The sequence below is a fragment of the Cebus imitator genome, unplaced genomic scaffold (assembly GCF_001604975.1).
Source record: "Cebus imitator isolate Cc_AM_T3 unplaced genomic scaffold, Cebus_imitator-1.0 Scaffold80, whole genome shotgun sequence".
In the NCBI taxonomy this organism is placed as follows: Eukaryota; Metazoa; Chordata; class Mammalia; order Primates; family Cebidae; genus Cebus; species Cebus imitator.
The window spans coordinates 3,717,693-3,844,685 of record NW_016107395.1 but is presented as its reverse complement, the minus strand read 5'-3'; the positions used below and the strand labels follow the sequence as shown (position 1 = coordinate 3,844,685).

The window sequence follows — 126,993 nt, the reverse complement described above, 5'->3', positions numbered from 1 at the left end:
AAAAAAAAAAAAAAAAAAAAAAAAAAAGTATTTTCCAGCTATAAAGGTACAAAATTATATAATTCTCAGGGTTATAAGATGAGAGGATGAAAGACTAAGCCCTGAACTGGGCTTCATAGACTCTAGGCTATATTGATTTCTATAAGAAGTCACTTGTTTATGAAATGTGTGGCACTGTCTAGATAGTAGGCAATACACAAAATTATCTGCAAATGTATTTCATCTTGGAGTTTTTGGTGCTATACCTAGCCTTTGCACCTAACTGTACAACTGAGGGCTGCATATTTCTTCATTTTTAAAGAATTGTCTCTAGTTGAAAAGAAAATGTTTGAATAATACCTCTCAGTAGTCTACAAAATAATAATAATAATTTCCCCCATTCTTTTCTACATCAGACTATTAGCAAATGTCAGTATAACATGTTTGCTTATGAAAACATTAATAATTTTAAATAGTAAGGTTAATATTAGGAAATATTTAAACTAAAAAGAAAAAAGCTGATTTTAATTTAGAACTTTAGAGTCTTCCATAAATGTATGTCATTTATGAACATAATTTCTACGTTACTGGATTTCTTTTCTGAGGGCATTTATGTAAATGTATTTTATTGAACAGTCAGCAATCAAAATAATTTACTCTTTGATTTTATACCTCAAAATCATTAGCTAAATAAAAAGCTCTAGAATAATCAATCAAAATTCAATATTAGATTATAAATTTCTAGAGGGCAAATGTCATGCAGCATTACCTTTTGTATGGTTCAAAGAATCCTGTATATCACCAAGCAAGCATTAGATGCTTTATAACCTGCTTTGTAATAAGGCACACCTTCCTGTTATCTTATATATCCAATAAACCACATTTTATGAACTGGTTACTTACTCTGAGGGTATGTACTGCAGTTTGAAGTTAGCGTCCTGACTAGGGCAAAATTCTTCCCAGTTGATTTAAATAAAGAGGCTTTAATAAAGTAACTAGTTACAAAGGTGTAGGTAAGGTGAAAGAAACAAAGGATGATGATGACAGGCCAGCAATAGACAGGAACTGCTACCAGTTCTTGAGCTTAAGGAAGATGGCGAAGAAATATTTTAGGGATGTCAGTGACAGCCAGAGTCCTAGAAGAGGGGTCACCCAGTGGGAAGTGTAAATTTGAAGGGATACAGTCACTGCCAGAAAAGTGTCACTAAAACATAGAGGAGGAGAAGAGGAAGAAATAACCGGAGTTCTCTCACTTCTGTGTGCTGATCTAAAGATTCCATTCTCCCACTGACAAAACTGGGTCCAAGTCTTATATTAAAAAGCACTGGTGATTCAAAGATGTCAGTACCGAGCTGGGCAGAGAAGGGGAAAGAATGGGTCTGTGGGCCAATCCAAGGAAATCCAATACAGCAAATATTGCATTGCCCCCAACACAATAATTTTTCTGTTAATATTAATTCATAGAAAATACACCCTTTTTGTCATAATTCACTTAGGCAAAATTTTTCTAATAGAATAGATATCAAGTCAAATTATATTTCATAATAGGAGGCACAGAGGACAGCAAATGGATTAGGAAACTTTTATTGGGAAGTAACTAAAATAATAAGCTAGAAAACAAGACATGTTTCTAGGAGTCAGGGAGCAGAAGTAAAGGAGAGGAAGTCAGGCTGAGTTGACAGAAAGGATGCAACCAACATCTCCACACTGCAGGGAAAATCCAGAAAAAAGGATTGTGCCAGGGACATAAAACAGGAAAAAAATCAAGTCTCTTCAAAATCCTTCATGAAGCCATAAATAGAAGTCACAGTTTCCCTTAGCTCTTGTTGTAGAGAAAAGGATAATCAAAAAGAATTTTCGGGGGCTCTTCTTTCTTCTCCACTATGTTTCTTTCCAATATCTGCTTTCCGAAACCTAAGATAACCATATTTTGCCCGTCATTAATGGGCAAAATTAAGCTCCCATTAATTTAATTAGGCATTAATTAAACTGCCTCAAGTCATGCATTCAATGCTGTATACATACTCTTTACAGGGTAAGTTTCTCTGTCTTATTTATTAGAAAAACCTGACAGCATTCACAATGCCTACCTAGCATATAGTAGGCACTCAATAAATATTAAATTAAAAAGTTACATGTCTGTTGTCATGATATCAAAACTTTAAAGAAAATATTATAATCTGCCAACTAATTCACAAACATAAATGACTAATATCAGAATGTTTACAATTTTGCCATAGGCAACAGGACTAAGATGCCTACAGGGCTTGAAGTAGAAGGAGGCACCACAGCTGGGAACACAGAAAACAAACAAAACTCTTCAGAAACTTCACAGTTTTGTCAAAGGAAGGTTATGTTTACCGTCAGCTGGGAGGGGACAAATAGCAGCTTTGTGAAAATATGTTTGTTGTGTTTAGTGCCAAGATGTGAAGTTCAGTTTCCAGGAATTTGTGGTGATTTATTCTATGTTTTAAACATTCTTATATAGAATTTTTGTTTGTTTGTTTCAAAAGATCCTTTTTATCATCTTTGGCCAAATTTCCTTCCCAATAACAGATCATTAAGTCTGTTTGAAAGTGAGAGAACAGAAAATTAACCTTAGTTTCCAACTTTGAAAAAAATTGTTTAAGCAACCTATGCTTTGAAATATCACACTACTTTGTGGAAAATTAACATTAGAACACAGAAATCTGGATCAAATTATAAATCTACTTTTCTATAAAGTGTCATCAGTTTCCTAGAGGGGAACTTATAAATTCAGGTTCTATAAAAAAAATTTTGGATCTCCTGAAAATATGAGGTATTCATTACTTTTTGTGTTCACCTCGGAAGCATTGATAAAATATCCTCCCTTGCCAAGCATATATCAATATTTATTTTGGCTAAACAGCTGTTACTTAATAATTCAACACTAAACTACTTTTTACTTTTCTCTGTTAATTTATTGCAGCAAAGATATAATTGGTTTTCCATAACTAAAGCCCTGACCCTTTCTATCATTTCTACTCTGGCATCTTAGACATATTATAATGATGAGTGGTCAATGGTAAGAGGGGAGCAGGGAGGGAGATAAAGAAAATAAACAGGACATATGCTGCAAAAATTAGGTTAGTAGTCTACCATCTATCACAGGAGTTCAAAATTCTGGTCTACCATGGAGTCATCTGGGTATCAGCTTATTCATCTATAAAATGCATGTGTTGGATCCAGTTATAGCTAAGATTCTCACTGGCTCTGAAGCAGTGCACACTACTCTCTGTGGGATAACACCTCTGTTCTGTTCACTTGAAGCTCCTGGTTTAAAAACAATAAGATATCATTCCTTCATTCACCCAAATGTGAGTGATTCTGAGCATCATTTCTAGCTGCAGCCTGGGAAGCGCACAAGTCTTAACAATGCCTTCAAACTGGCATATCCTATGTCCAAAACGGAAAAATGGGCTGGAACACATACTCATAAGGGCTGCACCACAGGCTGAAAAAATGAGGCCTGCACATGTCTAAATTGTTGAACAGCCTGGCCGACTTTTGACCTGACTTAGCATTATCTGAAGCAGCTAACTGACACTGCCAATAACATCACACATATGACACACATCTTGTAAGTGAACCACAGATAGTGCTGAGCAACATAAAGAATCCAGGCAATACATATGTAAACAGTAAACTGCTCAAACAGAATAGCTACTGAAAGAATTGCTTGTACATACACTGATTGCTTCTCTGAGGTTCACGAGCCAGGTTTTAGGATTCTTCAATGGTCTTGCTTTAAAAAGCCTAAATCATTTCTCGAGACATTATGTATAACAAAAAGCTGCATCTATTTTCCTGAATGCAGAGCTAATTTTGTAGTAGATATATTTAGGGCATAGAAATAAAGTATGCCTTCCAGAAGCTGGATAAAAGAGAAAAACAGCCTTTGAGAATTAGTAGGTACCACTCTAATCTGAAGCTTGTACTGTCCTTTTCAATCCTAGCAAAGAAACAATTAATAAAGGAACCCATTAAGACCTGATTATTGCAGCTAAAAAAGGAAGGTAGAATTTCAGTCCTTTGAAGTAACTGAGAATGATTCAGGCCTCATTACAGAGATATAATCTACATTCATACATTTATGTTAGTGATTCAAATCTATTGGGAGAGATTGAATTCCGTTAAATAGTGCATCTTTCCTGTGGAACTTTTCTCAGGCTTTCTCGGGCTAACCTAAGAGGTGACCTAACAATGCAAAGTAGTAGGGTATTTAGGGATTCAACTGTGCTGTAAAAGAAAGGCTGTACAGAAAAGAAAGAGAAGAATGAGATATAATCTAAAAAGCTATGTCAGCTTTTCCTTTGGGCTGTTTTGTAAATGCCCTCTTGTCAGCAAGCTGTACAGAAGAGTGGCGAAGGGGCTCTAGAACTTTCAAACACTGCACCTGCTGCAACCAGATTTTAATATGAAAGTTTAAAGATGTCTTTTCCCTTATTTTAGATAGAAAAAAAAAAAAAGAAAGAAACTCATAGCTAAAAGATCTGAATAGCTTCTTCAACTGGAATGTAAAGTTGGTAGATGTGTGTGAGAGAGAGAGGGAAAAAGACTAGCTTTGGATTGGAGGGGCGCATGTCTAGGGTGAGTTTAACAATGTTTAAATCCCATGCTGGCATCAATAGTGTTGGTTCCTATTGTAGAGAAACCCCAAAATAATAACTTCCTGTGTTTTGTAACTTTTCACAGCAGAATCTTTATTGTATGGTTTCATCAAACATAATTTTAAAAAAACATGTAGTTTTAATTAGTTGTCAATTCAAACATTTGGATTCTTCTGGACCACTGGGCTGAAACCCAAATCCTCTGTAAACAGTACACTTACTTTCAGGCATTTGTCCTCTCAGGTATAAAACTGTGAACTAAAAAATTGAAATTAGCACTGTTGGTTCATTTTTCAATATCCTAAAGAAAAAGACTTGTTTGACGTATGCTCTTTATTTGCTTAACTTTCCAATTAATATCTACAGAAATTAGAGCGAATTATATTAAACTTAAAAACCTATGGTAATGTTCACCACATTACTGAAATCTTCTAAATAAGCATTACAATGAGTTATAACTAATGTAATTAAAATCCCAATTCTAGTATTAAATGATTCTATTTTGTTTTTTTAATGATGTCTCATTCTGCGGCCCAGGCTAGAGTGCAGTGGCGCGATCTCAGCTCACTGCAACTTCTGCCTCCTGGTTTCAAGTGATTCTCCTGCTTCAGCCTCCCTGGTAGCTGGGATTACCAGCACAAGCTGCCACACTCAGCTAATTTTTTGTATTTTAGTAGAGATGGGGTTTCATCATGTTGCCCAGGTTCTAGTTCAAAGGCTTTGAATGCACAGAAAAATTTAGGAACTTTCATGTAAACCCATATTTCAAGTCACTAAATAATTAAGCAATCATTCCTAATCCTCATCTCTAAAGCCATTTTTTTTTTTTTTTATTTCTTTGCATTTCCTTTGGTTCACAACCAACATGGAGGTCAAACACACATTATAGGGACCCTGGCTTGTGTGAACACAGGCTCTTCTAATTAGTTTCCTCCAAATTATAGTTGCTGTTGTTAAACTCCCAGTTCACCTTGAAGTGTTTCTCTGTCTTATACTGGCAGCTTAAATTTAGGTTTAACCGTATGAAATTACCACTTTTGTAGGTGCAAAACCTCAAAATATTGGCAATTTTATGGGCTTCAACAAAATACAAATGTCCAGCTGTCCTCTGTGACATAGAGACTTTATTCCAGTACACGTTTAGGCATTCCTTCCAGTTACACTTTCCCTAGTTTAGAGTCATTCTTCAAGAAGTGGTCCTCTAGGAGCTGTTTCTTATTCAAATTGGAATGGATTATCACAGTATTTCCTTTTTTGGGCCTCTTAATTCTTGGCAAAGTCTTCCTAGCCTTGGACTTAGTTCTGTCAATACCTGGGTTGTGAGCTAGTTTCTGTGAGCAAGGGAGGAGTTGGGGTGGTGTGAAAGACTGTGAGAAGAGAGGAAGACTGGTAGTGCATTGATATTGTAAAACAGGCCCCTTTAAACGTTAAATATGAAGATAGAAAAAAAAAACTCCTCTTTATGACAAAGTGCAAAGGAAATTGCATAGAAAAGAAAACAGACAGCAGGGATATTCAGCCAAATTGTATGGTAAAATCTTTGCGATCTCAATAAAGTGCGTTCGCTTTGAAGTGCACGCGTGATTCAGTGAAGGGCTCATGTAAGCAATTAGAAATCGGTTATTTGGGTCCCCGATTTCATTTGCGCCAAGAGAGAGGCAACTTTTAAGGGTGACGATAAATCTCCCTGAGCTTGAAAGGCAGAGAGGGCCAAAGTGTGAACTTTTTACTTCAGCAACGGAAGCGAGAAATCAGTGATTCATTAAAGCGGAGACCTCCTTGGAAGCTGGCAGCAGAGGAGGAAAAGACGCTAATTATGTCTTCCTTTTTTGTGCTCGCTCCGACCAGTTTATAATCTGCTGCTCTGGAGGGTTTAAAATCCTCAGCATCTTCTGCTTTCTCCCAGCCCTCTCCTCTTCTGGGAGTGAGAAGGGGGAAAAAGTCAGCCAAGCACCAGGCTCCAGGTGGCTCTCAAGTACTTCACTGCCAAAAGAAATGGGGGTGGGGGGAGGAGATCCTAATGCTGGAAAACAAGTGAGAAAGGGGCTCCCCAGAGGGGACTGGTTCAGGCTGAGAGACAGTAAAATTCGGAAAGCAGGAGGATACTGCGAGCACAGGACGCTTTAGCTGCGAATTAGCCAGGGTTGGGGGCGCCGGCGGAGGCTGCGGCTGCGACAGCCAAACCGTGGAAGGGACCCGGCAGCCCCGGAGCTCGGAGTAAAGGCACCGCTCTCTCCTTGCTCCCCTGCTCCTCCACCCCCTTCTCTGCCCCTTTCACCCTCCCTCTCCCTGGCGTTCCCAGCAGCCTAGGGTTTCAGATGTCCCACCGTAGTTTGACCCCCTCCCCCCTCTTCTCCACCCCTGCAAATGAGGTTTGACCAGCAGAGGCAGAGCCCACCTCTGGCTTAGAATCACTGACATTTCGACTCCAGGCTTCAACCTGTTTACAAGTGGACTCTCCAAAGGAAGGGGGTGGGGGATAGGTCCAAACAAAACACCAGCCGCCATCCCCCAAAAACAAAAAGTGACTTTCAAATCGGCAGGCACCACTAAAAAGAGAAAGGAAGAGAGGGAAGAAAACAACGGCGACTGGGCAGCTGCCTCCAGTTCTGACAACTCCAAAGGGATACACTTTTAGAAGTGGCTCGCAGGCTGGGGTTCCGCAGAGAGAGACCAGAAGGTGCCAGCCGCAGAGGGGTGCAGATATCTCCCCCTGCCCCTCACCCCACCTCCCTTGGGTTTTGTTCACCGTGCTGTCATCTGTTTTTCAGACCTTTTTGGCATCTAACATGAAGAAAGGAGTAAAGAAGAGAACAAAGTAACTCCTGGGGGAGCGAAGAGCGCTGGTGACCAACACCGCGACCGCCACCACCAGCTCCTGCTGCTGCGGCCACCCACATCCACCATTCACTGGGAGACTCCAGAGGCTCAGGCAGCGGACCCGAGAAGGAACGAGGGGAGGCAGCTGGCTTTTCCGAGGAGTTATGGATGTTGGTGCATTCACTTCTGGCCAGATCCGCGCCCAGAGGGAGCTAACCAGCAGCCACCATCTCCAGCTCTCTCCTTGCTTTGCACCAGGTCTTACCCTTCCAGTATGTTCCTTCTGATGCGACAATTTCCAGTGCCGAGAGTTTCAGTACAATGTGGAAATGGATACTGACACATTGTGCCTCAGCCTTTCCCCACCTGCCCGGCGGCTGCTGCTGCTGCTGCTTCTTGTTGCTGTTCTTGGTGTCTTCCATCCCTGTCACCTGCCAAGCCCTTGGTCAGGACATGGTGTCACCAGAGGCCACCAACTCTTCTTCCTCCTCCTCCTCCTCCTCCTCTCCTTCCAGCGCGGGAAGGCATGTGCGGAGCTACAATCACCTTCAAGGAGATGTCCGCTGGAGAAAGCTGTTCTCTTTCACCAAGTACTTTCTCAAGATCGAGAAGAACGGGAAGGTCAGCGGGACCAAGAAGGAGAACTGCCCGTACAGTAAGTAACAAATGCGTGCTCCCTTCCTTCCAATTATCCACCCCCAGCCCACACGGGGGGGAAAAATCTGTTCCAGATGTGGCCAGCTAAATATTTACGTCCCCAACCCCTGTAAAATGATTAAGTGGAATACTTTCACACTAATTCACCCCCCTCCCGTGTATACATTGTGCTGCCGCATCCCCTCCCCTAAGTGCGCTCCCTCCACACCCCCACCCCTTGCCGCCCTATCCACCCCTTCCCTCCAGCCTGTCACTAGCCGGACCATGCAGGGCAGCCAAGAGAGCTGCTGCAGTGCAAAGATGCCTCTTTCTCTCCACTGCCCTTCCCACCTCATCCAAAGAGCTCTTATTCCTTCCTTCTGGAAATGGCTCAAGTAAACACATTTTTTCCCCCTTTACTCTTTCTTGTTAAGAGTTTTGGGGCAGGCTCCTCAAGCTGAAAATAATTATCCACTGTCAATTATAGGGGCTTTGTGGGAGCTTTAAGGAAAAAAAGTCAATTCTACTCTCTCCCCACCCCCATCCCTTTACCCCACCACCTCTAGATATCAGCGAAAAGCATTTTTCTGGTTTTGATTTTTGTTTTGTTTTGGGTTCCTTATTTTAGTTTGAGTGATTGCAGTCCATGAAGTTAGCTTTTCAGGCACCACCGCTGCTATTTGTCTTCTGCCTGCCTTCTCTCTTGGTAACATGATGCTCATGTCTGCATTGTCAATAGCGTATGCGCTGCTTTGTGGTGTCCTGTTGTACTGTTTCTGGCGAAACCTCTCATATTGCAGAGCCATACTACTACAGCATTGTAAACATCTGGGACTGGATTCACACAGACCTCACACAAATTTCATTGTCATTCTTTTATTTTCAAAGTAAAAGTCATAAGTCTGTTTCCATGGCTATAGTTTATCCCACAGCGTGACGTTTCCTCCTCAGCACAAATTATTCCTGGGATCCCTAGATTTTGTCTTGCCTTTGCCCTCTCTTTCCTCCTTTCTCTCTTTCCCTTGTTTCCTTCTTGCAGGGGTGTGGGCTGGTTGGGGTAGAGAGAACTAGAAGAGGAGGGGTGTATATTGTGTCTCTTCTTGAATCAACTCTGCAAAGCCAGATTACTCTGTTGACTTCCTTTCTCAGTTACTTTCAAGTGGTGAGACTTATTCATCCCCTATTGATTGTTATTTGAAAGGAACTCAAGGCTCTGTAATGGCACACTGAAGACAGTAGACAATGATGTTTAAACATCTTTAGTGACCACTTAGCATTATCTCAATGGTAAATTCCAAGTCACCTCTAACGGGGACTTATTGTGTTAGTTGTTCAGGAATTCTAAGCATAGATTGTCAGCTAACTTTAATACACGAGTCACACATTTCAAGATTCCTTGGTTTAGAAAGTACCAGGTACTAATAGGAATGACAGTTGAACAGAATTTAGCGTTTTATTTTTTAATACAAATTTGCAAGAATTAAGATTTAGTTTTCTTCTGTGGGGATGCATACACATTCAACATTAACTTCTATTCCTCCTCAGCCACTGCTTTTATTTACTGAAATTCACAATATGCTTACAATAAAAATATGCATAGAAATGTTTTTAAAGTGTTTCATTTTATGTTTCATACTAGAGATATTAACTATTCCATACCTGATTCATAGAAAGTAGCTGAAATCATGTTATAATGATGACAATTGTTTTTGCTTAAAAGTAATTTGTTACTTGAATTCACTAGATCCTATGTATAACCTTTAAGGTTTTTCAATTAAAAATTTTAAACCTTCTTTTACTTCTAACATAAAATGGTGTGATCTCATTCAGTTAGGAGGATGGGAAAGAAGCTGTCCAAACACTGGGCTGGACAGAGTGAGCTGGGAATTAAAAAAAAAAAAAAAATCCCATGGACTGATTTCTTATTTTTCATGGAGAAAACTCAAGAGAATATAATAAAATTTCAGTGTTATCCTTGAGCAATCCTTTTTCTTCTTAAAAAATGTTTGTGCTATACTTTAAATGTCTTTATGATGTGACTTAAGGACAAATCTACTGTTTTAGTTTACACAACTTAAATTGCTATTTTCTAGAATAACAATCATGTGTGATTAGCTGCATAGTAAAATGATTTCCACAGTACCCACTGGATTTCATCTTTACAATAGGAACTACTTGCATAGAAGGAAAATATACAATATATATTATGTAAAAGGGGTGTAGAAAAGTTCCATCCTAACTGTCCAAAATATACTAATATTTTATTTTCTATGTAATAAAATATATTAAGCATTTCTTATAATGACAAGCTAAATATCTTATATGGTAATACAATCTTAATGGTTAAAAGTGAAAAGGGAGGAGTTCATTTCGCTAAATCTTGTCAAACTGTAAATAATTTAGGCTTTCCAAGAATATCTGTATCAAAACATAGCAAGTAAAAATGAGAGTTTGAAAAGGCCTTAATTTCACATGTGGCTGGGTAATCTAAATGCTGCTACAATTTCCAGCTGGACTGATTCAGCTGAACTACATGGTATCATTAAGATATTGTATAAATGTTGCATAATAACATGTGAACAAACTTTTGCCATGCCTACAGGGTAGCCAGCTAGCCTGTCCACCAAATGGTAGCCTGTTAAATACTCGGATATCTAACCTCTGAAGAGTGTCAGTTCCTTTTCCAAAAACCACATTTCAGTAACATTTTCCTAAACAAGTTATTAATTATTCTCAATATACAAAACTGTTCTTTTGAGGTTTGCTTATTTGAAGGTTAATTTTCTTTGTTACTTTTGACCTTAGTATTATGGCTGCTAAAATACAGTTACAGCTTGTCTAAGAGGTTATATGTTTTTGATGTCCTGGGTAATTATTAAACAACTGTTTTACTGGCATTTTGCCAGCAGAATGCTAACAAAAGGGAAGTAAGACAATCACCCTTAAGTATTGCAAAATCATTTTTAACTTCTACTTCCAAAGCTAGTTCCCAGAAATTCGATGGTTCTAAAAATATCACATGTACTAAAGAAGCTCTTCTCTCTATGAGTATTATAATGTTTTTTGAGGGAGCTATACTTTTTGTTTGCTTCTTTGCCATGATATGAGAGTAGAATAAAGAGAGCAGAGATGAATTATGTTTCTCCTGCTAGAAGTCTGAGAAAGCTTGAATAATTTAGAATAGCTGTGGTGTATCTGTCACTAGATATGTGCGGGCTCATTTAGGTTTTGTTTTATCATTCTTTACATCTAGAGCTTTGCCCTTGAAACCTTACCACTCAGCTTTAGCTCTGACCTCTTAGGCTGGATACAGCTGTTAGGTATCCTTGCAACTGGGACCAGTTGACTTATTTCTAGATGTGAGGAAAACAGCTGTGGGCTTCTCCCATGGTTGTCATTTGTAGATAACAGGGATCTATAGTGAAAGGAAAATGTATCCCTAAACATGAGACAACTAAGGATAGATATTCCCAAAAGGGAAAGTCACAAAAAAAGGCACATAGGCCTTTCTGGGAAAGAAGTATGGGAGGCCATAGAAAAATCTGTGAGTTTCTTCCATGGTTGTCATTTGTAGATAAGAGGGATCTAGTGAAAGGAAAATGTATCCCTAAACATGAGACAACTAAGGATAGATATTCCCAAAAGGGAAAGTCACAAAAAAAGGCACATAGGCCTTTCTGGGAAAGAAGTATGGGAGGCCATAGAAAAATCTGTGAGTTTCTTCCATGGTTGTCATTTGTAGATAAGAGGGATCTAGTGAATGGAAAATGTATCCCTAAACATGAGACAACTAAGGATAGATATTCCCAAAAGGGAAAGTCACAAAAAGAGGCACAAAGGCCTTTCTGGGAAAGAAGTATGGGAGACAACAGAGAAATTAATATGTAATAACTATGTAGTATATGCTTAATCTCTTTAAACACATACTTCATTTAATAATCAGAATAGTCCTATAACTATCCAAACTAATTCTGAAAAAAGTAAATTGTCCAAAGTAATTCAACTAGAAATGGGCAGAACCAAGATTCAAGCCCCAATCTATTGGTTGTATCTCACCTTATTTACTGTACCTGTCTGCTACTTCCAACATGGATATCAATTTATTAGAATTTGACACCCCAAATCTTTAAAAAGACAAATTATCCAAATCCTTACTTGCGTCTTGCTGTGAACACCAGCAGTTCTTTAGAATTAAATTGGAACAGAAATAAAATGACAATTGAAGAAAAACAAATACATGAAAGGAATCATTGCAGGTGACCACATGGTATAAGACAAGATTAGTGTATTCTCTAGGTAAACTCTCTCTTTTGATACTGTTTGGGAATATAATCGTTTATGGAGACACATAAAATACACATACATCAATCTCACTTATGTTAACAGAGGTCATTAGGAATACATGAGTATTTAAGAAAAAATCCGTGAATGTCATTTTATATAGTAATTGTTTACAGCTGAGGGCCAAATGTTTAATTGTTCCCATGTGTAATAAAATAATTTGATTGTAAATACCTGTGAGAAATTGGACTGTTGCAGAAACATCTGATACAGGACTCTAAAAAGGGTGACATCTTAGAGACTTAAGCTATATTAAGAAAACTTTAAAAGATACCTGCAAATCAAAAAGGTACTTTACCATATAAAATGGCAGATTATTGTCTGGGATTAAAGGTTTGGACTATTACTTTTTAACCAGGACTAGAGTTTATTATAGGAAGCTAAATGAAGTGAGAAAAAATAATTGTTAAGGAAAATAGGAACTCAAAAACTATCTCCTAATAAAGACACAGAGTTTTCTGGGAAGAAAAACTATAGACAATTTATGGCTTCCACTGGTGTCTTATTTCAGTTGTGGTTGTTTCTAGAATTTGGTTGCATAATTTATAACCGGCAGCATTTAATCATGAACATTGAGGATTTATGAAGGTGGAAGGCACTGTATTTAATGTTTACATGACATTGTCCTGTTACCTTTATTGCATTCCTACCATTTGGACCCTCCACTTTGATGGTTTTATCATAAATCTATTAAAAATGCACAATTCAAGAGAATTTCCTCTTCATTAACCTGATTTATAACCACCTATGAGGAGAAACCTAAGGAAACAGTTGTCAGGAAGCACATGCCTGTATTGGAGCATGAGAATTCAGACACCAAGTTCTAGGTCTTGGATATTTCAGTAACCTATTACCTAAAGGTGTGGATGACTCTTTAAAAGCAGGTGTTTTCAAAATGATGTTTAGGCACAGAATTTTAACAAAAGGAAAAGGAGTAGAATTGTGTCTTATAGGATCAAATAAACCCCATTGTCTTCATAGTTTCTTCTACATTTATGCTATCCAGTTTAGACTGAAAAGCTTTATTCCAGTGCATTTCTTCAGAATTTAAAGAACTTATAGTAGAACATGAATGATCACTTTAAATTCCTATACAATTACTTTAATGTTCAGAAGCAAGCCCCATTTATTATCCAAATGTCTAACTTTCCACAGGCCAAAATGTTTAAAAAAAAAAAAAAAAAAAAAGTTGACAGCTCATTTGAAATGGAACTAATGTTCCTCCCATTTATGGGCTGCCTATGAATAACTACATCTTTCCTAAGCCTTAAATGTCCATTTGCTTATCTGACATTGTAGTACAAATAATATTTCTTTATTATGCTTCAGAAAGAAGAGTAATACATGTATATTAGTTCAAAGTGATTTTAATCTATCTTAACATTAATTCTGTGAACTTTGCAATGAAGAGTAATTCAGATGACATTTTTAGTATTACTGTTCCAACATTTGTCAACATTAATAGTTGATGTTTGCTTAATATAAGTAAAATATTAGAATTTTCCTTCCAGAAATTACAGATCTCTTTTATTTTACAGTAAGATGGGACATACAATTCATATTTATGTAATTTTAATACAGTTTTATCACAATCTAGACATGTAATCAACTTCATTTTGTTCAAGTCATTTATGCAGAAGTTTTCATATATTTCATGGTATATTGCAATGATCTAAGATAATTTACATTTGACATTTGACCATGGGTGTTTATTACTTTGTTTGGCAGATTTAGAACATTTATTTTGTAATCACTGCTCTTTCTTCTCAATGCATGTTACCTTTATCTGTGCCAGTCAGTATAACAAAGAATAACTTAGAAATGTGCCTTTAAAATTAGTGAAAGGAAATATATATGTATCTTGGGAAGCTACCAGTGACACTCTGATACTGAATTAATAAACACAAAATGTTGATGTTTTACAGAGTCAGTTTAAAACCCAGTACTTGATTTGCATAGATTTTACACAAATAAAAAGTATCAAGATATCTAAAAGGGAGCCAGGTCACCCACAAAATAATGAACTTAAAGGCTCCCTTGCTTTTAAATCTGATCAGTTGTGTTCTTTCTTTGAACGCTGTGTTCTAATTGGCACAATAAATCAAAGAAGACAGAGTAGATTCCCATGTAAGGTGGACAACTGGACAGTGACTTTTTACTGCCGTTAACACGTGCATCCAATTACTATCTGATAGATTCATAGTGTTGGCAGTAAAGCATTGCCTTATTTTATAGTTCACCTAATAATTCTTCAACCTAAAGCTGTCCACCTTTACCTATACACATTCTGTCAGTATGTGCATTATTAATGACTAATTTTCAAAGTTTTAGCATCCTTCTTGAAATGAATGATGTTATTGATCTATTAATGAATCATCTAAACCTAACAGAAGGCAAAGTATTAAGTTGATATACCCCGAATTTCAAAGAATTGTCAACTAAACAAACCTAACAATTTCAATACAACTGGAATCCAATTCTGAATAGGGTGGGTTAAATGCCATCTAATTCTGATTAGTGTGGGATTGCTGCAAGATTTAGAACTTTTTTAAGAAGGTATTTTTAATGTTTTTGTATAATTATTATTACTTAAGAGAACCTTGTGTTAACATGCTTTACTGATAAACAAACATGTTATTTCATCCTTAACTGTTTTTGCTCCTGTGTCGAGGACAACTTGACATATTCATAGGGTCTTTACAATTCAAGGCTCATTGACTTCTTCCTAATAGTTTTGAGTCAGTCTGTGACAACCCTCATTCTGAGGCATTGTAAATCCCTAATAGTTTATCATCTCTTCCTCATTCCATTATTTTCACCTCCTTGGGTTTTTGTTTGTTTTTTTATTTCTTTTCTCTGGTTGCTGAACTGGCTCCATACTTTTCAAGCCAGGGAAAGTCACTCATTAGTATTACTTGGCACCCAAGGTAACATTCAGGGCCAGAGGCCTAGACATTTTCAGATGCATGTCATCTAAAACTGATAGTTTTATTTTAATTTTGCATAAAAATTTTCAATGGCGTAAATTCAATGTACTCCATCAGGACCGTATCCTCATTTTGATTCTGCAGTGAATCCCTTCTTATCCCAGAATTTCAGGTCAATTTCTTTTAAGCTCTGCTATAAGTGAAGTGGAAAAACCACAGATAAGCACCATTCAGAGTGCTGATTATCCCATTACTTGATCATCATTCTGCATTTTTCCTCCAAGTTAAATTTTTGTTCCCAATAACCTTTCCTGCTTTTCCTATTGTTTTGAAAATTTTTTGCATACACAACACTTACTAGCTACTTTATCATTTTTCTTACATTTTTGCCTTTGTCTAGACTACCATAAAAGAAAGAAAGTGAAGATGATTTTGGAGACAGGGTCTCACTCATGATCACAGTTCACTGAAGCCTCAATCTCCTGGGCTCAAGTGATCATCCCAAGCAGTTGGGACTGCAGGCATGCACCACCCTCCCTGGATAATTTGCTAATTGTTTTTTGTTTGTTTGTTTATAGAGACAGTGTCTCACTATGTTGCTGAGGCTTCTCTCAGATTCCTGGGCTCAAGCGAATCTCCAGCCTCGGCCACCTGAAGTGCTGGGATTACAGGTGTGAGCCACCACACCCAGCCTGAACACTTATTTTTTTTTTCCTACTTTAGACATTTATTTTAAAGAAGATGAATGCTGATTTGGAGGTCTTTGATATTCCCAACTTCCAGAATGTCACTTACATTATCAAGCTTTTCAATATACCCCTATCAAATATATGTGGCTTTTAAAAATAAAGCCTAGGTTCTCAATAAAACTGTTTTTCAATCAAGAAACAATGTAAAATATTTATATATATCTATGTCAGGTAAAACAAAAATAGAAATGCATATGCCTTTACTAGGAATTTTTGAAATACCGGCAGGAGTTAGAATCTGAAAGAATTCCGTGTTTTCATATATGTCTTCTAAGAAATAATTTTTTGGCACTGAATGATATAGATTTATGTTTATCATGTGCAGAATCTGACTATTGGCGTATCTTAAATTATCTGGTACTGTTATAATAATAATAAAAGTCAAGCTTGTTTTTGCAATTGTTTTCAAATTTTAAATAACTAATTTATTGATAGAATTATTAAAAGAAGAATTAATATTCTGTAACATGGAGTAAATGGTAACATATGACACTGATTTGCATACTATTTATGATCTAAAGTAAGATACATTCATAATGGTATTCATAGCAGTAATTACCAGATTTGGGGCAGCATTTTTGGGGAATATCTCTGCAGAAGGATATGATTCCATAAATATGAGAGAAAAGTGCTAGTGATGTTAATCACATTATAGTATAAAAACTTGATAAACAAAAATAGTGTTTTAGAGCTCAAATATGCTGATGTCCAGGAAGCAAGAGAGTTGCTAAAGATCACATAATGAAACTTTTAGAAGCCAGAGGGAAAAGTAGAAAAGGAGAAGAGGTCCTGGAGTGTTTAGACACATACTGCGAGAGGAGGAGAAGATGCTTTGCTGGAGTGATGAAGACAAGGGTTTTGAACTCCCAGGAAAGAGATCAAGCTAATGAGTAGCATGGCAAAAGGGCTGACATGACAAGAAAGGTGTGAGGGAAATATAACCCAAGCCCTGGCATTCGACTGGATGTTAAATTAACTGAAATGAGAACCTATGATCTAAGAGGAGTCCCACGGAAGTCATCGCAGCCAGGCTATCAAAGTAAGGAAAGCTAAGTCCCAGTTCCTCCTAAAGAGGTATGATAGAGTGATTGAAAGTATGGGCTTTGATTGAAAGTATTAAAAAATATATCCCTGGGAAAAAAGCAGGCTTTGAAGCCACAGACCTATAGTCAAATTGCCAGATAAGAGTAGATAACTTTAGGCAAGTTGTCATCGGTAAAACAAGGATATTAACACTACCTACCTTTTTCCTATAAGGTAAAGATTAAATGAGACCATATATTCATTCATTGATTCATTCAGCTGAAATTTGAGTGGTTGCTTTATGTCAGATAGTGTGTGAGGCACTGAGTAAATGCACTGTTGAAAACAGTTGGTCTTTCTGCTCTCATAGAGCCTACACTCTCCACAGATAGTGTTAAAAGCCAAGTAAACCAAGAGATGATATGACAAAAAATTGAGGTGAGTGCTATCAACGAAACAAGTATGATGTTTTAATAGAAAACAGCTGGAAACTACTCCAAACAGCACTGTTAGAGAAGGCTTTTGAAGAGGTAAGAAGGGAACTGCAAAGGGAGAGTTTGGTGCCTCATTCAAGAAGTACAGAGAAGGCACATTGAGGCTGGACATGGCAGAAGTTTGAAGACATCTGAATTGACACATCCACACAGCTAAATGGTGCCTGGCACATAATAAGCCTTAATCAAAAGGGTACTATATAAAGTAAAAGTAAATATGATGTTTCCTCTTATATCAGGGGAAAACATCAGGAAAGCAACAACTATATTATTTGATGAAGTGGGAATTAACAATGCTGGAATTGAGGAAAGAGGCAGGAAGGAGAAATATACCTGGCTCTTGTTTAAAAAGGAAAATAGTTTTAATAACTATCTGAAATTTGATTTGGAATTGCAATATTCATAATGTTCTGAAGTTTTGGGGAAAGAGTGGAGGCTTGATTCTTTAAGATATTGGTAGAAGAAACAGATCAAGTACTCCTAATCCAAAAATCTCCTATCCAAAATGATCCAAAATGTAAAGCTTTTTGAGTGCTGACATGATGCCACAAGTGGAAAATTCTAAACCTGCCCTCATATGACAGATCACAGTCCAAACAAGGGGCACAGTTTATTCAGCATCCCCAAGAGAAAAAAGACCCTCCCATCCCTCTTCAGCTGCTGTTGCTTAACAGCTGATACAGGTATTCTGGTGATACTACTTGCTGCCTAGTTACCCCAAACACATAATTTTTTTACTCTAATAGTGATATGTCATGTTGTTTACTCTTAAGTACTTATGTTTGAATAAGTGTAAGAAAATGATTGCTTATCAGTAGCATTTAAATTCAGAGTCAGGAATGATAGTGATACCAAACACCCACAGATTATCTACATCAGTGGCTAAGATAGTGACACCTTTGCTTTCTGATGGTTTAATGTATATGATCTTTGTTTCATGCATAAAATTATTTAAAATATTTTTTAAAAGTTATTTGCAGGCTGTATGTATATAAACTACAAATTAGTTTTGTGTTTAGACTTTGGTTCCCATTCCCAAAACATCGTATTATGTATATGCAAATACTTCAAAATCTGAAAAAATGCAAAATCTGAAACCCTTCTGGTCCCAAGCATTTCAGATAAAGGATATTCAACCTGTATTTGAAAACTGAAGGTAACTTGAAGAGAGAGCAAGGTGCTGAAAATAAGGAATAGAAGATGAATATTTTCAAGGACACAATCTGTAAAAGTCTAAAAGAAAGAAAGAAAAGAAGAGAAAAAAAGGTAACCATAAAGATTTGATGATTATAGAATAGAAGGCAACAAAGAAAAGTAATTCTTAATTTTTAAGTATTTCAGAATAAATCTTTTATTTCAACTTATAGTTTTGAATGAAGATGATCACAGATACTTAGTTCTTAGTAAACTTGGTGGTTGTTTCTTGTTTCTCATCCTGTTACTGTGATCTTTTTCATCCTATAACTGTGACCTTGTATCCTTAAAGCATTTGCAATCTAGAACTAGAAAGAGGAGATCATCACAGGGAGTTGGAAGAGCATATAAGGCAGTTTACACTCAATGCAAAGAAGTGGGGCAGAATTTGAGTAAACAGCAGTCTCTAACTGAGGGAGGGATGCATGACATCAGAGGGTCATACTGAGGATAATGGACTCCAGCTAGACAGAGATAAAATGAAAGGAAGAAGAATATTCTAAAAGAAGTCACAGAAGTATGTGGGTGCAGAATCAAACATGAAGTTTTCAGCAAACCACAGGCAGGGAACAGAAAGTTTGCAAGCAGGTAGGCATTTTCTGACAGACAAAGTAAAGTACAGTAGAAGGTGCTATAATGTGAGAGGGAAGTATGTAAATTTATCGTTATATTTGAGGATCTAAACTTTCTAGCAAAATATTACATTGACATGAATTATATTTAAACTCGGTCTTTGCTTTTTTTTTCATTTTTACTTTTTGAAGTAAAAGAAAAAGCAGAAGAATATTTGAAAGTAGTATTATCTATATTAAAATTGACAATCTCAATATAAATACTAAATTGCAAGGAATTGTAGCTTAAGCAAAAGAAAAAAGAACTAATTTTATACTTGGGACATAGAAAAGAAGCAGTTCTGCTCTTCACTAAAATGACATTACTCTTTGTATTTCTGGATTTGCCAAATGATCATTATTTTAATGTTTAAAATACTCGGAACTTCAAAAATTCTTAATATGTATATTTCACTGTGAAGAGGTTTTGTAATTTCCAGCAAATTTCCAAAAGGCACACCTGAAGCATCAGTATTTCTTGCTCTAGTTGTGGTTTTTATTTTTGTCATTTGTATTCTAAATTGTCTTAGATTCACTTGGTTTAGATGATCAGAAAAAGAAACAAAGTACACTAATTTTTTTTTTTAAAAGAGTACATGTAAAATATCTTTTAAGCAAACTAGGAGAAGCATACAGACAGTATATGTACAACTACACCCCCTATTGAGACCATGAGTTCTTGAGTCAGGCTTCTTGGTGTAGAATCTGGGTTATTTATAAAACTTCATAGCTGTGTGATCTTGGCCAAGTTAATCCCTGGGTCTTGGGCTTTGCATCTTTCAAGTTTAGTTAGTAATATCACCCATCTCACCACTGTTGGAAGAATAAGTCATATATTTATAAACAAGATGATAAATGTAAAGTCATATTAAATAAAGGACCTAACACGGTTTAATGTTAGTTCTCATTAGTCTTTTTTGCCATGACTACTTATTACTAATTATTCCATTATATGAAAAGATCCCTAAATAATGGAATAATAAAAAATTAGGCAGATTAATGATTTCATCAATTGATTCTCAGAAAAAGTTTGTAATATGGGTAAGATAATCATTGTTACACCCATACTATGTTTAGATGAGAAAATGAGGCCTAAAAGTTCTTGTGCCAGACTGACATTATATAGTTAGCATAACTGAGGATTAAAATCAAGGCCAGTCTTAGCAACAGTGATCTTCTATCTTTGTTTGCCTGCAACAGTCCCAGTAAATGTGTCTTGTTCTGGCATTTTATTATTAATACCTGTTCAGTCTCGGTGTAGTATCACAAGACCATCCTAGTCTTAGTCAATATGGTCTACGTAAGGAACAAATCTACATAAGCTAGTTCCCTCTCAGATACTAGTACATTCCACTAAATCACATGTTATATGTCATATAATATCATGTAATCTCTGTACTCCTTCACATGTCATGTAAGACCCTCATGATTTACTCCCTACCAACTCCCTTGCCTCTTTTCTTACTATGGTGCCCATTATAGCTGTTTTACATTGATTTAAGTTCTAGAACCTGCCTTGTCCCTTTATGTTCAGCCTTGCCAGCCACTGCTAGGTCTGCCTGGAATGATGTCCCTGCCTTCTTTCCCAGATCATCTTCTTTTCAGATTTCACTTAGATGTCCTCTCTGGGAAACCTTCCTGCTGTCCTCTCAAAACCCGTGCTTCCAAAAACCCTATACTTAGTATTATAACACAATACTACACTTGGTTAGTTGACTGTTTACCCATCTCATTTCCTCATAAACAGAAAACTTGTTTAGAGTGAGAACCATACCTCAGTGACTTTTACATGCAGGCATTTAATATAGTATTTGGCATATAATAAGTCCTCTTTCTATATATTACTAAGTAAATTACTCCTTTTAAATGCATGGTCTTGATCAACTTACTTGGACTCTAAAAGTTTGGTCACCTGGTCTGGAAAATGTGATTAATATGCTACCTACCTAAAAATGATGGTCGAAGTAAATTAGCTCTTAAAATTTCATTTAGTTTTAAGTACTACAATTCTGAGAACTTGAAAAATAAGTTAGTATGGCGGTCATTATTTAAGAGATTGTTGAATACTTACATTCATTCAACTTTCTGAATAAAAATGTGGAATCATGAAATGAATCATTTTTCATGTTTCTCTAATTTTCCTATCTAAGGTTACTACTGATAATATTCAGTAGAGATTAAAAATTACTTTATCCCCTTTAAAATTCCTGCTATGACATGGTTATTTCTAGTTTCAGAGTTGTGTTTTTGGATTCCTGGATAATTTGGTGGCTACTGAAAAATTAGCAATTCTTAGTAATTATTTTAGAGAGGAAGAATAAAGTGCTGCAAAGAGAGTAAAGGGGGTGGTCCTGTATGTGTCAAAACACTTACTGTGGATCTCAAGTAGGTCATTTACTTTATCTCAGTCTCAGAGACTTAATCTATAATATGAGTGTATTGAACTAAATTATTATTAAAATACTTTAGTTTAGCATATTTGTTTCATAGACTAAGGACCAAATTCCTTGACTATACCTGTATTAGGAAATATAGCTATATGATTCTGAATAATGGCCACCCAAAGACATCAGGTTCTAATCCCTGGAACCTGTGATTGTTACTATATTTAATAAAGTTCTTGCAAATCAAGTTAAGGATCTTGAGATGAGGAGATTATCGTCATTGTCCAGGTAGGCCCTTAATGCCATAACAAGTGCCCTTATAAGAGAGAGGCAAGAAGATTAGACATACACAGAAGAACAGAAGGCAGAAGGCATTTTGACTATGGAAACAGAGAGATTTAAAAATATAATGTGGTTGTCTTTGAAGATGGACAAAGGAGTCATGAGCCAAGGAAGCTGGAAGAGGAAAGGGACAGAGTGCTTCCCTAGAAATTACAGAGGAGTTTGGCCCTGCTGACACCTTGTTCTAGGACCAGAAAAAAATTGATATTGGACACCTAGTCCCCAGAACATTGAAAGAATAGATTTATGTTAGTCTGAGACACCAACTTTGTGGTAATTTGTTGCAGAAGCCATAAGAAACCAATACAGATATGGTACTTAAAGCAGGGTGCTGCTGTAACTCAACCTAAAAATGTGAAAGTAGCTTGGGAATTGGGTAGTGAACGTAAGCTGGATAGATTTTAAAGCACATGATAAATAGCCTGGATTTCCTTAAACAGACTTCTATTAGAAATATGAAGATAAAAGGTGCTAAGGTGAAGATTTAGCAGGAGGTGTGAGGCACAGTAGAAATGACTACCTCATTTAGAGAATCACATATAACATCATAAACAAATATTAATATTAACAGTGCTTTTAGTGAGGACTCAGAAGGAAATTTAGAGTATGTTATTGAAAAATAGAAGAACAGCAATCCTTATTATATAGTGGCAGAAATGCAGCTGAAGTGTGTTCTACGTTGTTTGAAAAACAGAATATGTAAGTGATGAATCTGGATATTTAGCTGAGGAAATTTCTAAGCAAAGTTTTGAAGGATCAGTCTGGTTTCTTCTTCCTGTTTGTAGCAAAATACCAAAGGAAGAAGAAAAAGTAAAAAAAGAACTACTAAGCAAAATCAAAACAGCACTTGATGATTTGAGAAATTCTCAGCCTATCCAGATTGCAAAAGATGCTGAGTTAGGAGATTCACTGTTAGGAAAGCATGCTCTGAAGAGAAGTCTCAGGGTACAACTAGATAACCTTATGATAATGCTGAAGAAATGAAACATGTGCTGGATGGATTCCCTCAGCCATCTCAGCAGAAGCCAGGAATAGAGATGAGGTTATCTAGGAAAGATCTATAGAGAACCCTCTCAAGGCATGAATCCCTCTGACACACGTAGGAGGACCACAGAGGTTTTGAGAATGTTGTATTAGCGGAAACACTACCAGCTTACACTAAAATAGACAAAGACAGAGCAAGTTGAAGGAAGGCTGTCAGACTCCCAAAATTCTACAGGCAAGAAATAAGTTGATAAAACTATTCAGCTGCAAACACATGATAGCGATAGCTTTAAAGAAAAAGGATTACCGTGAGTGCAGAGCCTTGGGTACAAAAGAAGTGCAGAGGCATAGAGGCAGAGACTCTAGCCATGTGCACAGAGGCAGGACCCTCAAGTCACAGAGAATGATTCCCAGGCCTTGACACCTAGTGGAATTTACCCTGCTGGATTTTGAAATTGCTTGGGACCAATGACTTCTTTCTTTTTTACGTTTTTCTCCTGTTGGAATAGGAATGTTTATAACTGTTATACTATGCTTGTTCTACCATGGCATTTCAGGAACTGATAACTTGTTTTCTAGGTTTATGGATTCAGTAATGGAGAATAATTTTGCCAGGATGGATCATACTCAGAGTCTCATCCATACCTGAATTCCATCATTTACATAATACTATTTGAGATTTTTGAGCTGCTGTCATTTAAATGAGATTTTGGACTTTAATTTAGGTAGGATATAGAAGGCTGAATAACGGCCGCACAAAAATATCCGGCTGTAATTCCAGGAATCTGTGACTATTACTTTATAAGGTAAAGTTTTGTAGATGATTAAATTAAGAATTTTGAGGTGATATTATCCTGGATTATACCAGTGGGCCCCAAATACCATGACAAAGGTCCTTATAAAAGAGAATCAAAGGGAGATTAGATGTACACACAGAGGGCAGAAAGTGATTTGAGGTTGGAAGCAGAGATCTGAAGATGCTACACTGCTGGCTTTGAACAGTGGTAAGGTCATGAGCCAAGGAATGTGGCCAAGGAATGTGGCACCAGAAGCTGAAAGAGGCAGGCATTGGATGCTTCCCTGGAGAGCTTCTAGAGGGAATGCAGCCCTGCCAACATCTTAATTTCAGCCCAGGAAAACAGATATTAGAGTTCTGGCCTCCATAACTCTGAGAGAATAAATTTCTGTTGCTTTAAGCCATCGACTTTGTAATAATTTGTCATATCAGCCCTAGAAAAGTAATACGGAATCTATAACAACTTTGTGCAGCCCAAATTAAGGATAATTTGACAAAAACAAAGCAGTATCTTGTGGTAGATAGCACTAAGCATGGACTCAAGTAGATGTAAGTTCCAACACTTTATCTACCCCTTCTGAATTGTGTGAGTGAGAAAAGTCACTAAATTTTTGTTTCCTCATTCCATCTATGAAGATTAAATGAAATAACCTATGAAAAGTATCTAGCAAAGTGTCAGACTTATAATGGAACCTCAAATTTTAGTTAAATCTAAAGGGATAAAAAGTTTAAGTGACTATATATTCGTAAAACATTATTTTAAAATATAGTTTATTTGCTTACAATACCCTGACTTCTAGGCACTACAAAAAAGGGCTTAAGTTGTTTGATACAGAACCTGTCCATAAAAGTGATCTGTTTTCCCTTTGGGGTATAAATTCAATCTGGCTTGATTTAAAGGTTTCCATTAACCTGGCCCAAGAGCCCCTTTTCTGAAGATGGGTGCTAAACCAATAGGAACCTTTCCTATTTAAAGAAGCCCCTTTATAGTTAAGGGTGAGAGAAAACCAATTTTTAAAAATGGCTAAATAATGCTGTCTTAGTTAATTTTCTGTTGCTTAAAACAGACCACCTAAAAGTGGGTAACGTATAAGAAACAAAGTTTATTTCTTATACTTATGAAGTCTGAGAAGTCCAAAGTCATGGGGCCATATCTGTTGAGGGTCTTGTTGTCACTGGGACTTTCTGCAGGGCGCCATGACAGCAGAGAACATCACACATCAAAGGGGCTGAGTGTGGTAGCTCAAGTTCCTCTTTCTCTTCTTATAAAGCCACAGTCCTACTCTCATGATAATCCATTAATCAATTAATCCACTAATGAATTCATGAAGGCTCTGCCTTCATGGCCCAATCACCTTTTAAAAGCCCCACCTCTCAGTGCTGCCACACTGTGTATTAAATTTCAAAATGAATTCTGAAGGGGACAAATATTCAAATCATAGCAGATGTAATTAAATTTTAGTAACTGGTATTTTCTGAAGGATTTTTCAACATTTAAATATGTTGAAGTTACTGTGTATTTACTCTTTGAAACTAACATCTTTTATCATCTATCTTCTCTCACTATGTAGAATTCCTTTAACATCCTACATTTAAGCCTCTCATATCTCAAAATGTTTCCATAATACATAGTACAACTCTCCTAAAATTTATTAGCATCTTTGTTTATATCACTTGAATTTTTATGGCCTGGGAAAAAACAGGATTCTAAAACTAGCATTTCCTCTTACAGAAAATTTGTTTCTCTCACAGTAATAGGGACTATGAAGTTGCAGACAGCAGATACATGTTTTGTTGTCAAGTCTTAGGGTAATGGGTCTTTTATGGAGCTGAGGCTGATGAAACAGCTGCTAGTTTAGAGTGTTACGGAGTTACTTCCTTTTCTCCTCAACACTCATTGTCTACTGAGTGCTGGGACTATAGTAATTTGAGAAGAGAGGTGACAGTTGTGATATTGGAAAAGGTGGTGCAATTAGGAATGGGGCTCTAGCGCAAGAGAGCTAGATAAGAGATGTGACTCAGGATTACCTTGAGCACAGAGAGCATACTAGCATGAGAATCAATTCTACCAACCCTGGTGCCATTCAAGGATTTTTACTTATATTCTCTAAGATGAGGCAAATAAATGCATATGTTCATTCCAATCCCCAGGAGGTTTCTGAAACTTTCTTAGAGATAGAATGCCCACAGATAGAGTTGTACATTCTGATTTGAGATCTATCCCCTACCTATTTCTCTTTTTAAGAAGATTCTTTCTAATGAGCACTTAGAAAAGAGGCTTGGAGCAGGAGAGGAAAGCCAGATTGGCAATAGGTAGTAATAACAGGCAACAATAGATATTTCTCAAACCTGGGTCTATGGGCCACATGCTCAGAATGAACTGGTATGCTTGCTCAAAATGTAAATCATAAAACGTCTCATTCTAGATGTACTATGCAAAGTTGACAATGGAGGAGAGGGAGCAAATATGTTCACACATAGAAATCTGAACTTTAATAATCTCTAAAAACAATAAAATTAAGAGTGACAATTAAGTGTTGAGGTGATGGGAAGAAAGGCCAAAGATCTTTTGGCAGAATGAACTTCATGCACATACTCCAGGCTTATTCATATTCTGTTTTTGCACATATTCTTGAAGGTGAGAAAGTACCAGTATATTTGGTGAAAAGGAAGTAACTTTTAAAGTAAGTTAAAATATATGCTTAATTGTAAATGCTCCCTGTTTGGTGAAGAGATTTTCTGATAAATCTGAGATTAGGTCTGTTTTCAGCTTAATCTCGTTAAATGTCTGAGTGCATGTGTGATAAAGTTGGAGGAAGGGAAGAGAAGATATGATACTCATCAAAAACTGGTTGTTTTCTTACCATGTCAGAGTGCTCTGCCACTGCTATTTATGAGGAAGAGCTGAGGATGCTACACCAAATGACAATCCGATAAACAAACTTTTAGAGATCTAGAGCTCTCCCTTTCTTCTTCTTCTTCTTCTATGCCACAGGAATTTGTGCATATGTGCCTCTAACCCCAGGAGTGTTGGCAGGAACCTAGTCCTCAAAATGGTCACTTGAATTTGCAGCCCAGCCTCCAAAACTGGAAACATGAAGGAATATTGACAAGATTTTATAGTTTCCTCAAGAACCATCTTTTGAATTCAAACAGCTCTTTAATGTCTTATGGTTTACTGAAAAAAAAGTCCTCTATTGTGAGGAATTCTTTCTTTCAGCTGTGGAGATTGCCTGAGTTTCAGTTCCTGTAGATGGCTTTTTTCTCAGGTGACTGAAACTCGGACTACAGTCAAAGCTGTGACTCTGTCCACCTTGGATGTTTCATGAGTATGCAAATTATAGGCTCATGTCTATGTAAGTGACATTTCTTTATACCTACAAAAGGCACCTAATGCCAGATTCATATTCCATATAATTCATGGAATGTCTTCTGTAAAGTCATAGGAAATATGAATATGAAAATATTCATAAAGAATTGACAACATGGGATGGAAGCAATGGCTCATATCTGTAACCTCAACACTTTGGAAGACTGAGGCAGGAGGATCGCTTCAGCCCAGGAATTTGAGACCAGCCTGGACAACATAAGGAAACCTCATTTCTAAAAAAAAAGTTAGCCATATGTGATTGTGCTTGCTGGTAGTCCTAGCTACTTGAGAGGCTGAGGCCGGAGGATCCCTTGTGCTTAGGATGAGGCTGTAGTGAGCCCCAATTGTGCCACTGCACCCTAGTCTGGACAAGAGTAAGACTCTGTCTCAAAAAAATGCAACAACAAAAAAATTGACAACACATAGCACATCGAATTTTTTTTCTATGAATCTTTAAAAAATATTCTTTCTTCATATTGAAGGCTTCAAAGTCATTTAATAAACTTAACCAGAATAGTTTCAGTTGAATTTAGCAGTTTGTAGCCACTGACAATAGGCATAACATATTAGTCTGAGATCATTATTGTACGGAACAACTTAAAGCAGTGTGGTTGGGTTTTTCACAATCCCGAAAGACTTCAACTGGGGGGAGGCTGAAATTATTTGTTATATCCTGCTGTGCTACAGTGTATGAGGCATTTAGCCAAAGATATCTTTGCCCTAATGTTTTGTGCTCCAAAGAATGCATGAAATTATTTCTACTTTAAAGAATCTGAATTACAAACTTTCAATTTTAGACATTGGAAAATGCCATCCATCAATTGTCTTATATTTTTCCCTTCCCCTTTTAGTGACTATGATTATAGAATAGAAACATATTGCCTCTGTCTTAGACCATCCTTATCATGTCCTTATTCAGTGACTGGTACTTTGAATTAATAACCTTTTAAATTAATAATATTGACATTTAGTGAAGAAGTAGACTAGGGACTAGAAAGAGAAAAATGAGAACTTGGAATAAGTTGTTATTAAAGTTATATTCTTATAATATGTTAGACTGACTACAAAAAAATCCTTGTTTCTCTATGTTGATCTTACTTAGGAAAGGTTTTATGGCAGTTCAGTTTTAATCAACAGATGTGTTCTTATATAAGCCATTGTGTGTTTTTTTTAAAAAAATACTTTGTGTATCAGCACATTACATTTAAAAAACAGGTAGAATTAAAAAAAAAAAACAGCATACAAAATTATGTTAGGCAACATTGCGTGATTAATGCAAACTGGGTGAATGGTCTTTACTGGTATCTAGCTCCTGGTTTTAGATATTGTTTCAGTTCTGTTTTTAGAATAGGATAAAATATTAATAACTAATGATATTGAATGTTTAGGCCTATGTACTTTATATGTATATTCATTTAGTCTTCAAAACAACCCTAGGGTGTGGATACTAGGTTATCCTATTGTACTGATGGGAAATTTTGAAGCTACTGAGAAGCTGAGTAACTTCACCAAAGGCTTTTAGTTAATAAGTGATGAGACTATGATTGGAACCCAGGTAGTGTGGCTTCAGTTTCTGTACTGAAAAATCGCTAAGCTATTATGGCCTTCAATAAGATGCAACTAGTCTAATTTGAAATCCTTCAATTAGACAGAGGCAAATTAGTCACTATGCTACATCAGCAAATTAAACTTTATAGCTAGAGGAAACTTCTGGAGTGTATTCTATGCTTTCTTAACAAACTTTGCCTACATAAAGAACGAAAAAAAGATCTCTTCTTGCCATCTACAAATGTCTACCTGCAGTTAAAAATGTCTGGCTCCTGACCACTTTTATTTTGAAACTCATGATTGCTAAAAAAGAAACAAATGAAAAAAGTGGACTTTTTTTCAGTAGTTATCTTTTCAAAGAATAACAAATGAAAACATTTAGGAAATACTTTTATAGTATGAATTCATTTTCTATCAGTTCTTTCGGTTTGAAATTTCTTATGTCATTTATTTAATATCAAAGATTTTTAACCTTCTCACATATGAGGAAAACTATTTGTTTTCTTGCAGTTTGAGAAATATTTGTCTTGATGCCAAACTGCCTGAAGACATACTCTTTTACAAAGAAAGCAAAATTTTAAGAGAAGTTAACTTAGGATTGCTGATATTTATTTTCCTCTTTATTTAATCTTCCCATAGTTCCTAAGTTCAGGACTTGAAATTTTATCTTTATTAAAGAAAGTCATACATATTAAACTCCCACATCTATATTTAGCCATTTTTAAGTCTAAAGTATAAATTAAAAATTATCCAGACACTATCAAATAAAAGCCTCATCTTGGCAAATACTTTTCCCAATGAATTTCAACCAAACTAACCAAGAATTAAATTTTGGTATACCTTGTACTAATGGTAGATTTGCTTTTTGCTTTTGAAGGCAAATTGATATTCACAAATCATATGTCACAAGCCACTAAAAGTGTCAGAATCCCATAGCAGGCCCTGGGTGGCTTGTTAATCTCTCCTGTTTAAAGGAAACAGACTAATTCACTTAAATATAATGAAAGCCATGCCTGCTCCAGCCTAGTCCCTCAAAGCGTCAGCTCACGCAAGTCCTGCCTTCTTTCTTCACCTCCTTCTTTCCTGGCTCTGACAATTAAACATGAAACTAAGAAGCAATGATTTCCTTAATGTTGCCATGTCTGAGTTATTTCAGATGTCACATATGTGAAAATTGTGAAAATGCAGGATGTCTTTTTTTTTTTATTTGCATTGGCAACATATACAAGGGGTATCCCTGCCCACCTTTCACCATTGTTCTCAACAAAGCATAAAAGATAAACCAGGATGTTAAATGCAGGGACCAGATGTATACATAACCTTTTGCCCTCATTATTGTAATTGGTTTCCATTAAGAGGAGGGAGGGAAAAATAAAATAGAAAAATAATAGGAAATAATTGATATAGAGGTGAGTAAACTTTTAACATTGGATTGCCTAAAGTCTGGGAATATTATAATCAGAATGACAGAAGAGCAATTTCGAAAGATCAAATCCAAGGTGATTAATAAAATACTAATAAATGGGGAAGAAATAATTTATGCTAATTTTATGCACCCAGAAATTGTTCAACTGTGGCCAACTGTGCACAAGCTATATTATTTTTAACACTTTCATGTTTACATTTATTTTTGTACTTTGAAGGAAGAGCCAAATTTTCTCTGACTCTTATTGCCCAGATACACACAATCACATATGTAGCTAACTTTATTCGTAGTTAGTTCTCCCCCTCTAACCATGTGCATTTGCCCCTTTTAGTAGCATTAGTTATTTGTGGTTCTCCACACTGAAATGAACTGTAATATGCAGTAAGGTTAGATCTTCCAATCAAGGACTTCAGTGGCAAATGACCTGAGACTTGGATGACAACAGCGTCATACTTTCAACATAAGTCTTAAAGCTTAGAGTCACAAGATTGAAAATCTGGAGTTAGGGCATTAGGGGGAAAAACCATTTTCATTTTAGGCATACTGTACATGTTAGTCATGGCTCACAGTGGAATAGGAATTTTATGGAACAAGAAAGGGGAGGTACAAGAATAAGGTTTCGAGTTTCCTTCCAAATGTATTTTTAAATAGCATTACAGTATCAGGATTTATGAAGAAAGAAACAATAACAAAAAGGAAGGTTTTTGTTTGTTTCTTTTTTTTTCTTTGTAAATTATTTGAGAATCAAATTGACCACCAGGAAAGATACATGAGGAGACCAAAGGAGCTGATTGATTAAAGAGTGAGCTCATGAATGTGGCAAAGTCTGGAAGCCTACAAGACAATCTGCCAAAGCCTGTTGACAGCTAATCTTGGGGTCTAAAGTCTGAGTGGAAGTCTTAGGTATGGAAGGAGCTTTCACAGGTCATTTAGGTCATTTCGGTCATTTCAATGTCTCTCCACAAGCCACACTCTTTGTTATTTTGGACAGCTCCTGCCCATGCCGACATTTGACAATCTTAGTTATAATTGGAAAATTTACAGCATCCATTAATTTCCAATTCTAGTGTTTGGCTATACCTATTTTATCTATATATTTTTAAGCTCAAATCCCTTATTCTCTCATTTTAGCTCATTTTGCCTTGGTTTCTCCTCAGTAAGCATGATAAATTATTGGGTCTAAATAACCTACTTAAAAGCTTTACATATTCTATGGAAAAACCACCTACAGAGATAACATTATCAAATTTCCACCTTGGTTTCCTTAAACTCAAAGGATTCACATTGTGTTTCAATTCACTTGGATACTTTATTTGGTTTACAAGATAATTTTACATGTATGATCTTATTAAGTTTTCAGAATAACACTGTCAATTAGGCAGTGTATATGGTAATGTCTTCATTATGTATGTGAGAAACCTCATCATACTTCACTTAGACTAGAACTTTCTTTGATTTCTAATTAGTAATCTTTACACTGAACTATCACATTCATCTTAGATAAAGATTTTTTTAGCCACAGTACTATTTTGAACAAGGTAATTCTTTGTGGTAGGAGCCTGCCTTGGGTTTTGTGGGATGTTTGGCAGTATCCCTGGTGTCTACCTATTGGTTGCCAGTAACACTTCCCTCCTAGTTGTGACAACCAAAAACTGTCATCTTTGCAGAATAACTGTATTTAATTTCTATTAAATACCATAAGTTTCTCTAAATATAAGATGTGCATCTTCCTCTTAATGTACACAGATTGTTGAGCTATCATTTTTTTTTATTTTGACAATGCCTGTTACCTCACAGAGGATATAATCTAATGCCTTTTCTTAATACTTCTAAGGCCTTTAGTTCTCCATCAAAAAGTAATTTTCCACATTTGCTTTAAAAAGAGTCACAGTAATAAATGCTATTTCTTTTTTTCTCAGAAGTTCACTTTTCAAAAGAATAAAATGTAACTCAGTTGACCTTTGAAAGTCTTTTAGTCACCCTCAGCCTTGGTGGATAGCCAGGGTCTGAGCCCTGAGATTTTCTTTCTTTTTTATGGTGCTCCCTGAGGTTGTGAGTTTCTGAAATATATAGTGAATTCTATAATGCAATTTAAATATAAGGAAATCATGTTTATTACCAGGTACAACTTGTTGCTTCATTACCATGTGACCTAGGGCTATCTTATTTGTGTAACTGAGGTTATAGGAGAGTTATAAACTATGAAGGAAAATGTTCCTGGGGACCAAAAGCGTATATGAAATTAAGAATGATTTCAAGTGAATATGTACTGATTGCCCACCCTCTAAGTTAAAAATAGATTTTCGAATGACAGGACAAATACCCAGGTTGCTAAAAGCTACTTTTCCATATTATAAAGAGGCTCTTTCAATGAAGGAAGATATTGTCAGTGACCTTATTGGAAAGTCACATTTAAAGTGGATGAATCCTTCATGCTCTATTTTGGCTTTTCAACAAATATTGTTTTTTTTTGTTTGTTTTTGTTTTTTTTTTTTTTTTTGGTGCTCCTTGAGTGTACAAGACATTTCATATGAAGTCCCAAACTCTGTGAAATTTGCTTGTACAAATAACTCAGAAAATTTAGAGCATCAAGCTTTGAAATGTCTTTAAATTTTCCAATCTATATTTTTCAAATTACTGTTGATTTCAAGAATGCCTAATGGCTGAGTCCTGTTGCTTAACTCTAAGTATAATTGAATTTCCTTATGAAAGGTTAAAATTCCCATTTCATTCCTTCTATTTATCTAAGTTTCCAGGTGACATTCACAATTAGCCATTAAAGATGATTGTGTTTAATTGAGATTTACCACAAGTTTTCACTTAGAGAGCATTATGTTTTATGTTGCAAGTTGAAAACTGTATTAACAGTGAATTCAATGAAGGAAATTCAGAGATCTGAGGCCAGCGAAACAAAACTTTTTAATGACATGTAATACTTAGGAAATCATATTCATCTGTTGTTTTTCACAAAAATTAACTCCAGGAAAGTTGATATTGTTGTGGAACACTGGAAAAGTTAAAGAGGGCACTGTTTAGAAGTACATTCATTATTCAACAACTACTCGAGTATTTACTACATGCCAGGCCCTGTGAAATATTTTGGGGACAACATAATTAATAATTGCTGTCTCCCACTAAAACCAGAGACAGACACATAAACACATAATTATACAGTACAGTAAGTGGTGGAATAACAGGGCAGCAGAGGCACAAAAAGAGAGAGGAAGATACAACCCTGCCTAGGTCTGAGTGGGGCAGGAACACTCAGAGGTAAATAGTGTCAACTCAAGTTTCTCCAAGAGGGAATCTCTTTAGCAGAGGGTAAAGGATATATAGGATTCTTCCAAGACATTAGGGACATTGTGAATAGAGGAGGGAAAGCAGCATCTATAAGGGCAGATAAGATTACAATAATTTGTCATGCTAGGGGAGTATTTGTTCTCTAACATATAGTATCCATTGAAACTCTGTGATATATACAGAGGATAATAGGACAAAAGGAATACAAGACCAGTTCCTGTGAATAACACTAGTATTGTCAAATATGAGGAAATATAATAAGGTGTTTTGTGCTGTTCATTAGGTTACAGGAGTTGTTCCTATGTCCTAGTTAATTTTATCAAAAATAATAACATTACAGTAAATGCTAGAATAACAGGTCAGCAGAGGTCCAAAAAAAAAAAAGTGGGGGGGGAGAAGAGTTAACCCTACCTAGGTCTGCATGTTTAGAGCAAGAACACTCAGAAAGGAATGGTGTCAATTCAAGTTTCAAGAGGGATCCTCTTTAGCAAAGGATCAAGGATATATAGAATACCTCCAAGACACTGGCAACATTGTGAATAGAGGATGGAAGATAGCACTCATAATGGAGCAGATGATTGTTATTTTCATTTTTCAGAAAAAATAAGGAGTAACTAGTCCAAGCTCATAAAGATGGTAAGTAGCAGAGCCATGATGCCAAGGTAGGTCTGCTTGACTCTGATTATTATGAAATATCATCTCTCTTCTATGTGTTTTATCTGGTTTGACAAGGCTTTTGAAGAGTACAGTCTCTTCACAGATCTTCATGTATTTGAGAGACAGACATTTTGCAAATGCAGACAAAGGGAAATGAGAATGGTATCTAGGTGCTTAGAAAATGGAGACTACAAAACTGCTGAATTGACAAACCAAAATCAGGGAAAATTTTCAAGCAAACTTACAGAAAATAGCAAATGCAGATTTATTAAGTGAAATATAATAATGAGTTTGTAAGGCACAAAGAATCTGTAGAAGCCCAATGTTTCCAAATCTTGCCAGACTATGCAAGACAGACTTCTCTCTCCTCCCTGGCTCAGCTCCTAAACACAGCTATTATCTGCAGAGATAATTCCAGATGCTCTGACCCCTTCCAAATTCTTATTTGATGATCAATCATCTGGAGTGGAACTCTTACTCCCTATTGAGGTTTCAGAGTGATGCACCAAACTTTGCTCTCCTAATTAACACTGTGGGTCATCCCCAGGCACCCAGTAGTTCTTAGAGGCTGGACTGTCAGACTCATATCTATGACATTGCCTCTGGGGAGGAGAGGGATGGGTTGGACCCCTTGAGTGGCCTTCAAATGCCTCAGCATTAAAATAGAAGGCTCTCATGAGTGCCTGAAAAATCTCAGCTGTTATTTCTCCAGCTTAAAAATGTTTGAACTCAGAAAGCAATAAACTACAAGCTAAGAAGACCAAGGGAGCTTCTGTGGAACAGCAGAAGCTGCTTTTATCTGAACTAGCAAACCCTCTGATTGTCATCATTCCAGTCAAGATTTCAGCACTGAAGAATAATCTTGACAAGAGTTGCTGCTGCAAGGCAACTGTTATCGTATAAAATGTTCACTATTGCTTTTAAGTATACAGAGTACCTTTTAACATACACATTTCTGGGCACTTTGGTTTGAATTCTGTATTGGGTCAATGAGATAACTAGGAGGACATTCATTCAGAAAAGTTCGAAGTTGAAGTTAGGAAAATTAGAGGATTTACCTATGCTTTCTGCAGCAGCAGGCCTCTTTAGAAGATCCACATTTTGAAATATCATTAAGACAGAATATTTGCTCGATAAAGAAGTCATGCCATTAATATTCTTTCCCAATTATTCAGTTGGTGATTGTGTTGCTAGAGGTAACTTGCTTTTCTTAGTAGTAGTGTTAACTGTTAATGACTGTCATCATGTCTTGCAAATATTCACTACATCCTTGCAGGCATCATATAAAGAGACACAAGATTTCAGCTCCGATGCTTAAAAGTCTTGCAATTAGTTAGAAAACAAGGCAGGTAGTATTCTGATAAATACCTATATAAATTCCTAATTGTTGAGTGGAAATGAAATGGCATATAAAATTAATACAGAGGTAGGCACGAGAAGCCATGAGGTAGACAAGAGGTATTCTTTGAAGGAAGCCTTGAGTCTAAAGAAGTGGCTGCAGGGAATTCAAGGTGTTGGCCTTGACTTAAATTGCAAATGTGGCTCTTATGTTCAGGGATCAAGGACCAGATGCTTATGGTTGAATGAATGATTGCCCTAGGGAAGGGAGTGTTAAAGATTAGCAGGGAAAGCTAAATGGGAATATCAAAAGCCATCAGAAGATATCAAATGTCAGGATAAGTAGGAAAACTCATTAACACATTAAATGTCTTGCCCTTTAAAACTACTTTTCTTGATGGAGTATATTTCAAACAATTACGTGAAACCTGTTTTAATTAAAGATGCTTCTGATGTGATTAAGCTGTTATTTCACAGTGGCATAATGAATTGTAACACTTGGACTTCAAAATTCTCCAAGTGTATTTTGGCAAAATCTATCCTATGAAGTCACAATCTGCCATCAAGAACCAAAGCATTGAATGAATACTGGTCAATGTAAATTTGTTTCTGTTTTTCAGGACTGTGAGGATTGGGATGAACTGAGGGACAACTCTTAGGGTTCTTAAAATGATATAGGTATTCTAAGGTGATTCAGGAAGTTAAGGAAGGTGGCATTTTCTAAACAATCACAGGAGTAACCCTGGATCACATATTTTCAAGCTGTAATTAGATTTTCTAGTCCAGTAGAAAGTAGAATGATAGAGAGTGGAGAATTGGAAGAGTTAGGGGGTGAAAGTTGTGGTGGATGATGAGAAATTACATAGTGGGTATGATGTATGTTATTTAGGTGATAGGTACCATAAAAGCCCTCACTTGATGACTGCACATGTAACAAAATTGCACTTGTACCCCATAAATTTATATAAATTTTTTAAAAAGAGATTTTTCCAGTTCAGTCAGGTCCCTACAGTAAGCCATTGAAGAAAGTGGCATTATCACCATTTTATAATGAGGAAAAAATAAGATTTTAAGACATTAAGCCAATTTACTGAAGTTACCCCACTAATAAATTTAAGACTTAGCCCAGTCTATTAGACTGAAAAGTCCACTGTACAACACCCTCCCTTGGATTCAATCTGCAGGATTGGTTCAGAAAAGATTTATCTAATTCACATTTTCCTTCTTCCAGGTAGTGTGGAAGTTTTTGTGATTCAGTGATTTTACTGGAAAGCTAAGTGATGACAAATCTCAGGAAGAATAATTGTTTTTCCTATAGGATTCAGAACATCATATGTCACTATCTTTGAATATGCATGTGATTTTTGTAATGCATTCTGTGTGTGCCAATATAACTTTTTCTTAGAAAATCTTTTATGCAAAAATGTGTAAGTTTAGAGCATACCTAGTAGCAATCCTCAAAACTTCACTGGCACGTAAACTAAATATAAGCATCTGCAAGGTGCTATAGATGGCAGAAAGCTTGACTTTGCTGGACTTCAGGTCTTGTTAGGAGGCTCTCACCAGGGTATTACACCGCACATAATCAACTGCTAAAACGCTTGAGCTTTTGTGTATGGCAAGGATAAGCATGTATGTATTGCATCACATAGAGAACAAATGTACCACAAAAGCAGAGTCTTTCCTGGAGAATGTTACTCTGAGATTTTTATTTTAGGAGGGTAATCCTATTAATTATCTAATTTACATTTTCCTCTTGGCTTTTAAAGTAGACATGTCAATTTTAGATATAATGTACTGACTTTTTGTGTTGTCATGAGTAGAGCATGTACCATTAAAACTGATGTGTGGAGATAATATGCACCACATGGTTTCTTACTGTCTATATGTCTGGCTTTAATCACAGATTCTTCATGAAATGTTGCAATCCTGGGGTGAGCTAGCTGTTAGATTCTTCTGGGGTACAGCCTGGGCTGTGGATTATTGGTGAAACTGCATTACGAGGCTACTGGGGTTAATTATGTCTGAAAGTTTCCAGTACAATTCCACATCAGTTGACACTGTGCATACTACATAAACAGTCTGGAGAGAGACCTTTATTAGCAGAACAAGAAAGCAGCTAGCTGTCTGTGTTCTATAATGTCCTTTTGTTTTTTAGAGCTTCTGACTCACATAGCCCTTCTGTTTTATTTAATGTATTCTTAATCAAATGTGCACGTACATACTAATTAAGCCAAACAGTGAAGAATCGAGAGATTCAAATCTTGAATATGAATTCTCTATATCTAAGAACAATTCTTAATTTAAGATTATGTGCCCCAGGACAACAGCCCATTGAATCTAGGGGAAAGCACGCTAGTGTTTACCCAGAATTTCAAAGTCCATGCTGGCACTGGGAGCCATCCTAACCTGCAGAAGTGCTATGAAGAAATTAGCCAATGAACATACGCTAAAGATCTTCTCCCTTGCGTATGTCGTATGTTATCTGTTGGAACTTCTGCCATGTAGAAACTTAATTGTCAATGAACCATAATGTTCTTATCTATAATATTCTTTCTGTTCTTAAATGAAAGAAGGGCAGAAAAAGACTAGTCTAAGCTAATCCAGGAATGCCTTTGCCTCCCTCAAGATTCCTGACTTTGAAGGAATCTTGGGTATACCAGTTCTACTTTACCTGATATGAACTCTGCATAATCTTATAATGTGGTAGGTTTGGTAAGCTCTGGAGGAGACGGACGGAAATACATTATTCTAACAGGTCTTCCTAAGAACCTTCATGGCAGAAAAGATTAGGAAGCTTGAGGGTCCTGAGGGCCTTTTAAGTGAAAAGGCACTACTTGACTATACTTAGCTATAAGGAAAAATTCTATATTCACCAAGATGTTGAAAAAGCAGGAGAATTTTGCCCCCAATTGGCATCTTTGTCTCCAAACTACCTAAGCATCTCACAAAGAGAGGCAATATAGCATAATGGTTAAAGGGCAAGGACAATGGATCAGATGCTGAGTTTGAATCCTGGCTTCACCACTTAGGAGGTGTGTGACCTTGGGCAAGTTATTGAACCTCAGGTGCCTATTACCTCTCAGTAAAATGTAAAACAGGTACTCATAGTACCTCACTCAAGGCTATCGTGATGGTTAAAATACTTGACATTTGTCACCTGGTGTCAGACAGTTTTAACCATGAATTCTCAATTCCATCCATTTCTCTGATAGAAAGTTCATTATTAGTCACTTATGTATAGGTCAACTTTTATATCTATAAATCAACTAGAAAAAAACCTGGGGAAACTACAAGATAATTTCTTGCTCTTAGCCCAGCACTGGCAAGCTGTGACTTTGTGCAATAACATGCTTTTTGGGGTTTTAAAATTCCTCAGCTTTGCAAAAGAAAGAGGTTGAAGTAGATCACTGGTATGGCCCCTTTCAGGTGTAACATTCAGTTTTTCCAACTTTAGGGTTTTGTTATTGCTAAGCCAAAATAACTCATTATATTTCCAAATTGCATTAGAATGTTTTTTTTTTTTTCCATAAAAATCTTAGGAAGTTACAGGTAGTGTTGGTGATCTAAATGGCATCTCTTACCTACACATACATATATTTTATTTGTAATAATCTTTTTTTTTTTCAAACAGTTTTGGCAGTTGAAGCAGGAAAAAGTGAAACATTAGATTTTTGAAAGCCAAGTGTACCGGGGGAAAGGGATGTAAGGTCACCTGGTTAGTTTTAAGTATGTAATTCTTTTCTCTCTCACCTCATTCTGGCTTCTTCAGAATGGCAGTTGGGTAATACTGCATCAGTTTGATAAGGCTCCCTTGCCCTTCCTAACAACTAAAACCATCCTAGACACCTTTTCATGGACACTTCCTCCATTAAAGCACCAGAACTTTATAACTGCTTTTAAAAATAGCAGACAAATTAATGATTTTCTTGAGTAACACTTTTCACTAGAAGAGTCTGAGAAACACAGTTGATAATGCTGTATGATATTCTTATATTGAATAAAGGCATGGAGTTTTTCTGCCTTGAGAAACATTGTTAGAAAATAGCCTTGGGACACCGATATTAGAAAAGGAACAGACACAAACTCCATTGCATTTGGCTGCCAGTAAAGAGCTCATTTTGTTTACATTATTACTCTCCAACGAAGACAAGATGAAATTGTCATTATCCAAATGTTGTCTAGTGTTTTCCAACTAAGTTCCTGAGCTAAAGTAAGAGATTGCCAAAAACCATGTTTACAACACTGAATGCATTGTGTAATGAAGTGTTAGGTAGATCAGCTAATAAAATTACTTACTTTAGACTTAAACCTAAGTTGAATTTGGGTTTAATTCACTACCCAGTGGGGACAAAGGGAGTTGATTTTCTGATAAACTGAAACATACCCAACTTTTTGTTGATAATAGAGTGTAAGAGCCTTTAGATATTACCCATGGGAACCACTCCCTTTCAGGGGTAAAAGCTGGCCAATCTCAACTGAATTGCTAATGGTCATCTATTTAATTGATTTTGATTCTCAAATTTGTTAAAATGCAGTTGGCAAGGAATATTTTTTATTGTCCCTGTTGGCTGACCTATGGACTATGAGCTGGAATGGAGCTGGTGAAAGTTTAGGAATGGGGCTGAAATTAAATGCTTAGATTCCCATCACTTATTTCCTAAGGGAAATTGTAATAATTTCAATTCCCTCTTTTTCCTGACACTGAGAATTGTATGACCAGCATTCTCTTATTAAAATATTAGAGGATCAAGTCTTTTGGGAAAAGCTGCAATGTGGTTTGAATATTTGGCCCACAGTATCACTTAGGAAAATTTATCTGAATTTTTTATTTATAAGATGCAGCATAGAAAAACTGAATCATGATGCTTTAAATATAAATACACCCTGCTCTCAGCATAGTCATGTGGAGTCATATGAAAGAGGTCCTCTCTTCCACGCTGCATTGTGCTTTGCTGTTATCATTTTAGTTTTGTTTACATATTGCATAAAAATATGGACCATTATATTCTCACTGTTTGTATTACACCTACTGTACACTAACAATCAGTCTTCCTTTGTTTTGCACTACAAGTCCGAGATGTTTGTTAGTTATCTACTTTCTTAGTAAATGGTATTATTTAAATATAGATTGTATATATATATATATTGCATGTATATTTAAATATATATTATAAATATATAGAAATATATATATATGCATACTCAGAGACCTGCATAAGCTCTCTGTTCTACTTGAGACTTTTCATATCAGATCACTATAATCTGTTTTCTCCTTGTGTTTGATCTGTTCTTTTATCATGTCTACAACAAAGATGTTTAACCTATGTACAAAGGGAATACAATTTGACTTTACATACCCCCGTTAGAAGATCACTTTAAATATTAGTTTGGAGCCACATACATCAAAGTGGTTTGGTAAGATGAGATTTTACACATCTTGAAAAGTCCAGGAGACAACGGTTATGCTTGGCGAATCAAATTATCTTCTTTCCTACCCCATTTTTCCAACTATAAACACAAGTGAAATGAATGTTCTTGTAAATTTTATTTTCTTTTTATGCCTTTTAGACCACAGTTGTACATACTATGTGAACACATAATTTAGAGACCAGGTACATGCGAAGAGGAAAACGTCACTAACTTTTAAAGCTGTGTGTTCACATCAGCACTGCCTAGCTAGAAAGAAAGCCTAATGAATGAAAAAGGAAACTGGAATCACAATGGTAGTGAATTATGAAAGCTAATAAAACCAAGATCTGACCAAAGCTGCATCTGGGAGTGAGGTTTTAAGAAGCAGGCAGGACTGTGCACTATTGTTGGATTGTTAATATATTACATGTGTCTTGGAGAGGAGATAGTGTGACTCTGGGTAGGCAGCAGCTGACCCAATAGAACTGGGTTTTATCCACCACAAATTTTGTATTAAAACTTCAGCTGCATTGTAACCTCCCTTATGGAGCAAATTCCAACGCATGTCTTACTGTGACAGCCAAACCACCTACCACTGCTTTTAGAGATTTTAACACTCATGTAAGGACAGGTTCTGTTTGAATACTTTCTGACAATGAATAAAATTAGTGGCTCTGAAGATTTTCAGATGCAATTAGATTTAAGAGTAAATGATTATTTGACCTAATAAAGCTCACATAACTGTCCTTTAGTACGAGATAGTTGTAGAGACAGGGAAGATGTAACAGAGTATTAACTATAATATAGTTCTGATTATATTATTTTAATGATTTAATTAGTACTTTTAATTAAAAATATACCTTCCTCTTAGTCCATGTGAGAAATGCCATTAATTATAATTTAAGGTAGCATATCTGCATTTTAGTAAGAACTAACACAGGAGTGTTCAACAAGCCATCTACTCTCTACTTTCTATTTAAGAGTTTTGCTTACAAAGGTGTTACTAGAGAGGCAACTTAAGGATCTAGCATATTCTTTGCTAAGGGGTCTGTTGCATTCTCTTAAGAAAAGGGAATATTTTAATATTCAAAGGGTAAAGTAGAGCCAACATATTTTAATTCACCTAAACTAAGAACTCCAGAGAGTTACAGCTTATTATTCACTATCTTACTCTATTTTTGCGTTATTACTTGGTTGTATGTATTACCAATTAGAAAGACAAAAATGGAGGTAAAAAATCCTCAAATTACTTATGACATAATAAGTACACTTTTTACGAATATATTTTATTTCAGAAATGGAAGCATTTTAGCTAGCTGGATAAACCTGAAGTGCTCAGTCAAGTGTGGCTGTATTCTAGCAGAGAAAACAAGAGCCCCTTTTCTTTCATGTTAAATTATTGAGTTTCTCTTCCCATTGATGGCTTAGCAGATAGTTCACTTATCTTAAAGCAAATAGGGAGAGATGGTAGAACTTCTACCACTTTTCTTACTTACCAGCTACTTTTGCTGAGGAAAAATTTTCTAGATACATTCTAATTTTATTAAGAGGCTCTTTTAAATTAGAAGGTACCTGAACTCTTATTATAATGTTTGAAATGTACCCTCAGGATTTACTTTCTAAAATTTATTATTTCTACATAATTACCAAGGGGTTTGAGGCAATTTCAAAATACAAATGCAAAGCAAAACAAATAAAATGGGAAAATGGGAATAAAAGCTGACTAATGAGGGTTTAGTTGCCATAGTTTTGTTGGAAACTGTGAGGGAGGTTGCTATAAATCATAACATTTAGCTCTAAGCTTACTGAAATGTAGAGAAAAAGAAAAAGCAGAACAAACCATACAGTTCTTAACAAAACACAAAGCATAGTAAGCAAAGCAGGAAAACTAACAACAATAACAATAAATAGGTCATTTAGACAATAAACAAATATATCCTGGCATTGGATCCTTATGTAGAAACTGAGGAGGGATGTGGACTACGCATTAGGAAACTAGTATTAACTAGGAAGAAAGTGTTCACCAGACATTGTTCTAGGAAATTTACCTGCATAATTTCATTCATGATCATCAGAAGATTGCTATGAAATAGGTTGCATCTCTGTAAGAAAAATGATAACAGAGACTATTTGGTTCCATTGCACCTACAGATGGCACTATGTCATATTAAGAAATCTTTTTGAATTAGAAAGCATTTTCTCTAAGAAAGTATCTCAACAATTCTTGTAACAAGCCTAGGATATAAGACTGAAAGTTTTTATTTTTAATAGTGTCAAAAACAACTTCTGTTAGCATTTATTGAGGACATACTATAACTCATTCAAATCTCAGAAAAATCATTTTGTTAGGTACAAATAACATTTTACTGATAAGAAAAAGGAGTCACAGAGACAATCCTGGGGGCACTTTCAACTACTGTAATGAGAGCTTCTCAGATAGCTTCTAAATTGGAAGGTTCTCTTGGTAGAATCAAAATGTATCTGGAAATTATTTTCTTAGCATAAGAAGCCTGGGTACCTGTAATTATGGAACTTAGAAATTTCCCAGGAGAATGTCCAAATCATGTACTCCCACTGATCTAAACTAGCACAGGGGTGGGTTTTAAGATACTTTGATGGATGTTTTTGAGTTTTAGACTGTTGATCTCAAAAATCAGCTGTTTCCAACAGAGTTCTGTCAGCAGCTGAGTAGGAGTCAGGTGGAGTTCCTGATATGCACAGTTGATATTTGTTCCCAAAACGTAAGAGCCAGTGTTGTACCCTGGTCCAGGTAAGGATCATGCTACCTCTGTACTGGTGTTCCCTTTTAGAAATATGAAGGGCCAGGCATGCATTCCCTCTGTGGCAGCTTTTGCATTGTATAAAAGCAACTCTTTGACTAAACCATTGAAATCTATTATCAGAGCACAAGAGTTCAAAGAATTCCATCAAAAGTCCCTCAAATCCTCACCCTGCTAACTGGGTAAGTGGCACGGTGTTATCTTTATTAGTCCCATGTTGAGCCCAATGCTGAACGATGGTCACCCATGCAATGCATCTCCAAATGTGCTCCTCTTTCATGGACTATGCTTCCAATTAATTTTTGGCTCTACTTAATCTGAGATAGAATTACTGATAATGGAATAACTGATTGATTCTATAAATATTTATTAGTTTCTTTTACTATTGAATTGAAATTAAAGTACGGTTAACACTTGTTGGAAAACCCAGTACTTAAAAATCAAGAGATAAATCAGTAAATATTTAATTCTAGGTGTGTGGGGGTGGGGTGGGGGGGTGTTTAGTTTAAAGAAAGGAATGTACCTGTTTATCTTTTGGCACAAATTATTAGATTGAATCATGAACTATCAACTACATCTCTCCAAATTTATCCTGCAAGAAAGGAAATTCATACAGTTCAAACTAATAATGGTAGTCAAATATTAATAGGAATGTTAGCATAGAAAGTTGTCACAGGTAATCAGGTAATCTGGAAGTTTTCTTCCTTAACCAGATAAGATTCCAGTGATGGGGCTGTTGTGAAAAACACTGACTTTTAGTTTTCAAAGGAAAAGTTTACAAAGTAGCATGTTTCTCTGGTTAATTAAACAGTATTTGAGATCGAACATCTAATTGAAGTTTTACTTATAGTTCACAAATCCTCAGAGATATTTCTAAGACTTTGAAAAACAACGTAGCTGCTTAAAAAAAGATTCTATCAAATGGAATAAATCAGAGAATGTGACATATTTTATTGCTATAGGACCTCTCAATATAATCTCTAATTATCAAGAATGTGAGAGTGAACTGCTGATTCATTTTACCAGTTATGTATCTATCTTATCATCTGTTTATTGTTGGGTGAGAAATTAAACTACTGCTTTATATAGGAAAATTGATACATACTGTCATGTGTTTAAAACATATTTTGTGTACTTGATTAGTATATTTTGAATGAAATGAATAAGACATTGTACCATAGGTTAGCATTTTCTTCCTAAAGAAAAATAAGAGAATAAGAGTATTTTTAGATGAAAGAGAATTCAAATTTTAATGTTCATTTTTCTTCATTTAACAATGCCAGAGTAAGCAATCTTACCCAAGGAGGTTAATTTTAATTAATATATATTTACCTACTTTAAGTACTTTTAAAATTCTTAACTATGTGAAATATAATAATTAATTCCACTGGGCATTATTTACTAAGCTATCAAATGATACAAACAAAAACAAATTTTCTGAACGTAGAAAGTTTCAATCTGGAAGTTACTAAAATCGCATTCTTTTAAAGAAATCACCAGGGCTGGGCGGGGTTGCTGATGCCTGTGATTCCAGCACTTTGGGAGGTCAAGGTGGACAGATCACAAGATCAGGAGACAGAGACCCTCCTGGCTAACATAGTGAAACCTTGTCTCTACTAAAAATGCAAAAAATTAGCCAGGCATTGTACATGCCTGTAATCCCAGCTACTCAGGAGGCTGAGGCAAGAGAATCACTTGAACCTGGGAGGTGGAAGTTGCAGTGAGTCGAGATTGTGACATTCACTTCAGCCTGGGCAACAGAGCAAGACTCCATCTCAAAACAAAACAAAAATAACCAAAGTGCCAGCTAATACATGGAAAAAAAACAAAAATAAGCCATAGTAATTTGGTAAGTTCTCTGCTAAACCTAGATACTGATTTTTTTTTAGTGAAATGAAATATGGATAGAATAAAATGCTTTTATTTTAAAAAATTTTATACATCATTTTAAATTGTACACATTTATTTAAAATAATACACATGAATAATATATACAACTTAAGGACATAGATGTATATTATATATATATATATACACACACACACACCTATATGTTGTGTGTATATGTTATGCATACTTATGTTTATACATGTACACACATATACTTTTTTATCACTGATAATACTGCATGCCCACTGTTAGAAATATGTAGATAAAGAGGTATTAAAATAACTACTCATAATTCTGCTACCTAGAAGAACCTGTTGTTCTATTTTGGTGAGTTTCTTTTATTTCTTTCCCTGTATCTATGATTATATAATTATATATTAAATTGATAATCTGAGGAGATATTATACTATACATAGTACATTTTATCCTGGATATAGTCTTTTCTCATGGATACATTTTCATATCATTAAAAATATTAATATGTATTAGTTTAAAATTCTTATTCTGACTTCTAGTTATGTCATAATTTGCTTAACCATTTACATATATAATATATATTTATTATATATTTAGAAGATACATATGTCAATAGTTATAATATTCATAATAATCCTGTTTGATATTCTGATTATCTCATTTTTCAAGGTAAACAATTTGAGCTCTAGATTGTGTACATGTTTGTGTATGTGTGTAATTTTAAAAAAGGAATGAACCTGTTGTTCATCTTTTGCCATACATTATTACATTGAGCCATATGCTATTGAGTATATACTTTTCCAAATATATTCTAGAAAAATAGAAACTCACATGATTCAATACAGTACCTTCAAATAACAAACTAATGAGACTTAGACTTTCCACAGGTTGTAGGTGGCAAAACTAGGATTTGAACCAGATCTGTAGGAATCCAAAGACTATGACCTTAACCACTCGATTTCAATGCTTTCAAATACTTGTCTAGAAATCAACTTTTTAGGTCTAAGAGTGTTCAATTTTTTTAAGTTATTGATAGATATTCCTAAAGAGCTTTTTAGTTTTCTATAAAGATACTTAGCCTTAGCAAAAGTAGAATATCAAGCTATTTTCAAAATGATGTATGAATCAAACTGATATGACATGCACATCTTGGCCAAATCCTAAAGAGACTAAAGTCTAGCACAGCAAATAAAATGATATATATATAGATATATGCATATATCTGTATATTCTGATATATATATATATATATATACACATATCTGTATATGCTGAAATATATATATATATATACATATGCATGTATTTTATGTATATATAATGCTTTCCCTTTTTCTTAGAATTATCATTGTTAAAAGTATTAAGACCCTAAAGACCTTAATTTGTAAAGTGATGGTAAAAAAGAAAAGATAGCTAAATTGCTTTGCATATAAATTAATAAAGACCTGACTGCTGGGGTAAGCAGCAAGATAGAGGCAATGGCTGAAGAAATGAAACAGGAGGTGAAACAAAATAGAATGAGGCACAAGATTATAGAACAAGTGCCTATGGGAAATTTTCTCAAAGTAAAAAGTGGGAGAGGGGCAGGGAGTGTAAACAAAGTATCCTGAAATATATGCACATCTTTCATTTAATCTTAAATTATTTAAACCGGCCAGCTCTATAACCCTGTTAGCTGCAAATGTTAAGTAAAGTCTGCTATGTACATCAACTTTTGGAGAGAAACATTACAGAATAGAAACCCTGGTTCACAATGCATCTAGTTCAGGGCATAAAGAAGAGTCATAGAAAATGAGATTCGAATTTTAGTGAGCACTTAAGGTTGAGCATTTAGGGTAAGCCAGAATTTAGAATCATAGGTGATGAGGAGAAGCATAAGTCACTACTTCCCAGAATTCTCCCCATGTAGAATTGCCAGACAAAAATTAAATATGGATTTCTATTAAATGCTTTCCAATTAAATATGGACTTCAAATAACAAATTTTCTTTTTATAAATATGTCCAAAATATTGCATACACTTAAAATAAAAAGCCATTCATTATATATCTTAAATTCAATTTTAATTGGGAATTCTGTATTTTTATTTGCTAAGTCTGGCAACCTGCTCCTAAGAAACTCTAGAGATAATGGGAAAGCTGGACAGTTCCACCTTATCTGGGATGGGAGTAATAGAAACTAGCACTGAACTTTCTTTACAACTCAGAGGGTCTGGTGAACACAAATATGCACAATTAGTGTCAGAATGATTATAAAATCCAGATCCCATGTTAAGTGCCCTTTCTTCTGTCCCTAGTTCTGTTCTCAGAACTAGGTAAGACTATCCCATTAGTAAGCTGTATTACTATGGCAAGTGAGTATGGCAAGACTATTCCATTAGTAAGTTTTATTAGTGTTAACTTTGTTTAATACTTATGGAATATTTCATCCTACTATTGCCAGTGGTTTCACAAAAGCATATTATATTTTTAATAATTCACTGCTAACCCATCTTTATATGCACAACTCTTCAGAACATTTGAGACATTTCTTTTAAAAAAAAAGTTGCAAGTCTACTTGTGTCTTATTAACTACTTCATCCATGGTATAGAAAGAAGGCAGGTAGAATCCTCAGGAGCTTCTGTTAACCATCCACATATTTGTCAAATGTTTTTGCCCACATTCTATTTACATTGTATACCAAACTGTGGCGGTCTTAGGAAAAAGCATATTCCAAAACAATTGTATGGAAGGCTCCTATATTGACTTTCTAAATTAAATAAAAATATAGCATGTTCCCAACATAAATAAAATCATAGTATCCAGACACTAAAAACAGTTGTTCTATATAAGACAATCGGTAGAAAAGAAAATAAATCGTTTTTCTATAGGAACAAGAAAAACCTTGAGACAGGGCCATTCGGTCCCCTCCACCAGCACTAGGGGAACCCTACTCTTAAGGGCATGAGATGAGTTTAATTAGCAATTATTGATTGAGCACTTATTTTGTGCTGTAGCTAGGCTTTTTGCTCTCTGCTAAAGTTACAAAGTATGTCACAGTCCATGCTGTCATGTATAATTTATTCATGTGGCAATCAATATTTGGGCAAAGTATAAAAGGTGTCCAAAAAAAAAGTGATTCTTAGTAAGAGAAGAAAAATTTTCCAGGAAAGAAGCATCACAAAGAACAGTCTTCAGGGTTTTTGAAGGATGGATAGGGATTTGACAAACAAAAAGAAGTTGATTCATACTACCCTACGATGTGTGAAAAATGGCAAGTACATCAGTATTGCTTGCGTAAAACGTGAGGTGGACAGAGCCAGGCTAGGCAGAAGTCGCCTATTATAAAGGTTTGCTCACACTTCTTCATGATGGTAACATAAAAACCAAAGTGTTTTGGGCAGAAGAGTGTGACTTGATCCCATATGTAATTCAGAGTGATCACTCTGACAGTGACCTGAAGGAGAGATTCGAGTAAGGCAGGAGTCATCCCAGGGAGCATAGGGAGGATGCAGTTATACTAGTCTGAACTGGAGATATTATGACTCATGCTTAACTTCATGAGGGAGGGCTTCATCCATTCATTCATTGATCTATTTTTTTCTGCAAATATTTATTATTTACTATGTGCAATACCTAGTTCTTCTGGAGACTCATTATATGAAAGCAAATAGACAAAGATTTCCCCACTCTCATGGTGGTTACACTGTAGACAGGAAAAATAAATTTTTCAGAAGTACATTCATTTTTTTAAATTTATAATTTTAAGTTTTATTTTTTAAGAAATAAGATGCTGTGCTAGAACTCTTAGATCAAGAGAGTGATATCTCAGAAGATAGATGAGAAAACCGTTTCCAAATATAGAGGGTCAGCTATACTGAATGCTGTGCAAGGAGGAGTAAGATGAGGTGACTGCAGGAATTGAGCAGCATTGTTGGTGCCTGATGAAAGGCAAGTAGATCTTCAATTTTTTGGTTTTTTTTTTTTTTTTGAGCTGAGAAAGAGAATGAACAGTAAACAATGGGGAAAAACTTTTTTTTTCTGAGAAGGGAAGCAAAGGAAAAAACGGAGAGAAATTTGGAGGAAAGCTTGAGATCAAAATGACATTGTTTTTGCAAAGAGATCCCCAAGCATGTTACAGAGAATGATCCTGTATACTGTCAGATATTGATGATGGTAATGGTCATTCACTTAGGTTAAGATGAATGGAAGTTTAATAATAATGGAAAATTATAAGGTACTAATATTCTTGTCAACAGAAGAATATAAAACCTAGCTGAAATATGATATTCTTGGTTAAATTCTATTTGTTCAGTTTTATTTTACTGATTCTTTCCTCAAGGTATCTTCAAATCAGGTCTTCCCATTTTCTGATTCTATTATTCATTATTTTCCAACAGTATATTGTTTGTTTTGGAATTTGAAGACAATTTTTAAGGTGAAGATATTTTGCAGACTCCGACATGGAGTCATTATGCCTACATTTTTATGAAAAGCTAGTGTGGATGCTTTAAAATAAATTTTATCATTTTGTCACTAAAATATTCATATATATTTGAAAATAGTATATATACATAAGATATGCTGACTTAAGTTATTGATAATGTCTAATATGACTCTCAATTGTAATGACTCAAGTATTTTAGGGATCCAAGGCCACAGATTAGTGGTCTATAAGCAATATGAAAAGAAGGGAGCTAACAAGTAATTGTATATACTGTATATAGCCTGAATCAGGGAAATTATAAGTAATACACAAGTGCTATTATCCAAATTCAAGAAGTTATTTTTTCAAATGAAATCTTTTGAAAGTTCCAAAACTTCCTTTCTGTTACTGACCCCTAGAAACCACTGACCCTGTACATACCATAAAATCAGAACAATACTGAAACTTACTGTTATTATTAGCAAATGTTCCACAGAAAATCATCATGAAGGAAAACTTGTACTCTCTCAATCATAAGTATTGGAAATACAAAATATTTGACCCCGGAAGCAGAAGTCGGTCAGGGAGTTGGTTTAAAAAACACACACAAGCACAGAAAACAAAACAGTAAAACTCTAATTTTGGTAAAGGAAAAAAAAAATAGTTTGACTTTTGCCCCAACTATAATTCATCTCAAATCTGATATTTTTACTCTTTGAAATTTTGTAATCAAAAAACATTCATTTAATCTTTTTAACATCTTTCAAATAACACATCTTATGGTTTTATAGTGCCCTAGTAACAAATACAATTGCTTCAAATGCTATTTTTCTAACAGTTGTCTTTAACCAGACATGGTATTATCATCTGCCTGAATGTATCCCTATTCAAGCATGAAGCCATAAAACGAGACTGTGGCAATGGGATGCATTATAATACTTGGGCTGGACTAGCAGCTTGCCTCAGCCTTGGAGCAGACAGCTTTTCTGTGTTTTCAGTCTCACCTGTCTCACTGTTCTCTGTGGATGACTCTTTGTTTGCACTCTGACCAGATCTCTGACCGTCCGGCTTGGCTTGTTCCATTGGCCCCTATGTCTGAATTCACATTTGCTCATCTCTAGTTTTTTAATCAGAATTGTGCAGTGATCTGTCTGCATTCAGCAAGACCTTTTATTTTCCTGGATTGTTAAACCAATATTAGCAGCATTTTCTCAACACCATTCATTCACATACTACCACAACAAATGTTGCCATATTTGTCAGGACCCTATCCTATTATTTCCTTAATTTTTTCCTTTAAATTGATTCATTTTGTATACTAAAATTAATTTTATTTTTTTAATTATATCACTCTAATAAAGGGAAAGCCAATATCTGTTGCCATAAATAGAAAATGATCACAGAATTAAATGTAATTAAAAACAAGACTCCATGGTTAAATTCTAGCTATATGCTGTGCTTTGGCAAAAGAATTTAAGTCTGACGCCTCAGATTTCATTTGTTAGAAAGGCAAGACAAGCAAGCTTTCCAGCAGTGTTAAGGACATATTAGAAATAAGCTGAGATTTTCCTTGACATAATCAGAAGAATTGAAAAACAGAAAGTGCTTCATTTTATGATTTAATGTTATTTCATACTACGTGTATGTGCCATTTCAGAAGCATCTTATATGCCCTCAACATAGCATGTAACATCCAGAATGTTATGTGTCCCACATTTTGGAAGATAGAATTTTAATGTAAAATTAGCTATCAGAGAGTTTTTGCTAAACATGAATAGAACTGGATAATACCATCAGCTAATATATGATCTTCAGTCATATTTCCTATGGTTGAACTATATTAGTGTAATATTGGGGTTCAGGGGTTCAGGGTGCCCCCAACTCCCCTGAGAGCACATTTCTCCAGGTTCTTGGTTTCCTGCCTTCTCAAGAATGAGAGGGGACCACAGTGCAGTGCGCAGTAAATGCTGGACTCAAAAGTGTTTGTAGAAAGTGATTTATTTAAAGAGAGAAAAACAGGAGAAGAGAGAAAAACAGCTAACTCTCACAACTGAGTGAGAGAATCCAGAAAGATGGACTCCAGGAGAGGAAAGCAGCTTCCATGGGAGTGTTAGGCAATAGAGAGAGATGAAATTTAGGAGGAGAAGACAGGCTTCCACGACAGTGTGTGGAAGGGGACTCCAGAGGGAAAATCCACGATAGAGAAAAACAGCTTCCATGAGAATGAGAGAGTTTGTGGAAGGGGATCCAAACATGGAGTCTGAAGGGGTGTGGAAGAAGGGGACTTTCAACCTGGGAGGAACCCCCACCTTCTCTAAGACCCCAGGCCAATGAAAGGAGTTCCTTAGAACTTCCACTGGAGTGACTGACTCTTAGTTTCCTCCCGTGCCCACGAAATTTAAACACAAATGCTAAAATTTCCTGGAGGGAGAGAGAGGGGAGTGGGGCATGTCGCTGGGAAATTCTTGCCCTTAAAACTACACCCCCTCATGGACCCAGAGAGAGAATACATTCCCTCATTAGAAACAGACTTTAAGGATCTTTATAGACTTAAGGTATCCAAGATAAGTTAGGATTACAACAATTTTTCTTTTTCTTGTCATTTCATAAGACTTTAGGCTTCACGGCACAGATTTCAGTGGGAAATGAATAATTGTACCTAACTTGTATATAAAGATTTTACATGCAAAAAAAAGTTTTTAATTAGGGCTTTTAAATGAAAAATTATTTTTGTAAACAAAATGCCTATCATTATCTATAAACTTTAGACTAGTTATTTTTATTTGTTCATGTAAGGGTACCACACACCCACCCACCTCTATTTGACTCTGCACCCATCTCTGGAGATGTTTCTTTCCTGAAGTTTGAAAATTTTGATGGAATGGTAAGGAAATTATTATAAAACTAATGAGATCCTACCAAATTATGTGATGCATTTGGGGAAGCATATTCATGCTTGGGGACTAGTAGACAATGCCATAAAAGTTAGAGACTAACTTTACTCCACAAGAATTGGCTTGCTGTTCTAGATTCTGTTAACTCATGTAAAACAGAGAGATTGACATCCCCAAACTTGGAGACATCATGGATCTCCTTTAGACAGCAACATTCTCTAACTTAAATTAGTGAAATATCTCAAAGCAAGAAACTTATTTTTTTTAATGTAGATGAACGTTAGTGTGGGCAAGGTTACAAACTTCCTAAATATTTTCAATCCCTTTACGTAAGGGTACTCTGGCTTCCTCCTGCCTATGGTTAACTAGAGTGCTTAACCTATAGCTGGCAGTCAATAAATACTACACTTTGAAAAATGAATTCGGGTTAGTTTTATTTTTTCCCCCTAAAACGTTCTATAAACTTCTTAATCCAAAATCCTTGTTCCCTTTAACTCCAACTGAAGTTATCTTTTATGTAATTTATTCAGAAACTCATATATTATCAAAGGACTTATGACATCTATATCTAATATTTATTAACTTTCACAAATTGTTTTGTCCCTTGACAGATGTGCTTAACACAATGTGCACTGAATTTCAATGACTGAAGTTCAAGTAAAGTCTAGATGCTGGCATGTGACTTCTACTTTTTTGTGTCCTATAGTTAATAATACATATGGGCTACTTCACAAATGGCCATTGATTTGTCTGTGATATTCATGAAGATCAAGTTTAAAACTAAAATAATATAATTTTATACAGGAGACAGCTAACTAAGGAGTACATGGTAGCATGGACTGAAAATATAAATTTACTAACTTCCAGATAGTTTTAAATTCACAAATGATATTCCTACAGTGAGGTTATTAAGATATACATACATTCTTTTTAAAGAATATTATAGAAAAGACAATTTTTCTTTCCCATGTCTACCTTCTATCATCACCACATGGTCTTTCTGCAAAGCATACAGGATTAGGTGGGATTAAGAAATAGCCACTATTTGTTGAATACTTTCCATATCTTAAATAATGTATTACTTATATAGATCCTATGAAGTCGGGTTGTTCAAAATCACTCAAAATCAGGTCAGTATAACGCAGACCTGGTTCAGGTTTCTCTGCTTTTAAATTCTATGATGAACCCACTATCCCATGATTTCTCCCCAGTCACTTTGGATCTTATTCAGAAATGTTTCTGTTATTACATTTAGGTCCTATAGCAGTACTGAGCAACCAAACAGTTCCCCAGTGATTTTAGGTCTTCAGGTAATGGGTGTTAAATCTCTTTCAAGATGATTACATTATGTTAGGTTGGTCTATAATGTGGACATTATAGAACTTTCATTGCTCCACTTCAAAGAATAAACTAAAATAATTTACCTACTTGAAAACTCTAATTTTTTTTAATGACAAGGCAGTGAGTTATGGAAAGGGCTCAGACTATTATTGATCTGAATATATAAGATAATAAACCATATTATATTTCTTCTTCACTGTATTCAGTAAACCAGATACATGACCTAATAAAGTAGAAGTGGAAGTGAGGGGTGTAGTTTTATTTTTTTACATTCTTGCTGCTAAGAATTCCCTACAAGCTAAATTTTAACAATTTTTATCCAATGCAGCATTCCTTGTGTATACCACATTTTCAAGAAGAAGACATGTTTAATGAATCTGCATCATATCTGTAGGAAAGAGGCAAACTCCATTATAAAATATTATGCTATAATAGTTATTAGATTAACAAACATTTATTTCCATTTATTTCACCTAGAATTCATGTGCAAACTTTTACTCTAGAACCGAGAAATCACACAGACTCCAGAAATGCTAAAAAAATAAGAACAAAGGAAGACTTGATTGGAATATATTTTTCTCATATTAAATGAAAAGTATATTTCAAGTTATCATGTAAACCAAACCTTAACTGGGGGCTGGTTCTCATGTTATCTTCTAAAGGTTATACATGGACATGGTTTTTCTTTGTTTTGTTTTGTCTCCCTTTCCACCTTGGGTTTATTCTTCCTTCAACTGCCATTTCTTTTTTTTTTTTTTTTCCTTTTGGGTAAAGGACAACAAATACACTCATGGTAAATACACATTTATCTGTGTCCTGTTACTAAACACTTCCTTTCATGCTGCATATAATGTCATTGAACTTTCAAAGTTTTATTGTATCTCATATTATTTTGCTATTAGGTTGGGGCTGTATGTTTTTTTAAAGAGCTAAAGGAAAGTACACCAAGAGCTAAAAAGTTGTCACTTTATGGATACAAGGGTAGATTTCAAAGGCTTATAAACCTCACTCAAGTGTATAACTTTTGGGAAATTCTTTTTTTTTTGAGACGAATTCTTGTCTTGTTACCCAGGCTGGAGTGCAATGGCGCGATCTCGGCTCACTGCAACCTCTGTCTCCTGGGTTCAGGCAATTCTCCTGCCTCAGCCTCCTGAGTAGCTGGGATTACAGGCACGCACCACCATGCCCAGCTAATTTTTTGTATTTTTAGTAGAGACGGAGTTTCACCATGTTGACCAGGATGGTCTCGATCTCTTGACCCCGTGATCCACCCGCCTCGGCCTCCCAAAGTGCTGGGATTACAGGCTTGAGCCACCGTGCCCGGCCTCTTTTGGGAAATTCTTGAAGGGACAGGGAGAGAAGCAAGCCCAAGGAATGTTACTCCTATGATTTGGGCTACTTTCATTTCACCTTCCAAATTCTTCCCTCCACTGCTATCTCAGTCTCCTCTGTTCCTGTCATTTTTATAGACTCCTCTCTTCTTTAACTTCATTTCTCCTTAACTGTCCAAAGTGGTAGATGTGTGTGAAATGGAAAATTTCATGGCCACTTTGGTAGTAGTGGCAAGTGGTCACTGGGGTAAAGACAAGGCTACATTCTAAAGTTCTTCACTCTGGTCTCTCATAAATCTTGATTTCTTCCCTTTTTCTGTCCTATTAACTAACCAAATAGTAGAGAAAGAAAGTTAGTCAAGAGAAATGAGCAAAACTCTACCTTAATTTAAAGCAATGTATAAGAATGAAGACCCGAGTCTTCAGATGCAAGAGATGTATGTTGATAGGAACTTGAAAAGAATAAGGGTAGAAGTCCTCAAGTGCCAGTCCTTTGTCTGAGATAATAAGGACTGTGAAAGAAGGGAAGAATTTAACCAAAAGTGGGAAGGTGAGGAGCTGAACAGCAAAGAGCAGAAAGCATGACACTAAAGATAGGGGTCAAATGGCCAGAGGAAACCTTGAAGATAAGAAGACATCATTCAAAGAATCACGAAGTGGAAAAAGAAGTGGAAATTTTTCAGTATGGTCCTAATAGGTTACTGTTTCACAAATAGAGTGTTGATAGGAGGTTATCACTACATTTTAGATAATCTGCAAATACACCAGGAAAATTGTCTTCTATACCAGAACAAAACCCACTTATATAAAGAAAGCTAATATCCCCAATAGAATGCCTTATACTAAAGGTTTTTAAATTTGTGAGGCTTTTCTCTTGTCCTCAACTCTAAATTTTTTAATATACTGTGAAGACAGTTATTTCTACATTCAAAAGTTAAAAACCAATTAAATTATAATATGTGTAACATTTTTTGAGTGGTGGGTTAATGCATACTTACTAGTACTACTGAACTCTAAGATATAATTTAACTATTCTAGTCGTATCTGTACAACATTTAGAACCCAAGATATGAAGACTTCAAATAAAAATAAGTTTAAAATGTTCTTTGTGGCTAGATTTTAATCCCTACTTAAAGATAGATTAGATAGATAGATGAGATATTTTGGAAATTTTCATAAAGTACCCTCTAAATCATATTCCTTGTGTGCTTTGATCACTTTTAGAAAAAAAAAAAAACAGTAAAAGGAAAGAAGCTGTTTAAAATTAAATATAGTTGGTTTTAAATGAACAGGAAATTAGATTCATTGATTTGGCTTTACATGACCATTTATCCACATTCTAACTGACGTTCTTAACATGCTTTAAATTCATTATTAAGTAGCTGGATAGACAATCTCAATCTAGATATAGTTTGCTTTTCTAAATTAATTCTCTATGTTATCTTCTTACATACCTCGATCAATAACAATATGTCTTATTCTTTTGTCTTTGTTACTTAGAACATATTAATGACAAACAGCTAATGAAAATTAATAGAGTACTCAGCTGTTGGGGAATTTCTGATAAGTTATAGAGAAACTTTAAATTGTAATTCAAATCTGGGAAGAAATGTTTGTTATAATTTAGCCTTTTCATAATAAATGTTTCTTTGAACTTGTGTTGTGATGAGGGAAGACAAGGGAAAAGCTCTGCTGATCTTTTAAACACATCAAAGCCTTAGGAAGCTAAACATGCTGGACAGATACTTTTGTCAACCTGAATGGTATCTGTGCCACATCTTTCAATGTGGATATGGCATTTATCTCCTCTAAATGGCAGAGACCTCCGGTCACTGCAGGAACTCTAAACCAGGAGGTCTACATATAATTTATTTTAGTATCCTTCAAATTTGATTATTGTCATATTTTCTGAAAATCATTTTTGTACTCTGAAAAACAAGTACTAAATACTGGTTGTAGAAAATACACGAGAGTACAAAGAAAATAAAAATAACCAATAATGGCATCACATAGAAGCAATCATTGTTATTTTAGATTATCTTTCTTTTTCTGATATGTAAAAACTGTATTATTGAAGATAATATGTTAAATTGCAGCTTTTATAGAATTGCAAGCATAAAATGTCATCTTTAAAGCTTACATTATTAGCAATTCCTCAACTCATTAATGCTATTTTAACCATGCTAGAATAATAATTTATGTAACACATACATTCAGCTGGACATTTAGATTTTTTTCAGTTTGTCATTATTACACATAATAATTCTAATACGCTTTATTTTTTTATTTTTATTTATTTATTTTTTTATTTTTATTTATTTATTTTTTTCTGAGACGGAGTCTCACTGTGTCACCCAGGCTGGAGTGCAATAGGGCAATCTTGGCTCACTGCAACCTCCGCCTCCCGGATTCAGTGATTCTCCTCCCTTTGCCTCCTGAGTAGCTGGGAGTGTAGGTACATGCTACCACGCCTGGCTAATTTTTTGTATTTTTAGTAGCATTTTTTGTATTTTTAGTAGCGATAGGGTTTCACCATGTTAGCCAGTATAGTCTCGATCTCCTGACCTCATGATCCACCTTGGCCTCCCAAAGTGCTGAGATTACTGGTGTGAGCCGCTGTGCTGGGCCCTAATATGCTTTTGAATATCTAAATCTGTTCTTGGCATCTCTGACCATTTTATTTTCTAATAGTGGTTGGCACATAGAAAAATAATGATTTAAAGTACTTTTAATTGAACAAAATTAAATAAAGGTTTTCAGTAGATTGTTTCGTGTTTTAGTTAGGCAATTCTATCATCAAAAGGTAATGATGGTATGGTTTCCTCTTATCTTTCTAATTTTTGTTTAATGTTACATTGCATTGACCTGGACTAGTGAGTTAATTTAAATACTAGTTGTGTCAGTGGGTATAGTTTACCAAGAGTAAACCTTATTTGAATTCCTAGGATATATCTCAATTGATCATAATGACATCTTGTATAATAGACTATGGAATTCTTAGTGTTATTTAGGATTCAATAGTATATTTCTTTTTGTGTTATCTTAATTATATTTCAGTATCAGAGTTATGCTACTCTTTTGCAAAATAAATTGGGATCACTAACATAACATAAGCTTACCTATTTTAGAACATTTAATAATATTCACAAGTAAAACCATTAGATTTTAAAGCCTATTTTGGGGATTGAAGTTTGTTGTAATAGTAGTGGTAGTAAGTGGTACTCTGAAGCTCTCATTCTCAGTTTGAGTCAGCTGTTGGGGAGGATCTAAGAAAATCTGAGGTTCATCTTTGGTTGTTTTGTGGTTTACCATTCTGCCTTGCCACTTCTTAAATTGGTTAGTAAGCACTCTTCCATGTCACTTCCTCTATCTAGACTTCACTTTAGATGGAACATAATTCAGATGAAAAGTTGCTGACTTCTGAAATATGCAAAACAAGATTAATAATAACTGTCATTTTACCATATCCTTTATCATTCTTCTACATATTTTTAAGGCATCATCTCATTTAATCCTCACCACAGTTCTAAATTCTATTTTCATCTCATATTACAGATGAAAAAAGTGAGCTTAGCAATCTTAAATTTATTTATCCAAGGTTACAAAAATAATAAGTGGTGGAGCCAGGATTTGAACTCCAGGTTTCCAAAGTTCAAATGTATAAGCATTGCTCTATATAGTCTTTCTGTCACTTATGGTACTCATTAGAGAAACCTTTCCTGAGACAGTTGTCCTCCACAAATGAAGTGATATGATTACAACAAAACAAAGCAGACAAACATAGAATGTGACAATCAGTAATTTTGATCACAGTATTTGAAAGTGATTATCTCTCAATATTATGAAACCAAACCACAAAAAGATGAGAATAAAATACACTAGCACAAAATTATGCATATAAATACTATGAAAGAAATTTTGGAAAATATCAGTATTTCTTAGACTATTTAAAATCACTTTTCAGAAAAAATTTACATATTTTTTCTGAAACTTTCATTGAAGAGATAAAATGAATTAGAAATAAAAAATGAAAGAGAATCAAACTGACACAAAAAGAACTTAATAATTGGCAGTTATAAGAACCACAGCTCTCCAAAACATTAATGAAATGCTGATGAAAATTTGGTTTTAAAATATGATGAAAAACATGCAGGTTCATTAATATACAATGATAAGGATAAAACAATTATATCTTATTCATCCACAAACTTGTGGTCCAATATCCACATAGAGATGGTACATATTTTATGTTATCTTGTTTCAGTTTTCTTTCCTTTTACTTTCTAGTCTGTCAAGTATTTGAGTCCATAGAATTGTCCTATATTTTAGACTTCTGTTGAAGTTACTACTTTTATTAATATTCACTAATTATATTCTGATATTTTAAATATTCAATAATATGAATGGTTATATGAGTTACTAAAATGGCTATGCCTAGGTAAGTAGCATATTCTATAACATTTGTTTACAGATTATTTTTCATTTTCACAATCTGTACTTTTCCAACATGTATAGTCAATAGAGTGGAAAGCAGTAAATTAAAGCTAGACAGGCAACTCTAATCATATGGCTTCACTGCTCTATGAATTGATACAAAGGATTTGTTTTCCATAATTAGCGTTCATGCGTTCATGTGCTAAAAAATAATTTAATCTAAATAAATAGAATTTAATTGACCTCTCTTAATAATGCTCAGGTTGTAAATCAATGAATATGTTTAACATGAGAAAAATTATATTTGTCACCTAGAATTGGGAACATAAAATCTAAATGATTCTTACCAGTAGAATTCTCGAGAGAACTTTTGTTTAAATTTTATTTTATTTTTATAAAGTGCCCTCAATAATGAAAGGATTTTTTTTTGTTATATATTAAGATACATACTAAGTAAAACACTAGCTATGAATAGGATGGAAAATACAGCCACTAGAGTTTAACCTGATACAAAAAGGAAAATCTGGAGCTCTCCAGTCTACTTGGGCATGCTTAAGAGAAGGGAAGGGATAGTAGGCCATTTCCTCTCACCATTAAGAAAAGATACATGAATGCCTCTTGGTGCGTGGTCATTGTTATGAATGATTATTGTTATGTTATGATCCACATATTCCTACCTGTAAGCCTAGTTTTAAAATCAAATTTCATTTATAACTGATGATTAGAAAAAGACAATCTATTCAGATTTAAATGTTCATATCTTGCAATTATTCATTAGTCTTTCATGATGAGGTTAAATTTTGAGTCTGGAAGTACATGGAAAACATTACATTAAATCAAATAAAGTTTTATATATTTTTAAAATACTAACGTTAGTAGAGGAAAATGTTTAACTGAAACTGATTAAGAGAGACAAAAAAAGGGAAAAGTTCTTCTGTGATACAGGGATTTACCTTATGCTTATTCACGATTTCCTCCCAACTTTCATGATCAATTTCCCCTGAGCTCTTCCTGGGCTTGTTTATGCAAGTATCTTTATTTGTCAGCTGACTAAACAATGTTAGACACCAGCTTTCTTGTTCACTAGGCATTACCATATTAGGTGGTAGCTACTCTGCAATAATATCATTTTTCTAGAGCTAGAAAAAGAGCATTTGGTAGCTATTGAAAAAAATATGAGTTTGAATTTCAGCTAGCCTAACAACCAGTTGTGTTAAGCTAGGTAATTCATTCAACCATTAGGGCGTTCATTGTGTCCAATCCAAATTACTGACATTCTTTAATATCACCTCTAAAGAAATTTCCATTGGTAAGCTTCAAAGGCATTTCTGAGTTAAATTTTTCCTGTGGGAAGTAACCATATTCCCCTGTGTAGTTGGGATAAGAAGGTGGCTGGTGTTTCTTTTTTTAAGTGACCTGGGAGAGACCTTATGCTGATTTTAGATTTCAAGAGATCTTTGTAGACAATGCCTGAGAATATTTCAGAAACAAACTCAGAATATTCTCTGAAAGAACTAGAAGAAGCAGCATTTTCAAATGTATTCTCACTCTGAAGTACAGGATAATATAGTTAAACAGGAACAGATATAAGGCCTAAAGTTGTAGACATAGGATAGGGCACTATATCCTCATTCAAAATGGGGCATAACAAAGTTTTAAGACAAGTAACTGAGGCTTGCCTGGAAACAGAAAACTGGGAAGGTAAATTTGGAGTACTATTTACCATTATTCTAAGGAAATGGTACTCCTCCTAGTTGTAGCTGCAGAAGAGAATCACCTTTTACCCCAAGTGCCCATTTGTTTCTGAAAAGAAAGAGGGTGTGGGCCAGAAGATTTAGTGGAATAGGATGAAAGCTAATGAAGGGGTAGAGTAGGGAACCAGACTTAAAACAGAGATACTAGTTTCAGTCTCTGCTTTCCCTCCTCCTGTCTGTTCCTACAAGCCACACTCCTCACACAATTGAATACAAATGAAGAGATGCTGAGATACTAACACATTATTTATTATTCAAACTGGCAACCTCACATCATCTTCCATTGTACTAATGAGGTAGCTGTTGAAAATATGGAACACAGAAGGGAAGGATTCCCATTCATCTGTTGATTAGGTGAAGTTAACATTTTGAAAATTAACAAAATGCAACATGATCTAGTGGCTAAGGTTTGATGTCATACATGAGCTTGGACCTTGACTCTAACCTCTTTTAGTTTCAGCTTCCTCATGCTTATAATGGAGAATATAATGGGGCCATCAAAATAATGACCAATGTTTGCTTAGCACAGGGTCAAGGACATAGTGATGCCCCATAAATGGGATTATTATTAACCTCCTATAAATTTTGTTATACTTTAACATAGTCGTTTTTCTCTTCTTCTCTGTGGAATGAACTCATGACAAAATATCACTGCTGGGTTGGCTTCCTTGCTTTGGTCTGTATTCTCAGTACTCAGAACAGTCCTTTGAACATACAAGTTTTTGTTGCTTAACTTTGAGCATTCTACTGTCTGGTAAGAAATCTCACTATGCAAGAGTTAAGTGCATCTGGATATATATACTCAGTGTTCCATCAACAGAGCTTACTTCTGTAATAAAATACACAGAAGTAGTGAGTATTTTCTGTCTAGACTGATTTTAATGTATATTCTTACACAATTATAGAATTGTAAAATCTTAACTTCAATTCAACTAGTAGTAATTTTTTTTTTTTTGGTCAGGCCAACATTTTAATTAAAATTTACTAAAATATAATAAAATATAAGAGGGACACAATGTAAGTCCTAATGCATACACTGTCATATTAAGCCTAGACATAGCAACTTTCTAGAGATTTCCAGTGGTGAAGAACTATGCAGTTTTGCCACATGAGCCCTTTCAATCTGGTGGATTTAATTCCTTCTTCATAGTCTTCCCCTTCTCCTTCTCTTGCTCTTATCTCTCCTCCTCCTCATTCTCCTCTTCCTATTCCTCCTCCTCCTTCTCTTTCTGTTTTTTCTTCCTCTGCATCTTCCAACTAGAAACTTCTTTCATATCATGTGTGCCAACTTTCATATCATGTGCCAAATATGTTTCCTTCCTTAATTATATACCAAAGAAAATCACTTAAACTCATGCTACTCAAAGTGTGGTCCTAGGACCAGCAGCATTGAAATAAACTGGGAGTTTGTAATGCACAAGTTCAGGTCACCCCAGGTGATTTGTATCGTTTGAGAAGTGCTATCTTAACCAAACTTGTAACTATTCCAGGGAATATACGGTTTTACCCACTAGAGGGCAGTAGGACATATGTTCCACTGGCATTGCATTTATTTCCCAAGTATAATTAAAAGCTCTTTTAAGAACCACTCTCAGTTGCCAAATGGATAGTATGCTTGGTTTCTTTAAAGGAAAAAACAACAAAGTCAAACCAGGTTACATAGAGAAATTCAACATGTGAGATTAATGAAATAAGCAGTTCCATGGCACTAGCATAGTATAACATCAGGTGCCAAATCCTAAATTGTGATTTTGGCTCTTGTTCATAGATCATAGAATTATAAAGCTGGAAAAGGCTTTGATAATCACCTCTGGGGAAACTGACTTATTTTACAGATAAGGAAGGAAACTCCTAGACATTAACTGGCTGTTTCAAATTCATACAGCTTCCAACTTGCCAAGCCAAAGCTGGAACTACTACCAACAAAATTCCTACCCAAAGATTGAGAGAGAGAGAGAGAGAGACTTTAACATGATGCTAAACACCTCTTTGTATTATTTAAATGGAAAAATGGGGTTCATACTTGTGCTTTACACTTCTATTAGGTTTCACAGTATTAGCTGTTTCTGAAGAGGTGGAGAGATAGGGAGGAATTGGTAGGTTTTTTTTTCCTTCAAGTTATTTATATTCAGCTACGCTACCATCAGAACACAGCTTGGATGTCTCCATCTCAAGCCCAAAAGTGTCCACATGTAAATATCAACCAGTCAGTCAGTATTGAGTAACCACAATATTCATGGCACTGTTCAACATTCCTTTTAGCATGATGCTACCATGATTTCTGCTCTCGATGATCTTTGGTTATGTGTTATTAACAGCCTGGCTGGTAACTGCTTTTAATTTTCAATCCCGTATGTTTTTCGCATGCAAAATAGGATCAACAACATTGTGTCAGACTCAGAGACATAAAAGGTGATGAAAACTGAGCTGGTGGATTCTCATTCATCTAGGGAACTGGCAAGGCTTTACAGAGAAAGAACCCTAATTGCACATACAACACCCTCAGTACAACTTGCTCACATGTCTTCAAAATGACCTTTTAAAGAATGTTTTAAATGTCAATGCTTTTTTAGAAAACATTGAACCAAACATGAAAATTGCTTGAGAAAAATTTTGGAACATCCAATTAAAGGCACGGTCACATTTCCAGTTTCCTTTTCCTCTTTCTCTTATTATCAATGGAATTATTTAACAAAGCCTAAAATCACATGAAGTTTATGAGCATAAGAATTTGTATACTGATAGATGTTTTCCAAGCAGTTTCTAAGGAAGAGTCTGAAATGTTAAGCAAAGCTCCAAAATGAAAAATGTAATAAGCAAAGTCTTGGTGGAGTGGCCTCAGAAACAAAGGAGCTCCTAAAATAAGTATACAAAAATTTTAGGGACTATCTAGTCTGGCTTAATTTGTAACTTGACAAATGGAAGAGGCTTGTCAGAAATTTAAATTTAGCTCCCAAGGAAATTTTTCAGAACTATGTCTTCAAACCTTTGAAAAGCACTTCTCATTTGCCTATCTCGCCTTTTACCATTAACTTAGTATATAAATGCAGTCATAACCAACTGTCAAAATTTTACCAGGAGTCACTATTTATAATGTCTTTTCCCCATGATCTCACCTTTAATTATTAAAAATATGAATGCAAAATACTGTCTCTGAGACAAAGTCTGAAGAAAACATCCAAGTGTATTTTTAAGTAAACAGTCAATAATCTCATAAAAAAGGATGTCTGATCAATTAAGCTGATAATCCTTAGTTTATATTTTCAACAGTTTAAATTGTAACTTTGATATTTTCAGAGACAGACAAGGCTTTATATTGCGTATACAGGCTATGCCTGCTGTCTACCATAACAAATAGTACAATAACCATGAAGGAAAACAGTAGCATTTAATATGCTTCATTTTTAGAATTCATTACATACACAGTTATTTTAGGAGAGTAATATTACCATTTGGACTTACTCTACCTATTTCATCTGAGAATATCCTCTGTTTTCCCCTCATTATAATAAAAGAACAACTCTGAATTATTGCCAGTAATATTAGTGGCACACTCATGTTTATATCTCAAATATGCTTTTAATTTTCTGAAACAGAGGCAAATTGCTGGTGATATCTTAATGTTTTAAGGTAGTTAATGCCAAAAGGCTTGGATCTGATCTTAAACGGAATATTTACCAGATGTTTGGTAGGGTGAAAGGTGGAACTGCTAACAGAAACCAACTTCCTATCCCTGTTATACTTACTTAGGTGAATTTTAAGTAAGGATTAATTAGACATTGAGACCTTATGAGCAGTCAACTTCACAGCTCTCAGAGATAAAAGCTGGGGGCTTGCTCAGTTGTAACATAAGCCATATGTTGAGAAAGAGAAGTCTTGTCTGCCACTGTCTCCTTGCACCTTGTTTATAATGCTCCTTTAACTTTCATTTCAAAATGCAGTGCTTTTGGAAATGTTGAAAAACTACTAAAGGATTAAACAACTTACAGTTTTTGAATAAGTATTGGATAAATATTAAAGTAGCAGAAATACATCCAAAATATTTAACTCACAAGAATGAGTTCATAAATATAAAAGGACAGCTTAAGAATGACAAGAGGAAACCGCTATTAATGTGGCTTATCCTAGACCAGCTTTGTACTGGCAGATACCCTGAGGATACTAAGGCTCTGAAAACTCTGTCTCCATGGGAAGCCAGGCTGCCTATTATAGGAAGAGGAATTTAGCGCAAATTCACAGTTGTTTGCCCAGATTCAGTAGAGACTAAAGATAAATTGGAACAAGGTCTTGCCAATTACCCATTCTTAAGGGTTGGGTGCTTCAGCTTGACAAGATTTTGCCACCTAAAACAACTGCTTTGTGTTGGAGACTAGATGGTCATTTTCCCAAAACTACTTAAAAGGTCAGAGCCATCAATTGCAAAGCAAATGTTTCTTATATTGGGTACATGCTCATTTGTATGATTTTTTTCATTTAAATTTTCACTTGAATATGAGTTTTAGCTTAGGTTGGAGGCATTGATGAAGTAGCAGATAGTGATTCTGAGTTAAGAAGCTATGACCAGTCTATGCCAGCCAATGACAGATCTACTTCTACAATATAGAAAAGACTATACTTAGTAAACCAAAAGAAATCAATGAAAGGTACCTCTTTACTAGCAATAAGAGGAAATCTACATTAGTAATTCTTCAAATATGTCAAGTAGCTATTCTAGGTTGGAATCCACTTTCGTACATGATTTTCTTCTTCTTAGACTATTTATTTAGAGACAGAGTCTCACCCTGCCACCCAAGCTGGAGTGTAATGGCACAATCATGGCTCACTGCAGCTTCAAACTCCTGGGCTCAAGCATCCTCCCAACTCAGCCTCCTGAGTAGCTGGTACTACAGGTGTGCACCACCATGCCCTGATAATTTTTATTATTATTAGTCCCCACTTATGAGTGAGAATACATATTTGTCTTTCTGTGTCTGACTTGTTTCACTTAAAATAACAGCTTCCTGTTCCATCCATGTTGCTGCAAAAGACACCGAGGCTCGAGTGCAGTAGTGCAATCACAGCTCACTGCAGCCTGGACCTCCTTGGCTCAAGTGATTTTCCTGCCTCAGCCTCCCCCCTGAGTATCTGGGACCACAGGCACGCACCACCATGCCCAGCTAATTGTTCAGTTTTTTCTGTAGTAAATTCCTAGTCTCAGCAATCCTCCTGCCTTGGCCTTCCAAAGTGCTGGGATTACAAGAGTGAGCCACCATGCCTGACCATTAGACTTTTAAAAAGTATTTTATGAAGATACATGAGATTGTCAGTATGGGTTAAGATCCCATAGATATTGCAAGGGTTAAGGGAAATGTACAGAATCTGAGAAATTAAGTATGTTGTAAAGAAAACAACTAGTTCTAGGTTTTTCCGCCTGTAATAAATTTGCCAGCAAATTTGCTACCTAAAGAATTTGTGTGTCACTATTTTGCTTCAGTTTCAAAGTCAAAAATATTTCTGACTTTCCAATGTGATTACCTTGCATAGTAGTTAGCCAACAAGGGCAAATGAAAAAGAAAACTATTGATTCCAATGAGCAGTACACTCCTCACTCAACATCTATGCTAGTATTTTTGGAGAGGTTAAATAAAGGTGAAAGAAAAAAAACACGAGAAAAATTTTCAAGTGCAGCCATTTAACAGTATAGTATGAACTTCCCTTGAAGTTTGTGAATGGAAAGACATCTAAGGGAAAGTCTCTGTAGCTCTCCTTTTGGAAATCAAGCTTAACTGGACAAGATCTCTGGCCACAAGCCTGTACAGTTAGATTTCTTATCCCAGTACCACAAATGCAATTGTTAGCAGCTGTCTTTGTCAACAGGGAAGCTGGAGAAACAATAAAAAGAGGAGCTGGTAATGATGAAAGAGGAAGGGTGTGAATTGGGTGTATGCTTCCTAGTAGTCTTCAAGTCTCCACATACAGAAAAGAATTTGTCCTCCTCCCTGTAGTTAAAGTGTTGAATGACTGAGAAGGCAAAGAGGGATGAGAAAGCTGTTTATTGTCTAGAGGAAGAAGATAGGATCTCCTACCATGTCAGAAAGCTGTTAAACACCCCAGATGGAAACACTCATCAGGGTTTAGAGTCAATAGGCCGTTGTTTATATTTGTATGTTTGCAGCAGACCTTATTACCTTAACATCCTTGACCAAGTTTCTGAGACAAAGAATATCCACGGTGTGGACTGAGATATTGGACTTTGTGGTTACAGGAGTCTTTTTTAAAACTGTTTTTAAAATGTTATTATGACTGCAAACTTGTGTAAGAAAAGAGAACAAAGTGGTCCTTGGCTTTTGTTGTGGTTGAAGCAAGTAAATTTAGAAGAAAAAGACTGAGCAGGGTAATTGTGATTTAGGCTTGGGACTCTTACTTGTTCTCTTCCTATAGCGTACAAGTCACAAGATACCCTTTTTATGCTTGGTAGATGGCTTTTACATGGAGTAGACATCAAATACTGTCAGTGTGATTTTCACAGGGTTACATTTAGCAATCAGTCCCTCAGGGTATTGGTTCATTATTTTGAGCTGAGAATGCATATGTAAAATAATGTGAGGATTCAGCCTCAGGCTGGAAACCACACTAAAGACTGAAGAAAAATTGGGGCAGTGGGGTAGGAAATGTTGCTCTACAGTCCTGCCTGCCCTGGAAGGACTTTTGATTTTACCCCAGTGGGTACCCTGGGCAGAGCTGAGACATAGTTAAATAGGGAATACCTGCCAACAGAAGAGCAGCTTCCCTTTTCCTGTAGTGTCCCTTTTCAACTTGAGAATTGAACCAAGGTGAACAGAAAGGACACCCAGCACTTCTTTCTTCTTTCCTCTTTCTAGGAAAACATGAGTTTGCCAAGTTGAAATAAGCACTTTTCACATAAGTGTCTTCAAATAAATTTACTATATATATATATATATATATATATATATATATATATGCACATATGGAATATAAGCCAGGTGCTGGTAGTACAACATCAAGTAAGAGAGTAGATGAGGCCCCTGTGAAGAAAGAAGAGGCATTCTTTCAGTAAATTAAGGGTGATCTCAAGACTTTGGGAGGCTGAGATGGGAGGATTGCTTGATCCCAGGAGATTAAGACCAGCTTAGGCAAAATAGTGAGACCCCTGTCTAAAATAGAATTGTAGATGTTTCCATTAATTTATTGATCTGACTTGCTAAAAAGTCAACCACTTTACCTAGAATTATGTTTTGCCATTTTGGTGACAATTTGAAAAGTTGTTTTCATATTTGTCCAGGCTTTTCCAGCTTCTGTTTTCCCCATCCCATTTTTATGTATCAGCATTTTGATCATCATGAATTATTGTAAATTAGTTATTTTACTTCAGTTGAATTTAATAATTATCTGACAATACTTTAGAAGCTAGTCAAATGTGAGAAAATCAATTTAAAGTCCTTCTTACAACTCATTATATGTAATAAATAATATTAAGAGAGTCTTTTCTTCTGGAAGGAATGCCTTCAGATTTTGACAAATAAATGTAAATGGAAATATTTCTTTAAGATATGATATTGTGGGCTTTTATCTAGCTGAACCCAGGTACACCACAAAGAAGTTTAAAATAATGTTTTTCTGAATATCATACTTCTAAGTTTTAAAAGTTTTACAGTTTTGGATAAAATTTGACTTGAGGAAAATTAGATATTTACAGTTAGCATGGCTTGGATATATATTTTAATAATGCATTTAATAATGTAATATATACAAAGTCAAGTCAGTTCAATGATTTTCTTTTTTTAAGCATTTCTTCTCTTAACTTTTAGATTTTTACCTTCCCCTTTATCTCCCCTGTCCTTTAATCTGCATACTAGCAATATTTTATGTGCACAAGAACTCAAGTACATAGTAGTTTTAATCTATCTTCTAGTCTTAAATTATGAAATTTCAACATATTCCATTCAGAAATGTGGTTAAGGGTTAACCACATATTATCACTGTGGAAGCTTGTTTACTAAGACACCAAGAGAATTATGAAATAACACTTGTTTGTGTATAGATAGACAGGTAGATAGAGATATACATTATTTTCCCCCACTTATTATTCTCTTTACATTTTTAAAACTCTCTTAATTTTTTCTGTTGATTATGTGGCACCAATTCCCTCATAAAATGTTTCCTTTACCCATCAGTTTTTATTTGCAAATTGGATCAGAGAGATCGTATCTTTTCTTAACTATTTTAAAACAATGTAAGCATTTCTAAAAAGCAAAATGGGATAACAGTATAATTGCTGGTCTTTTCTTTCATGAGGAAACAGATCATAATGTGTCTGGTTGTACTCATTCTCTAGGGATTTCTTTATACATAGTTTGTTAACTCAAGACTTAACACTAGTATTTAATGAGCTTTAGAAATAAAATCTTACCTAACAATCCATTTCCCATATATAGTTACAAGAAACAGTAATAGGTATATGTTGGATTCTAATATCAATCCTTAGTTGCATCTCACTAAAGAATGAGTAATAAGGTAACAGTATCTGTTCTTAGACCATCTCTAGCCCAATGTTTCTTTTCCCATGTTGTCTGTACGAGAGTGTCAGATTTTTATTCTGAGTTCTAATATTTGTTTTATTACTTTCTTGAAACACTATTTTTAACACCATCATTTGTGATCTCAAGCAGTTGATCCTCTTCTAGCATGGACAAAGTCTGTTCACCTGGCTTATTTATAAATGGGTCATGGATCCATTCCTTCCCAGTTTGGGGGTCTTTTGTGGTTGGGAAATAATGCTCAAACTCTTTTGAAAGCTGAGATAGGTGATCATGCACCAGCTGGGAGAAAGAAGGCATGGGCTCAGTCTCTTTCTAAATCCCTGGTGTTTAAAATGTCACAAATCCCAGTGTTCACTCATCTCCCCCATAATTTTAGTGTGGCTTTGAATGCAGATACTTTATCTGCTGACCTGAACACCATTCTCATTCTCCCCTGAAGTGAAAGATTGAGTTCACTGACTCAATATGTCACCCAAGTAGGCAAGTTTTGGGACCCATTCTGTGTCACTGAAATGTGCTGCTAGTGGTGATTGTTTTTCTAAAAGAAATCTCTGGGCTGGCTGCAGTGGCTCATGCCTGTAATCCCAGCACTTTGGGAGGCCAAGGCAGCAGATCATGAGGTCCGGAGATTGAAACCATCCTGGCTAACCCAGTGAAACCCCGTCTCTAATAAAAATATAAAAAGGTAGCCGGGTGCAGTGGCATGCACATGTAATCCCAGCTACTTGGGAGGCTGAGGCAGGAGAATCGCTTGAACCTAGGAGGATACTGAGGTTGCAGTGAGCCGAGATTGCGCCACTGCACGCCAGCCTGGGTAACAGATGAGATCCTAACTTTAAAAGAAAAACTGAAAAGAAAAACTCCAAAGACTTGTCTTTTTATGCAGGGTGCTTAATCTCCATGTGGTGAAGCAGCTTTGAAGGTTTTATGGCTTTGTTGGATAGCCGGTCTCCACGTATTATATAAAGTGGGCTTGCAGAATGTGAATCACCTGTTGCAATGAACCCATAATTTAAGTAGAACTCTTGTTATTTTCTTTTAAATGAAGCTTTATATTTATAGGCAGTCTTAGAGTCTTTTGCTGTTTTATCACTGAGTCTTTCCCTCCTTCAAAGAATCTCTCCAATGATGTTTGTTTTTTACTCATTTTGGCCGGGTTAGTTTGTGGGTTTACCAAAACTGTGACTGAGACAAGTCCATAGGGCAGGAAAGAAGCATGGATGGAAATGGTAAATACAATAATGGATGGGCCATGTATGGACTAAATTAAGTGCTAGATTCTGACTTAAAGTCTGCCACCAGATGCAGCTGTACAATTGAATACAGCAACTCACTTGCCACTATAAAGCCTGCTTGCCACTCACTGATAAGGTTTTTATATGAGTCTGCAAGCAACTGATATTTGTCTTTGTGCAGTCAAATATCTCTGCTACAGTTTATCTATACTTCCAACTGCTCCTCAGCACTAGCATCACCACCTCCGCTTCAACTCAGATCATCAGGTATTAGATTCTCATAGAGGCATGCAACCCAGATCCCTCAATTACGCAGTTCACAATAGGGTTCGAGCTCCTCCTATGAGAATTTAATGCTGCTGCTGATCTGACAGGAGGCAGAGCTCAGGCAGTAAGGAGTGATGGGGAATAGCTGGGGAGTGGCTGTAAATACAGATGAGCTTTGCTCACTTACCATGGGCCACTTCCTGCTGTGCATCCCGGTTTCAAACAGGCCATGCACCACTATCAGTCCATGGCCCAGTGGTTGGGGACCCCTGAGTTACAAAAATATATAGTTATATATGGCAAATAAATCAATGTTGTCATTTGTCAAGTATACATAAATAAATTGTCTTTCTGTACAATCAAATCAAAATTCACATATCACACAGTGGAATATATATTTCTTATAAGTATTATGATTACCCACTAGCTAAGTAATTATGGAAACAATTTTTGAAAGAGTAAAGAGGCCAATTATATACTATTCCATACCATGTTGGAAGCTTGTCAAATTTACAATACACATGTTCAAAGTGAGCCTACAGCTTGAACCCCTCAAACTTGTTCCATATTATTTTAAACTACTTAGGGCTATTCGTTATTAGCCAATTTGTGAACACTTTAATGCATCAAGTAAGACTTTTTCTTACAGGAAACCCAGTATCAAGATATGCTCTACTGACACATTTTATTCTTTTCCTTAAATTGAGGAGAAAAAAATACTCTATATTATAATTAGCTATATTAAAGAAATTCATAAAATCTTGAGTAAATGTGGTAGACAGTTTATAGCAATGTCTTTAGGGCAAATGTCTATATTAATAGGTTGATCATGTATTGAAATATGCCATGCAGTAATTCTTCTATGTTGGCTTAATATTTTTTCTCTACAAATAAAATGCAGTGGTCAAGCCCAAATCGAATGAATTGTTTTTGTGTAATGAACAAGATATAAGATACCTGCCTGGCTGCCAATTGTTTGTAAATGTTAGCAGGAGGCTCATGGTGTGGCAGACTAAGTATTTACTTAATGCTCTAAGTAACCTTTACAGATAAGTCCCTCAATCTCTCTGAATTTCCCAATGTAATCTATTATGAAAGAGAATTGAATATGAAACAGACAATCTCTAGATTTCTTCAAACTCTTCTCTGACTCTACAATTTGCTAAGACATAGCCTTAAATGATCTGAACTTTTGTCACTAAAATAATAACTATTTTTTTAAATGTAGTAATTTTTAGCTCCTTTTGAGGCTCTGAAATTCATGCTTTAAATTAGATTGATCAGAGGTTTTAATTGAACATGGGGATATCTCAAAATATGTATAACTACTTAGTATTTTGGGGAAAGGTATGACAGTTGAGATGCTTGCCAAAGCTTCTGTATCATAATACATTTAATCTAGGCAGGCGGTTGGCTTCTACTGATGCATAAACTGTTTATAAAATTATTTTGCATTCTGTATAGATATTTCCAGAAATGATAACATGCAGTGATTCTCCCTTATTTTTGCACTGTCAGTATATGAAACTCTTTCTATACAGAATGGCAGACTTTCTGTCCTTCCAATGATCAGTGAGAAGACACAAGCTACACAAAGATTCCCTTGGGATTTTCCCTAAAATGTGAAATGCAGGAGATAAGAATAGGGACAAAAGTGGATGTGGCCATCATGCCTGGGCAAAAAGCCAGAATGTTTTAACTTTTCAGAATTGTGGAAGGGTTGATTTATGTACTAAAGGAAATGAGGGGAAGGCAAAACCAAAAAATTGCTACATAAAACTTTATGTAGAAATATATTTTCTGATACAGAAATGTTTACCTATTGGGAAGAAATATTTTCAGTAATTACTCTTGGCCTTGCTCATGGCTTTGTTAACATTTCTCATTCAGATGAATTGTGCTGGGCTTTTCTAAGGCAATCTTCAGCCTTCCTTCTTAATTCTTCTGTTTTGTACCATTTCCTGCAATTTATCCCACTGCAAAATGGGATCAAATGTCAGTTATCTTGGGTCACAGCAAATGACTCAGACATATAAGTGTTTCCAGTAGTAGATGTTTTTTTGTTTGTTTGCTGGTAGTTTGGAATAAGGGTAGAGTTTCTATCTCTAGAGGAACACAAGCTTTTCTAGATCTTTATTTCACCCAAATCTAGCTATAGAATAATTTCTCACTTTGTGAGTTAAATTTATATCAGCACATATTATGGACAATTCTCCAGAATTACAAATCCATTTCTGTCCTAGGCACATGTCATTTATGTCTCACTGTGAATATATCCTAAGAACAGAGAAGCTAATGTTTGAAAACATGACATTATTACAATATTGATGTTATTATTTCCTGAAGTATTTCCATAATATTGAATACATTTTAAAAATCTCTGCCAGTGAGGAAAAAATTAGAAGGAAAATGTCAAGTTTATCAAATCTATTGATCTAGCAGAGTGTTGTGAAGAAATGTATTAGATGACTATCTGCAAATATTTGTTTACTTATGATCAGTGTGCATGATCTGGAGTCACATTTCATTTGTAATAAAAATGCAGTAAGAAATTGATCTTTCATTCACTTTAACAATTAATTTGCCACTTGAGAATATTGTCCCTATATTGCATTGAAAGTTTCTGATACTTTTAATGTTAGGTCAATGACAATGTTTAAATGACAATACAGGTTAATTAAATATAGCCTTAAATTGACAAGTGTTTTAGGATTTGCCACTGTGCTCATCAATAAGGCTAAGCTAAGCACTATATTTATCCTATGATTTGAATTATCGGGAGAGAAGGTAAAAGGTCATTTTGGTGTTTAGCATGCTGGGAAAGATATAATATCTTACCTAGAGATGGAAAGGATTTTCTGCTAATTCAGATCTCATTTCTATTTGTAATTCTAAAATGCATGTCAAGTGTATTGACAGAATTGTGACAGATAGAGAAACTAATTCAAATACATTACACTGAAAAGGGAGTCAGAGGTTATAATAGTACAAGGTGGACTAGACCTAGATTACTGATTAGCCCAATGATTTAATGACAATGAGATCATTCTAGAACAAGTATTAATATATATCTTCAACTCTGTATGTAGGGTGAGGGATAAAGTGAAGCCCTGTTGCTTTGAGACAATTTTTTGACCATGTGCATATCTTTAAGGGGGCCATATAGTCCTTTAATTCTTGATGTTAACACAGCCCTTTGAAAAAAACCTATAAAATTCTTAGTTGAAGGCACTTAAGTTTCCACCAACATTTCCACACTTTAAAAAGGAGAAGAAAATAAAGATTCTGATCATCTTTTGTTAAGTCTTTAAAAACCCGACTATCAACAACAAGACAACATATCTTTACACAGATTCCAAATTCACAATATCATAGTTACGTAGATGTTAAAAATCCCATACCTGTTCAAAAATAAGATTACTCATTTTCCACATTGTTTAAAATTTTTATTGTTGTTAAGCTGCTGCTATTACTTGTGTCTATTCCTGTTTGTGGTTCTGCTTCTACGCACATATTCTGTCAATACTTTTTTGCATCAAAGTTCCAGTCCGTCTCTGAATCATAGCATATAGAACAGTGTGTGGTCCTTGGACAAGCAGAATCAGCGTTGTTTGGAAATATGCTAGAAATTTGAATTTTCTAACTCCAATCTAGAATTACTAAGTCAAAAATCCCAGCTATCTGTCTTTAAGCAAGTCTTTCAAATGATTCTAATGAAGGTTCATAATTCAGAACCATTGGTATAGAAGATTGGTTAATTTGACACTATTCTAATTGAGCAGGCAGTAAATATATTTAGCACCCACTCTCTGAGACTCCTTGCAACCCTATGAGCTATTGGCCAGTGATTCCCAATCTTTTTGGTAGCAGAAACTGGTTTTGTAGAAGACATTTTTTTCCACGAATGGGGATGGGGGGGATTATTTGTGGATGAAACTGTTCCACCTCATATCATCAGGTATTAGATTCTCAAAAGGAGCGTACAATGCAGATCCCTTGCTTGCATGGTTCACAATAGGGTTCACACTCCTATGAGAATCTAATGTTACTGCTGATCTCATAGGAGGCAGTGCTCAGGCAGTAATGCTAGTGATGGAGAGTGGCTAAATACAGATGAAACCTCACTCTCGCTCACCTATGGCTTGCCTCCTGCTGTGTGGCCCAGTTCCAGTATTGGTCCATCAGATTACAGTTCCCATGCTTTGAGGCCTCACTTAATTTAACTTTGTTTCATTTTTAAAGAGAGATAAAACCACATTTAGAGCCATTTGGACTCACACGATGATATGGCCATATAATCCCAAAGGAATTAGTGAAAATATAACAACCCCAATGAGCTTCCTAGGTCCTTCTATGCTAGGATGTAATAGATCAGCTTAGGATCTTGACAAGAATTCTTGAGAGAAAGAGATTTCATTTAGAGAGGTTAGTATTTGCGTCTTACATTGTGCTAACCATGACATGCTTCAGCACATTGACTAAAGCTATAAAACTATATAGCATTATAATCAATTCTGAGTTAAAATGTTTAGAGAAAAATAGTAGATGTGACTGATCCCGAATTAATGAGACTTTCCACGTTTCACAGTAATTGTTTCCAGAAAGTACATTCCTCACCCAGAAAAGCACCACTACCACTCAATGAAGCAGAACCCTAAGTTTTAGCTAGCAGCCACCTCAAAGTGCAAAGTGCCATTGGGGGAGGTGGGGAGAAATGTGGCTCAAGCACTTGAGCTCTTTCTCTCTCCATGCCTGTCTTTATGCATGCACTTTCTCTCCCTGGAATGTTCCCTCTCAACTTTCTAAATCCCCCGTATTAAAACCCTACTCTTGAAAGGTCACCTCAAACACCACCTGTCTTCTTCAGGATGACTTCCCTATTTAAAGTCATGTATAACATATTTTATCTCATACCACACTTAATATATTTTCATTGTCATTTTTTTTGTATTGTCTTACTGATTTGTGTCCCTATCTTACAGAGCTTTAAAACTCCTTGAGGCAAAGACCATATCTTATTTGCCTTTGTAACCTTCAGTATGAGAGCTAATACCTACCTTGCATATTAGTGCTTAATACACATTAGCCAAATTAATTTACTCAGTCTATAGGATTCCATTATATATTTGGTTCCATTTATTTAGGAATGGATAGGAGGATTTTGCATAATTTTTCACATCTAGTTTTCCTTGTCTATATCCATTCTATTAAATAAAAGTTTTATTTGCCATTTACTTTCTCCTTTTGTGTTTATGAAAAAATATTTAATGAGAAAGTTATCATCCAGACAATAGCTTGTTGATTCTAATAGCACCAAAACAGAAGTAGCCTTTGTCCAATATGGCTAGGGGGGCAGTAGGTTAAATGCTCCTCTTCAAGAGAAGAATGAGAAGCAGCAGCTGGGAAAGATGCTTGTGAATGGCCACCTTCTCAGATTAACTAGTCACTCATCAAAACATAACCAGCCCAAACAATTACATACGTGGGTATTAAAAGAAAAAATGCATTTACACGAAAATTGTGACTTCAAAGTTATTCCACTCAGAGATTATCAGGTCGCAAAATTTTCTCCATTACTAAGGTGATGATGCGTCATTAGGGAACATCTGCAAAGTAACATGAACTGATTTTTATCATAATCACTTTTGTAATATAGACCACCAAACTTTATTTTGTAAGATTTTAAATATAATCTAAAATAAGCTTTAAAGATTGCTACTTGAAGAAATTCGCTAAATATTACTTTTTTAGTGTATTATTTAAAGAATTTTCACATTTGTAGACAAAATCTTTCCCAGTTGTCAAAATTCTTATAATCTGCACGTTTACTAAACTGAGTCTCATTATCTCCCAACTGTGCATTTCCTAACTTCCTGCCTTGTTCCTTGTACTCCAGTTGGTAAATCAAATACCTTAGGATATTGAAAATATTATGTTTCACTTTAATGATTTTGCTCTTGCCTTCCCATCCTTCCCCTGGACACTTCTTACTCAACTTTCATGACTCAGTTCAGGTCTCAACTTCAGCAGTAAGTTGATTGTGGAGCCCCAGTCAGTATGACCTGCCTTTATCTTTGCACCATAGTCCCCTTGTCATCATCTTAAGTCATCACTTACTGTCATGAAACATGTTTCATTGTAATTCTCTGCGTATTTGTCTTTTATTCCCAATAGTACATAGACCTTCAAGAGAAATGCCATTATGTATTTGACTTTATATTTTCATTTTTCTAACAGAGTACCCTTTTCCTGCTAGGTCTTCCAAAGTGATTGAACTATTTTGTCCAAAGACCCATAAATAGATTTACAGTACTATTTGGGCTATTCATTTTTTAAGATACATAAAAATTAATAGAGTTACAACTTAATATAAATAATAGAATTTCACAACAAGAATATGCCTATAAATATACAAAATATCTGATTTACACCAATGGGAAATATAATTCATGTGTCCTTTCATTAATAATATAATTTTCAGGTGTTTGAGTTAAAAAAAAAAAAACCACCTTTTTAAAAGTAACTTTTAATACTGAGATAATAGTGGAGTCATAAACTTTTAAGAAACACAGGGAGACCCAGTATGCCCTTCACTCACTTTCTTCCAGGAGGCTCTTTCTTTGAGTCTGATCTTATTTATTTGTTACTCAAAAAATCTTATTTCTGACTGGATTCAGACTATAAGTAGAAGCTTGCAGAGAAGAAAGTCTGCATCTCTTCGCAATTTGCTCCTGGCGCTTCTCTTTAGCCACCTTCATTCTCTTGGCCGAAAGTTTAGCATATTCTGCAGCCTCTTCCTTATTTTTCTTAGTACGCTGCTTCTTCAGAGCAAATACGCCACCATTTGTGCTGCAGGGGCACGTGGAGTAACAAGATGCTGAATCTTGGGTGCTTTGGTTCCAGGTTTCTTACCTTCTTTGTTTAAGGGCTTTCTTACAACATACTGGCAGACATCATCTTCTTTAAAAAGTTTGCAGATTCTGCTAGCTCTTTTGTGCCCCAGGCAATGAGGCACCATGGTTTCAGTCAGTCCTCGAATATCATTCTCTCCTTTTTTTGTAATAACCAAGTTGAGAATGCTCAGATTGGCATCCACAATGCAACCATGAACTGATTTTCTCTTTCTTTCTCCAGTTCTCCTTGATCTGTAACAGTAATGTCCCTTACTCAGTAGCAGGCGGACACGGCCATGGGTCAAGCTTCATGGGGAAACCTTGTTTGTCATTCCCACCACTAATTTGGACCACATAACCCTTCCATTCTTCACCCAGAGCATCAGCAGCAACTTCTGTGACCGTACACTTCTCATAAAAAGTACGAAGTTTGCGTTCATCGTCCACTTCAATAAATTTCTGGCAGCCAGTGGCTGGGAAAGAGATGTGCAGCTTCATCTTGAAGCAGCTGCCAGGAGGGTCTTTGAATTGGCATTAAATTTTCCTTCAAAATATACACATATAGAACTATAAGCTACTGATTCAATAATCCCCAAACAAAATTCTGGAGCTTCTTCCCAAAAATAGTTTGATAATCAAACTTGATCATCCTCACTAACGAACAGAAAAACTGGAGTGATTCCTTATGAAATGTAAAAAAGCCCTCTAGGCTTCAGTCCGGCAGAACTCTCCTATCACATTCACAGATGTTTATAATAGGTGTAGTCATTGTCCATTACCCACAAGATGATCAAATTATAACTTACTTGACCATATGCTGCGTCCAAAAAATTATTTTCAAAATTCAAAAGGACCTTAAATCACCTATGTTTTCCCTCTTTCTATTTTAAAACAATAACTAAATAATGTAAAAATAATAACTAAAACTTTTTTTTTTTTTTTTTTGTTTTGGGGACGGAGTTTCGCTCTTGTTACCCAGGCTAGAGTGCAATGGCGCAATCTCGGTTCACCACAACCTCCGCCTCCTGGGTTCAGGCAATTCTCCTGCCTCAGCCTCCTGAGTAGCTGGGATTACAGGCACGCGCCACCATGCCCAGCTAATTTTTTTTTTGTATTTTTAGTAGAGACGGGGTTTCACCGTGTTGACCAGGATGGTCTCAATCTCTTGACCTCATGATCCACCCACCTCGACCTCCCAAAGTGCTGGGATTACAGGCTTGAGCCACCGCGCCCGGCCATAACTAAAACTTTTTAAGCTTGCCTAAACTAGTTGCAGAGTGGGAAAAAATGGTTGATTTAATCTTTGAATATTGAGTTCCCATTTCAGATAAAGCAGAAAGAAACCAAGGGGTATCTAAGCTAAATGTAATCTATAATACCACATGCAGTGCATTCCTAGAAATGATTGATCAAAAATTCAGGAATAGATATTATACTATTACTATAGCTTAGTCTGTTACTATAGTTTAATTCCATGATGTTACATGCACCTTCAAAATTACTGGTTTATTTTTGGCCTAAAATCATCCTTCATTCCTCTTTGCTCTATTAATTTTCAGTTTTAAAAGTACACATTAGGGAATATTTTGCAGTTTACTAACAGTACTTACTTGTCTTTTGGCCAAAGTAAGCAGCTGCCTAATCCTTTGCCCCCGAATTCTACCTCCTGCTCTGCTTTGTATCTTCTGCTTGTGACATAAATAAAGTATATTAGATTTTGTTCTCTAAAATTCAGACATTATCCTCTGTGGCATGCCATCATCCTTGGGAGGAACTGCACATTAAATCATTAAAGAAAATTATCCTGATGAGTCATTTTGTCAGATGGTTTGCAACAGGATTCTCTTGTAGGAATGGGAAAGGGGGAAGATGTGATGGAGAGGCAAAGCAGTCAGAGATGAGAGCAACAGCATCTAAAAGTCAGAGGCTTAAGTGTTAACGTCCATTATCACCAACCTTTATCAACTTACCACCTGTGTGTGTGTGTATGAGTTAAATAACCTAAGTATCTTCCATTTTTTTAAATTTGTAATTGAGACTAACAATACCTCCTTAGAGTGCTATTGTGGGAATTAAGAAAATACTTCTCAGAATATGCAAATAAGTGTGTGTGTGTGTGTGTGTGGGTGGGTGGGTGGGTGTACACACCTTACGGCAACTACCAGCATAAGGGAAATGGATGTTAAAAAACAAATACATCTCCTTCATCCTTCACAATTTTTCCTTGGTTTTGGCTTGCAAATAGAGTGAGATATATCTCTTTTGATGAAAAGGAGTGCTGTGTTAGGCCAAAGACTTCCTACAGATACATGGACAGAAGGCTCTCTGACATTTAGTCTTGGCAGTCTCTGGTCATGTCAACTTTGCAATACGGAAACTCAAGCACTTCTATTAGCCTCCACAAGGCTAACCTGTGAAGAATAGGAGCAAAGGTATGCATCTCTTGAGAATAAGCTAAGCTACTCTATGTCTATGGGCAGAGTGTAAACACATAATCTGTAGACTACATTTAGGATGGTGTTTCTCATGATACATGACAAATGATAACATGCTCAACTTTCATATTTTATGTACTGAGCCACTGTGAATTTGTATGTATTGTTCAGGATTTACATAGCCCACTGAAGAATTTCCAAAATCTAGAACTGTTGGAGAAAACTCCCCCCTAACGATAATTAAGAAGATACTAAGCTCCAGTCAAATTCTAATAATTTGAAAGGTATTATATCATTTAATATTCACAACAAAATTAGGAGGGAGGTACTATTATGTTGCCCATTTTACAAATAAAATTGAGTCATGGGAGAGTTCAGTGACTTCTCCTGTGGTAATTCACTAGTAAATGTAGAGCCAGGAGTTAAACCTGGACATTTTGGCTCCAGAGGCCACATGTTAATCACAATGCTACTTCTCTACCTTGAACAAACCTTGCTGAGAGTTACGAAATAAGTAGTTTTAGTTCCTTAGGTCTTCTTAAACTAAAACGAGTAAGCACTTTGAGCAGACTATAAACTGCCTTCCCTATAGTGATCTACAAACTTTTCCAAGAAAATTATCTTTAGATGCAGCAATCAAAACTTGTGTATAAGGGGAAAAGGAACTCTTGTTTATCTCTTACTACTTCCCTTGAATTTCATTTTTCCTAGGAAAAAAAATCTTTAAAAATCCAAGTTGGTGGATTTTCCTCTAACACAGAGCAGCGATTCCACTATTTCAGAGACAGTGTAGATATTGGGATTAGTCTCTCTGTATCTCAGAATGTCAACACATTTGCCAAAAATGAATTTATCAGTTAAATGCAGCCAAGAGATTTAGTTTATCTATGTATTACAAAGAAGAAACAGCTTACCACTGTTTTTACAGATTGAGGTAATCGGGCATATTATTGACATGTGCTATAGATTTAATTTAATACCATAGTACAGATATGGGCTCTGATAAGTTATTTTGAAATCTAGGCTAAGATGAGTAGAGTTCTTTCAATATTTATAGGGTTGAAAATGCAGAGTTAGCAAAGGAAGCATTTTAATTAAAACAATATTTTTCTATGTATGCTCAGAGTAAAATGAAAGGGAATTCTTTTAAGGCCTTATTACTTTTTTCCATATATTTGCTGGAAATACTTTTGCTGGGTTTTAAGACACATTGAAAAAAGGTTCACTTGTTTATTTCCCAATATTTTAAGCCTTTTGATTTTAGAACCACCAAAAACAAAAACAAAAACAAAAACAAAACAAAACAAAACCTCGATAGTTTCTTTTGATTTTACATTTTTTTTTCCAAATGTATTTAGGATTCTTTATATTTACCCTTTTAAAATTGTATGTTTTAGGCATCCTGGAGATAACATCAGTAGAAATCGGAGTTGTTGCTGTGAAAGCCATTAACAGCAACTATTACTTAGCCATGAACAAGAAGGGGAAACTCTATGGCTCAGTAAGTATTCTGCTTTTGTTTTCAAATCCACTGCAGAACATCATTACCACAGTTTTGGAATGTTTCCCCCAGCCATTGAATAGCTTTGTTATCCTTCTATTGCTAGTAAAACAGAGCCACAGTGGTTCCGTCACCACTGTTTCAAGGGTTGGCAAAGCATCTCTTCCAATTCTGTAATCTCCTCTGTTGTTCACCCATTAGTCTACCACACAGGCTGCTGCTGGCATTTGTATGTGAATGTTCTAAACTGCTAACCAACTCAAGCTCTCACGGAAGCATCTGGTCAGATTGGCACAGGAATTGCAGACAACTTGGAGAAAAAAATAATAAAAACAAAGATCTTGAACTGAGTAGAAACCCATGTATTATGTGTGTGTTATGGCTGAGGATAAAACAAGGGCTCAGATGTTTTGCATTTTGTTAAAATTTGAAATGGAGAAATGTACACTATTTTGCATGTTGTTCAATCAACTCTAGAATTTTATTTAGCTAGACAATAACCATTAATTCAAATTATGCCTCAAAATCTCACACACACACACACACACACACACACACATTATATATATATATACATATAAAATGTATGTGGAAATATTCCTTGCAATAGGGTCCTTGTGGAGCAGGTATCCCTGCAGTGCTTTGGACACATCCACACCTGTATCCCATACCAAGTGTTAAGTATTTGGAATACCACTTCTGCAATCTTGGATCAAACTCATTTAAACCAATTTCTTAGAAATTTAAGATTTCACTTAAAATAACAAATAGTTGTTTTATAATTTCAATTGTAATAATAATTAAATTACAAACAGTGAGACAATTTATCTTGTTCAGGTCCTTAGAAAAAAACACAACAGTCAATCATATTAAAATCTACTATATAAAATCTACAGATACTGTTTGGCATATCAAAGATGCACAAGAAAGAAGTATAGAAATGGGCCCTGACTTCAAATAATTTATATTTAGGGGAAAATGTTAACAAATATGAAATAATTATAGCATGATTGGTTGTTACATGTAAGAAAAGATCAGGTATAGTAAAGTAGCCTTATGATAAAGCTGGGAACAAAGTTTCAATCTCTTAGCTGTCATTTGAATGATGACAGGAGTATACTAGTTTGTGCATGGATATTTCTCATTGTGTCCCTCCCAGAGGTAGATCAAGGGAATGCTAACTGAATTTCATTTTTTTCCTCTGGATTCTACTCCAGGGGAGTATACTGAAGGCAGCTATAAACTTGGAAAAATTTCAATTGCATTTTTTGGAGGACATGCAATAACATATCTGGCCAGAAATAAACCTGTGACACAAATCTCTTAAATAATTTTATATCATTTCTAAACAGATCCTGTCATTTTTACATTTTTATGTAATCAAAAAGTAATTTCACTTTAAATTTGTAAATAAACATACTATGTTAATTAGCATAAGGCTGATGGTAGTGACCATTTAGACCTAGCAGCTCTCAAACTTGAGTATGATCAGAATCAGTGGGAGGGCTTATTAAAAGACAGAATAATGGGACCCACAGCCATATTTTCTGATTCAGTAAATCTGTGGTAGGGTTCAAGAATTTCAGCTTCTGACATGGTCCTAGGTGTTCCTGATGCTGCTGGTGTAGTAGCCACACTTTGAGAACCACTGGTCTGGACATAGAATAGCCTTGCATTTTACTAATATCAGGTCCATTTTTAACTGGGGAGTCAGGCATGCTTTGAGTTGATCCCTGGGACTAGCATAAATACTTTTTTGCATGGGTGTCAGAGAAATTTTACTAAAATTTTTCCATTACCATTGCTTCCCTAATGAGCCCAGAGAAATAACAGACAATTATAAAAAGTGGTTCCATTTAGGGGTTCACATCATAATCACTTTTGAGGCATGTTTAATGTTTTCATTAAACATGGCCAGGTTCTTCCTTGATCTGTTATATCAGAATTACTGGGGAAGAGAACCAGGTACATAATCTTTGAAGAGATATCCACACACATACTTAGTCTAGATCCAACATCTTAAAGCCAACTAACATGAATTTAGATGAAGAAAGAAAATATTAATTGATATAAAAGATTTTAAATAATTTTAATTGATAAAATATACTTATTTAAAAACATGACATCCAGGAGAAATAGATAACTTTCAAATAAACTCTGACATAAAAATATTTAATACTTTTCCTTACATTTCTGTTCTTTTTTCTTCTGCCCCAACATGGACTGTGCTTATGCTTTATCTTGAGCTTCAAGCTCTCTGAATTATTTCATTCAAATTCTTTATCTAAAGTAGAGTCCAGTTGCTTTCTATCACATCACCCTATTTTAATTATCTGCAGTGGCACTTATGTAAGATTTCTCTCATTAATGTGTTTGTTGTTCACTGTCTTTTCTCAACAGTTTGTGACCTTGGAGAGGGTGAGGTCAGTCTTGTCTCTCACTATTTGTTCAGCACTTAGAACCGTGTTATAAGTGCATTTATGCACAGTTACACTGCATAAACCTAACCACTCCTAGTAGCTCAGCCAATTACAGAACATGCTTCTACTTCCAGCCTGTCTCAGAAAGAAACTCATTCCCTAACCACAACGTTCTTCTTTTGTGTGTGACTTTACATTTCTACTAGGAATAATGAAAAATTATGACTTGTTCAAATTAAACAAAAAATTTACTAAAGTTCAATGTTCTGCTCAGAGTGCAATAGGACTAACATCAAAATTTATGAGTACGTATCTAATATAATTCTGTATATTAGGTGACAACTCTTACAATTCCTACCTTCATTTTTTTTTCATATAGTATCCATCTATTCCATAAGCCCTCCTAAAAACTGATTTGGGCAAACATGCAGATTGACTGATTAAACCGCTTTTATATCTATTCTCTTGAATTATTTTCCTCTATTCCTTTTTGGAAACTGTATACCTTTCTTATATTTTCATTATTCATTATCTGAGCAATGTATCTATGGTATTCTGAGTTTTCTTCTGACTGATAGGATTCTGTAAATGAATTATAAAACTGAATTAAATGGAATAAACCTTCATAGAGCATGATTTAAGGACCAAAGAAATTTTCAGGTAGCTGGAAAAAATCCAAACTTCTTTTAAAAAACTCCCCAAACCCTGCTTTGGAGACCTTGCTCTAGGCCTGACTTTTCTTTTTATACATTACTGTTTATGATTTGTTTAGATCCTGTAAATAACATATTTCTAGGCCCCTCCTCTAGAGATTTTGCTACCTTTGAACTATGTCCAAGGTATTAAAAATACCATAAATAAAAAGGCCGACACTTGTGCATTTTACTTTAAGAAACATTACTCTATAAATTAATTTTGGGGACAAAAATTAATTAAGCATATACTTCCACTTTTCTATATATAGTTTCATCTGAAATACGAAATCAATTCAAATAATCTCAGTCCTTCATTAGCCTCTAAACTCTAACCCATTTACTGAAATGAATATAATTATGCATATTTTAAAAATCATCTCTGCTTTGAAAACTATAGTTTTAGACAAACTGAGATAAACAGAATAAAAGTAAATCCATACTAAGGATTTATAGTCCTTTTAAATGCAGAATTATTTTTGTTTTATCAAAATCCTTACCTCAAATAATGTACCTTTCCTTCTTATTTTGAGCCAGTTAAGTCATCATTTGGATGTTATATTTAAATTTTACTTTATAGAAGAGAAGCATTTAAGCTTAATACATTGCAGGATAGGTAACTTAAGCTGGTAACATTAACATAAAATATACCTGCTTCTTATGGTTCTGATAATGTTCAAAATTATGATCAATCCTACAGATTGATCAATTATACACCTGGGTATATAAACATATACATTTTCAGGAATTTGGAATCTTGTAGAAATTTCAGAAAGTCTCAAGGTGAGAAAAACTGCCAAGTAGAGGCCTCAATTGAACTATCTCCCCGGAGCCCTTGCTTTGGATGAAGAAGGTAGAACCAGAGGTCAAGTACTCCAATTCCTTAGCTTCTTCATTACTTTGAGAATAAGAAAAGAGGGTTACTTCTAAAGCCAGAGTCTTGAGATCATTGAGGTAAATCCTCTTTGTTATTAACTCCAGAGTAACATCCTGGATTTGTGGAGTGAGTGTTAGTGAAGACTTATCCAGGCATATCTCCTTAAATCCAACTGGCCACCTGAACAAAACCAAAGCTCTATGGCTGTAGAATGAAACTTCCCAGGATCAAAGTCCTTAGGCTTATACAGTATAGGCATTGCTATTCACCATGCTCATAATTTTTTCACGTAGATCACAAAACGAGGAATTCCATGTCCTAGTTTTCAATCATTCCTAGAGTTCAGAGCAAAATCTGTCAAAATTCCAAGCTATAGAACATTGCAAATAATTTACTGAAATTAAGAAATTTGATATTTGGAAGAAAGAAAGATATCCCCCCTTTTTGGTTATGTAGAACTGGCGGTTTTACTGTAAGATCTGCTTTCTTATGAATCTGTGTGTGTATTTATTGTAGATTTGCAGGTAAAGTTTGCAAATATGATAAGCCCACATTTTTCCTTTAGTTGTATTCTTTTCACATGGGGCCCCTGGTTATTACTATAAAAGAAGCACTATAACACTATTCTTTATTACTGACTCATCACAAATATTGTTAGTGGAATGTCTACTTCTTAACAATCATTCTAGTCACTTAAACCATGTCATATTCAAAGCACATCAGCTTTTAAAAGGGCTTTCAAAAAGTGACTATGGTGATCAATTAATTAAAATGTATCATGTGCTTTCAAACAGAATGTGTTTTGTGGTTCTGAGATTTACTCTTCTATTGTTGACATTATATATTAAGTGCACAACTTAGTTACAAATGGCAACTACAAACAGAACCCTTGGACTGGAGTTCTCTGGGTGATTTGTATCAAATGAAATCAAGTACAATCACCATAGGAATAAAAGAGTCTGTTTTTTCTTTGCAGAAAGAATTTAACAATGACTGTAAGCTGAAGGAGAGGATAGAGGAAAATGGATACAATACCTATGCATCCTTTAACTGGCAGCATAATGGGAGGCAAATGTATGTGGCATTGAATGGAAAAGGAGCTCCAAGGAGAGGACAGAAAACACGAAGGAAAAACACCTCTGCTCACTTTCTTCCAATGGTGGTACACTCATAGAGGAAGGCAACGTTTGTGGATGCAGTAGAACCAATGGCTCTTTTGCCAGGAATAGTGGATATTCTTCATGAAGACAGTAGCTCAAAAGGCAAAGACACATTGCAGATGTCTGCTTGCTTAAAAGAAAGCCAGCCTTTGAAGGTTTTTGTACTCACTGCTGACATATGATGTTCTTTTAATTAGTTCTATGTCATGTCTTATAACCAAGATATAGGCAGATCGAATGGGATAGAAGTTATTCCCAAGTGAAAAACACTGTGGCCGGGTTTTTGTTGTTCTTGTTGTTGTAGTTAAGTTTTTGTTTTTAAACCTCTGAGATAGAACTTAAAGGACATAGAACAATCTGTCGAATGAATGATCTTCAGGAAAGTTATTTATGGAATAAGAACTCATATCAAAGACTTCATTGATCATTCAAGCTTAATGAATCAATGAGCAGTAATACATGCAAGCATTTACTGGAAAGCACTTGGGTCAAATCACATGCACAACCAAAGGAGTTTTGGATGTGGTCTCATGGAAGAATTAAATAGAATTTAAAAATATAAACATGTTAGTGTGAAACTGTTCTAACAATACAAATAGTATGGTATGCTTGTGCATTCTGCCTTCATCTCTTTCTATTTCTAAGTTATTTATTTAATAGGATGTTAAATATCTTTTGGGGTTTTAAAGAGTATCCTCAGCAGCTGCCTTCTGATTTATCTTTTCCTTTTCTTCAGCACACCATATGCATGTTCATGACAAAGTGTTTTTAAAATTTGGCCAACACTTCAAAAATAGGAGTTGAGATTAGGGAAGCAGTATGAGTGCCTGTGTGCTATCAGTTGACTTAATTTGCACTTTTGCAGTAATAACCATCAACAATAAATATGGCAATGCTGTGCCATGGCTTGAGTGAGAGATGTCTGCTATCATTTGAAAGCATATATTACTCCTGAGGCTTCCTGTCTCAAGAAATAGACCAGAAGGCCAAATTCTTCCCTTTCAATACATCAATTTGTCTCCAAGAATATACTAAAAAAAGGAAAATTAACTGCTAAATACATTTAAGTAGCCTAACCTCATTATTACTTATGATTTTTTGCTGTATGTCATGGTGGTAAAGAGGCTGTCCCATTTGTAAAACATCTCTGTAAGTCCCGCATGATGCATCTTTCCCAAATAAACTATCAAAGAATTTGGTATGAAGTGCAACTCTCCCAGGGGCTTAAACTGAGCAAATTAAATATATACTGGTATATGTGTAACCATATACAAAAACCTGTTCAAGCTGTATGATCTAGTCTTTACAAAACCAAATAAAACTTGTTTTCTATAAATTTAAAGAGCTTTACAAGGTTCTATAATGTAATCATATCAAAATTCATTTTGTTAGAGCAGGTATAGAAAACAGTACATAAGAGTTTACCAATCATCATCACATTGTATTCCACTAAATAAATACATAAGCCTTATTTGCAGTGTCTGTAGTGATTTTAAAAATGTAGAAAAATATTATTTGTTCTAAATACTTTTAAGCAATAACTATAAGAGTATATTGATGCTGCAGTTTTATCTTCATATATCTTGTCTTGAAAAGTGTTTATTTTTATTGTTTGGACACAGTATTTTGGTACAAAAAAAGACTCACTAACTGTGTCATTTTACTAAAGTTTAACCTCTGGAAAGGCTGATGTTCTGTGATTCTCTTAAAAACTTATTTGTGTCAATGTTTAACCAGTCCTTCCAGGTAATCTGTTATTTTAAAAATTGCTTTATTAAGAAATTTTTTGCATAAAGTAATCCCATAAAAGGTCATTATTTCTCCTATTCTTCAAAAAAAATTGTATTTCAGAAGAAACATATTTGAGGCACTGTGTTTTGGCTTATAGCTTAAATTGCATTTCATCATACTTTGCTTCCAACTTGTTTTTTGACAAATGAGATTCTAAAAATGTTTAATTTTTGTGGTTGGAATCTGGATGTTAATATTTAATTGGTAACTGAGTCTGTGAGCTATAATGTAATGCATTCCTATCAAAACTAGGTATCTTTTTTTCCTTTATTTTAAAACAATAATTGCACCTGACACATGAACATAGACCACCCACAACCAAAATTAAATGTTTGGTGAGATAAATACACATTGGATAACCACAGTGACAGCAAATAGGGCACAGGCTGAATTCTTATTTTACATAGCCATTTAGATTACCAAAGAGACTATGTGTAAACAGTCATCATCATAGTACTCAAGACACTGAAACAGCTTCTTGCAAAATGCATTAAAGGTTGCAGAGGCCAAAAACAGAAAACATTTCCTAGTCTATCCCACACCAATCCCCATCCCCACCCCCACTTACAGAAAGACAAAAAACTGGCCTGGTACGGTGGCTCACACCTGTAATCCCAGCAGTTTGGGAGGCTGAGGTGGGAAGATGCCTTGACCAAGAGTTCTAGACTGACCTGAGAAACCTAGTGAGGCATCCTTCTGTTAAAACAAAACAAAACAAAAAACAAATGTAGTCATGTGTGCTGGCATGTACCTGTGGTCCCAACTACTCAGGAGGCTGAAGCAGAAGGATCTCTTGAGCCCAGGAGCTTGAGGCTGCAGTGAGCTATTATCTTGCCACTGCACTCCAGCCTGGGTGAAAAAGAGCCAGAAAGAAAGGAAAGAGGGAAAAGACAAGAAAGGTAGGAAAGAGAAAAGGAAGGAAGGAAAGAAGGAAGGAAGGAAGGAAGGAAAGAAGGAAGGAAGGAAGGAAGGAGAAAGAGATGAGAAATATTGGTAAGGAGTAATGACATTATTTTGCATTTAAAAGTGTCATATTTGCTTGATATTGAAATAAAATTCTGGTTCCTATTGCAACTACTGAAAAAAAAAAAAAGTTTCAGCCCTGAATGTTGTAGGTTTAAAAAAGAAAATGAGAGATTTTGAGAGCTCAGCCACTGCAGGAGCATGGCCCCTAGCCCACACAGTTAAGGTATATTAGCCACAAATATGTGTCCATTTGAGTTTTCGTTCTGAGAATACTCCTCATAAAGATATAGAATCACTCCCTCCTCCTACCTCCCAAAAGGCTGCACAGTGTACAGTATGTTACATTTAAATAAAAACAATAAAAATGTTTGGAAAAGAAAATTTAAATATTGTCCTTGTTTGTTTTATTAGTCAGAAACTCTACCTGGTAATAAAGAGAGAAGCTCAACTGTTGTGTGCATGGCAGGATGTGGTTAAATGCCCCACAGCCCCAAACAACAACAGAAAAAAAAATTACTCAAACATTTGTAAGGTTTCTTTAATGTTTCACATGTGTGAGTTAGCTATCCTTACTCTAATAACAACCAAATGCTTTCAAACTTTTCTGAGTATTCAGGTCCACCTAATTTACACAGTGGATAAAGAAAAATGAATTGGAAACAAGGATGGCTCGTGAAACAATGGAAGACTTCTGGAGGACAGCCAGGTGGTTGCAGAATCTGATTTCAAGGGGATGATTGACCAATGAATTTGATTTAAAAATTAGAGAGAAAAAATACATAATAATGCCAGTTGTTTCCAGGACCCAAGCAAGTTTATGAACCCAATTTACATACATCAGCATTAATACTGCACAGTTCTAATAATTTCGATGTTGCTAATTCAAGGCTTATAATTATTCAGCAAGTAAAATTTAACTTTTTCATATTAGTGAAGGGTTTAGCTAGCCCAAACTTTGTCTAAAGATGTGTGTGTGTGTGTGTGTGTGTATGTGTGTGTGTTGTGTGTGTGTGTACACATACATAGGAAGCTCAAAATATTTAAGAGAAGATGTCTAGTACATTCGAAGTAGGACATAAACATGAAAGCAGATACCATATTGATTAAGAGTTCTTATTTATTTCATGAAGCAGGACGTTTACAACTTAAACAAAAAATATATATATAAAATGAAAAGAAGTATCTTTGAAGGATGCTCAGGAGAAAAAGGAACTCTGAGTTCTATGAGTACTTAGAAATGAAGCAACAAAGATCTGCTTCCTCTCAAACTTCATTTTTCTCTTACTTACCCTTTATTCGTTTTATTTAGTTGGCTACTGATTGCTTCTAGTCTACTTCTTTCCTACTCCAAACTGAAAACCCCAAACTCCTTTACTACAAGATCCAAAAGGTAAACATCCTAGTTGCAATTCTTATTAGCCAGGTTTGAAAAACATAACAACCTCTAGACCAATCAGTATAAGAGATTTGGGCATTGTGATCGGCCAATCTTCAGTGACGTGACCACAGAGAGGCAAGGTGCAGATTTTGGCAGCCCACACAACTGCAACTAGTGAAGAATAGTACACCAAGGAGACAGCAATGCTGAGCAGGTGCAAAAGCCAAATGGTTGTTTGCTACATCTTATTAAATGAGGCTATTAACGTAAGCACATTTTCTATTTCCCACCAATTCCAATTATTCCCCACCAATTCCAATTATTCTTCACCTATTTGTCCAAATCAGAGAGGTTTCAAGATCTTTCTCTTCCATATGTTCTTCACTATTGAAAGATTATATTTGCTTTGCTTTGTTTTAAGCTAAGAGTGGGGCCCTGGGTATAACTAGGCTCACTGGGGTTTTGCAAACTTTATATTGGGATGAATGCAAGTTTTCACTGAATAAAAATCTGGTCCTTCTACTTCAGCCTATATCACAACATGATGTTATCAATGTTTCTTTCAGTTTACCACAAGAGTATGTGCTAGTATTTTCAAGTATATCAACGTATAGAAAAAATCTGAAACCCTGATGTCATTCATTTGTAAAATAAAAAAAGAAAAAAGGCAAAACCTGCTTCATGTCTTTTACTACATTCAACATGTGACAAAAGAAAAATTTATCACCTAAAGTTTATCTATCCTTTTGCAGAAGAGTAAAAAATAAAACACAAAATGCACTTACAAGTGAATAATCTATGAAAAACACCTTCATAAATACCATGTATTAGTTAAAATGGAATAATCATGATCTAGCTAATGATGTTAAAGGAATTGGTCTTGTTCCTATGTGGCTAATAATGATACACATCTTAAATGCCTAAATCATCTTAGTTTTCCATGTGCCTGTTCCATGATAGCAACTAAAGGCAACAATTTCATACACAGAGAAAAGCCATATGCCAACCATACATGCATGTGGCATGTATTATCTTATACATTTTTATTATCCACCACAAAAGAGCCCATGTTCATTGTTTAATTCAGGCAACTGGATCCTCTAGAGATGAGCACAACAAATGAAGAATCAAAACACCCCATGTTCCTCATTACAACTGTAAATTGAACATATGCCTTCATACAACTTAGGCAGTGACCCTAGATATAGAATAACCAATTGCAGTGTGGCCTTAGCCCTCCTAAAGTTTGGTTTTAATTACCTTATACACATCTTAAATGACTAAATCATCTTACAGTTTTCTAAATTATTTAGTTATTATCTCCGTGGTCAATTTAAGCTGCTGACAATGCAAATATTCTTAGTGAGGACCTTCAAGGGAAGCAAATTAAAACCAGTGTTTCATGAGGTATTATAATTTTTGAAAGACTGCTTTTTATGGTTACAAGAAGTATTAAGGCTGGGGTCACTAATCAAATCAAATCATCATTAAAAATATTTTAAAATCAGGTATATAAACACTAAATGTCTTGATAGCCATTTTTTTCAGTGACATGTCAATATGTTCAGATATCAATGGTATTTAAGTCAATACCTATAACATATTATGAAAAAAATATCTATTTTAGGGAGCTTTCCCACTGAGGAAAACAAAAGAGAAACACTGAAAGATGGCATGCATGTAAATAAAGATACAAACAATATCTTATTTGCTTTCCTGACAAATTAGATACTGGGCATGAAACGCATTTTACAATTTGTGTTTACTGTCATGCAGCAAACCATGAAACCAAATGCGATTTTCAAGTCAGTGTCAGCAATCATTTTCCTCATCTTATAAAGTTCTGCATTTCATCCTCCAAGATCTCCTAAGAAATAGTCAAATCAGTATATTTCAACTGCAGCAATTAGCTTATCTTTCTCTTTCTCATTTTCAGTGCCAGGTGATATTAAGTAACTATGTAATATGTATTCCTCTATTAGACTCACAAGAAAGTGATAGACTTTATTTGGACCAATCATCTACTTCGGCTGCTTCAAATGAGCAAAGACCCCATAGTAACGTTTGTAAAGAATGTTGGAGGCAATTAGTAATGAGAACCTGGAGTTATTGTTACATTCTCCCTACCAATTTTTAAATATTTCTATCTCTCTCCACATATCAGTATTCCCTAGTGACAACATTAATTATCCCTAATCATTTAAATTAATTAATCCTAGTATTGGGAAAAAAATTAAACATAAGGACTACTATGGGTTGAAGTCCTAATTCCCAGTACCTATCAATGTGGCTTTATTCAGAAACAGGGTCAATGGCTTTAATTTAGAAGCAGGGCAATTAGTTAATTTGAGGTCAGGCTAGAGTAGGGTGGGCCTCTAATCTGAATGATGTCTTTTTGAAAACGGAAAATTTAGACACGTGCTTGCACACAGGTACAACTGTCTTAATCCATTCAAGCTGCTATAACAATATTATTATAAATAGAGTGGCTTTTATAAACAATAGAAATTTATTTCTTGTAATTCTGGAAGTCTAAGGCCAAGGTGCCAGTTTGGCTGAATTCTGGTAAGAGCCTACTTCCTGGTTCATAGATGACTGCCTTCTCACTGTATCCTCACAAGACAGAAGGGAGGAAGAAGATTCCAGGATCTCCTTTATAAAGGCACTAATCCCATTTAATAGGGCTCTCCCCTCATTACCTAATCACCTCCCAAAGGCCCCATCCACCTCTTACTACCATCGCATTGGGGATTCAGTTTCAACATAGAAATTTTGGGGAGACAAGCATTCAGTCTATAACAAGAACACCAGATGAACATGAAGGCAGAGACAGGGATGGTGAGTCTTCAAGCCCAGAAACACCAAAGCTTACCAGTAAACCACCAGAAACTGGGAGAGAGGTGTGCCACAGATTCTCCGTCAGGAAAAAACAACTCTGCTAACACCTTGATTTCAGACATCTAGCCCTCGGAATTGTGAAATAATAAATTTCTGTTGTTCAATTCATCCAGTTTGTGATAGTTTGTTACGGAAATCCTACGAAACTAATACATGGCCTGTAACTTAAGAGCACAGAACTCATAGTTGGGAAGTGGTCTGACACACCTGGAATCATAAGGCTTTTAGTCAGTGCAGGAATTGTTTGCTCTAACCTTCATATTAACAAAAAAAATTCTCTTGTTGTTAATATGAACCTCCTAAGGCATGCATGTACAGTTTTGCTCAGTAAATCTTTACCCACAGTTTTGGTTTTGGTTTTTTTTTTTTTTTTTTTTTAATTTTCCTTTTTTTTTTGGTTTTTTTTTTTTTTTTTTTTTGGTAATATCCCTATAGTCATGGGGATGACATATGACCATGGTACGCTTTTCCCTCAAAGTTTTTGTATGCTTGTCCCAATGGCCCTACACGTAACAGGTTTGAATAACTACATTTGACCTATATCTCAATATGCAAATTAGGTAAGTTTGGTGTAGGCCAGAAAATTGAGTGTGGAATAGATACGCTATTGAGTGTCTGATTTTTTAAAATTCTTGACCTTATCTGTTTATTAGAGAAACAAGAAAAAATATAATCAAACCATTATATACAATAAATCTATTCATGGCAGCCTCCATTAACTTCTGATGATTTATAATAGTTTCTATGAAGTAACATATCTCTTAATGATTTCTTTACACAAAAATGTTTGAAATTACACGATCAAGGAGACATGACTACAAAATAATTACACTGGCCAACATATCAAAATTTATACATTCAAATAAATATTGCCCACTTCAGATTAGAACATTAGAAGACTATTGATATTAGTCTTCATCTTAGAAATTAGATGCTTTCTTGACCAACTCTTACATCCTGCCAATGCATGTGTTTGATCCCAGTGACTTGCATCCTATCCATGGAAGTTTATACCAGGGATAGGTACCCGGTCCCACAATCATTTACAGTCCTAGCTTCTGTCTTTTTTAGTCTTTCTTTCCCCAAAATAATTGCAGAATTAACTTCTGAGTCTAAATGCATTACTAAACTGTTTCCTTTCCTGTGTTCCTACTGTGTGCAACTACAAGATAGGTAAATAATAAAGGTACCCTTCTCTGAACACTTTAGTAAATTCATCTGGAACAAACAATAAATAAAACAAAGGAATGCTTGTGTTATGTAGCCAAAAACTACAAGGACCTTTGTAAGTACAGTTACATTTGCCAAACCTTCTCTCCTAATAATGTTATTTCTTTTATTTCTTTCTTTCTTTTTTTTTTTTTTTTTTTTGAGATGGACTTTTACTCTGTAGCCCAGGCTGGAGTGCAGTGGCGCAATCTCAGCTCACTGCAACCTCTGCCTCCTAGGTCCCAATTCAAGCAATTCTCCTACCTCAGCCTCCCAACGTACCACCATGCCCTGCTAATTTTTTTACTTTTGGTAGAGACGGGGTTTCACCATGTTGGCCAGGCTGGTCTTGAATTCCTGACCTCGTGATCTGCCCGCCTCGGCCTTCCCAAGTGCTTGGATTACAGGCGTAAACCACCGTATGTGGCCGATTATCTTATTTCTTAAAAATATTATTGATCCATTAACATCTACCCAGGTTTAAGCACCATAATTCCTTAATCACTATCTAATGCTTCACAGACTTTCTAATCTATCATTCTTCTTTCATAAACATAAAAATCTCAAACTGTCCTTTAATGTTACAGGAAAGTAAAAGTAAATTTAATATCTTTTTAAAAATATTATTATTTTACTTTTTTCTTTTTTTTGTTGTTGTTTTTGGTTTTTTAATTGTCCTTTAGGTTCTGAGGTACATGTGCAGATCATGCAGGATCATTGCATAGGTACATACACAGCAATGTGGTTTGCTGCCTCCATTCCCCATCACCTATATCTGGCATTTGTCCCCATGTTATTCCTCCCCAACCTCCCCACCCCCCACTGCCCCACCCCTAGCTCCCCCCAGCAGATGTGTGATGCTCCCCTCCCTGTGTCAATGTGTTCTCATTGTTTAATACTCGCCTATGAGTGAGAACATGTGGTATTTGATTTTCTGTTCTTTTGTCAGTTTGCTGAATTTAATATTTCAACTAAAAATCTAAACTATTGGGCTAAGAACCTTTGTTTTCAAATTATACTTGACCCATGAGAGAGTCTATATTAATGATCTTCTCTGTTAAAGACACTGTTCAAGGCAAGGATTTCACAACCTCCATGCTACTGATATTTTATGCTGGACTGCCCTGTACCTTGTAGAACATTTAGCAGCATCCATGGCCTCTACTAACTGGATGCCAGTAATGCTCTACCAGTTGTGACAGCTAAAAATGTCATTAATTTGGGGTAAATAAACATTTTTATAATATTGAGTTTTCACCAACCACATACCTATTTTTCATTTCCTTAAGCCTTGTTATATGATCTGCACATTTCTCATTAGTTTTATTGCTAAGTATTTGATAATCTTTACCATTTTGATTTCTGCTTTGGTGGTGATCTTTGTTCATTATATATTTTGACTAACCATGAGTTTGTAATTTTAAGTTCACATGGGAAGATGTATTGTCTAGTGGATATTTGGGGCAAAAATCCATTCTTCACTGATAACTTACTGGTGAAGCCAATAGTATCTAAAATGCTGACAGTGCTTTGCATCTTATTCTCCTATCTTCACCATGTGAAATTCCACCTCCATTGAACTGTTAGTAGTTAAATAAGCAAAGAGATATCAGACCTTCAACAAATTAGGCCTCTGCATAGGAAATAAAATTATGGTGGGATAACCCAATGCTAAATGATTATAGGAGGACTCAGCATTCAAAATACCATAAATAGACTTTAAGACACAACACAGTTTTATTACCAGAAAACTTGTTTAAAATTTGGGTGCTGTATCAAATGCAGCAAATTAGTTGAAATGTTGATCGCTCTCCTTCTACTTTATTTATTTTATTTTATTTTATTATTTTTTTGGAGACTAAGTCTTGCTCTGTCCCCCAGGCTGGAGTATAGTGGCACAGTTTTGGCTCACTGCAACCTCGGCCTCCCAGGTTCAAGCAATTCTATCTCAGCCTCCTGAGTAGCTGGGGTTACAGTCATATGCCACCAGGCCTTACTAATTTTTGTGTTTTTAGTAGAGAGGAAGTTTCACCATGTTGGCCAGGCTGGTCTTGAACTCCTGACCTTGTGATCTGTCTGCCTCAGCCTCCCAAAGTGCTGGGATTACAGACGTGAGCCACTGCACCTGTCCTATCCTTCTACTTTAATATATTAATCTTATAAATGAGAAAACTGAAGTTCATTTTACTTCCTATAGCTTACTGCTAGATAATGAAGTTGGTGTCCGACTAAAATCATTCTTCTTTCCATTATGTATGCACTTTCCAAAATATAAAACAAATCAGAACTATATTCTTTATAGCCCAATGTTCAATTTTCAGAAATGCAATTCTAAGGATAATAAAAGTGTTTCATTTTAATGACACATCTTACACTGTGGATACTTTGGGGGAGGAATAGCATATACTTTTGAATTAGAAAAACGTAACTTTTAATCCCAACTCTGCCAATTTCTAGAAGTAAACTTAGAAAAGGTACCTCATTTAAGGTAAAAAAATGAACAAAGATCTTGGATAATCATTCCTAACACTTGGGACAGTCATAAGGACTGAATATTATCCTCTTTGTTAACTGTTTTGTATAGCTCCTGGCCAGAATTAAGTGCTCAGCACATGTTGATTCTCCCTTTTCTGGTCAGTTGTGAACATTTATTAAAGTTTCCTTATGTGCTAAAGTAATGACTGGGTCACCCTCAAACTCTCCACATTTTCTCAGGGGATTACTTTATTACACAGATTTCAAGTTTGATTTGTGTAGTATTTCTTTTTCAGAAAATCTTTTTCTGACTATTGACTAGATCATCATTTTATATCAAAATCATGTCTCTCTCAGCACTGTGGATTACTGGGTACGGGGCCAGCTCATGAGGTGGTAGTTTGTTCCTGAACCACATTTTTTCCTCTTGGGAATATGGCCTTTCTAAAGCAACAGAATACAAGATAATGTGCAAAGAACCAAAACATGAACAAGGCTTTCTTACCACAGGAGGTGGCAAGGAAGGGACAATGTCTGTTAGATGATTGGTTTAAAAACCAAGAGAAACTGGTATTTCATAATGTTCTTTTCAAAGGAAGGGTAAGCCCTAATAGCATAAATGGTTCTAGAAAAGTTACATGTCTTAGTAAAACAACAATGGGTTAACAATAAGGTAGTTTTTTACCCCAACGCAAAGCATCACTTTTATAGAACATGAAAGTGATAATTGTCTAATGCTTAGGGAATAAGGGGCACAAGAAAATGGACAAATCTACCTTGAATATTATGCTCGGTAAAGCCACCTGTCTTCTGTTACATTTTTAATCCTTACATAAATAAATTGGGAAATGAGGACAAGCATGCCTATCATCTCTAAGTAAACAATCCAAATTTTAGAATCCTGGGTGGTACATGGGTGGAGCATTGCCCAGATCCTAGACACGAGGCATTATTCCCCGACTGCTAAGGGCAAGTTGCATGTCCTCAGCAGGACAGTGACATCTATTGAAGGCTCATAAATCGTGCCCCCCTTGCTCAGCTGGGGATGATTCTATAAAGTCATCCCGAGTGATCAGCTAAGACATTTGTTGTGTCTTGGTCTCATGTTAGATCTTTCCTGTTCTTAATCCTATTTTTTCACTCCCTCTCACATACTCCCAAGACATTCCTCAATAAACTTCCTACATGAAAATCTCCACAAAAATCAACTTCCTCTACAATTAGTTCTAAGACATTCTATAAGTGTATTTTGTTTTTAGGAAAAGGGTTATTTGAGAAAACTGTAGCAAATAGCTTATCCCTTCCTCTGAATCATGGTTGCCTCAGTTTTAGCTTAATAGCATGTGAATTTAATAAGTCTCCTGGAGAAACTTGAAATCACACAACTCTTTCTAGGAGCAAATAGATGAGGAAAGCAACAAGTTTTAGGACTAGCTTGGAGAGATGCAACAGTATTGGATAGTAAGAGTGCATTTACAATCTGGTTCCAGAATATGAATTAGAGGCTCATGGGCACTGAGCCTTGTGCCAAGTTAGGCAGAGGCAAAATGGTAATTCTCTTAAGTTCTTTCCTACTTTATTTTACTGGAGAAACAGCAAAGAAAACCTATGAATATACAAGTTATGGTGCAGAAAACCTAAAGGTTAGAAAAATATACTCAGATATTCCAAAAGGAGCATTTCTAAATGTTTCTTTATAGAAAATAAAAAGTTCTACAAAGGGAAAATCAAAGGTATGTAGATATATAACTTCACTGTAAGAGGGTTCATCAGAATTTACCTTGAGTCCAAAAACCAAAAGGTAATATTTTCAAAACTAAGAAAACTTCCAGAGTAGCCTCTTCAAACAGTTTCTGAGGCCTTAATTATATATTTGTATTTTTGTAAAGAAAATTACTGATAACAATTTGCTAATTTTTTTCCCAATGTTTCTAATGTGCTGTGTTGAAATTTCATTACTGGGAACCTCAAGTATCATTATTCAGGACAATCCCCTATTATTATGTTGGAAATGGAATTTAATTTTAGGTTTCCAATTCCTAGTCCCAAGTGGGACCTAAATATCACAGAACAAAATGTCATGCAATGAGATCGGATGCTAAAGTATGTGACAATAACCAGATGTTTCCCTAACAATTACCAAAGAGCCAAAGCCAGTCAAAGAAATGAGATACAGCATTTCTCACAAGTCAGATGGCATGCAACATTGTCATTAACCATGTTGGTATTTGCCAGTTTATGTTCTGATGAGCAAACCCTGGATGTTGCTGAAGAAACACAGAATAAAATGCAAAGTATGGTTATTTTTATGAAAGATGGTTTTTAAAGTATATTTTAATAGTTCCTAAATAGGATAATTCACATGATCAACAATATAACCCAACTTCTAATCAAAATACGAAGTAGAGAAAAATAGATTTTTGATTATTCTACTAAAACCTCCTTGTCATTGTTCTGGCCCCAAACACATTAACAACTTTGTCATCTGTGAGACATCTGACAAGGCTTTTTAGAAGAAAAATGAGAAATATGAGAGATTTTCAGCTTAGAGATGAAGAAGCAAAATTAAAACTGACCAAGGAACTATTGCACCACCACCCTGCCCCTTCAATACTATTTATGACACAGATCTGAGTCTTAGTTCATGGAGGGGTTCTTTATCGTCAATGCCAAATCGCCAATCTCAGAGAGCGGATGACTTTTTTCAGGACTGACACCTCTATTGCATCCTGATGTTCAGTTTTAACACCATGCTAAGCTGATGGCCAGTAGTGAAACCAAAGCTGAAAAACAGAAATAGTCTTCAACCCCAGTTGAGATAACCAAAGCTCCATGAGGCAAGGGCAAATATTAGTTTAATGGATTAGAGAAAACACTTCAATAGCCAAAAGTCAGAAATATAGATAGAAATTAAAAACCCTTTTAAAGTAAAAATAATCTTAGATTAAAATAAGTTTTAGAGGTAATCATATGGTGTAAATAACAGATTGACCCAAGAAAAGTGAAAATAATATATATTTAATTTATCTTCCATGTGTATTTTTTTTCTGGGAGCTCCAAAGTTTTGTATGAACTAATATGAGATATTTATTTGTTTAATATAGGATAGGACAGCAATCTTGGAAGTGTTTTAAGTTCTAAAATGTATCCTTGAACTTTTTTCTAAGATCGCACTTTTCATTATATCTAAGACATCATTTGGTGACTAACACACAATGTTCTATAGACAGGCTTTACAAAAAAAATTGTTTGTTAAGAAATTGTAAGCTATAAAAAAAAATGTACTGTTCCTTTTTTCCCCACTTTTACAGAAATAGCCTTTGATGAAAAGTGCATTTGCCTTCACCACTGCCTGTATGCAGAAGACAGCAAATAGGTAACCCAGTCAGTTTGGAGAGTGAAGGGTCAAGATCTGCCTCTATGATTTTGTGCAAATTTTTCTTTGGTTCATTTGTTTTATCTGATGCAATGCATTCCAATTTATGAGATACCATAATGTATTTAACTTTCTTCAAACTGATACATGTATAGGTCATTTCTAAATATTTATAAACATTGATGTAGTAAACTGCCTTGTAGAAGGCCCTTTGTGTACAAGGGCAGAAAGCCTCTATAGCGTGTCACAAAAGGTGGACTCAAGGGTTTGAGTATATTTGAGCTTGTACACAGGTTGTCACATTGCTCTCCAAAGTGTCTCCAAAAGGGAAGATTTAAATGTTAAATTTTACATGGTTTGTGTTTTCCTATAAATAATTTTTTAAAAAATCTTCCCCACCTTAAAGTTGTAAATGTTTTCTCATAATTATTTTTGAAAGTTTGAAGCTATATTTTCACATTTATATTTTCAATTCATGTACAATTTATTTTTGTTACAGTGTAAGCTATGGATAAAATTTTATTCTTTTTGATATGGATAACCATGGCATCCCTATTTATTTTAAAGACTACTCCTGTCATACATAGAATGACCATATATATTATTTCATCCAAACTGAAAAGTTTCTGAAATTGAATGGGGACATTATTAGTAATTATGGTTGGACAGCTGGCGTAAGTGGGAAGTATCACCAGCAAGCTGGGACATATAGCCATTTTACTTATAAATCAGATTCATAGATAGATAGAGAGAGAGAGAGATATATATATACATACATATAATATATATATGGGTCTATTTTTTGAAACTTTAGCCTCTTCTATTAAATTTTTGTCTATTTCCACTGCTGTATACACAGTTTGAGCGACTAAAGGTTTTAATAGTTACAGGTAAGCTTTAGCAAAACATTTTCTAAAAAAGACAAAACCACATAGTATAGAAACTCATACACATTTTAGAATGGGAAATAATATTTGCAGCACACTTCAGTGAGAAAGATTAGTATTCAGAATATACCAAGTTCTACAAATTCCTAAAAAACAAAACAACATAAAAGACTACTTTTTACCCATCACATTAGAAAAAAATCAGAAATTCTGATAACATCAAGTATTGGAGAAGATTTGGTGAAGTGGAAAAACTCATGCACTGCCATTGTCTTGGTAGAAAGAGGCGAAGAGGAGGATAATCAAATTAATTTCTTCTTCTTCACCAAAACGTTCCAAATATTTCATTCTTTACTATCCTATAAGAGTTTTGGATCAGCTTATCTGGTTCCTTTAAAAACTTTTTTGTTCATCTGAGTGTTTTTCTGCTTTCAACTGGCTATGCTCATAAGCCTCAATATATAAAGCTCATCCATCACAGTTCACAGCTTGCTTGCTTAGGAGAGTAGATTCATCAATTTAAATTATTGGCAATGACAGTTTACTACACTAGGGATAAACATACAGAAAATATTTAGTGCCAAGGCAGCATTAGCAGAATATGATAGGGGAAGTATGTTGTGAGTGAGAGAGTTCAGGTGTCTCAAAATGTTTTCTAGTATCATGATGCTCATTATTTAAAATTAAATTTTATTCTAAGATATTTGTAGATTCACAAGAGAAATAATACAGAATTTATCTAATTCTCCCCAATGGTGACATCTTGAAAAACTACAGTATGGCATCAGGAACAGGGAATCAGAATTAATAAAGGTACAGAAACGTTTTCACTGCCCTAGAATCCCCCACTTTGCCCTTTTATAGCACTTGTTTCTTGCCCATTTCCTCCCGCTCCTTAACAACTGCAACCACTAATCTGTTCTCCATTTCTACAATTTTTTCACGTCAAAGACGTTATATAAATGAAATCATACAGCATGCTACCTTTTGGGAGGGGAAGCAAAGTGATGCAAAGAAAAGCAAGAGGACAGGTGGGAAGGAGAACCAAGAAAAGAGAATGAAAACGAAGGGGAGGTGACACAAGGCTTGGAAAAGAAAGAGGAGGAATAAGCAGCACCATTTGGGGAGGTAGATTGAATTATTCAAAATGCAGAGTGTAATTAGGGGAAATTTTTGCCAGTTGCCTCATCACGTTTCCTCCATTTTAATTACATTCCTAACAATTGCCTCGACCAATCTGGTGTGGAGTAAACTCGGCAACTCTAAAATCAAGTGTCAAAGTCCTTTCAGCTATGGTCCTGTGTTGTAATAGAATAGCAACTTTTTAGTGAATTTGCTGTTTACTATTTCTTTCACAAGCATGTACTCTAGACTTAGGAATTCTGTTTGTTTCTTGCTAACACTCTGAATAGGTCCTTTCCCATTCACTTTACCATGCTCACTCTTCTCCACTACACTGACTGCTTTCAAAACCCACATATGTGGGGCATCTCAGGATTTTCATACATGCTGATCCTACTTTAGAGTGCTCTTCCCCAGGACATCTGCCTGACTCACTCACTCATCAGGTACCTGCTTCAATAACACTTTTCAGAAAGGCTTTTCCTAAACATTCTATAAAAACATTTCTTACATGGATTCAGTTTTCTGTATGTTACTTAATACAATCTAACATACTACATATTTATTTGTTGATCCACAAGAGCAGATACTTTTTATGTATTGTTATATCTCTAGAACTTAGACTCCTGGAGTATACTTGGCAACAAAATGTATAAATGAATGAATTTAAGATCCATAAGAAAAGACACTTTTTATTTATTGTTATATCCCTAGATCTCAGACTCCTGGAGTGTAGTTGGCAAACAAATGAGTAAACAAATGAAAAAAGGAATTACCACATCCTTATAATGCTTATATATTTCTAGTGACTGGGCATGGTGAGATTTAGTTGCTACATATTATTAAAGTAGGAAAATTCAGAGTAAATGTTTGAAAACAGCAGAGAATTAATGACAAAGCAAAGGAGAAGACCCAAGCCTCAGGACCCAGAGCTTAATACATTATCCTTTATCCCCTTGAAGCCTCTAACAATTCCCTACTTTTGCATGGTAATCTATATATTTTTTTATTATCTGAAATTATTGCATTTGTTAAACCCATTGGAAATTTCATGGGCAGGGTTTTTTTTTTTTTTGTTTTTTAACATAAAATTTATAGCAACATTTACTTCCTCAAATCAAGTCTAAATTACCCTAAGAACAAGCCTTCCCTATAGTATTTTGGTATTTCCCCTCCTGGCTAAAAGTTTTTTAAAAGCCTAAAGGTGTTCCAAAGTGAAAAGTAACAGGAAGGAAAAATTAACTAAACTCCCGAATCTTCTGAAATGATTGGTTTCAAGTTGCACTTGTGTTTTGGTGTGGAAGTCATGAGAGGTAAAGGGGAAGGGTTATTATTTTATTGAATCTAAACATTCAGGTTTGAGATATTTCTCTTTACTAAGGTTTTCTTGGAGTTTCTTTGTTTAAATATCTCCTGTTTCTTGCTGATAATTCATTTTTAACAAGCTTTTCCCTCATGTATATGAAAGTTTTCTTAAAGGGAGCCAGAATACATTTAACATAATCAGGATGGACCTAATTAAATAGGGGACAGATGGTGATCTTTCTGTAATACATAAAAACCTCATAAGATTTCTTTTTAATTGAGCATAAAATATGCAACAGATTTGTTGCCACCTAGATGGAATTTCAGATTCAAGAATAAATATACATGATGGTGTATCTACACACATGATAGTTTTCAAACATCGAGGAAAATAAAAAATGAACACATGTAGAAAATATTTTATAAACCAAACCAAACTTTGTGGCTAAGTTTAAGAAAGAGGACTGTTCTCCATTCCTTTCAGTAATATAAGAGTATACCCTACAATAATGAAAATCATTATCAGTCCTCATTTCTTTTAATTATTGCCCTCACCTCCAAGGTAAAATAATATTAATACATTTTTTTCATAATTTATTTCAACAAGCAATCTCACTGTAGTAGAGAGAATATAAATACTGGGGTCAGACATACCTACATTCAAATCTTCGCTCGGTTATATGTTGGCTGCATTGATGGTCAGTTTACTTATGACAAAATAGAGATTATAATTCATCCTTGAAGGTTTTTATAAAAATTTGAAATGATACATGTAAAGGTCCTATCACAGTTTCTGGCCTGTGGAAAATGTTAAATAAACTGTGAAACCATTTGTACTTGAAGAAGAAAAATATGAAAGGTTTCCCACTAATATTTGTTTCAAATGAAAAACTGAATTGCCCTGCAAATTTTCCAGACACATACACCTCATATAATGTTAGCATTGGAGGGGATTTTAGAGATTAACTACTTCAACTCACTCATTTTAGACACAATGAAACCGAGGTCCTGAGAAGTTAAGTGATGGAAAGGACATGTCTTGGGCAGCCTGGCTTCAAATGTTCTGCTCTTCCAGAAAGCCCCAGAAATTCTGCTTTCTCCTACACTGGTGTGTTGTACATACCTGCATGAGTATATTTACTCTTGTTTTAATATAAAATTTGATGAAATAGATTTTTATGAATGTTTCTTACGAATTTTTCTGTTTCCTACAGGGAGTTAAGCATAAACTCATGTTTAGTTTGATACCCTGTAATTTCCAATTTTTTAAAATTAACAGTAATAATCAAAAGTTCATTAAAATGAAATTCATAGTTCTATGATCAACAGCTTTCATTTTCCTGGTGTTTTCCCTCCCATCTCTTCTCACTTGATACTTTTTCCCATGTGTTGGGATTATAGCCTACACATAATTTTATTACATTTCTTTTTTAACTCTATGAATTAAGACAAGGGAAGGAGAGATGTAGTAGAAGAAAACACATTTTAAAAATCCTGTTTGGGGAACTACTGTTGTTTGATAACCTTCAACTCTGGCCAGTCATTTGTCTTCACATTTATGCTCATTTCATTGGAATTTTCTTTTTTTTAATTAGAGTAAAAGACTGCTATAACCTAATATGATGGTCCTTAACCAGGGGTAGTGAAGAGGCAAAAAATTTCTTGTTGAGCCTTCATTTCCCCACCCTCCATTGACAGTCACGAGATAAATTCATTGGGGCTCAAAAGTGGGGTGTACAAAGCCACATAATTTGTGTGCCACAAGAAAAATTTTGTTATATATTTTAATAAAAACACAATACAGAAACTAAGTTTTCCTAATATCTAACAAACACACAGACATTGTCAACTTTTGTCTGATCGTCAAGAGCAATCGTAGTAGGTGAGGCATCTCGAGGGAAGAGGAGGGTGACTGTTTTCAGATTTCTTTGCTTTTAGCAAATTAGTATATGCTGGAGTTTACATATGGCCAATTAAGTAGATTTATAAGTTATAATATCTATTTTTAATTAAACGAATCCTAACAAGATGGCTTTAAAAGATTTCTGTTAATAGCCACAATAAAAAATTATATTACTAATAGAAGCAAAAGAAAACATCAAAAAAGTTGTAGAACTGGCACTTTTACTCCTAGAACAAGTTCTTAGCTGTACTACAAGGCTGAAAACAATAAAAATAATTTTACAAAAGTTTTAAAAAAATAACACTATTTCTTCAAAGTAGTTTTATCAATAAGCTTGAAAGTACAGCTTTTAAAAATATATATACTAATTTTGTAGTGAGAATAATTTCAAAATAAAGTGTTCGAAAATGCTTATATTGTTACATGATTTTATGTTGAAAATGATATACATTTGTTACTTATGCACACATACATATCCATACAGTGAATCCTTTTTTCCTAATTCCATTTTCACTATATTTACTTTCATAGCTTTGCATCTAAAACTATTTCTCACCTTACATTTCATTTAGACTTTAGAAACACTCAGGAAACTGTTCCTCTACCCTAAAATCTCATTATGAAGCTTGCTAAAGGGCTTTACAACAAACTGACTTTAAGTCTAAATAGAACTCAGACAAACGTGTACGTGTTTGTAGTATATGCTAAACGCTGCTAAAAGTTGTAAGACTGTAAAAATAAAGGCCTGTAATCTCTGTCTTCGAGATGGTTGCAATATAAAATTAATAACAGACAAGTAGACAATCTTGTAAAGATATAATGTGATAAGTAATTTGAAAAATTAGCATTACAGAAAAGAAAAAGAATCATAGAGAAAAGGCATTTAAATTTGGATATTAAAAATGATAAGATTGAAACAGGAATATTAGATGAAGTAGAGGAGAGGAGAAGCAAAAAGCAGAATAAATACTGCTATCAAAGGAAGACAGGACAGGATAATAACAAAAAGGAATGTTGCGATCACCAACAGCTTATTTCTCATAATACTCATATTGATGCATCACTAGATGACTTATAGCTTAATTCAGCTTGATTTTGACTTTTATGTACAAAGGAATCAAACTACATCTATTTTTTATGGGCTTTTTCCCAAGACTGGATTTAAGGCTCATCCATATTGGTAAGTTTGGCTGTTGTTAATTCATTTCCATAGTTGCATGTTTTTGTAAAGAACTTATTTATTCATTCTGCAATTAAAGAACCTAAATTTTGTTTGTTTGCTTATTTTTGTTTTGTTTTGTTTTTCATTTTGCTATTGTGAACACATCTAGTACTCATACATTTAGGAGTAGAACTGTTGGGGTGTATGCATTTACTATTTACAAGATGATATAAAATGAGTTTTCATAGTGATAATAGTTATATTCCTATGGTGTTCCTATTACAACACATCTTCACCAACAATGTATTTTCAGAACTAAAAAAAAATATTTTAGCAACATAATAATGTGACAGATAACTTGTTTTTACTTTAACTATTTTGCTCTACAATTGACAGTATTTTCTCTCCAGATTTAAAAATTGACCCATAGATGTGCACATGACAATTTGATTGATAAATATAATGCAGAAATATCAAATCAGGATAATTAAGATACTTATTACCTTAAATATTTTTTCTTTATGCTAGGAACATTTGAATTACTCTCTTTTATCACTTTTTAAAAAAATTTATAGTAGGTTATTGTTAACTATAGCCAGCCTACTGATCAATAAAGTACTAGGTCTTATTTCTTCTATATTAGCTGTATATTTTTACCCATTCATCAACCTGTCTTCATGTTTTACCTTTTATTTCCATGAATATTAATAAAGATGAGAAGGCGGCTGAACAGGAACAGCTCTGGTCCACAGTTGCCAGTGAGAACGATCCAGAACGCAAGTGATCTCTGCATGCGCATTTCCAACTGAGGTACCAGGTTCATCTCACTGGGACCGGTTAGACAGTGGGTGCAGCCCAAGGATGGCAATCCAAAACAGGGTGGGGAGTCACCTCACCCAGGAAGTGCAAGGGGCCAGAGAACTCCCTCTCCTAGCCAAGGGAAGCCATTAGGGACGTTTCCGACATGCCTGCACTCTAGCTCAGACACTACTTTTCCCAAGGTCTTTACAACTCGCAGACCAAAAGATTCCCTCCAGTGCCTACAACACCAGCACCTCAGGTTTCCAGCACAAAACTGGGTAGCTGTTTTAGCCATAACAGTATGTTTTTGTTCTCATACCCCAGTGGCACCTGGAATGCCAGTGAGACAGAACCACTCATTTCACTGAAAAAGGGGGCTGAAGCCAGGGAGCCAAGTGATCTGGCTCAGTGGGAAGAAGACCAGCAAGCTATAATCCACTGGCTTGAAATTCTTGCAGCCAGCACAGCAGTCTGAGCTCAACCTGGGACATTCAAGCTCAGTGGGAAGACAGGCATATGCCATTGCTAAGGCTCGGGTAGGTGGTTTTAATCTTTCCTATGTAAACAAAGTCACATGGGTGGAACCCACAGTAGCTCAGCAAGGCCTCTGCAGGCAGATTGTCAACTTGACTCCCTTCTTTCTGGGCAGGGCATCTCTGAAAAAAAGGTAGCAGCCTGTCAGGAACTTATAAATGAAAGCTCTCACCTTCCTGGGACAGACTGAGCACATGGGAAAAGGTGCAGTTGTGGCTTCTGTTTCAGCAGACTCAAACATCCCTGCCTGGCAGCTCTGAAGAAAGCAATGGATCTCCCAGCACAGCACTTGAGCTCTGATAAGGGATAGACCGCTTCCTCAAGTGGCTCCCTCACCCTCGAGTATCTTGACTGGGAGACACCTCATACAGGAGAGCTCTGGCTGATGTCTGGCAGGTACTGTCTGGGACAAAGCTACCAGAGGAAGAAACAGGAAGCACTCTTTGCTGTTTTGCCGCCCCTGTGGGTGATTCTCAGGCAAGCAGGGTCTGGAGTGGACCTCCAGCAAACTCCAGCAGACCTGAAGCAGAGGGGACTGAGTGTTGGAAGGAAAACTAACAAACAGAAAGAAACAGCTTCAACACGAACAGAAAGGACGTCCACTCAGAGACCCCATCCGAAAGTCACCAACTTCAAAGACCAAAGGTAGATAAATCCATGAAGATGGAAAGAATCCAGCGGAAAAAGGCTGAAATTGCCAAAAACCAGAATGCCTCTTCTCCTCTAAGGGATCACAACTTCTCACCAGCAAGGGAATAAAACTGGATGGAGAATTAGTTTGATGAATTGATAGAAGCACAGTTCAGAAGGTGGGTAATAAGTTTCTCCAAGCTAAAGGATCATGTTCTAACTCAAGGCAAGGAAACTAAGAACCTTGAAAATGGGTTAGATGAAATGCTAAGTAGAATGACCAGCATAGAGTAGAACATAAACAATTTGATGGAGCTGAAAAACACAGCCTGAGAACTTTGTGAAGCATACACAAATGTCAATAGCCAAATCAATCAAAGTGAAGAAAGGATATCAGAGACTGAAGATCAATTCAATGAAATAAAGCCAGAAGGCAATATTAGAGAAAAAAGAGTAAAAAGAAATGAACAAAAGACTTGAAGAAATATGGGATTATGTGAAAAGACCAAATCTACATTTGATAGGTGTACCTGAGAGTGACGTGGAGAAAGAAACCAAGGTGGAAAACACTCTGCAGGATATTATCCAGGAGAACTTCCCCAACCTAGCAAGGCAGGCCTACATTCAAATTCAGGAAATACAGAGAACATCACAAAGATATTCCTCAAGAAGAGCAACCTCAAGGCACATAATCATCTGATTCACCAGGGTTGAAATGAAGGAAAAAATGCTAAAGACAGCCAGAGAGAAACATCATGTTACCCACAAAAAGGGGCCCATCAGACTCACAGCGAATCTCTTGGTCGAAACGCCATAAACCAGAAGAGAGTGGGGGCCAATATTAAACATCCTTAAAGAAAAGAACATTCAACCCAAAATTTCATATCCAGCCAAACTAAGCTTCATAAGTGAAGGAGAAATAAAATCCTTTACAAACAAGCAACTGCTGAGAGACTTCATCGCCACCAGGCCTGCCTTACCAGAGCTCCTGAAGGAGGCACTAAACATGGAAAGAAACCACCAGTGCCAGCCACTGCAAAATCACACCAAATTGTAAAGACCATCATCAGCACTATGAAGAAACTGCATCAATGAATAGGCAAAACAACTAGCTAGCATCAAAATGGAAGGATCAAATTCACACATAACAATATTAATCTTGAATGTAAATGGGCTAAATGTCTCAATCAAAAGACACAGAATGACAAATTGAATAAAGAGTAAAGACCCATCAGTGTGCTGTATTCAGGAGACCCATCTTACATGCAAAGACACATGTAGGCTCAAAATAAAGGCATGGAGGAAGATTTATCAAGCAAATGGAGAGAGAAAAAAAAAAAAGCAGGAGTTGCAATCCTAGTTCTGATAATCAAACAGACTTTAAACCAATAAAGATCAAGAGACAAAGAAGGGCATTACGTAATGGTAAAGGGATCGATACAACAAGAAGAGCTAAATATACATGCATCCAATACAGGAGCACACAGACACATAAAGCAAGTTCCTACCGACCTACAAAGAGATGTAGACTCCCCAAAATCATAATGGGAGACTTTAACACCCCATTGTCAATATTAGACAGATCAATGAGAGAGAAAATTAACAAGTATATCCAGGACTTGAACTAAGATCTGGACCAAGCAGACCTAATAGACATCTACAGAACTTTCCACCCAAAATCAATAGAAGATACATTTTTCTCAGCATAACATCATACTTATTCTAAAATTGACCACATAATTGAAAGTAAAACACTCCTCAACAAATGTAAAAGAATGAAAATCGATACCTAGGAATACAATTAACAAAGAATGTAAAAGACCTCTTCAAGGAGAACAACAAACCACTGCTCAAGGAAATAAGAGAGGACACAAACAGATGGAGAAATATTCCATGTTCATGGTTAGGAAGAATCAATATCATGAAAATGGCCATACTACCCAAAGTAATTTATAGATTCAACGCTATCCCCTTCAAGCTACCAATGACCTTCTTCATAGAACTGGAAAAAAACACCTTAAACTTCATATGGAACCAAAAGAGAGCCCACATAGCCAAGTCAATTCTAAGCAAAAAGAACAAAGCTAAAGGCATCACACTACCTGACTTCAAACTATACTACAAGGCTATAGTAATCAAAACAGCTTGGTACTGGTACCAAAACAGAGATATAGACCAATGGAACAGAACAGAGGCCTTGGAGGCAACACTACACATCTGCAACCATCTGATCTTTGACAAACCTCACAAAAACAAGCAATGGGGAAAGGATTCCCTGTTTATTAAATGGTGTTGGGAAAACTGGCTAGCCATGTGCAGAAAGCAGAAGCTGGACGCCTTCCTGACACCTTACACTAAAATTAACTCCAAATGGATTAAAGACTTAAACATAAGACCTAACACCATAAAAACCCTAGAAGAAAACCTAGGCAATACCATTCAGGACATAGGCATAGGCAAGGACTTCATGACTAAAACACCTAAAGCAATGGCAACAAAAGCCAAAATAGACAAATGGGATCTAATTAAACTTAAGAGCTTTTGCACAGCAGAAGAAACTAACATTAGAGTGAACCAGCAACCAACAGAATGAGAAAAAATTTTTGTAATCTACGCATCTGACAAAGGGCTAATATCCAGAATCTATGGAGAACTTAAATAAATTTACAAGAAATAATCAAACAACCCCATTCTAAAGTGGACAAAGGATATGAACTGACATTTTTCAAAAGAAGACATTTATGTAGCCAACAAACATATGAAAAAAAGCACATCACTGGTCATTAGAGAACTGCAAATCAAAACCACAATGAAATACTATCTCATGCCAGTTGGAATGGTGATCATTAACAAATATGGAGACAACAGATGCTGGAGAGGATGTGGAGAAATAGGAATGCTTTTACACTGTTGGTGGAAGTGTAAATTAGTACAACCATTCTGGAAGACAGTGTGGCAATTCCTCAAGGATCTAGAACTAGAAATACCATTTGACCCAGCCATCCCATTACTGGGTACATACCCAAAGGATTATAAATCATTCTATTATAAAGACACGTGCTCATGTATGTTTATTGTGGCATGGTTCACAATAGCAAAGACTTGGAACCAACCAAATGCCCACCAAGGATAGACTAGATAAAGAAAATGTGGCACATATACACCATGGAATACTATGCAGCCATAAATAGGATGAGTTCATGTCCTTTGCAGGGACATGGATGAATCTGGAAATCACAATTCTCAGCAAACTGACACAAGAACAGAAAACCAAAGACTGCATGTTTTCACTCATAAGTGGGTGTTGAACAATGAGAACATATGGACACAGGGAGGGAGACAGCACACATCAGGGACTGTCGAGGGGGTGAGGCGTTGGGGAAGGATAGCAGAGGGTGGGGGGATTGTGGGGGGATATCATTAAGAGAAATACCTAATGTAGATGACAGGGTGATGGATGCAGCAAATCACCATGGAACGTGTATACTTATGTAACCTGCACTTTCTGCACATGTACCCCGGAACTTAAAGTATAATAAATAAATTAAATAAATAAAGTAATATCAATTTTAAAAAGATGAGCATTTCATATGCTTAAGGTTCATTTGTGGCACAAGGTATGTTTTCAATAACTATTTCCTGAATTAAATGAACTATCAAACAGTATTATATGAATTCTGCTGAATCACGAATAGTGTTATAACAAGATCCTACTAATCTTAGAGTGCAAAGGATTTTGAGAACCAAGCTTATCTTATTTGGAAAATGTTGGTGTATAATATCTTTTAGGGCTGTAATTCATTCAGTAAAAATAAAGTAGAATGTTATGTTTCTTATTAAGCTGCAATCTTTCTCATTATTTGCTCTGTATACACAAGAACGTTTGATTCTAATTACAGTAATGCTAAGATAGAATTAGCTTGCCCTTAAATTTTGTAAACTATTCTATAGGCAACATAAGATTAGATTTACTAATCATTATTTAGCATATATACAGTTAAAGATCACATGAATATTCACAAATCATGACCACAGATTCATTGTGATTACTTGCTCTATACCCGCTATAGAAATGCCCCTAGTGTTTTGTTGAATCAAACATAAGTCCAGCCATCCTGAATTTACTTCAGGTTTTTGAATGTGCTCTGACCTTTGTTGCCTCCAGGTCTTTAAATGTGCAACTCCTTCTCTTATTAATTCCTCCACCCCAATACATATTCCAGATTTTGAGCCTATGATTTCCTTAGATTCTACATATCAAAAAATTATTATCCAAGTATGATCATGTCATTTTTCACAAGCAAATGAAACTTTTCTTCTGAGATGAAAGAGGTTTTCTTGGGAAATGAGCTCCTCCCCTTCATAAAACTCAGAGTGTGAAAGTGTTTCTTAGAACCTCTCTATTTGTTTTGGTTTCCCTGAACTTACTTTGAAATCATGCTATTTCCATGTTTTAGAAATGTTTTTGCATAGTATCTACAAATTTTAATATTCAATATAATTATGTTTTGAAGTTGCTTGTATTTGTATATTATTTTCAACTTTACTCTCTGAGCACATTTCTACACATAACAGAAAGATCAGTTCTTTCCACTGGAGGCAAAAATATGTCTCATTTTCATCCTGTTGCTCTCAACCACACAGGAACCTGAAAAACATCTTGGTATTTTCATCAACTGCCTAATTTAGGAAAGCATGTTTACCATCACTTCAATAATGACTGCCCCTTCTAAGATTCTACCTATTCTATGTAAGAAGTTGCAACTACGGCTTCAACTCTGTTTCACAAATACCAAGGTTCACCCTCACCCTGAGTTTCTCCCATACAGGCTAACTCAGGTTATTTTCAAAACACATTGCAATAGTTTATCATATGAAACAGTTAAAAGGAAACAGATGAGAAATATAATTTTGCCTTACCCAGAGTTTTTAATGTGAGGTGCTGCTGTACTGCATTGATGATTTCTTTGTTTACCATTCTCATATTCTCTAAAAATTTTAACCTATTTGATATCTTCCTTGGGTTTAATCCAGTGAAGCAAAACTTTTAGTCTAATTTTATCATATTTTAATAGATTCGATTATTTAAAAATTTCTGATATTTTGTGTTTTACCTTAAATTATTAAGCACTACCAATTAAAGCTAGATGTGGAATTAATCATTGATTTTATTTTATGTTTGGAAATACAGAGCTAGATATTGAGGAAGGAACAATCTTTTCTATAATTTTTTTACCTTAATTGTGTCAATATATTTTGTTAGGAAAAGTGTTCTGTTACTTCATTTGACCTTTTGTGTGTGTGAAAATTACTGCTCATAGATACTATTGCTTGAGTGTAACCTAATCTCTGCATGTTAAATAATGATATAATTCTATTTTGAGTAATTTAATTACATTTTAATTATTTCTTAGAGTTTAAAATTTTTATTTTCCTATCATTTTTCTATTTCATTAACCACCTTCCTATTTATCCTGAGTATACTCCCCAGCAGCACTTGTGGTTGCAGCATCTATCCCAAGATGAATTTGCCACGAAATATCTCACTTTTATTATTATTTTTGCATTGCTCTAGTATATCGACTTTGGGAACAAAAGAAATTATTCTATTTAAAACATTCTATTTTTAGTAGTGGTATTTCCATTTACAAAATATAGTAATTCTCAATCACTGAAAATGTCACATCCTAGAAAATGTAGCATTCTTATGCATGATGTTAACAGCATCATTCTCGAACAAGTGTTGACTGAAGATTCATTTGAGGAATCTGATTTTTCCAAAATAGACGATTCTAATGGTAGTTCTGTTTAGAAATAACTACAAGAACAGTTTTTATATTGTATTTTCACATTGAATATCAGTCATATTTGCTTTAGCCTTAAAGAGCATGCTTATGTAAAATTAAATAAGTGCTTTCGGTGAGCTGCACTTTTTTTTTTCTTAAATGAGAAAAGGGGAATTTTATAAATTTTTTGTTTGTTTCAAGTTGTTGAATACCTTTTAAATAATTTTATGTTTTTGTTTTTGTACTGGATAATACTCGTAACACAGATGAGTACCTTGTAAAATGAATCTGAAAATATCTCAACTATGTTACATCATAACTATGCCCAGTGGATCCAAGGGGATAAAAAGAATTCAGCTGCATCTTAATAGTTTGTAGAATAATTACGAACATGTAGGTTTTGGAATTTCACTGGATCAATTTCATTGACAAGCTAGAATTTAATAAATTTTTTGTAACCTCTATCACAGTGTAATATGTGGTGAAGAGTATGACCAATAATTAAGACAACCCACTATTTTGGAAGATACGTCAATTGAGTACCCACAGTGGACTTGATGCTTTAAGTATTTTCTTTTGATTATTAGCCACTTCTCTCTTTAAAAGTTTCTTCAACCATTCCTATTTAGGAATATGCCCAAGTAATCCATCTCTATCTCCTAATCTCAATCTATCCAAGTGACACCAAGGTGAAATGGTGGGACTGGGAGCAGCAAATTGAGACCTTGTGTCTTTCCAGCTGCTCGGTTTTTTTATTTTGCTTGTCTTTTAGGCATTTATTCCTAAAAAGGGTTCATGCTATGGAAGAAGGATATGACAATTTTCTATTTTCATGGAGCTATTTTTTTGTTGGGAATTCAAAAAAATGGAGATAAGATTTATACAGTTGAAATAAAGAACCAAGTGTGAATCAGGTTTCAGTCTAATGTTAATACCCCAGCAAGAATGTAAGCTTCATGGCAGCAGGATCCTTAACTGACTGTCTTATTCAGCTCTATCTTCAGGCCTTAGGACAGTGCCCAGAACACAGCAGCAACAAACTCTGTTGCTACTGAACAGTTGCTGATCATATCCTTCACTGTGAATACGGTAGTAAGTCCAAGAGGGAAAGTTAATTTGGTCCGGTGAGCTTGGAAAGATTTCTTGGAGCAATTGAGATTTGAATAGTTAAGCATATTTTTGATGCTTACAGAGTTGCTGAGAACCAATGAACATTTCTAGTGATTGATAAACAGCTCTCCTGAACCATACTTCATTGGCTTTCAAATCCTTCAACACATTTTAAAACCATTTCTGACTCTTTCTGCCAACACGACTACCATTGTAATGCTACCAATAATGCTTAGATCACTTTTAACATTTCATTTTTGAAATATTTCTCTTCATGGTCTTTCTATACACCAACAATTCTGCTACTTTCATTTGATATTTTTAAGCTCTATAATCACTAAATGTGTGATAAGATACTGAAATTGTAAATATAAATGAGAAATTGTTCATTCCTCAATGACCTTAGTGCAGCATGCTAAAAATATAACTGCCATACTGAACAGTAAATGCTTTATGTAGTAGCCAAATATTAATAGAGACCAACTGTGTTTCAAGCTTAGAAACAAGAAATATGCTACTGCTTTTCATAATCTTGCAAGCTATACACTCGCCAATTTTGCATCTGAGAATTCTGTATTCAGAGAGGCAGAATTGCTTCCCAAAGCAAGAACTTGTATTTCTGGAATCCACACTTCATTGTGCTGACTATATGTTAGTACAAATTGTACTTCTAACCCAAATTCCATTATATGATTACATCACATTGTGATGCCTCTTCTTCAGTCTCTTTGCTATTTCTCCCCTCCTTATATTCTGGCTTATCTCCTGAAATGAAGTAAAATAAATGCATAATTACCCAAACTTAGATAATATTTGGTAAGATGTTTTTAATGTCCTAAAATTTCTTCTCATTTTCAATGAAATCTTACAATTTGATATGTGACCTCATATTCTGTGCTTAACAAGTGCAGAATATGCATTGTGCTTTTAGAGATCTAGGGCACAGCTCAAATTGATCCAAGTAGTCTTTTACTAGAGGTGCAATTACTTCAGCAGAAATATGTTCCCATAGATATTACAATACTTCTTGGAATTTAAATATATCCTGTCTGGCCACAAAAGAGCCTTTGGTTTAAAGAACTATTACCTAAATGATGTTTTTCCTTCCTATCAACTAGGATGGTGCAAATACTTAAATTCATCTAAGAAAACCCTATTGAAAATTTTAATATATTCTTATTGGCTTTATCTAAACTGAGATCACCGATGGCAGACTTTTAATAATGAACTCTGCTAACTAGATCAGGCTTAAATTGTGAGTTCAAAACAACCTTGTAAAAACTAATAGATGCCATTTATGTGTACTAAGCCTTGTCTTTAATTTTAATAAAATTCTTTTTCCGATAGCATCATTCATACAAAAGAAATATGTTTGTTTCAAGTTTTATTTCTTCTCTTCTCCACATTTGTGGCAGCTATTCACTCCTAGTTATTAATATGTTACAGAGAGTATACTCCTCCGGCTACTGTGGCTGGAAAAACTGAGATTTTTGCTTTAAAAGAGTTAGCCACCAAAGCAAATAAACTGGTTTTGAACTACAAAAACTGCCTATGAAAATTTTCTGTGATTTTTGACCTTGTTTTTCCTTTGGGTATACAGAATTCAAGAACATGAATACTAACCATTATGACATAAACTTCTTAGACTTCACTTACTGAATACTTGCTTTCTCTGTCTCTGAACTGATGCTACCCCATCTAGAGGATAAAGCAACAATCCAATACACATCTTCAAGGTCAATCTCTTTTTCTTCCAGCTCAAGTATATTTTTGAGTTATTTTGACAGAGCAACAAGAGTCTAGATGGACCTCTACCTTTCTGGCAACATATTTTAAATGTCTAATATATTTATTCTGGCATTCTTCTCTGAAACAAAGAAGTAATAAAATTGGCCATGATATTTAAGCCATATAACAGTGATAGTCTTAGGCCCCATGACAACTTTTCTGTCCTAGAGAGCAGAATGGAAAAGTAACATTACTGTAGTTATACAGAACTAATCTGAGTATTTTACTGCCTATGGATTTAAAGATTTTGCTGCTTCTGGATTGATTAGTTCTTAGAAGTAATTCCATATAATCTTTTTCACTTTGTTTCCTACACAATTACTCATGTAACTTGATTCATTGCCTGACACATGCTAAGTTCTCAAATATTTGAGGAACGAGTAAGCAAATAAATAAAATAATGTATATAGAAAAATCTATAAGGGAAAAAAACCAAAGGCACGTCATTATGGAATATATAATGGTCTCTAAGTAACTATGCACCCAGAAATTGGGTAGCTTCTATGGTGGCTTCCCTTTTACTATAATAGTATAGAAATACCAGATGTTTTTACTTAGGTCATTGTGGAGGTTTAGAAATAATTACTTCCTCTTTTGAGGGCCTCGAGAAAAGATTTCAATGCTTTATAGCTTTAGTGAAGACAGATATAAGGTACATCTACCATCAAGGCAACTTGGGAGAAGCACCTTAGTAGTCTACGAATGTGGAAATGCCATAGTGTAACATGTAACTTATAGAACACAGACTGAAAAAATCTATATTAAAGAGATAGAAATCCACCATGTTTCAAGTCAGTGATTTGAAGAAAATATACTTCCATTAAAAGTAAACAATAGGTGAACCATAGCCAGATCATATCTGTGCTTCACTTTCAAGTTATTATTTAATATTTTTTTTTACCTTGTAAGCAATTCAGAAAGACAATCATTGTTTTATGAAATGTATAGTGATATGTTGGATTCCAAAGAAATCTGGAGGTCTTTTTAACTGTTACCTTCAACTACCCTATTCAGGACATTTTTTGTTTTCTGTCTTTTTAAAAAATAACTTATTAAGCATATGCTCTTGAGTGATGAGATGCCATGATGCAGATCAGATGCATTTTTCTGTCCACAAATTATTTTCACTTGACCAAAGTTATTTCAGACCAAAGTTTGGAAATAAAGGCTCTTGTCAATCTGTGTTGCAGAATTTTAAAATGAGACTAAGAGAATATTGACCCATGAGAATCTAACCCAAATAAACAAATTATTTTCCTGGAAGAGATCTGAAAATCCAAGTCAAACCCTGACCAAGTGTTTTAATCACATACTATAAAGAAAAAATATGCTAATTGAATTAATAAGTAGCTAGCTACTAGTTACACTCCTCAGGTTTTCAGTTCAATTTTAAATTGTTCATGAGTAGTATTTACCAATATGATTAATTTTTATATTTTGACCTTGTTTTCTTTGATCTTGCTAAACTCACTTTTTAATTCTTATCTTTTTTGTAGATACCTGAGACAATGAGAAAAGTTATCATTAAACAGAATTTTATTCCTTTCTCTCCAATATTTATAGTATTTATATAACTATTAATTTACTTGCCTTATCGCATTGGTTAGGATCTCCAGTATGATGTTAAATAGGAGTGGTGGTGAGAGTAAGTGCATTTTTCTCTTTCCAAATCTTAGAAGGGAAGAATTCAGTCTTTACATAACTTAAGTATTATTTTAGTTTCTTTTTTTGCATATCCTTTTATTGGGTTGAGAAAATTCTCTTTTATTCCTGGTTTGTCAGGTGTTTTTATCATGAGTGGTTACTGAATTTTGTCAAATGCTTCTTCTGTATAAATACATTTGGCTTTTCTTGTCTATTGACTTTCTAAATTACCAAATTGATTTTGAATGTTGAACCAGCCTTTCCTTCTTGGAGTAAATCCACTCAATTTTGGTGTTATAATATATTTAAATATTGCTGAATTTAATGTGATGACATTTTGTTGAGGACTTTCACACTTGTATTCATGACAAATATCAGCCTATGGTTTTCCTTTCTTGTAATGTCATTGGTTTCTTTTAAAGAATAATAATGACTTCATAATATAAATTAGGAAGTGTTTCCTTCTCTTCTACATTCTGAAGAGTATGTGTTTTTCAACTACTTTGGCAAAAATTAAGTTTGATAGTGCTTAAGTTTGATAACATTAGAGGGTAATGTGGATCAACAGGAACCCTTATACATTATTTTTGGGAAAGTAAATTTTTGTAACCATTTTAAAAAATAATTAGGCACTACCTTATAAAGTTAAGCATTTGTATGACTTAAAACACAGCAATTCAAAACCCAGAGAAATTTTAATATATGTGCACCAGAAGAAATGTACAACAGAAAACATGTATAAAAGTATTCAGAGCAGCAACATTATTTTCAACTGTAAAACAATGGAAACTGAAATGTCCTTCAGCATTAATAGGAAATGCAAAAACAAGGATAAGTTACAGATACATAACACTTACTGATAAAATAAAGAAGGCCCAGAAAGCTATATATAACATGATAGCATTTTTGTAAAGCTCAATTGTTTTAAGAATTAATACATAGTAGAAAAACTATTTTAATAGCAAGGTAATGATAAACAACATTAAGTATAGTGGATGTAGGGAGAGCAAGGAGTTAGGATGAAAGAGGAACACAAGAGCCTTCAGTGATTTGGGTTTCATACCTAAGCATTTTATTATTATACAATATAACTTACCTGTTTTGCAGGTATATCCATTGACCCAGATATATTGTGTAATTTAGCAGTTTTTAAAAAATTAAATAAGGTTTTATATGTGTATATACATATATATATATATATATATATATATTTATATGGCTTATATATGTGTGTTTACATTATGTATCTGTGTGCGTCCTTTTAATACGCTTAGTTATCATAACACATAATTTAATTATATGCAGAAGGAATAAGCAAATGGCCAAATTTCCCAGCTTCCTCCAACCCTTTACACTGGATAGAGCCTTTGACTGCTGAGATAAAGAAATTCCAACTATAGTAAGAGCTCAATGAACACAGTTATGTTTACTCTAGACCTGCACCACTCCTGCTAAGAGATCCGAACCCCTTGGCCTATCTCTAGTGTAGTAGCCTGTGCAGGGCTTTTGTTTTAGTTGAAAAGAAACAGTCAAAGTGAAAGTTTTATCTCCAAAGCATGAATTCAGTCTTTTCATCTCCCCAACCCATCTCGCAAAAGAAACAGCAAAAAAAAAAGATCAAATCAGTTTCAAACTTTTAAGGTACATAAGTCCAATGCCTTTCATAACCCTAGACTCTATCAGCTATATCCTCAATGGGATAAAATAAAATCAAAGAAAAATGGATAAAAGGTTGGGAAAAGAAATAATACTTGATTAATTTCTAATATTCTTTTATTTTTGACACCTAGAAGCTCAAGGTGCATTTTTAGTTTTCAGACAAACTTGTGCAACAACTGAATCCCATTAAAATGACAACAATATATTCTCTTTTGTGAAATAAATTTTTTAATTGCCCAATGTTTCTGAAAATACTTTAAGTAATCTATTGATATCTCTGTGGTCAAATTATCCTTGTAATGAATGGGCTGTGGATCATATATTAAGTGGTATGAAGCAGCCTTTCCCATGAGATGTTTGTGCCATGTCTTACCAAAACAAGTGGAAGCCTCCCTGAACATATGCCAATTCAAGCTCACAACAAAACTTCTATCAACTATAGAATGGAAATCTTAATACAAATATGGTGATTTCAATAAGCTTAGGGAAAATCTTATGCAGGTAACTGTGGAATATATCTTTACTATAAACTTATTCAACTCAGAACTCACTCATCCAGTGTTAGACCAGAGACAGAACCTAGAGGGATAAGTAAAAGGTAACTCAACCTATGTACTTATATCATTCAAACACCATTAAAGAAATAAACTCTACAACAACACTTATTTGAAAACTCCCTTTGTGGCTTATAAGTTTTCCTCATTTAGTTCATATATTGCTATTGCTTTTATGTTGCTATCTCTCAAAACACACACATACAAGAGAAAGAAATAAAATGTTTTTCTAAGTCATGATTAATCTTTTTCTCTACCCACTCTTCCATTTCTTTTTGTGTTATATAAGACACTCCAAAAAGGTAAGAGGGAGATAAATGGCTCACAAAGCCAAAATTCTTTTTAGTGGTCAGTGAAAGAGGAAGAGCTGTGGGCAAATTTAAGCTAAAATTTTCTGACTAACATTATTTATGAGAATAATTGCATACATTCTTGCAATATAAGCCACCTTCCCCAAACCAGTGGTTCCCAAACTTGGCTTTCAATTTGAAATGCCTAAGAAATTTTTATTTCTCCTTCACTACTGAAAGAATTTCAGTGGATATAGAATTCTAGGTTAATGAGTTTTTCTTTTAACACTTTACATATTTGATTCCACTGTCTTCTTGCAAGCATGGTTTCTTCAGAAAAGTCTGTGTAATTTTTATCCTGTTTCTTATAGGTAAGGTGTTTTATTCTGTCTGGCTTCTTTCAAGATATTCTCTTTGTCTTTGGTTTTATGTAGTTTGAATAGAATATACTTACATGTAGATTTTTTTGGTATTTATCCATCTAGGTGTTCTCTGAGCTTCCTTGATCTGTTGTTTGGTTTCTGTTATCAATTTTGGCTTGAATCTGCAAGTCAGGAAGGATCTGTCTTTTTGCTTATTGCTATCATTCACCTCTTCCCAGAATCTAGCTCACATAGGATGAACAAGTCCTAGATCAGTCACCATTTTCACATCAAGCCCTTCTGTTATGTCAGAGGACTTCAAAATCCATAAAAACAACTTGAGCTCTATTCACGTAGATCTTTGACATCCTCAAATCCTAGAAACTTTACTTCTATTTCTCTTAAGCAGACAACCACATGGTTGCCCTCTTTATCTTACCTGACTTCAATAATACTTTGTGCTAGTGCTCACCCTGTCCTTGATGATAAACCCTCCCATCACTATCATAATACTCTCTGGTATCTTTCCTTCCTCCTCTTGTCTGTTATTCTACTTCATGGACTTCTCTTTTTCCTTTCTCCCTAACGGTTTGTGTCTTCCAGTGTTCATCTTATTCCATTTGTCTTTGTGTTCTAAACACTTCCCATGGATATTTTCATTTACATTTTTGAATAAATTTAAATTCACCCATCAGTGAAGCCAAATAACTGGTCCTCTGCTTTGTTTAAAAGTAGAGGTTTTTACTACTTTTGTTATATATATGAAATACACACACAAACATACACAGGTATATATATATATGTGTATATATATATATATGTATATGTATGTATATTGTATATGTGTCATAATTTGAATGTATGTAGTTATTAATATTTTTCTTTTTATTAAAACTACAATAATTAAAATGGTATATACATTTTTGTAAAAGTTTCAAATCTTCATCAGATTCAAAAGGGGACTAACATCAAGAAAAGATCAAGCATCACTGGTCTAGGCAAGTAATATATCACCTCTTACCGATTGACTAAATTTTAATCATCAGCTTGCTGTTCTAATGGGGAAAAATCAGGAGGTAACATTTACAGTCAAAGGAGAATTACAAATTGTCAATTACTCACTGTTGTAACTGTGTAAAGGTCTAACCTTCTAAATTACACGGTAAGCTCTCCTATCTGACACCTCACCCTACAGAAAGACTAAAGTGTCTCACTTAGGTGTTTCACATCTTTATAATAACTTCCCTAAAATAATAGGCTCAAATTGGGTTAACAACAGGTTCTGGTACCTTACCCAGTCATCTGCATTTACAAACTGCCCAGATGATTCCATTACAAATCATAGTATCACAGTCTGGGCCAGTGTTAAAGATCTAGTAGAACTGATAGGCCCTTGTTAACTGAGAAAATAATTCCTAGTCAAAATAGCTGGAAACTTGACTAAACATTTAATATATAAGAGCAACAGTAAGAAATTGGTAAGAAAGTTGGAGGTTTTTATTCTTTTTATTCTTGTATTGTTTTGTTTTTGCTTTCATTTACTGTTTAGCAATTTGATTTTAAACTTTTTTAATTTTTAGTTTTTGTAGGTACACAGTAGGTGTATATATTTATGAGGTACATGAGATGTTTTGATATAGGCATGCAATGTGAAATAATCACATCATGGAGAATGGGATATCCATCCCTTCAAGCATTTATCCTTTGTGTTACAAACAATCCACTTACATTCTTTTAGTTATTTTTAAATGTCCAATTAAGTTACTATTGACTACAGTTATTTGAATCTCAATCCAAATGGGATGACTGTCTGGTAGCCATAGAATCATATCCTTCAATCATCTTTGACATGATTATTATAAACGAGGCTTAGAGTTATTATATGAATATATGATCCATAAACCTTCCAAAAACTCTATTTTTAACACATTTCTATTTTATAAAAGAAAAATTATTTAATATTCAGCATAAGTAATCAAATTATCTATAACAAATGCCTTCTAATACTCTTTCCATTTTTTCTTAACAAGCACTCACATTTTAATCTTTAAACAAGATTCAAATTATGATTGTATTTACAGAAAATAATACAAATATGGGAGAACATAAAGTGCAGATTCTAGCACCAATCATGAGTCAGCTTATCTAGAGGACATACATTTGGAGAGTAGAGATGAGACATAACCTTAATTTTAGCCCTTAAGCACAGTAAGATGTTTAGTGGGTCATTATTTTCACAGTTCAGCAGTACAAGTAACTTTATTTTCTTTGTAGGGAACATTTTATGCACCCCATAAAAGTCTTTTTCCCTCTTCTCTTCTTTAAGCAGGGGTTGATAATTAAACATTGAATTTTAATTGAGTGTAAGAATATCCCAGTTCACTGAGATCGGAAGCTTTCATTTGCAAGGTCTTATGGTAGCTTCAGGAAAACTTTTCTAACACTCTCCAGAATAATATATTGCTACTACTTTGACTTTATTCACCAAACAACTCCATTAATTTCCAGCAACCAGACTTCCTTGCAAGGTTTTCTGCACCTGGTTTGCAGACGGGATGTAGTAACAGAAGCCCACAGAGCACATCCAGACTGCTGTAGAGGCTAGAATACCGGCTACCCTCAACTAATTTTATGTGTCTGCAGAAAACAGGGCTTTGGATTTTTACCAGCTGAAGTTACTGTTCATTGTTTCTCTATTCAACACCAATTTTGCTGTGCACAAATCATAACAAGAAAAGTGAATTTTCAAGATGTCAACCAAGTCATCACTTAATTGAAGTCCTATTCAAATACTGATGGATTCATATGTTGAATACATGTTGATTCATATATTGAATAGAGAGCATGGGGATTAACACTTACCAATAATTTGGAGCCCTGTCATTGACTTTATCTATTAATAGCATGATATCTTTCTAGTAACAATTTCACAACAAAAGCTGAGGGCTCCTCTAAAAAAACAAACAAAAGATGCCTTAATATTCTGCATTCTTATTGGTAAATCTATGTCTGCATTAGTTAGGGGTTGAAGGTTCTACTTAAAACCAGTCTTAAAATTTCTTTTCTGCATTTGACATAAGCTGTCTGTCTGTAATATGCCCAATAAATATTTGGGGAACAAATGATACCTCGTTTTCATTGTGTAATCAGACTTTTTTATTCCCATTTCTTTCACATTCATATGTTTTTCTATATTCAGGAGGGGTTCCTGACAAATAATTAAACACAAGAACCATCTTTGGGTCTTACTCTCTTGGGATCTGCTCTGGTGAACTGTCCCAAGGCAGAGCTAGTATGAGGAACAAACTCTTAGCAACAGTGTGGACAGAGAACATTCCTCCACTTTGGCTCAGGGAGACCCTTTTGTAAAGATGCAGATGAAACAAATGACTTGGCATATTTCCTCAAAGATCTTCTGCACAGATGAGTTAAAACTGATAACTATAGACTCCTTTCAGGTACACTGAAAAAAAGCCTTACACCAACTTAAGCATTCCAAATTAAAGTGCAAAAAGATACAGGAACTCTTGGGCTTTATATGGTGCCTCTGAACCCCACGGACATCCATTTAGAGAGA

At 35.1% G+C, this 126,993-nt stretch overlaps 1 protein-coding gene and 1 pseudogene across 1 annotated transcript; one reads left to right on the top strand and one right to left on the bottom strand.

Moving 5' to 3' along the window:
- Positions 1 to 6,877: 6,877 nt before the first annotated feature.
- Positions 6,878 to 89,128, top strand: FGF10 (fibroblast growth factor 10). Its single transcript, XM_017533186.2, has 3 exons — positions 6,878 to 8,085; positions 82,534 to 82,637; positions 87,603 to 89,128. The coding sequence occupies exons 1-3, from the start codon at positions 7,752 to 7,754 to the stop codon at positions 87,798 to 87,800; spliced, it is 636 nt and encodes a 211-aa protein (XP_017388675.1). The 5' UTR covers positions 6,878 to 7,751; the 3' UTR covers positions 87,801 to 89,128.
- Positions 78,432 to 79,205, bottom strand: LOC108307736 (annotated as a pseudogene).
- Positions 89,129 to 126,993: the final 37,865 nt, after the last annotated feature.

What these genes read in the sequence shown, in the direction of transcription:
- FGF10 (XM_017533186.2), top strand. Translation starts at nt 7,752, where the DNA reads ATGTGGAAATGGATACTGACACATTGTGCCTCAGCCTTTCCCCACCTG. An exon ending in GAAGGAGAACTGCCCGTACA is followed by an intron (nt 8,086 to 82,533) that starts GTAAGTAACAAA and finishes TGTATGTTTTAG; the next exon opens with GCATCCTGGAGATAACATCA. An exon ending in AGGGGAAACTCTATGGCTCA is followed by an intron (nt 82,638 to 87,602) that starts GTAAGTATTCTG and finishes TTTTCTTTGCAG; the next exon opens with AAAGAATTTAACAATGACTG.